The sequence below is a fragment of the Dama dama genome, chromosome Y, assembly GCF_033118175.1.
Source record: "Dama dama isolate Ldn47 chromosome Y, ASM3311817v1, whole genome shotgun sequence".
NCBI classification, from domain to species: Eukaryota; Metazoa; Chordata; class Mammalia; order Artiodactyla; family Cervidae; genus Dama; species Dama dama.
Genome location: NC_083715.1, coordinates 9,526,690 through 9,670,868, shown reverse-complemented (window position 1 = coordinate 9,670,868; position 144,179 = coordinate 9,526,690). Strand labels below are relative to the sequence as shown.

Sequence of the window (144,179 nt, the reverse complement as noted above, 5' to 3'; positions counted from 1 at the left end):
TGTAGTTGACATCTAATCTTACTGCACTGCAGTGAGAAAAGATGCTTGGAAGGACTTCAATTTTTAAAAAAATTTACCAAGGCTAGATTGATGGCCCGGGTTGTGATCTCTCCTGGACAAGGTTTCATATGCACTTGAGAAAAAAGATGAAATTCGTTGTTTTTGGGGGTGAAATGTCCTATATATATCAGTTAGGTCTAATTGGTCCATTGTATCATTTAAAGTTTGTGTCTTCCTGTTAATGTTCTGTTTTGTTGAACTAACCATAGGTGTGGGTGGGGTAGTAAGTCTCCCACTGTTATTGTGTTATTGTTCATTTCCCCTTTCATACTTGTAGCATTTGCCTTACACATTGTGGGGCTCCTACGGTGGTTGCATATATATTTATAATTGTTATATCTTTTTCTTGAATTGACCCTTTGATCGTCGTGTAGTGACCTTCTTTGTCTCTTTTCACTGCCTGTATTTTAAAGCCTATTTTATCTGATATGAGTATTGCTACTCCTGCTTTCTCTTGGTCTCTATTTGTGTGGAGTATCTTTTTCAGCCCTTCACTTTCAGTCTGTTTGTGTCCCTTGTTTTGAGGTGGGTCTCTTGTAGACAAAATATATAGGAGTCTTGTTTTTGTATCCGTTCAGCCAGTCTTTGTCTTTTGGCTGGGGCATTCAACCCATTTACATTTAAGCGGATTATTCATAAGGATGATCCCGTTGCCATTAAGTTGCTGTTTTGGGTTTGCGTTTATACACCCTCCCTGTGTTTCCTGTATAGAGGAGATCCTTTAGCATTTGTTGGAGACCTGGTTTAGCGCTGAATTTGCTCATCTTTTGCTTGTCTGTAAAGCGTTTGATTTCTCTTCCTAGTTGAATGAGATCCTTGCTGGATACAGTAATCTGGGTTGTAGGGTTTTCTCTTTCAAAACTTTAAGTATCTCCTGCCATTCCCTTCTGGGGGATTGAAAAGAGTTCTTGAAACTCTGGAACTCTTCTGTCCTGAAGAGTTTCTATTGAATGATCAGCTGGTATCCTTCTGGGAATCCCCTTGTGTGGATTTTTGTTGCTGTTCCCTTGCTGCTTTGAATATTTGTTCTTTGTATTTGATCTTTGTTAATTTGATGCATATGTGTCTTGGGGTGTTTCACATTGGATTTATCCTGTTTGGGACTCTCTGGGTTTCTTGGACTTGGGTGACTATTTCCTTCCCTATTCTAGGGACGTTTTCAACTATTATCTCCTCAAGTGTTTTCTCATGGCCTTTCTGTGTCTTCTTCTTCTGGGACTCCTATCATTCCTATGTTGGGGCATTTAACATTGTTCCAGAGGCCTCTGAAGTTGTCCTCGTTTCTTTCCTTTTTTTTTCTTTTTACCTCTCTGCTTCATTCATTTCTACCAGTCTGTCTTCTACCTCACTTATTCTATCTTCTGCCTCATTTACTGTACTGTTGGTTGCCTCCAGAGTGCTTTTGATCTCATTTATTGCATTATTCATTATTGATTGACTCTTGTTTATTTCTTCTAGTTTCTTGTAAAACATTTCTTGCATTTCTCAATCCTTATCGCCAGGCTATATATATATAGTTATATATATATAGTTGCATGACCAGGGATCAAATCTGGGACCACTGCATTGGAATCATGGTGTCTTAGCCACTGGACCAGCACAGAAGTCCCTGCGGTGGATATTTTTTAAATGATGGCCATTTGGAATGGTGTGAGGTGATACTTCCATGTAGTTTTGATTTGTGTGCCTTTGTTAAGTTGAGGTATTTTTTGCTATGTTCAGTTTCTGGAGTTTCAATCTCAAATGCTTGTTGAATTATAGCAAAGATTTTTCAGCATCTATTGAGGTGGTAATATGGTTTTAAGCCTTCAATATACACACAATATACACACAATATACAATATATATTGCTATGCAGATACTAAAGAATGTTTGCATACCTGGAATAAACCCCATTTAATAGTGGGTGTTGTTCAATCCTTTAAGATATTGGCTCGTGTTTTGTTCAGGTTGTTTGCTTCTGTTCATCAATGTGATATTGGTCTCTAACTTTCCTTTTCTGTGTTATCTTGGTGTTGGTATTAGGGTGATGGTGACCTTGTAGGATGAATTTATACATTTTCCTTCCACTCTAGAATTTCGGAAGAGTTTCAGAAGTGCATGTGTTAACAGTTCTCTGAATGGTTCATAAAATTTCCCTGTGAAGTCATTTGGCTTTAATTTTGTTAACTGGGAATTTTTCATCACAGTTTCAATATTAGTGCTTGTAATTGCTGTGTTCAGATTTTTTATTTCTTCTTAGTTGAATTTCTGAGGATTTGTTCATGGATTTCAGATTCTGAATTTTATTGACTTATAGCTGCTTGCTGTAGTCTTTTATGATCCTTTGTTATCTCTAAGGTATCAGTTATATTGTCTTTGTCATGTCAAATTTTATTGATATTTGCCCCCCCCCTTTTTTTTTCCTTGATAAGCCTGGCCCATGATTTATCTATTTTGCTTATGCTCTCCCAGAGCCCCCTTTCAGTGATATTGATTTTGGCTAATTTTTTTCATCTTTTTCTTTAGTGTCTGCCCTGACTTTATATCAGTTTTTTCACTTCTACTCACTTTGTGGGTGTAATTTTGTCTGATTTTTCTTCTTTCTCTAAATGCTTCCAATTTAAGGTTAAAATGATTACCTGAGATGTGTAGTACTTATCAACTTCACTCTTTTACTGCTTTAGCATACTCTATAAATTTCGGATAAACATGCTTTTAATATTATTTGACTCCAAACTTGTTTTTTTCTGTTATTTTCTCTCTGATTTCATCAGCGATCTCTTGGCCACATAGAGGTGTATTTGTTAGCCTACATGTATTCATGTTTTTTACAGTCCCCACGCCCAAAGTCTGGTATGTAAATCATAGCATTGTGGTTAAAAAAAAAAAATGCTTGATATTATATCGATCATCTTAAATTTACCAAGGCTCGATTTGAGATCCAGGCTTGATGTATCAAGGCTTGATTTGTAATTTAACCAGAAGTAGAAGCTGAAACTCCAATTCTTTGGCCACTTGATGCAAACAGCTGACTCATTTGAAAAGACCCTGATGCTAGGAAAGATTGAGGTCAGGAGGAGAAGGGGACGACAGATGATGAGATGGTTGTATGGCATCACCGACACAATGGACATGGGTTTGGGTTGACTCTGGGAGCTGGTGATGGACAGGGAGGCCTGGCATGCTGCAGTTTATGTGGTCACAAAGAGTCGGATAAGACTGAGCGACTGAACTGAACTGGAGATGTTTCATTTTCACGTTAGAAAAATGTATATTTGGCTGTGTTTGGGTGAAATGTCCTATCCTGTTCCTCTGTTCACTCAGTCGTGTCTGACTTTTTGAGACCCTATGAATCGCAGCACGCCAGGCCTCCCTGTCCATCACCAACTCCCAGAATTTACTCAAACTCATGTCCATTGAATTGGTGATGCCATCCAGCCATTTCATCCTCTGTCGTCCCCTCCTCCTCCTGCCCCCAACCCCTCACAGCATCAGGGTCTTTTCCGAGGAGTCAACTCTTTGTATGAGGTAGCCAAAGTATTGAAGAAGAGGTGGCAAGAATACACAGAAGAACTGTATAAAAAAGCTCTTCATGACCCAGATAATCACCATGGTGTGATCACTCATCTAGAGCCAAACATCCTTGAATGTGAAGTCAAGTGGGTCTTAGAAATGTCCTATAAGTATCAATTAAGTTTGTCAGGTCTGTTGTGCCATTGAACGCTTGTGTTTCTTTTTAAACTTCATTTTTAAATTGGAGGATACTTGCTTTCCAATGTTGTGTTGTCTTCAGCAGTACAACAATGAGTTTTAGCCTATAGTATACCAATGACAGATTTTGTGTTGTTAATTTTTTGTTGTTGCTTATTCATTTTTTCCGGCCCTTCAAAAATGTTTCTCGTCTTTTCTCCATTCTATTTCCAAAATGTTTGGTCATCTTTACTATCATTACTCACAAGTCTTTTTCATTTCCTCTTTAATTAAGTTTTGAATTTTTACCATGTTCCTTTGCCCACAACATATTTCTCTGTCTTCACATTCCCCTACTTACTGTGTTAACAAACATTTCTTCCCAGGCTGCTGGGGTATAGTTATTGCCCCTATCTCTACTCCAAGTTGATTACGTTGGTAGAGTGGCTAGTGTGGGATTTGGAGTGGGAGAGACTGGGGACTATGTTCTGGAGCCTGCAACTGAGTCTTCCCTCTCTTATGGTGGGACCATGTCTGTCCTTGTCATTTGCATGTGTCTATGGGATTTATCTGATGTTAGGGAGTCTATCTGCCAATGATTTCATTTGTGTTTCTGTCTTGCATGTTTTGTGGCATGAGGCATCAGCTTTGCATTGTGCAAACAGTTGGGTGGGGTGCATCTTAGATTAAGAAGAAGGCCCTCATGGAGACTGTCACCAGTTAATATTCACTGTAGAGAGGAATTTTCTGGTGCCCCATGATCCTGGTCTCAGTGCTGACACCCTAGAAGACCAGGCCAAACTTCTGCTCAGAGAACCATGATACTATATATTGAAGAGATTTTAAAAAGTAACAAAGATAAATGGCAAGAAAACAAAATTAAACAAAACCAAAAGTAGCACAAACAATAAACACAACAGATTCATAAAGAGAATTAATCAAATCAATTTCAAGGCAAAACAGAGCAGAGTGTCAATGGAAAAATATAGAAAGCAAATCTGGTAAGAAGATCAGATACATCCCCCACAGAATAATACAAGATCACAGTTAATACAGAAGTACATACCTATTTATAAAAATGAAGAGATACAACATCAATGAAAGGTACAGAAAATAGGAAACAAAAGTAAAAGTAGAAATCTATATATACAAAAAATAAAAATATGGTTGAAATAATCTTAAAAGACCAAATCAAGGTTCTGTAACCAAGAAACCAACAACTGAGAAAAGTAGTGCATCAACAACACAACAATTCAAAACATCAAAAGAATAATACCTGTTTCCTAGTGTTTCACCTGTCAGTGTCCTAGTCCCCAACATGAGTCACAGGGCAACTACACCTCTTTGGGAAGCTCTCCAAAGATGAAGAGAACTGACTCTGGATCTCTCTAGGGACAGCTCAAACTCAAAATTGCTATAACTCCTGGTCATTCTTACAGCTGCCTGAGCCTGGGCATTTTCTTTTGTTTGAACTCTTATTGTCTTTTGATGTATTCCATAGACACAGGTTTTGTGTCATTAATCGTGTGTATTTAATTAGCAGCATGATCAACTTATTGGAGGATTTCCAATCCTCTGCTTTAATGACTCTGTCCCTGGGTCAGGATATAATTTTCATCCTTCTTTTACATGTGATCACCAAAGGAGTCTGCTCTGAAACACTTGTGGAGCACTGGGGTCTGCCTTATTGAGCACAGAAGGTGGTACGGCTGCTTGGACTGCTAGAACCCTGGTGGTGCCAGGTATGAATAGGAGCCAGCAGCCATGGACATGGACAATGAACTCGTTCAAAATCAGGAAAGGAATATGTCAAAGCTATATATTGTTACCCTGTTTATTTAACTTCTGTGCAGAAAACATCTGAAAAATAAAATCGTATATGAAGCTCAAGCTAGAAACAAAATTTATATGGGAGTTATTCATATCTCCCAGGTGTCCAGATGACATCATCCAAATAACAGAAGAACAGTAGGAACTATGGAGCCTCTTGATGAATGTGAAAGAGGAGAGTGGAAAAATTAGATTGAAACTCAACATTCAAAAACCTAAGATCATGGCATCTGGTCCCATAATTTCAAAGCATAATAAAGAAGAGAAAATGGAACCGGTGAAAAATTTTATTTTCTTGACCTACGACACCACTCTGGGCATGGACTGTAGCCATGAAACTAAAGACCCTGCCCCTTGGACAAAAAGCTTTGACTAATCTATTCAACATATTAAAATGTGAAGACATTACTGGCAAAGATCAAAATACACAAACTCTTGTTTATCCAGTAGTCATGTATAGAGGTGAATGAGGGACCACAAAAACTGACTGTCAAAGCATCAGTGCTTTGCAACTGTGGGGCTGGAGAAGAATCATGAGAGTCCTGTAAAGAGTAGAGAGGTTAAACAAATCAACCATGAAGGTCATCAACCCTAACTAATCACAAAAAGACTGATGCTGTACCTGATGGGCCAATATTTGGTCCCTGAGGCCAACAGCTGATTCACTGGAAAGAACCTGCTGCTGGGAAAGATTGAGGGCAGGAGGAGAAGGGAAACACAGAGGACAGGATGGTTGCAAGGCACCAATGAATCAGTGGACATGAATTTGAGCAAACTTTGGATGATTTGAAGGACAGGGAGCCCAGTGTGATACAGCAAATGGTCTCAGAGTGTCAGACAAAACCGAACATCAAAAATTACGTGTAGGCACAGCTTGGGAGGTGGTTCATAAAGCATATTAATCTCTCATTGTACATGGGGTGATAAGTGAGATTAAGGACAATGAGAAAGCACACAACTCTTGTCAGTTTCATTCCTATCTTCCCTCAAAATGGGCTTTTCATAAAGTCTTTGGAGAGCTTTCTGGGGATGGAGAATTTCTGTAGAGTCATGTGGAATGCTGATATGGAACCCTTAGCCCACATGCCACTTTAATGTACAACCTTGGTCTTATGCAGCAGCAGGTATTGTCTCTAAATACTTCCTAGACCTCCCCATTTTTGGAGGTGTTAACATGCCTGGTATATGACCTAAGGAAGGAGATGAGAGGTAAAACAAAACTAAAGCACCTCAATCAAGCTCTGTAATCCTAGAAGCAGCATCTTTGACCTGTGCATCCTAGTAGCCCTTAGAAATATTTACATAGGGTTACTTTGCTGAGGATATAGGGAGGTAGGCTACCTGCTCCATTTTTACTTTCCCACTTGCCTTCTCTGTGAATAAGCCATTTCCCTCTTCTTCATGGTGCAGTTTTTGTCTACTCATGAAGGATGGGAGAGTAAGTGAATGCATATGGAAGCCCCATAAAATTGAAGACTGAGAGTACAATTTTTCCACTTTGATTCTGCTCTCAAGAATTGTGGCCTTTTTTAGACATGCACTATCAATGCATATCAAAATATATTATCTTCATAAACCTGCTTTTGGCTGGTTGCCACAGACAGTTGAAGCCAGAAGTCCTGTATAGTCAGCAGCTTAGCAGTGGGGCAAGGCTTTGAAGGATATACCTTTGTTCTACATCTCAAGGTATCTTAGAATATTTTGTATGTAAGACTACTCTGTGATCTGGTTACATAAAATTATGCTATTGTGAAACAGTATTGAAGTCACACTGATCTTTGGGTCCTGCATTTACCCCTTTGCTTGTTACACTAATCATCAGATTCCATCCTCTGATCTTACCCATCATGTTATCTTTCTTTTTACCAAAACTTCTGAATTTTCCTCCCTGAAATTTTCTTTTTCACTTTTACTATTTTAGGCACCAGCCTTAAAAAAAAAAAAAAAAGAAAAGGAAAAAAAAATGTGAACTCATGTACAATGTTTAACTAATATACTGAGTTATATTTTCTTAACCTTTTCAGAATTGTCAACACTGATACAATAAACACATAAGGGAATAGATTAACACTACAATGTGTCATGAAATGTGAAAATGTAACCAGGTTTCCCCAGGTAGGATAAAATGAGGAACAATTTGATAATATCTATTCAGGAGATGATAGAACAGAGGGTTGTTAACCTGAGATATTTTGGTGCCCATATCCATGTCTTTTATTAGCTATCTCAAAGGACTATGGGGATTAGTCTTGTTCTCTTTGAGAAGGAACTCCACTGAGGGCAGAATATGAAAAGAATCTGAAAGGGAGTCAGAAGGAATATTCTGTACAAGATAATGAAATAGAAGGTGCAATCATGTTTATGTTGATACTTCTCAAAGAATGTTTATTTGCCTACATAGCAAGATGCCTGAAATCTAAACTGAGGCCATTGAACTTAGCGCTTGAAATTATAATTAAAGACACCAATTTCAGTAACCGCAGATTTGCTGCAAAACGCTTACATCTCTAATGCATAGTATTCTGACCTGCATTTTAAAGAACACTTTCAGTGAAAGAAGAATGTGCTGCTGTGAACAACTCCCTCCTCTACACAAAGATTCCACAGATCTCATTGTCCATTAGCTGCAAGAATGAGAATGATGTCTTTAACTTGGTGTTACCCTATGTTAAGTACCACACAAACACATGGACATGACTCGATATTGCCACCACTGTCTACAGGAATGGCTACAAGTTGAGATTGCCCAAAGTTCTAAATAGAGTTCATAAAAGTTTGGATAGCAGAGGCCAGCAAGCAGATACTCTGCCTAGAGTATTTCATTGCACAATATATTAAGGAGCAGCCATTTGGCACCATGCTTTCTCCATGACTTTGTTAGGTGATTAGATTCAATGTTTGCTATTGTTTTTTATATTTCTTTATAATTACTACTGAATTTTAGGCAAGCACAGACTGAAGCAACATGCTTAGAATGGGTTCTAATATACTGTAAACTTCTTGAGAGCATACAATCATTTTATAATTTGAATTACCTCATTTGCATTTCACATAAATATAATAACTATTTTTGACAAGGCAAAAAATTATCAATCAATATTAGAGGTCAATTACAACAATACTGGAGGATATGGGATGGTGTTGAATAGTGAATATAGCTTTTGCTTGGTTATTACATTTCTTTATTGCTAACTCAACAAGTACTTAAAATACATCATTTGGCAGGCACTGTGTGTGTTTGCTGATATACAAGATAGATAAGGAAAAGTGTGTAAACACATAGGAGGCCTGATATCTGTGCTTACCTTGGTAGGTAGGCTAACAGAGTTTCCTTCCAACCACAGGAAAGGGTTGAAGCAAAGTTGGGAGATGGGACTTAGCATGACTGAAAGTAGTTTGCCTTCTGTAGCTACAGAAAGACAGTGAAAGAGGAACTTAATGAAGTTACTAAGGCAAACAGATGTCATGTCTTCCAAGAATATCTTAAGCAAGTTGAGGTGTTACATTCCACAGAAGGATGTAAATCTGTCTTTGCAGGAACAGCCAAGCAACATCAAAATATACATTTGGAAATATAGGGTGGAATACTGTTGGTAGGCAATAAAGATGTGCATTAAAGACAGAAGAGCAAAAGTGACCCTTTATAATACCAATCGTAAAATACCCATTTTGTGCTGTTACAATTTTTCACTCTGTCTTGTTCTCTCTGATATGCCACTGATATTATGATCCTGATCATGATTACTGAGCAGCCTGCACCATGTATATTTTCAAGTGTTAAACATAGTTTTTAATGGAGACAACCTCCAGCTGTTTTTCTTTTAGGTCATAGAATAGGATACAGCTGAGACAGCAGTAAGGTACATACTATGCATTTGCTTTGTATCAATAAGATTTGTTATCTGTTCTTTCTCCCATACCATCCTAATTTTGTTATCCATTCAGTAGCCTGTATTTCGAAAGTCACTTTATCCATTCCATTTTTTCTCTTTGTTTTAATTTCTTTTTTTTCCCCAAACAATTGATTAGTTGTAATTTACAGAGGATACCTATCAAAAGTTCCCTTGAACTGAAGTGTTTATATTAAAGCCAGGCATTGTCCAATAGCCAGGCATTAAAGAAAAGTCCCATTTTACTCTTATTTCAAAATAAAAAATGAAACTATGAAGAAGATGAGCATATACCTTATTGTTCAAATAAGAGAAATGTAGGAATTTGATGACATATACCAACATTGATTTTACTCTTCATTATCCTGCACAGTCTGACACCTATTTGTTAGATGGGTTGTAATTAGGATAATTTTCATATAAGGAAGTTGTCAAAAATATTTATTATATTTATGTGAAATGCAAATGAGGTAATTCAAATTATAAAATGATTGTATGCTCTCAAGAAGTTTACAGTATATTAGAACCCATGAATTAAATTAAAGGAGAATCAGCAGCTGCATCAGCACTGATTGGCACTGGGAACCATGAATTGCCCGCATGTTGCAGCTTAGAAAAAGGACTGTAATGGACTGACAAATTGCCATACCTAACTGGAAAGGTAGACGTCTGCACTGTTAGTCCAAATTATCTGCTCTGTCATGGAGATACGATGTGATACTGTGGAGTAGATGTAGTCATAGTAGCAAAAGAAAAAAAAAATTATCCTTGTGGTCCTTTGCTTAATGTAGCTATGCGAGTGTTGATGCAAAAAATGCTCAAGTGATTGAAAACCATACGTTGATCTATCACAATTTGCTCTGTTGGTCTCACTAACATTTTGATGGAGAGAGAAGTCATTTCAAGTTGGGACACTTGTATTACCAACTATCTAGCTAGTAGAAGGTTTTAGTATGAAAGGCACACTTAAACTTGTGGAGGCTGAAAATACACTCTCTAGTTTCAGAAAGAAAACCAGAGTTATGACAATCCATATTATCCATTGCTTTAACATGCTTCTTGTGGTAATCATAAATTAATGAAGATACTGGAGAGACATTTTTAATGCCAGTTTTTTCTTTTCATTCTTACAAGAAGCTGGGGATATCCTCGTTTAAAATTCAGACTATGATAGACCTGCATCTGAATGAATCCAAAAAGAAAATTAGTGACATTTTATTTTATTTTTTTTCAATTATTTTTATTAGTTGGAGGCGAATTACTTCACAACATTGCAGTGGGTTTTGTTATACATTGACATGAATCAGCGATGGAGTTACATGTATTCCCCATCCCGATTCCCTCTCTCACCTCCCTCTCCACCCGATTGCCCTGGGTCCTCCCAGTGCACCTGGCCTGAGCACCTGTCTCATGCTTCCCACCTGGGCTGGTGATCTGTTTCACCATAGATAATATACATGCTGTTCTCTCGAAACATCCCGCCCTCGCCTTCTCCCACGGAGCCCAAAAGTCTGTTCTGTACATCTGTGTCTCTTTTTTTGTTTTGCATATAGGGTTATCATTACTATCTTTCTAAATTACATATATATATGTTAGTATGCTGTAATGATCTTTATCTTTCTGGCTTACTTCACTCTGTATAATGGGCTCCAGTTTCATCCATCTCATTAGAACTGATTCAAATGAATTCTTTTTAATGGCTGAGTAATATTCCATGGTGTATATATACCACAGCTTCGTTATCCATTCGTCTGCTGATGGGCTTCTAGGTTGCTTCCATGTCCTGGCTATTATAAATAGTGCTGCGATGAACATTGGGGTACACATGTCTCTTTCAGATCTGGTTTCCTCAGTGTGTATGCCCAGGAGTTGTATTGCTAGGTCATATGGCAGTTCTATTTCCAGGTTTTTAAGAAATCTCCACATGGTTTTCCATAGTGGCTGTACTAGTTTGCATTCCCACCAACAGTGTAAGAGGGTTCCCTTTTCTCCACACCCTCTCCAGCATTTATTGCTTGTAGACTTTTGGATAGCAGCCATCCTAACTGCCGTGTAATGGTACCTCATTGTAGTTTTGATTTGCATTTCTCTGATAACGAGTGATGTTGAGCATCTTTTCATGTGTTTGTTAGCCATCTGTATGTCTTCTTTGGAGAAATGTCTGTTTAGTTCTTTGGCCCATTTTTTGATTGAGTCATTTATTTTTCTGGAATTGAGCTTCAGGAGTTGCTTGTATATTTTTGAGATTAATCCTTTGACTGTTGCTTCATTTGCTATTATTTTCTCCCAATCTGAGGGCTGTCTTTTCACATTACTTATAGTTTCCTTTGTTGTGCAAAAGCTTTTAAGTTTCATTAGGTCCCATTTGATTATTTTTTTCTTTGATTTCCAATATTCTGGGAGGTGGGTCATAGAGGATTCTGCTGTGATTCATGTCGGAGAGTGTTTTGCCAATGTTCTCCTCTAGGAGAACATTTTGAGTTTATTTTTGTGTATGGTGTTAGAAAGTGTTCTAGTTTCATTCTTTTACAAGTGGTTGACCAGCTTTCCCAGCACCACTTGTTGAAGAGGTTGTCTTTTTTCCATTGTATATCCTTGCCTCCTTTGTCAAAGATAAGGATACGTTCGTGGATTTATCTCTGGGCTTTCTATTCTGTTCCATTGATCTATATTTCTGTCTTTGTGCCAGTACCACACTGTCTTGATGACTGTGGCTTTGTAGTAGAGTCTGAAGTCAGGCAGGTTGATTTCTCCAGTTCCATTCTTCTTTCTCAAGAGTACTTTGGCTATTCGAGGTTTTTTGTATTTCCATACAAATTGTGAAATTATTTGTTCTAGTTCTGTGAAAAATACCATTGGTAGCTTAATAAGGATTGCATTGAATCTATAGATTGCTTTGGGTAGAATAGCCATTTTGACAATATTGATTCTTCCAATCCATGAACACGGTATATTTCTCCATCTGTTTGTGTTCTTTTTGATTTCTTTCATCAGTGTTTTATAGTTTTCTATGTATAGGTCTTTTGTTTCTTTAGGTAGATACACTCCTAAGAATTTTATTCTTTTTGCTGTAATGGTGAATGGTATTGTTTCCTGAATTTCTCTTTCTGTTTTTTCGTTGATAGTGTATAGGAATGCAAGGGATTTCCGTGTGTAAATTTTATATCCTGCAACTTTCCTATATTCATTGATTAGCTCTAGTAATTATCTGGTAGAGTCTTTAGGCTTTTCTATGTAGAGGATCATGTCATCTGCAAACAGCGAGAGTTTCAATTTTTCTTTTCCTATCTGGATCCCTTTTACTTCTTTTTCTGCTCTGATTGCTGTGGCCAAAACTTCCAACACTATGTTGAATAGTAGCGGTGAGAGTGGGCACCCTTGTCTTGTTCCTGATTTCAGGGGAAATGCTTTCAATTCTTCACCATTGAGGGTAATGCTTGCTGTGGGTTTGTCATAAATGGGTTTTATTATGTTGAGGTATGTTCTTTCTATTCCTGCTTTCTGGAGAGTTTTAATCATAAATGAGTGTTGAATTTTGTCAAAGGCTTTCTCTGCATCTATTGAGCTAATCATATGGTCTTTATCTTTCAATTTCTTAACGTGGTGTATTACATTGATTGATTTGCAGATATTAAAGAATCTTTGCATTCCTGGGATAAAGCCCACTTGGTCATGGTGTATGATTTTTTTTTAATATGTTTTTGTATTCTGTTTGCTAGAATTTTGTTAAGAATTTTTGCATCTATGTTCATCAGTGATATTGCCCTGTAGTTTTCCTTTTTTGTGGCATCTTTGTCTGGTTTTGGAATTAGGGTGATGGTGGCCTCATAGAATGAGTTTGGAAATTTACCTTCTTCTGGAATTTTCTGGGAGAGTCTGAGTAAGATAGGTGTTAGCTCTTCTCTAAATTTTTGGTAGAATTCAGTTCTGAAGCCATCAGTTTCTGGGCTTTTGTTTGCTGGCAGATTTCTGATTACGGTTTTGATTTCTTTGCTTGTGATGGCTCTGTTAAGATCTTCTATTTCTTCCTGGTTCAGTTTTGGAGAGTTACACTTTTCTAAGAATTTGTCCATTTCTTCCAAGTTGTCCATTTTATTGGCATAGAGCTGCTGGTAGTAGTCTCTTATGATCCTTTGTATTTCAGTGTTGTCTGTTGTGATCTCTCCATTTTCCTTTCTAATTTTGTTAATTTGGTTCTTCTCTCTTTGTTTCTTAATGAGTCTTACTAATGGTTTGTCAATTTTGTTTATTTTTTCAAAAAACCAGCTTTTAGCTTTGTTGATTTCTGCTATGGTCTGTTTACTTTCTTTTGCATTTATTTCTGCCCTAATTTTTAAGATTTCTTTCCTTCTACTAACCCTGGGGTTCTTAATTTCTTCCTTCTCTAATTGCTTTAGGTATAGAGATAGGTTATTTATTTGGCTTTTATCTTGTTTCTTGATGTAAGCCTGTAATCCTATGAACCTTTCCCTTAGCACTGCTTTTACAGTGTCCCATAGGTTTTGGGTTGTTGTGTTTTCATTTTCATTCATTTCTATGCATATTTTGATTTCTTTTTTGATTTCTTCTATGATTTGTTGGTTATTCAGAAGCGTGTTATTTAGCCTCCATATGTTTGAATTTTTAACAATATTTATCCTGTAGTTGAGATCTAATCTTACTGCACTGTGATCAGAAAAGATGACTGGAATGATTTCAATTTTTTTGAATTTTCCAAGACCAGATTTATGGCCCAGGATGTGATCTGTTCTGGAGAAGGTTCCATGTGCACTTGAGAAAAAGGTTTAGTTGATTGTTTTGGGGTGAAATGTCCTATAGATATCAATTAGGTCTAGCTGGTCCATTGTGTCCTTTAAGGTTTGTGTTTCCTTGTTAATTTTCTGTTTAGTTGATCTATCCATAGTTGTGAGTGGGGTATTAAAGTCTCCCACTATTATTGTGTTACTATTAATTTCCTCTTTCATATTCGTTAGCATTTGCCATACATATTGCGGTGCTCCTATGTTGGGTGCATATATACTTATAATTGTTATATCCTCATCTTGGATTGATCCTTTGATCATTGTGTAGTGTCCTTCTTTGTCTCTTTTCACATCCTTTATTTGAAAGTCTATTTTATCTGATATGAGTATTGCGACTCCTGCTTTCTTTTGTTCTCCGCTTGTGTGAAATATTTTTTTCCAGCCCTTCACTTTTACTCTGAATGTGTCTCGTGTTTTGAGGTGGGTCTCTTGTAGACAGCATATATAGGGGTCTGGTTTTTGTATTCATTCAGCCAATCTTTGTCTTTTGGTTGGGGCATTCAACCCATTTACATTTAAGGTAATTATTGATAGCTGTGGTCTTGTTGCCATTTACTTTGTTGTTTTGGGTTCACGTTTATACAGCCTTTCTGCATTTCCTGTCTAGAGAAGATCCTTTAGCATTTGTTGAAGAGCTCGTTTGGTGGTGCTGAATTCTCTCAGCTTTTGCTTGTCTGTAAAACTTTTGAATTATTGTTCATATCCGAATGAGATCCTTGCTGGGTACAGTAATCTAGGTTGTAGGTTATTCTCTTTCATTACCTTAAGTATGTCCTGCCATTCCCTTCTGGCCTGGAGGGTTTCTATTGATAGATCAGCTGTTATCCTTATGGGAATCCCTTTGTGTGTTATTTGTTGTTTCTCCCTTGCTGATTTTAGTATTTGTTCTTTGTGTTTGATCTTTGTTAATTTGATTAATATATGTCTTGGGGTGTTTCGCCTTGGGTTTATCCTGTTTGGGACTCTCTGGGTTTCTTGGACTTGGGTGGCTATTTCCTTCCCCATTTTAGGGAAGTTTTCAGCTATTATCTCCTCAAGTATTTTCTCGTGGTCTTTCTTTTTGTCTTCTTCTTCTGGGACTCCTATGATTAGAATGTTGGGGCATTTCACACTGTTCCAGAGGTCCCCAAGGTTGTCCTCATTTCTTTTGATCCTTTTTTTCTTTTTTCCTCTCTGCTTCATTTATTTCCACCATTTTATCTTCTACCTCACTTATCCTATCTTCTGTCTCTGTTATTCTACTCTTGGTTCCCTCCAGAGTGTTTTTGATCTCATTCATTGCTTTATTCTTTTTTAATTGACTTTTCAAAAATTTCTTCTAGGTCTTTATTAAACATTTCTTGCATCTTTTCAATCTTTGTCTCCAGGCTGTTTATCTGTAACTCCATTTTGTTTTCAAGATGGTGGATCATTTTTATTATCATTATTCTAAATTCCTTTTCAGGTAGATTCCCTATCTCCTCCTCTTTTGTTTGACTTGGTGGGCATTTTTCATGTTCCTTTACCTGTAGGGTATTTCTCTGCCTTTTCATCTTGTTTAGATTGCTGTGTCTGTAGTGGGCTTTCTTTACTCTGGAGGTCTGTGGTTTCTTTTTATTGTGGAGGTTTTACCCAGTGGGTGGGGTTGGACGTTTGGCTTGTCAAGGTTTCCTGGTTAGGGAGGCTTGCGTCAGAGTTCTGGTGTGTAGAACTTGATTTATTCTCTCTGGAGTGCAATGGAGTGCCCAGTGATGAGTTTTGAGATGTGTCTATGTGTTAAGTGTGACCTTGGGCAGCCTGGCGTTCAGGGTTATGCTGGAGAATTTGCATGGTATGTCTTGCTCTGGAACTTATTGGCTCTTGGGTGGTGGTTGGATTCAGCGTAGGTGTGGAGGGTTTTGGGCGGTCTCTTATTACTTAAAGTTCCATGTAATCAGGAGTTTTCTGGTGTTCTCGGGTTTTGGGGTTAAGGCTCCCGCCTCTGGTTTTCAGTTTTATTCTTCCAGTAGTCTCCAGGCTTCTTCTACTCTACAGCACTGTTAATAAAACTTCTAGGTTACTGGCAAAAGATTCTCCCCCATGAGGGATGCCCAGAGAGGTTCACAGAGTTACATGAAGAAGAGGAAAGGGAGGAGGGAGATAGAGTTGAGCAGGAGGAGAAAAAGGGGGACTCGAGAGAGATTGATCTATGCAGTTGTCTGTTCCCAGAGTGTTCTCTGTAGCCCAGACACCCACAAAGATTCACAGAATTGGATTGGGAAGAGAAGGGGGAAAGGAGGAAATAGAGGTGTTCTGAGGTGGAAAGAGGAGAGTCAAGATTGGAAGAGAATAATCAACACACTCCTGAATAAAAATGGGAACTGAATACTGGATTCTTAAATGTCCATAATTTATATCATATACTGAAAAACAAAGATTAAAAATCTAGAGTAGAGGTTAGACTCCTAAAAATACTATATTAAAAACAAAAACCAAAACACACACAAAAAAATTTTATAAATATGTATAAAGTTCGGTTTAAAAATAGGGCTTCTCTCTCTCTCTCTCTTTTTTTTTTTTCTTTGTAAGGTTACATTGTAATGAAAATGAAAATTAAGGAGTAGTAGAGGAGTAATAGAGGACTTTAAAAGGAAATAAGAGAAAAAGAAAAATAGAAAATAGAAGAGAAAAAGGAAAAAACAAAAAAAGAATGAAAGAAAACAACAACAACACAAGTAAAAAAAAAATTCTTTTTCCTAATTAAGAAAATCATAAAAATCTATGAAAATGAAAGTTAAGGAGTAATGGGCGAGTAATAGGGAATTTAAAAGAAAATAAAAGAGAAAAAAAAGAAAATTTTTTTTTTTTTTTTTTACTCAAACCAATAACAACAACAAAAAAAGTAAAAATATATCTAGGAATTTCTCTGGAGCTGTTGCGGTCAGTGTGGGTTCAGTTCAGTTTCAGATAGCTCCTCGTTCCAGCTTACACTTCTCAATATCTACAGGCCCCTTCCGGTGTAGTTGGTGTTACCTACAGGGATTTTAATCTATTGCACCGGTCCCTTCTGAAGCGGTTCCCTTTGTTTATTTGGCTTCTGTTTGCCGGTCTCTTCAGTGCGTCATTTCCACCCTGACACAGGTGGGCGGAGGTGGTCTCTTATTCAGGTTGCTAGTTCCGTCGCGCTGAGGGGAGGGGCTGGCACTGCTTTTCTGTCTATGCTGCTCAGGCTCCAGGCTGCTCTATGTGGAGCGTGCCCTGCGCTGCGCACGGTTCCAGCCCTCGGGTGTTCCACAAAGCGTGGAACACAAAGCTGCGCCTGCCTTTTGTGCCTATGTCGCCCAAGTGGCTCAGGCAGCCAGGCGCTTGACGGACGCTCTCTCCCCAGGTGCGGCACATCTTCTGCCCTGCGCGGTCCCAGCCCCAGTCCCCGCCTGCGCCCATCAGGTGCCTGCGTCCTGTGTCACACCGCGACCCTCCCGGCAGATGTCGACCACCCAGAATCTCAGGAGGTCTTTGATTAGAAAGTGGAGGCCAGTTTGCAGTGTGGTAGGGGATGCGATCTTTGGGGCCGAGCCTGCCCTTTTCCCCTCCCCACTGCCTCCGGCGGGGCTGGGCCGGTCTGCAGCCTGCGAGCTCTTCTCTGGACTTGCTCGGTCCCTTTGTTTTGCGAACGGCCGGCAATGTGTTCGGGCCAGTTAATTTTCTCTTTCTATTACTATGCCACAGTTTAAGTTGGTAATTCACAAAAGCTCCCTCCGATTGTCCTCAGGGCACTCAGGCCCGGTCCTTACCCTAAGCAATGCCGCCCGGTCCTCTCCGTTCTGCCCCCACTTGCTGGTGGCAGATGCAGGCGTCTGGGGTACTTTTCCGCTGGGAGTTGCTTTTAGGCACGTAATCTGTGAGTTTTATTTATTGTTCCCCTCCCAGTCAGGTTGCCCTCTGAGGTTCAAAAACTTCCCCCAGACCTGCCAGCGTGAGGGTTTCCCGGTGCTTGAAAACTTCCTCTATTAAGAGTCCCTTCCCAGGACGGACCTCCATCCTTAGCTCCCCTGTCTCCCCTTTTATCTTTTATATTTTGTCCTACATCCTTTCAAAGACAATGGGTTGCTTTTCTGGGCGCCTGATGACCTCAGCTAGCGATCAGAACTTGTTTTGTGAAGATTACTCTGCGTTCAGTTATTCTTTTGATGAATTTGTAAGAGAGAAAGTAATCTCCCCCATCCTATACCCCCGCCATCTTGGCTCCTCCCGCCCAGTGACATTTTGAAACAGGGTAAAACAGAAAATCATAGCTCAACTATAAAAATGATTGATTTAAGCATACCAAGTTACTAGCATCTAATACACCTCCATTAGTAGTTTTAAATACTTACATATTAGAAGTTATTGTGCTCCACAAGTAAAAATATGTTGTATATCTACAATAAATACAACTTTCAGTGGCTTAAGTATTTGTATCTAGTTCAAAGTGACTAGTAAGTTTTTGAAATCTCAAATGTTTTAACACCCAGCTGTTCTCAACTTAAAGAAGAAAAAGAAAAGAACAAAGAAACAAAAGTTGGTAGCATGTTATCTCAGTTTTAAAATCAGTTTTAAGTACCTATGTACTCACCTCTGTGACCCTACATACTCACAGGGTCACACAGATGAATCTCATATATTCCTGAACTAAGTGAAAAAAGTTGGAACAACATGCTCAAAACAGAGACTTTTATTTTCTGCCTGAAAATCAGCTAGCTAAGTAGATCTTTGAAAAGTTTGTCACATTTTACTAAATCCATAAAGGTTAAGCTGTTGAACTAAAATTTTCATATTATCAGTTTTAGGTATTTTGTAAGGGGACTTTCTTTCCAAGAATTCTTTCCAGAAGTGTTTTCACTGATCACTATAGAAAGGTCACTCCCATCCCACCAAATACATTTAAACGGATCACTTTCAACTATATTCCACTTTTTAGGAAAAGTGAGTGAAAGAAAGTCATTCAGTTCATCTGGTTCAGAGACAGAAAATGAGTAACATGGTTCTTTTATCACAGATTATTCAGACAAAACCTGAAAAGGATCTTCTTCAATAGACCTCCAGACCAAGTCACCATGATTCAATGGAAGGAAAGATGCTGAAGGTGAAGTAAATGCTTTGATCACCTGAAGTGAAGAGCTGACTCATTAGAAAAGACACTGATTCTTAGGAAATGTTGACAGCAGAAGGAGCAGTGATGAGAGGAGGTGAGAAGTTTGGATAGCATCTCTGATTCAAAGGATTCAATCTCAGGAAGACTCTGGGAGAAGGTGAAATACAGAGAGTCTTGGTGTGCTGCAGTCCAAGAGGTCATGAAGAGTCAGACACGGCTTAGTGACTGAACAACAACAGCATCTCAGTTCAAAAACTGGGCCTTCCAAGGGTGGTGGTTGGGTACCAAAATTTCAGAGGAATAAGAGTCAGAAACCAATTTCTTCCACACAAATTCATCTAAGGATCATTGGCACAAGGAATAACTTCCATAAAACAACTTGTGTACTCTGTTGCCTGCCCCTAGATATTCAGAAAGGTAAACCAGTCTCTTCAAGAGGTGATAGGACAAAATATAAGAGACATAAACAGAAATAAATTGTTTAGGGACAGGGTCCCATCTTGTAGAGGGAGTCATAAAGGAGCAGAAACTTGCACAAAATAAGAAAGCCTCACCTCCCCATTCCATGTCAATGGGGAGCTTGGGACCACAGAGGGCAGCATAACTGTGGACAACTGAACAAAAACACAGACTATACCCCTAAATGCAATTACCAACATAGAAGTGACTCAGAATCTCCTCTGCATGATAATTTAATGGGTCCTAAGAAGGAGGCCCAGGCTGTATCATCTGCCCAATGGTAAGGACCAGGTTTTAATGCCCTGGGGACAATTTGAAAGAGCAAAGCTGACAGCACAACCTAATCTGTGGAGAAACTAGAGACAAAATTTATTTAAAAAATAAAAATAAAAAAGCACTTTCTTCTGAGAAGGTTGTAAGGCCACATAGTAAACCCTTCCATGCTCATGGAACAAAATTTTACATACTGGAAAATACAAAGAAGACCAAATTAGCCACCTTTTGTGACCCTTTTGTCAGGGAGGCAGAGTTCAATGTGTGTGACAGCAAGAGATAGAAACCAAGGGGCTGCTGGTATCATGGCCACAGAGACAGCATCACCGACAAAGCTCTGAAAAGGCTGCCAGTTGTTCACCACATCTTCCTTGGTTCATGGACAGTTCACATAGTCCAGCAGGCTCACAGCCTGAGACCAGCTTCCTTCTGGAGACACACAGTATACCCACACCCGTGCCCTTGTGACACAGCCAACAAAGAGAGGGTCTGCGGCCAGCCGGGTGTGTAAGATGCATGGCCCATCTGGAACAGCCCTTGCTCGCCAGCCAGTCACCTAAGCCTCGTGGACCTTGGCATGGGACAAAGCACATAGACAATCAAGGTCAGTTCCCTTGCAGAGAACCTGAGAATCTGAGTTGCTTAGACCTGGAAAGTGCACGAAATGCAGGGCTCACTTGGGGTAGTGGCCTTGCAGAACCACGAGGTACCTGAGCAGGGTGGACCAAGAAACCACATGTCACCTTTGGAAATGGCAATGCCCACTGTGGTCCATCCACTTCAAACACCCACAGATATCTCAGTGATATTTGTTTTCAATGTTCCCATTCTCAGCACGCACCACTGAGCAAGTGAGCTCAAATAACTGGCGGCCGCCCCCTCATCTCAGGGTAGAAACTCAATGCAGAAAAGGCTTGCAAACAGAGGAAGTAAAATTAAGTAAAGGAGGGCAAAATGCCCAGAAGTGACAGGTGAAACAGGTTAAAACTCAGCAGCTGACACAGAGATTGTTCAATTGAGGGACAATCATAGCCACTCATGACAAGCAGAAGCTGGAACAAAAGAGTATCTGACACTGAACTGACACAACAAAGCAATAACTCAAATATCTAGACCTCTGTTTATAATTATGCCTATTATAGTTTTTAAAACATTTTGTTGATTATTATTCCCTTAACTTTCATTTCTATATTTTGGCCACTTGATGCAAAGAGTTGACTCGTGTGAAAAGACCCTGATGCTGGGGAAGATTGAAGATGAGAAGAGAAGGGGACGACAGAGAATGAGATGGTTGGATGGCATCACCAACTCAATGGACATGAATTTGAGTAAGTTCCAAGAGTGGGTAACGGACAGGGAGGCCTGGCTTACTGCGGTCCATAGGGTCACAATGAGTTGGACATGACTGAATGACAGAATTGAAATGAACTGAGCTATTACCTTTCTACAAAAAATTATGCAAGCTTATTTATTAAACTATATATATATAGAAGGTACAGAAAATCTGTGGTTTCCATTTTTTAAAGTGTTTAAGGGAGTCCATCCTCTGTTTTAGGTTCTTAATCTTTGTTTTTAAAATTTGTTATCAATAATATAACCTTAGAAATATAACCTTTAGGGTTTGTTTTCACTCATGGCTTTTATTCCTGAGTTGATTAGTGTATCCCACCTTTATTCTCCCTTTTCTCCTCTCAGACACCACTCTCTCCTCCCTTATCTCTGTTCTATTAATTTCTGTGAATACTTTTGGTTCTTTCTGGCTATGGAGATTTGTCTCATCATTAATCTTGGGTTTCATTTTCTGTTCTGTATGCATGCAGAATTCTTGATGATACTGTAATAGACGAACTGAAAGTCAGAGGCCAGCAAGTCAATTCCGGAATCTTGAATCATTATCGACCTCCTGACACCAGGGAACTTTGAAAGAGAAGTGCACTCATTTGAAAGACTGACTGATTTGAAAAGACTCTGATGCTGGGAAAGATTGAGGGCAGGAAGAGAAGGGGATGACAGATGAGATAGTTGGATGGCATCACCGACTCAATGGACATGAGTCTGAGTAAGCTCTGGGAGTTGCTGATGGACAGGGAGGCCTGGTGTGCTGCATTTCATGGGGTCCCAAAGAGTCAGACAAGATTGAGCGACTGAACTGAACTGGTATATACCTATGACTGACTCATGTTGAGGTTCCACAGAAAACAGCAAAATTCTATCAAGCAAGTTTCCTTCAATATAAACAAATACATTAGAAAACACGTATCTGGGAGTATGTGTTTATTTGTGTGTTTTTTTTTTTTTTTTACTAATTCAACCATTTTATGACTTTGGTTGTATGTTTTTATTTATGGACAACATGTTTACTAACTCAGCCTCTTATGTATGAGTGTTCACAGATTTTCCAGTTTTTAAAATATTTTAGTCCCTCCGTTATTCTAACAATTTGAATGTTTCACATAATTTAAGACTTATGTAGACATAAATACTTGTAGAAAGTCGTTAACAATCCTCTTTGTTTACTGGAATTTCAGGGGCAAAAACAAAGACATCTTACATTTTCACTTCAGTAACTAAATATACCTTATTTTGCTTGTTCTGATTACCTCATATTTTCAATTTTTATTAATTTATTAATAATTTTAATTAAATTTTATTAATCTAATTCACTTATCATTTTATTAATTAATTGTTATAATTAACACTAAATTAAGTGGTTTATTAATTTATAAATTAATTATAATTTAATTGAGTTATTAAATAGAAATTAATTAATTTCTATTTGCTGATGTTTCTCTATTATGTTAATATTTATATTAATTTGTTTCCATATTAAGCTTATTGTTTTCCTCTTTCTCCTTGCTATGAGGTTAGGTTTTTCTTCCAGTTTTTATAGATGTCATTAGCTTATTCTTATCATGGAAAGCTAAGTTTTATGAATGCTTAAATATATATGGGTTCTGCATTTGCTGTATTTGATGATCTGGGTGCACTATATTTTCCTCTTCATACACCTCAGAGAATATTTTAATTTCCCCTGAGACTTCTTTTTGGAATTATTGGTCCTTTAGGAATGTGTTGTTTAATTTTCCACACATTACAACTTCCAAATTCTCCTACCATTATTGATTTTGCATTACATATCTTGGATGTCAGAAAACATATTTTACATGATTTAAAGTAATTAGACTTCCTTTATGGTTTAACATAAACCCTATCCTTGAGAATGTTCTGGAGACACTACCAAGTGAACTTGAGAGGGATGTGCAATCTTTGGTTCTTTTCAGGTGGAATGTTCTGTCTATGTGTGTTAAATCCACTTGGTTTATATTGTCATTTATGTTTTTGCCTCACTCAGCAGTCTTCTTATGTTCTTATAGCAATATTTGGATATTTAATGTTGGGCCATACTTCATGCAAGAGTTTTGTAGTTTTTACACTTCATGTTTGTCAAAAGGCTGAGAAACAATTTGATCTCATTGAACTTGAACTCTTCACTGAGTTTATCATTTATTAAAAAAATCATATGACAAAATATGTAACTAATATCACTTTGATCAAGATAGTGGAGGTGATGAAATTGCAGTTGAGCTATTTCAAATCCTAAAGGATGATGTTGTGGAAGTGCTGCCTTCAATATGTCAGCAAATTTGTAACACTCAGCAGTGGCCACAGGACTGGAAAATGTCAGTTTTCATTCCAATCCCAAAGAAAGGCAATGCTAAAGAATGTTCAGACTACCACACAATTGCCCTCACTCACATGCAAGTAAAATAATGCTCAAAATTCTCCAAGCCAGGCTTCAGCAACATGCAAAGTGTGAACTTCCAGATGTTCAAGCTGGTTTTAGAAAAGTCCAAGGAACCAGAGATCCAATTGACAACATTCACTGGATCATTGAAAAAGCAAGAGAGTTGAGAAAAACATATTTTTCTGCTTTATTGACTATGTCAAAGCCTTTGACAGTGTAGATCACAATTAACTTTAGAAAATTCTGAAAGAGATGGGAACACCAGCCCACCTGACCTGCCTCGTAAGAAACCTGTATGCAGGTCAGGAAGCAACAGTTAGAAGTGGACATGGATCAACAGACTGGTTCCAAATAGGAAAAGGTGTATGTCAAGGCTGTATGTTCCAGTACTCTTGCCTGGAAAATCCCTAGTTGAAGGAGCCTGGTAGGCTGTAGTCCACGGGTTCGTGAAGAGCTGGACAGGACTGAGCACTTTCACTTTCACGTTTCACTTTCATGAACTGGAGAAGGAAATGACAACCCATTCCAGTGTCCTTGCCTGGAGAATCCTAGGGATGGGGAGACTGGTGGGCTGCTGTCTATGGGGTCTCACAGAGTTGGACAGGACTGAAGCAACTTACAACAGCAGCAGCAAGGTTGCGTGTTTTCACTCTGCCTATTTAACTTATATGCAGAGCATATCATGAGAAATGCTGGGCTGGAAGAAGGACAACTGGAATTAAGATTGACTGGAGAAGTATCAATAATCTCAGATATGCAGATGACACCACTCTTATGGAAAAACGAAGAAGAACTAAAGAGGCTCTTGATAAAAGTGAAAAAGAAGAGTGAACAAGTTGGCTTAAAGCTTGACATTCAGAAAACTAAGATCATGGCATCTGGTCCCATCACTTCATGGCAGATAGATGAGGAAATGGTGGGAACAGTGGCTGCCTTTATATTTTTGGGCTCCAAAACCACTGCAGATGGTGATTGCAGCCATGCAATTAAAAGACAATTACTCCTTGGGAGGAAAGTTATGACCAAGCTAGACAGCATATTAAAAAGCAGAGACATTACTTTCTTGGCGACGGTCTTCTAGTCAAGGCTATGGTTTTTCTGGTGGCCATGTATGGATGTGAGAGTTGGACTGTGAAGAAAGCTGAGTGTCAACAAATTGATGCTTTTGAACTGTGGTGTTGGAGAAGACTCTTGAGAGTCCCTTGAACTGCAAGGAGATCCAACCAGTCCATCCTAAAGAGGAGTCCTGAGTGTTCATCGGAAGGACTGATGCTGAAGCTGAAACTCCAATACTTTGGCCACCTGATGCAAAGAGCTGACTCATTTGAAAAGACCCTGACACTGGGAAAGATTGAGAGCAGGAGGAGAACAGGACGACAGATGATGAGATGATTTGATGGCTTCACCGACTCAATGGACATGAGTTTGGGTAAACGCTGGGAGTTTGTGATGGACAGAGAGGCTTGGCGTTCTGCGGTTCATGGGGTCACAAATAGTCAGACACGACTGAGTGGCTGAACTGAACGGAACTGAACGAGGAGATGCCGCAATGGATTTTTTTAAATAGGGCAAGTGTTGACTTTCCAGGGGGAAAAAAAAATCTTCGAATTGTATGAACTTGAATCAGGTTGTAAGGAAAATTGTATGCAAGCAATAAACAATAACAAGCCATAGTGACTATACTAATGGTAGACAAAAACATTATATAAAAATAACATGAAACAAATGAAATCAAGTATCATTATATGTAGTAATTATATATTTCATTGTAGTTTCATATTAATGATAAAAGGACATATTCAGTTATATACATATAAGAATTATAGAGATATGCTCACCTCACCAAAGAGTTCCAGGTACCTGAATCAAATACTAAAAATGTTTGAATTTTTTCTCAGCCTTTGGCTAACATAAGACCACTGACAGTAGGGATAAACTAACTGAAAATGTAATCCATTTGGATTTATCACAGATGAATAGAAAATTCCATCCAAAGACAGAAAAATCCACATCCCTCTCAATTGCACATGTAATAATCTCCAGAATATTTTCAATAACAGGGTTTAAATGGTCATAAAGCAAAACTAAATAATTCATATCATACCAAATATGTTATCTGATATCTAAGAAATATAAATTGAAATAAAAAATGGGAGGAAAATACAGCAACTATAATGTGTGGAAAATTAAAAACAAATTACTAAGGGACCAATGAGTCAAGGAATAAGTCACAGGGGAGGGAAAATAATAAAATACTCTGAGGTGAATGAAAAAAAAAACAGCACAATACACCCATATCATCATTCACAGCAAAAGCAGAACCCATATATAAAATTTGCATAAAAAGAAAGCTCTGTAACCCTGAGAAGAAGCTAAAGTCTTCTTCAGAAACTGATATGACAAAAGAAAGAAAGAATGAAAAGCCATACTCACAGTAAGGAGAAACAGAAAAACAATGAAGCTTCATATGACAATAAAATAGTGCAATGAGTGAAAGACTAGAGAAAAATCAACAATAAAGGAAATTAATAAAAATGGAACATACTATGTAAACTGAAGAAGCAAAATGAGGGAAGATTTAGTTACTGAAATGAGAATGAATAAGATGCCACTGCTATAAAATCATACTAAATAAAATGGACTGTTAGCTACTTTGGACAAGTATTTATGCCAACAGAAGTCTTAAGCCATGTAAAACAGCCAAATTTCTAGAAGATCATAGTGATTAAAACAAGTTTAAAAACTGGAAAATCTAAATACAAAAATAAAAAGAGGTTAAATTCACAGTCATATTGCTTATAAATAAACATATAGAACCAGATTTTTTTTTTTAATGCTGTGTTATACCAATTCTTTTCCTGAGAATGTCAAATGCTATGTATGAAAGAAAAGGTGTGCTAAATGTATTAGCATTCAGTTAAAGTGATATTTCATGTATTCAATCACTACATTCCTGTCTGACCCTCTGCACCCCCACAGACTGTTGCCCACCAGGATTGTCTGTCCATGATATTCTAAAGGCCAGGAAACAGGAGTGTGTTGCCCTGTCTTCCTCCAGGAGATGGTCCCAATCTATAGAATGAACCTGTTGACCTTATGACTTCTGCATGAGAAGGCAGGTTGTTTACCATTAATGCCACCTGGGAAAGCAGTACACACACACATACATCAGTTCAATTCAGTTCATTTGCTCAGTCGTGTCCGACTCTTTGCAACCCCATGAATCGCAGCACTCCAAGCCTCCCTGTCCATACCAACTCCTAGAGTCTACCGAAACCCATGCCCGTCAAGTCCGTGATGCCATCCAGCCATCTCATCCTCTGTCGCCCCCTTCTCCTCCTGCCCCCAATCCCTCCCAGCATCAGGGTCTTTTCCAATGAATTAACTCTTCGCATGAGGTAGCCAAAGTATTTTGCATGTGTATGTGAACACATAGATATATATTCAAATACATGTGTATATTGATTTATATATCTGACTGGCCTGGTGGCTCAGACAGTAAAGCATCTGCCTACAATGTGGGAGACCTGGGTTCAATCCCTGGGTTGGGAAGATCCTCTGGAGAAGGAAATGGCAACCCACTCCAGTACTCTTGCCTGGAAAATCCCATGGACAGAGGGTTATGGTAGGCTCCTACAGTCCATGGGATCATAAAGAGTCAGTCACAACTGAGCAACTTCACTCACTCACTTATGTATCTAAATATATGCATAGATATGTTTATGTCTATAAGTATACTTTTGCTGTCAATAGATATCAGTATATATTTGACTGTAGGAATATACTCAGAGGTACATAATTTTACTGTATCTGATGACCTGCTATGATGCCCTTTCACTTTCATTCACCTTGGAGTATCTTCTAATTCCCTTGTGGCTTACCCTTTGAATCATTTGTTCCTTAAGAATGTCTCATTTAATTTTCCACACATTGACAAATTTATAAAAATTTAACTTATAATTGACTTTTAGTTCCTCTTCTTGGTGGTCAGAGAGCATATTTGGTTATGTCATATAACACACACACTCACACACACACACACACTCACACACAATGTGTGAGTGTGTGTGTGTCTTGAAACATGACACCTTTCTCCTTTCTCCTGTTTACCTGTCATATATCTTGTAGAGTTTCTGGATGTGTTCTTGAAAATTACATTTCCCTTCCACTCTCTTCTCTCTCTGGGATTTGAGGTAAACCTCAATACCAGAGGAGACTGTCAACTGAAGAATAAAAAAAAAACAAATCTGATAAAAATGAGAAGACAGCCCCCCACACCTCAGAAGAGCAGAACATCACTGTTAATATAGAAATACTATCTGGCTGGTAGAAGGCTTTCAAATGAAATGTGCACTTAAACATATAGAGGCTGAAATTACACTCTCTCCACTAATTTCAGGAAGAAAACCAGAGTCATGATCATGCACCTTACCCCTTGCTTCAACATGCTTCATATTGTAATCTCAAACTAATGAAGACACTGGTAATGTAGAAGCCTCCACCATCAGTCCAAATAACTGCTCTGTAATGGTTCAAAATATGAAAAGGAGTACATCAAGGCTGTATATTGTCACTCTGCTTATTTAACTTATATGCACAGTACATCATGAGAAATGCTGGAGTGAAAGAAGCACACAGTGGAATCAAGATTGCCAGGAGAAATATCAATAACCTCAGATATGCAGATGATACCATCCTTATGGCAGAAAGTGAAGAGGAACTGAAAAGCCTCCTGATGAAAGTGAAAGAGGAGAGTGAAAAAATTAGCTTAAAACTCAACATTTGGAAAACTAAGATTATGGCATATGGTCCCATCACCTCATGGGAAATAGATGGGTGACAGTGGAAACAGTGTCAGACTTTATTTGTTTGGGCTCCAAAATCACTGCAGATGGTGACTACAGTCATCAAATTAAAAGACACTTGCTTCTTGGAGGAAAAGCTATGAGAAACCTAGACATTTTATTAAAAAGAAGAGACATCAACTTACTAACAAAGGTCCTTTCAGTTGTAAACCCCTATGGTTTATGCAGTGGTCATGTATCAGTTCAGTTCAGTTCAGGAGCTCAGTCATGTTTGACTCTTTGTGACCCCATGAAGTGCAGCATGCCAGGCCTCCCTATCCATCACCAACTCCCAAAGTCCACCCAAACCCATGTCCATTGAGTCGGTGATGCCATCCAGCCATCTCATCCTCTGTCGTCCCCTTCTCCTCCTGCCCTCAACCTTACCAAGCATCAGGGTCTTTTCAAACGAGTCAGCTCTTTGCGTCAGGTGGCCAAAGTATTGGAGTTTCAGCTTCAACATCAGTCCTTCCGGTGAACACCCAGGACTTATCTCCTTTAGGATGGACTGGCTGGATCTCCTTGCAGACCAAAGGACTCTCAAGAGTCTTCCCCAACACCACAGTTCAAAAGCATCAATTCTCTGGTGCTTAGTTTTCTTTATAGTCCACTCTCATATCCATACATGACCACTGGAAAAGCCATAGCCTTGACTAGACGGAACTTTGTTGGCAAAGTAACGTCTCTGCTTCCATATGTTGTCTAGGTTGCTCATAATTTTCCTTTCAAGGAGTAAGCATCTTTTAATTTCATGGTTGCAGTCACCATCTGCAGTGATTTTGGAGCCCAGAAAAATAAAGTCAGCTACTGTTTCCACTGTTTCCCCATCTATTTGCCATGAAGTGATGGGACTGGATGCCATGATCTTAATTTTCTGAATGTTGAGCTTTAACCCAACTTTGTCACTCTCCTCTTTAACTTTCATCAAGAGGCTCTTTACTTTCTGCCATAGGGGTGACGCCATCTGCATATCTGAGGTTATTGTTATTTCTCCTGACGAACTTGATTCCAGCTTGTCCTTCCTCCAGCCCCACATTTGTCATGATGTACTCTGTATATAAGTTAAAAGCAAAAACAAAAACACACAGCTCTGATGGCATGGAAGCATGGCCGAGAGGATCTACCCCACGTGTAAGGTCAGGAGTGGTGGCTGAGAGGAGCTACTCCATGTTCAAGACAAGAAGCAGTGGCTGTAATTTGCTGGAACAGCCATGAAGAGATGCCCCATGTCCAATGTAAGAGAAACCCAAGTAAGCCAAGTAGGCACTGAAAGAGGGCCTCAGAGGGCAGACAGACTAAAATCACAATCACAGTAATATATAGATATGAGAATTAGAACATAAAGAATGCTGAGAGCTAAAGAATTGATGTCTTTGAATTATGATGCTGGAGAAGACTCTTAGGGGTCCCTTGGACAGCAAGGTGATCAAGACAATCAATCCTTAAGGACCCAAACCCTGAATATTCTTTTGCAGCACTAATGCTGTAGATGAAACTCCAGTATTTTGCCAGCCTGATGCAAAGAGCCAACTCTTTGGATAACATTGTGATGCTGGGAAAGATTGAGGATGAGAGAAGAAGGGGGTGACAAAAGATGAGATCATTAGATGGCATCACCAGTTCATTTGACATGAGTTTGAGCAAACTCTGGCAGACAGTGAAAGAGAGGGAGTCCTGTCATGCTTCAGTCCAGGGAGTAACACAGAGTTGGACAACAACAATAATCAAAGTCTCTAGAGCTACTTCTTAAATTCACTCTAAGATACATTTATTAAAAGAAATAACAAAAACAACAAAACATTATGGTGGCATACTAGAAGCTGGGATAATGGATTTTTTAAAAAATATGTCAGCTATAGGTCTGTCAAAGAGATGAAGCTTAGATTTGCATAGATGTTCAGAATCAGTGTGTAAGGAAAATTTTATGTAGGAATTCCTGGCTTCTCATGGGAGGGTTTGGGGTCCTGTCAGCCCAATGCCAACCTCCTCCTGTTGCCAACAGTTCATTGGTGAAGTACTGTGGGGCAATCCCTTGCAGTAATGTTCCTGGGAGGAAGGACCTGCCATGAGAAGTAGCTGACAGAAACATAGGTTGTGAGGGTATCAGGAAGTGTACGCTGGAGCACAATTGTTTAGAGTGAGGATACTCTCCTTTCCTAAATGGGGAAGCTAACCCTCATGTAGGCTAGTTGTGGAGCATGGATTCAGGTATGCAGGTAGAAGGTGACAGGCTGAGACTAGAGGCTTCGGGATGTACTGTGTCCAAGTCTCACTGATAGAGCTGTGGTTACAGGATGAGAATTCTAGATGACTCCAATGGAGGCAGGGAGAACTAAGAACTTATGAGATTCATCTCTCCCTGGGTCCTGCCACTCCTAGGCCTCCTGTTGTTTGAGATTGCCTTGGCCCTTCACTTCTGCCCATCGTCTTGGGAAGGCCTACCTGTTGGAAGGAGTTTCTTCCTGTTGTCCCATTGCACTTTGGGGCTGAATTCTCGGGTCTTTGAATTTCAACATCCACCATTTGACCTTTCACAACCACCACACAGACAAAGCTGGAAACAGTTTAAGGCTTCCTGAGGATAACAGTGAAGAGCTGGGGAGAGGAAATGGACAGGGATTCCAAACTGGCAAGACAAGGTGTCTATTGATGTCATCTCCCCCATGGATTAGCACAGACATCTTCAGCTACTGAATTACCTGTGTTCACTCTCTGTATTTGTGTCCCTGTGTCTTGCACCTCTCTATTTCCATGTGTGGTCATATATCACCAGTTGTATGTTTTTCTCTGTGTGTGTTCAATCCATTGTAGATGCAGAGATGAAGCCAACAGGATATGAGACATGGAGCAACAAGAAAAGGGAGCACAAGGCATTTACAGACTTGGAAACACTGGTCAATGTATCTCTGAAGTGCTCACATTCAGGACAGGAATGAAGAAAGGATGGGCAGTGATAACTCGTGACAGTTGGTCCACAAATCTGGAATGACATGAAGAGACAAACAAGCTCACAATTCCTGTTGTGTTCGTGAGTGTTCATCCTGGGAAGCAGCTATGAAGGTTTGAGGAGTCACCCAGAGTAAACCACATAGTGTGGGACTTTGAAACAACTCTTGGAGGACCACAAAGAGCCTATTATCAGCTGAAACACATTCTTTCAGAGGTGGAAGATCCATCCATTTAGAACACAAAAGCACCATCATTTGGGGAATCCATGTTTTCTGCGTCAATGTGGCCCTCATGTGGTGATTGTGGAATTTATTTTATCTGGGCTATTACAAAAGGAGTTTACAGGTCTGGCAGTTTGTGTACAAAAGGTATTTATTGGATTATGGGTATTGGCTACAGTCCTGCAAATCTGTCCCTGATATAATGGGTCATGTCTTTGCTGTTCTAATTAGCATGTGCTGATACTTGGGCTTTCATTGCAGTGCTTCTAATCAGACTTGTCTTTAGCTCCAGGTACTCCTCAGAGTAAAGGGTTGTTTTTCACACGGGACTTCTCCAAAATGCCGGGTGAATTTGGGGTTGAGAATGGGAAATCCAAATGCTTATGTGAGCTGTAGCTCAGAGTGTCCCATTTATTGACCAAAAACTGCACCCTCAGATTCATCTTCAATTTGGGTTTATCTATTGTTCTTCTTGATGCTGTCTTTCCACAAAGTCCAGTGAGTCTCCTTTGTAAACAGCTGTGCCCCAATATCTATACTTTGTTTCTGTTTTCATCATTCAACTTCTCTTGTAAATTAGTTTATATATCTTTCTCCTCCAGAAATCTTTCTGATGTTACTGACCATTCTGCAATATTATGGTGAATAGTCATTTTATCAACGTATTTATCTTACTAGGAGGATAATGAATTTACAAATTTGTGATAGTTTTTGCCATACATCAAGAAGAATCAGCCCTAGATATACACGTGTCACCCCATCCTGAAACCCACCTCACACTTATTTCTCCACTCTCTCCATGTTGTCCCCAAACTTTACTGTGGTTGTCCTGCTTCATGTCTCAATCTCACACCTCTCATTTATTTTACATATGTATATGTACCTCTTATTTATTTTACATATGTAAATCTATATGCTTCAGTGCTTTTTTCTCAACACATACCACTGTCACATTCTCCCACTGAGACCAGAAGTGTGTTTTTTTATGTCTGTCTCTTATTTGCTGCCCTGCATGTAGGATCATCAGTGCCATGTTTCTAAATTCCATATATATGTGTTAATATTCAGTATTTTTCCTTTGCTTTCTCTTTTTGACTTTTCTCTGTGTTAGAGTCTCGAAGCTCACCCACCTCATTGGAGCTGACTCAAATGTGTTCCTTTTTATAGCTGAGTATACAACGTCCTTTTCCATTCGTCTACCGATAGACATCTAGGTTAAATCCATGTAACAGCTATTGTAAATTGTATTACAGTAAAAATTGTTATATGTACTTTTCAATATGTGCTTAAAGGAAGTTTAGAAGATCACAGACTTTTCTAGGAACTGACTTGAAAAATTAAAAGTCTTTAGTGTTTTGCAGAGGATAGATTTCTGTGTTTGTCTGTGTCTATTTTCAAAGGAACCCCCTGATTTTGAGAAAATTATGATAGAACATCAACCTTTCCATTAAATAGAGAAGATAAGAAGCTGCTTCACATGAAGAACAATGATCAGCATAATTCTCATGAACAGAAAATTAACGAAGAGTGGTCTGCATGTGAGAAGTATAGAGGGGTGACACCAGTAAGCCTGAAATAATACAGAAAGGTAAATAGACAGCAAGAATTCTGTGTGTTTGTGTATTGTTTGGGCAGAAACTCAGGATCCATCTTTCAGCTCCCTATATGCTTCTCAGTTTACTGGGTGCCAATTACCATCCATGTAGTGTAATAGAAGTGGTTAGATCCTCCTTTAGGATTGTGTCAGAGGACACAGTTCATTTTGTGGGGTGAGTGTTGGAGAGGAAGTAGAAATAAGACTAGTGTTCAGTATTTGTTGACCTACCAATTTACAAGAGAATACAGTAGTTCACCAAAAGGGCCTGTTGAACAAGGGCCATAAAGTGAAATAATGGATCTCAGTTTTGTTGGATGGTGGTACTCCAAGTGCCCTCTCTGTTGTAAATCGGCATCATCAGACAGTTTAACTGTGTAGAACAAGGAAAAATCAATAACATTCAATTAAGTATGAATCAGATAGCCTCATTTTGTAAAAGAGTGCATGGTCTTTCTCTGAGACAATCAGTTACCCAGCGCTAGGGTTCCATGAGTCATCCCAGGAAAACGTGGTACAAGGTATATGGACAGACTATGGCCTAGGGAGAGAGAGAAGGGTGGGTATCCTTAACTTCATTAGTTTCTGTCAAAATGAACAGGTGTAAATATGAATTGCCAGAGAATAGGTAAGCAAACAGAAACAGATCCCATTATATACGTTTGTACTCATGTGAACTTCCTTCGTTTTTCCATGAACTCAGTTTAGGTACAAGATGTGCAATAGCAGAAGTGAGTGGAATGGCAATGTAAAACAGACAAGGGCCAGGCTACCCAGATATGTGCTCTGTGTCCCATGATGGCTCAATGGCTAATATCCCAATTTCCAGAAAAGCTTACACTCTTTTCTCAAGACCCTCTAGTAGATCAAGGTCCAGAAATGTCAATATTTTTCTCCTGAACCCTCTGTAGACAGTGACTCTTCCTTGTTGAGTGGCTCAGCACAGACTGCTTTCAGTCACAATGACACTGGTACTTCTTCTTGCCATCTATCGGTACTCTGTGATCCAGTGACCAATGGGAACACCTGGAGCATATAGAGCTCACTCAGGAACTGCTGAGCACTTAGAGTAGCCCTTGTGATTCTGTTTCCCAGAATCGCATCCACCTCTGGACCTGACAAAGTATAGACTGCCACAAATGGAGTATGGGGAGTTCATTTGTCCCACTGCATTCTCTTTTTGAAGATACAATGACCCCAACATGTGCATGCATGCCTGGGGTGATGTTTCTGTCCTACATGGAGTTCTCATTCTATGTCTTTTGGGAGAAGCTGGCAGGATCTCTTTCCAGGATGAACAGGTAAAAAAAATCAAAGTTCAAGGGTTTGTGGTTGTCCTTTTCAAGGTGCATTGGATTAGATCTTCTTCTCAGTGCCAGCTTCTGAACTTGAATGCATTCACCCTAGCTTTGTTCTGTCTACAGAGATGGTCTAAAACTCTAGAAGACAAGACATGGTCTTCCCTGGGTACTGTCCCAACAATCATCTAAGAAACACTGAAAAATGTCTTCTCAGTTTCTTAATCTGTAAGGCCAAACTCACTTATTAAGAAAATAGTAAACATAAAAATAAAATTTACCATGCATATATCAGTGTATAAGTGTTTGTCAGAAGACTGAAAGTGTTTACCCTGAAGAAAAATTACTTTAAAAGAGGCTGCAACATAATCATCAATGACCTCCTGTGTTTACTGGGCCCATGTTATGTACCTATGTAATGTATATATTATAACTGTTTTACATTTTTATATATTTGATTCTATTCAATAGCTTCCTTCATATGTCTATATTTTTATTTGCCACACAATACGCTTTACTCACCTGTTGTGGATGAATGCTAACCTATGTGCTATTTTAAACGTCCTTTATCTATTTGTTTTCAAAATATTAGTTACTCATTCACAATAATTTTAGCTTTCAAAAATCTTTAACCAGTTATATCTATATGTGAATTATACTCCCATGATGGCGGTAGGTATTTGAAACTTTGATTTTTAATAAGGCATCCATTTCAAAAGTATCCCAATCATATCAAGTATAAAACTTGGTAAATAAGCCATCTTACCATACCCTTAAGGTACCTATTTTAGAAAGTACTGGCTGACCTAGATAGGGAACAGATTGAGTGACTCTGCTCTTTTCTCCCCTCACTTCTAATTCCTGCTTTTATTTTTAATTCAGTAACATAATGGGAGTCACCATATCCTGAGGTACCCCACCTCAGGACATAGTAAAGGCAGCATTCCAGGCCCATGCTATTTCTTTTCTCTCAAATTTGTTTATGGTCCTAGATGTGCTTTGGCACTCTCCAGGACCTGAGAGTATGAAAGCATGATTTTCCAGAGTTCCACGTTGTTTGTTAGCAAGTTACATCCTGAAATCATAATTAGGATTACAAGGGCTGGCCCACCATTCTGGTGGGAAAATGTCTGTGGAAATTCAGGACAAGGAGTACCAGTCCAGATAAATGCCTCAGAATTCAAGCAAATGGTACCACTGTGGATGGGCTGAGACTGATCCAAAAGAAATGAAAGTCAGGAATACTGCATGGTTGCCCTTGCAATTAACCAGGAGTATGTGCTTTAACTGCAATTGGCTTAGTAGTTAGCTAGGTCAGGTGGGAAACAGTGTCTAGGAAGTGAGCATGGCTGATAGAGGTCTGGTGTCACTGCTATGGGTGGCACTAGAATAATAACTATTCATTGTTTTCCAGAGTAGCAGGATCAAAGCCCTGTTGTCTAATGAGATGAATGGACAGCTAATGAAAAAGGCCTGAAATGACTATAAGTGTGTGTGTGTGATGTCCCTCCACAATGCAAGGTCAAGAAGATTTATGGAGGGTGGGTCTATAGCCTCACTGCCTAAGGAAAGGTTATAGGCTACAAATATAAGGAAAGTATATATTTATGGTAAGGAAAGCAGAGACATCTACCAGTAACCACATAGTCAATGTATACTGCCAGGATTATTGTGTTTCTTTTCTTTTCTTTTTTTTTTATCCAGACCATAATCCCTAACTTGCCCACACCCAGCACTGGTCTCCCTGCATATGTCCCACAATGTCTAGTGTTAGAAATGCCTGCCAGCAAAAGTTCAGTATAAGATTGCCTTGCTGATATAATGCAGATGGTACCTTTTTGTTCAGTCGCTCAGTCACACCCAAGTTTTGCGACCCCATGGATGCAGCATGCCAGGTTTCCCTATCCATTACTTACTCCTGTAGCCTACTCAAACTCTTGTCCATCACGTTTGTGAGGCCATCCAACAATGGCATCCTCATTTCATGTCACAGTATCTTTAGGAGAGGCCTAATCTGATATTTTGGGCAAACTCCAGGACATAGTGAAGGACAGGGAAGTGTAGAATGCTGCAAGTCCATGAGGTTGCAAAGAGTCATGACAAAGATTTGACTTGGTGACTGGACCACAACAACCACCTCATTTTTAAAGCATTTCCAAATTTCAGCAGGATATTTTTCTCCCTTCCTCAGACCCTTGTAGGAGAACCTACAAGTAGTGATGCCAGCATATATTTCCCCTTCTTATTTTAATTTGTGGAGTCAGTTCGGGCCAATATATTTAGAATGAGATGTACCAGTGTCAATTATGAGTAGCAACAGCATCATTATAAGCAATGCAAACTTACTGGAGATTTGGAGCAATCTACCTGGTGTCAGGCATCACTTCTGCTTAAGGGTCGTACTACAGGCTCAACCCAGATGGCTAAACTTTTAGCTGTTCACCTAGTCCTTAAGATTGACATATTATTAGACTGTAAATTATGGTCCCCCTCGTAGAATGATTTCACCTGCCCGCTTCAACCTTCTCCTGGGCCTTTCAGCTCTGCTGCCATAATCGTTGACATTTACACTAGGTTCCTCTTCAAGACATGGAAACCCTTTCTTTAGTTTATTCTGGTTTTCTTGGGAGCAGTAGATATTAATGATCTGGTCAGTGAAACCACTTTAACTCTCAGAAAATTCAGCAAGAGACTCTTCAACAAAATAGAATTTATTTCTTTCAATACAAAATACCTTGCTTATTGAACATCAAAATGACGTTTTTAAAGAGAATCTCCTTAAAGAGCTTCCATGTGTGGAGTTCTCAAAATGGATGGGAAACAAGCTCCAGGCCCTCACTTGGTTGAATTCTCACACACAGAGTCTTCATCCTCAAATATAAATTATTTTCCTCTGCCAAAGTTCCATGTTGGATCTCTTTGGCAATTCTTAAGCTTTTACACTCAAAGACAATCCTCTTTCTTTTTTCTCCTATGACCTTTTCTGCCAAGTCTGCTATAATTTTAGAATCAATACACTATCTGCTTCCACCTGCTGACATGATCAAGGAATGACAGTCCAGTATGATTTCCTTAATATCTGTTGACCAGGCAACCAAGAGAATACATGCCAAAATCTCCCCAAGTTAGTGAAAGATCATTTTTAGGAAATCCTGAAAAACAGTGAGTCTTTATAAATGGAGATACATCCACACTGGCTGTTCTCCTGAATATAATAGTTAGTTCAGTTCTGTCCAGTTCAATCACTCAGTCATGTCTGACTCTTTGTGACCCCATGAACCACAGCACCCCAGGCCTCCCTGTCCATCACCAACTCCTGGAGTCCACCCTAACCCATGTCCATTGAGTCAGTGATGCCATCCAAACATCTCATCCTCTGTCGTACATTTCTCCTCCTGCCCTCAATCTTTCCCAACATCAGGGTCTTTTCAAATGTGTCAGCTCTTCCCATCAGGTGCCAAAGTATTGGAGTTTCAACATCAGTCCTTCCAATGAATACCCAGGACTGATCTCCTTTAGGATGGGCTGGCTGGAACTCCTTGCAGTCCAAGCGACTCTCAAGAATCTTCTCCAACACCACAGTTGAGAAGTATCATTTTTTCAGAGCTCAGCTTTCTTTATAGTCCAAACCTGACATCCATACATGACCACTGAAAAATCCATAGCCTTGACGAGATGGGCCTTTGTTGGCAAAGTAATATATCTGCTTTTTAATATGCTGTCTAGGTTGGTCATAACTTTCCTTACAAGGAGTAAGTGTCTTTTAATTTCAGGGCTGCAATCACCATCTGCAGTGATTTTGGAGCCCAGAAAAATAAAGTCAGTCACTGTTCTCTGTGTTTCCCAGTCTATTTGCCATGAAGTGATGGTACCGGATGCCATGAAATCAGTTTTCTGAATGTTGAGTTTTAAGTCAACTTTTTCACTCTCCTCTTTCACTTTCAGTCACAAGAGACTTTTCAGTTCTTCACCACTTTCTGCCGTATGGGTAGTGTCATCTGCATACTGAGGTTATTGACATTTCTCACAACAATCTTGATTCCAGCCTCTGCTTCATCAAGCCCAACGTTTCTCAAATTGTACATATGAGAATATGTACAAAATACAGGTGACTATATATACAGCCTTGACGTACTCCTTTTCCTTTTTGGAACCAGTCTCTTGTTCCATGTACACTTATAACTGTTGCTTCCTGACCTTCATACGGGTTTCTCAAGAGGCAGGTAAAGTGGTATGATAATCTCATACCTTCAGAATTTTCCATATTTATTGCGATTCACACAGTCAAAGGCTTTGGCATAGTCAGTAAAGCATAAACATGTTTTTTTCTGGAAATCTTTGCTTTTTTGATGATCCAGCATGTGTTAGCAATTTGATCTCTAGTTCCTCTGCCTTTTCTAAAACCAGCTTGAACATCTGGATGTTCAAGGTTCATGTATTGCAGAAGCCTGGCTTCGAATATTATGAGCATTATTTACTAGCGTGTGAGAAGAGTGCAACTGTGTGGTAGTTTGAACATTCCTTGCCATTGCCTTTCTTTGGGATTGGAATGAAAATTGACCTTTTTCAGTTCTGTGGCCACTGCTGAGATTTTCAAATTTGCTGACATATTGACTGCAGCACTTTTACAAAGTCATCAATAGCTGAAGTGGAATCCCATCACCTTCACTAGCTTTGTCCATAGTGATGCTTCCTAAGGCCAACTTGACTTCACATTCCAGGACCTATGGCTCTAGGTGAGTGTGAGTGATCACACCATCGTGATTATCTGGGTGGTGAAGATCTCTTTTGTACATTTCTGTGTATTCTTGCCACTTCTACTTAATATCTTCTGTTTCTGTTAGGTCCACAAAATTTCTGTTCTTTGTTTAGCCCATCTTTGCAAGAAATGTTCCTTTGGTATCTCTAACTGTTTGCATTGATTGCTGAGGAAGGCTTCCTTATCTCTCCTTGCTGTTCTTTGGAATGCTGCATTCAAATGGGTTTATCTTTCCTTTTCTCCTTTGCTTTTCATGTCTCCTCTTTACACAGCTGTTTGTAAGGCCTCTTCAGACAGTCACTTTGCTTTCTCTGCATTTTTTCCCATGGAGGTGATCTTGATCCCTGTCTCCTGTACAGTGTCATGAACCTCTGTCCATAGTTCATCAGGCACTCTGTCTATCAAATCTAGTCCCTTAAATCTATTTCTCACTCCCACTGTATAGTCATAAGGGATTGGATTTATGGCCTTCCTGAAAGGTTTTGCCATTTTCTCGAATTTTAATCTGAATTTGGCCATAAGGAGTGCATGATCTGAGCCAAAGTTAGTTCCCAGTCTTGTTTTTGCTGACTGTATAGAGCTTCTCCATCTTTGGCTACAAAGAATAAAATCTGATTTCTGTGTTGACCATCTGGAGATGTCCATGCGTAGAGTCTTCTCTTGTGTTTTTGGATGAGGGTGTTTGCTATGACCAGTGTGTTCTCTTGCCAAACTCTTTTAGCCTTTGCCCTGCTTCATTCAGTACTGCAAGGCCATATTTCTCTGTTACTCCATGTTTCTTGGCTTCTTACTTTTGCTTTCCAGTCCCCTAAAATGAAAAGGATATCCTTTTTATGTGTTAGTTCTAAAAGGTCTTGTAGGTCTTCATAAAACTGTTCAGCTTCATCTTCTTCATCATTACTGGTTGGGGCAAAGCCTTGGATTAGCATGATATTGAATGGATGACTTGGAAATGAACAGAGATCTTTCTCTGTTTTTGACATTGCTTCCAAGTACTGCATTTCTGATTCTTTCGTTCACTGTGTGGCTACTCCATTTCTTCTAAGGGATTCCTGCCTACAATAGTAGATATAATGGTCTTCTGATTTAAATTCACCCATTCCTGTCCATTTTATTTTACTGATTCTCAGAATGTCCATGTTCACTCATGCCATCTCCTGTTTGACCATCTGTTTGCCTTGATTCATTGATCTAACATTCAGGTTCCTATGCCATATTGCTCTTTATGGCATCGGACCTTACTTCTATCACCAGTCTCATCCACAACTGGCTATTGTTTTGCTTTAACTCCATCCCTTCAATCTTTCTGGAGTTAGTTCTCCACTGATCTCCAGTAGCATATTGGGCACCTACAGACCTGGGGAGTTCATTTTTCAATGTCCTCTCTTTTGGCCTTTTCATACTATTCATGGGGCTCTCAAGTCAAGAATACTGAAGTGGCTTGCCATTCCCTTCTCCAGTGGGCCACATTCTTTCTGACCTCTCCACCATGACCTGTACTCTTGGGTGGTCCCACACGGCATGGCTTAGTTTCACTGAGTTACACAAGGCTGTGGCCCATGTCATCAGATTGACTAGTTGTCTGTGATTGTGGTTTCAGTCTGCCCTCTGATGCCCTCTCTTGGTGCCTACCTTCTTACTTGGGTTTCTCTTAACTTGGACATGGGGCATCTCTTCATTACTTTTCCAGCAAAGTGAAAGCCCTGCTCTTTAACTTGTATGTGGGGTCACTCCTCAAGGCCATGCTCCTGACGTAGCTCATCTCAGCCACCACTCCTGACATTGAGGGTGGGGTAACTCCTCTTGGCAGCTCCTACGCTGCTCAGCCACTGGAGTTAGTAGTGTTGTCTAATAAAACCAAATTCATGGAAACATAGAGGCTTGTGGAGGAGGAAAATGCACCAATAAGCACATTAAAACTATGAATGCTTTTGGAGCAACTCACTGAAAAAAAAAAAAAAAAGGAAGCTGTCAGAAAGACCCTGTACAATCAATGGTGGAATAAATATGTGCACAGTCATGTAGGAAGGGAGTAGAAGCAATCAGGTTGGGACTTGAACCTCAAGAAAAGGACACAGAAGAGAAGAAGAACATCACGTGTTCAGAGATCCTTCGGGGTGAACAGATTCAGACTGTATAATGGCACCCTATCCATTGGATCCCACACCAGGAAAATGAGTCCACTCAGATGGGATGAAAGCCAGTGTAGATTCCAACTCCATTAGTGAAGAGCATGTCTAGCTTTGTTTACTTCTGAAACAAAGCAGTGGAGTTAGACTGAATCTACTCTAAACTCTGGCCATATGGAAATCTGGGTGCAATGATTCCTGCAGAAAATATGATTGCTGTGTATTCCATGTTTGAAAATGTGGACACAGATGTGGACACAGATGCTTGCATATGGTATTCTTTCCACTTTACATTTGAAAACCTTGTAAATGATTTTCCCATATGTAATATAGAATTCTCAATATTTAACATTTGAAATTCTAGACATACATTTCCCTACAAGAAATATGGATCTCTCTATATTTCACCATGAAAATCTGAGTACATTTTTATCTCTTGAAATATCATTTCCATTGTATTCATGTATTAAAATCTCAATGACTATTGTCTGACATGATATATGGAATACTTTTCCATAAGATAATCTGAAGATAGTTATTCACCCATTAAGTATGAAATCTCTGTATTTTTTACTTATGACAATTTGGTTGCTGATTTAATTACATGAAGTATAGAATTTTTTTTTTGAAGTGTAGAATTTTCTAAGTGCCATATATTGAATTCTGGGTCTATATATTCTGGTAGGAAAATTAGAATTCTACATTTCACATATGAATGTATGGCCTTTAATTTATGAACTATGCAATTCACATATGTCATATATAAAATCCTGGCACAGATTTTCCTATACAAATTTTGTAATTATCTGTAATTCACAAATGAAAATCCCAGTTCTGATATTACTACAGAAATACAGAATTCTCTAGATTTCACGTGGGAACATCTGGGCCCTGATTTCCTGAAACGAAATATGGAACTGTTTATACTTGCAAATGAAAATCATTCTTTCCTTCTGCAACATGATATTCCCTTTATGAACTCTGGATACAGATTTTACTCAATATGCTATGATAGCTTCAATATGCTTTCATTACACTGTGACGAAAAATATTTTGAAATGAAGTATGGAATAGTGTTTATTTCATATTTGGAATCAGGGGATAGATTTTTGTCTTACAGAAAATATGAACCCTCAATATTCCAAATATGAGTTTGGGCACAACAGGGAATTTTCTTTGTTTCATTCTTAACATTATGAACATAGGAATATCTGATGCCAGATATTCCTGCATGAAAGATGGATGTAATGATTTTATATAGGAAAATATATGTGCAGATTTTAGGTCACGAAATACTCTTTAATCCACATGTGAAAGTATGGACAGAGATCTTATGGCATGAAATATGACACTTTTATGTTTCACTTTTGAAAATCTGGATTCAGATATTCTAGCATGAGGCATAAATACTTATTTGTTTCATGTTTCAAACCATGGTTATATATTTTCTAATAGGAGCATGGAGATTTTTATAACTGTCACTTGAAAATATTTGTCCGTTTTCCATCATTAAATATGGAATCCTCTATATGTAACATTTGAGAAAACTTTTACATCAATTTTCCTACAAGAAGGAAAGGACTATTCTATTTCATACAACATTATGTCCTGACGTGGAGTGAAATTCTCCATATTTCACACAAGAAAATTTGAATGGATGTTTTCAACATGAAATATAGAATCCTGTATCTTTCATATTTGGGGATAGATTTTCTTAAGTGATATACAAAATCTCGATATTTCACATATAAAAAATTGTGGATAGATTTTCCCATATAATGGCCTCCTGCATAGCTCAGTTGGTAAAGCATCTGCCTGCAATTGTGGAGATCTGGGTTCAATTCTTGGTTAGGGAAGAATTGGCTTTTCCCTTGGCTTTCCCCCTGGAGAAAGAAATGGCAACCCACTCCAGTATTCTTGCCTAGAGAATCCCATGGAGAGAAGAGCCTGGAAGGCCAGAGTTCATAGGATCATGAGAGTTGCACACGATTTAGCACTATCTTTCTTTTTCACACATGAAATATAAACTTCCTATGACTCAGAAATTATACTCTGGATATAAATAAAATTGGATCTGAATTAAACTTAAAAGCATTTTTGTAACATTTTTAATGAAGTATCATTTTTACAGAATTATGATTTTTCTGTCAAGCCTCAACATGAAACATCCATAGATATACATCTATGTCCTCCTTTTTGAACCTCCCTCCCATCTACTACCCCATCCCATCCCTCTAGATTGATACAGAGGCCCTGTTTGACTTTCCTGAGCCACACAGCAAATTACCATTGGCTATCTATTTTACATATGGTAACACAAGTTTCCACTGTACCCATGTTTCCATACATCTCACCCTCTCCTCCTTTCTGCCCATGTTCATAAGTCTGTTTTCTATGCCTGCTCCTCCAATGTTTCCCTGTAAATACATTTTTAAATTAATCAATTCATGTATTTTACCTTACAGCATTGTATTGGTTTTGCCATACATTGACTTGAATCTGCCGTGGGTGTATATGTGTTCCCCATCCTGAACGCCCCTCGCACCTCCCTCCGCATCCCATCCCTCTGGGTCATCCCAGTATACCAGCCCCGAGCATCCTGTATTGTGCATCGAACCTGTACTGACGATTCATTTCACATATGATAATTTACATGTTTCAATGCCATTCTCTCATATAATCCCGCCCTCGACCTTTCCCACAGAATTCAAAAGACTGTTCAATACATCCTTGTCTCTCTTGCTGCCTCACATACAGGGTTATCGTTACCATCTTTCTAAATTCCATATATATATGTGTTTTGTATACTGTATTGGTGTTTTTCTTTCTGGCTTACTTCACTCTGTATAATAGGCTCCAGTTTCATCTGCCTCATTAGAACTGATTCAAATGTATTAATTTTAATGACTGAATAATATTCCACTGTGTATATGCACCACAGCTTTCTTATCCATTCATCTGCTGATAGACATCTAGGTGGTTTGCATGTCCTGACTATTATAAACAGTGCTGCAATGAACAATGGGATACACGTGTCTCTTTCAACTCTGATTTCCTCAGTGTGTAGGCCCAGCAGTGGGATTGCTGGGTCATATGGCAGTTCTATTTCCAGTTTTTTAAGGAATCTCCACACTGTTCTCCGTAGTGGCTGTATTAGTTTGCATTCCCACCAACAGTGTAAGAGGGTTCCCTTTTCCCCACACCCTCTCCAGCATTTTTGCTTGTAGACTTTTGGATAGCAGCCATTCTGACTTCCGTGTAATGGTACCTCATTGTGGTTTCGATTTGTATTTCTCTGATAATGAGTGAGGTTGAGCATCTTTTCATGTGTTTGTTAGCCATCTGTATGTCTTCTTTGGACAAATGTCTGTTTAGTTCCTTGGCTCACTTTTTGATTGGGTCTTTTATGTTTCTAAAATTGAGCTGGAGGAGTTGCTTGTATATTTTTAAGATTAATTCTTTGTTGATTCATTTGCTATTATTTTCTCCCATTCTGAAGTCTGTCTTTCACCTTGCTTATAGCTTCCTTTGCTGTGCAAAAGCTTTTAGCTTTAATTAGGTAACATTTGTTTATTTTTGCTTTCATTTGCAATATTCTGGGTGGTGAGTCATAGAGGATCCTCCTGTGGTTTATGACGGAGAGTGCTTTGCCTATGATTTCCTCTAGGAGGTTTATAGTTTCTGGTCTTACATTTAGCTGTTTAATCCATTTTGAGTTTATTTTTGGGTATGGTGTTAGGAAGTGTTCTAGTTTCATTCTTTTACAAGTGGTTGGCCATTTTCCCCAGCACCACTTGTTAAAGATGTTGTCTTTTCTCCATTGTATATTCTTTCCTCCTTTGTCAAAGATAAGGTGTCTGTAGGTGTGTGGATTCATCTCTGGGCTTTCTATTCTGTTCCATTGATCTATAGTTCTGTCTTTGTGCCAGTACCACACTGTTTTGATGATGTGGCTTTGGAGTAGAGACTGAAGTCAGGCAGATTGATTCCTCCAGTTCCATTCTTCTTTCTCAAGATTGCTTGGTTATTCGACGTTTTTTGTATTTCCATACGAATTGTGAACTTATTTGTTCCAGTTCTGTGAAAAATACCATTGGTAGCTTGATAAGGAGTGCATGGAATCTATCGATTGCTCTGGATAGTATACTCATTTCACTATATTGAATGTTCCAATCCATGAACACGGTATATGTATCCATCTATTTGTGTCCTCTTTGATTTCTTTCATCACTGTTTTATAGTTTTCTATATACAGGTCTTTTGTTTTTTTAGGTAGATTTATTCCTAAGTATTTTATTCTTTTCATTGCAATGGTGAACGGAATTGTTTCCTTAATGTCTCTTTCTGTTTTCTCATTGTTAATGTATAGAAATGCAAGGGATTTCTGTGAGTTAATTTTATATGCTGCAACTTTACTATATTCATTGAGTAGCTCTAGTAATTTTATGAAGTCTTTAGAGTTTTCTATTTAGAGGATCATGTCAGCTGCAAACTGAGATTTTTCACTTCTTTTCCAATCTGGATTCCTTTTATTTCTTTTTCTGCTCTGATTGCTCTGACCAAAACTTCCAAAACTACATAGAATAGCAGTTGTAGAGTGGACACCCTTGTCTTGTTCCTAACTTTAGGGGAAATGCTTTCACATTTTCACCATTGAGGATAGTGTTTGCTGAGAGTTTTTCATATATACCTTTTATTTTTATTTTATTTATTTATTTATTTCTGCTAATAAAGCAAGAGATTTTATTGGGAAAGGGCACCTGGGTGGAGAGCAGGAGGGTGAGGGAACCCAGGAGAACTGCTCTGCTGCGTGGCTTTCAGTCTTGGTTTTATGATGATGGGATTAGTTTCTGGGTGGTCTTTGGCCAATCACTTTAATTCAGAGTCTTTCCTGGTGACGCATGCATCGCTCAGCCAAGATGGATGCTAGCGAGAGGGATTCTGGGAAGTGGACCGACATGCAGTGTCTCCTTTTGACCTTTCCCAAAATCTTCCGGTTGGTGGTGGCTTATTAGTTCCATATTCCTTATCAGGATCTCCTGTCATAAAACAACTCATTGAAATGGTTACTACGGTGTCTGGCCAGGGTGAGCTGTTTCAATCAGTGTGCTTCCCCTAACAACTCCTCCCTGAGAGACTTCATACTCAAGATACTTCTAGGGAATTGGGGCAGGGATCTCTTTCTTCTGTAACTTCTTACTGCTGTGCATGGAGATAGGCCTGCCTAGCAGAGCAGAAGTCTCTTTCTCCCTGATCTAAGTTGGGGTGTTTCACATCTGAAACCACCTTTCACTCTTGTAATAACAGCAATTTAGTTTGAAACTGTTGGTGCCTCTCAGAGAGGAAATAGACAGGGGCCAAACAGGAGACCTAACAGGATGGTCATCACTGGTCCCCAGAAACAGGGGACAACATTTGTGGTGAGGGCTGCAAGGTTTGTGACTTTTTCTTTTCTTTCTTTTTTTGATTGGCTGGTGGTGAAGCAACAGAGCTGTGCTCCAGGAATCTTGTGTTTAGTCTGAAGTTACCATCCTCCACCTGGGTGGGGGCCCCAGTTCTATAGAAGAACTCAAAAGACATTGTTATGCATATTTCTTTGAGTAGGAACTTGGGCCCTGCCTCAAGGCTGTACCGCCATTTGGTTGTTTCTCCAGTGTTTCTGTATTCACCCCCTTCCCTGATTAGCAATCATTTGAACCCACCCTTTGGAACTCAGGGAAGGTCAAGGAGGCGGAATGAAGCCTGTATCCTACAGATAAGAAATGGAGAACACACAGCAGATCTGTACCGCAGAGTTTCCACCCCACAGAGTCCTGCTCAGTTTTAGTTTAGGGAACAGGGAAACTATGACTGTGATAACTTCCTGTCAAAATGGGGCATAGGACTGTCTCAGCCTGGAGAAGAGACTGAATTGGAAGTATTCCTGAGTTCCAAGTCCTAGATCTGAGACTTGTATGATTAAAATCTCAATCCCTTGGTCTCCATTTTGTTTTAACAGAGCCAATTAGTAGTAGCTGGAGGAGGGATAACTGGAATTTTAATAGACAAAATAAATCTTTCTTTTTAGAAGAATAGGCCTGAAACCCAGTCTGGACTTGGCACTTCAGGAAGACTTTTAGCCAGGTGGCAAGTTGCCTAGTTTTTTATAAAAAGTAAGGTTGCAGTTACTAGCTTCTGGCAGACATTGTTTTGAGAATGGTGGCATCTTAGCCTGACACGACTCAGAAAACTCAAGTGTTTAGCAATATAACATCTAATCTGAAATTTCACCCATAGTAACACCTGGTTATTTCCCAGGATGTCTGAACCATAGCTGAGTACTCTATTTTGCATTAAATTGTAAAATTTTCCTTAATAGCCAAAGCAGATGTCACTATTAATGACATCAGTGTTTCTCCAGGTATGAGAAGATGCAAGAATTGGGACTCATAAAATCTCCTGAAAAGATCTAACTGTCTGAAGGCCTGTTCTGCCAGTTTTTCTCAGAGCACTGAGTGCCTCATTCCCGATTTTCACCCTGAAGGCCTTTCAGGAACGTTGAAAGTCAGCAGTTGCAGTGGCAATGATTTAATCTCTGTAGATGAAAATGGTAAGTGTCAATCTTCAGTTGGCAGAGCCCCTTTTGCTCATAAACTTGACCATGATTTTGAGGGGGAAATTTCATGACCATTTTATCTCATGGTGCTGAGAATGTCCATTCTCAGGTTTGGCAAAGATTTTGTTGAAGGCCACTCAATGTGCTGTTACTGGACGAGGCCATAAAACAGTATCCAAAATTCTCTGGATCACCTGTCTTACTAGCCTCTTGGTCCAGGAAAACATTCCCTCTTGTTGCTTCTTTCTATTTCCCCTTTAATTCTGTCTTACACATTTTTATCTTGTTTCTTTGCCTGCAACACACTTTACTGTTTTCACTTTTGTTTAGCTTACTATGTTAATGATCTTTTCTTCCCAGGATGCAGCATTGTAGTACTCACTTCCAGTCTATGCTGTGAGTGGATACGTTTGGGCCAGTAGCTAGTGTGTCCTTGAAGAGGGAGGGACTGGCAACTATATTCTTGTGACCACAGGTGATGCTTCTGTCTTTTATATGGAACCAAGTCAGTGCGGTCTTTTGCAGGTATGTATGGGTTTAGTCTTACTTTAGCCAGTCCATCTGTGAATGATTTGACTTGTGTTTCTGTCTTGCTTTTTCTGTGGTGTAAGGCATCAGCTTTGCATAGGATAGGGTTTTGGGTAGAACTGGTTTTTAGTTTCAGATGGAGGCCTTTATAGAGACTCTCACCAATTAATATTCACTGGAGCCAGGATTTCTCTGGTGGTCTATGGTTCTTGATACAGTGTTGAAAGCCTAGATGATCAGGCCCAACTTCTGGTCAGAGATTCAAGAACACATAGCAAAAGATTAGACAGAGGAATAAAAAAGGAAGACAGACAAATAGTAAGAAATCAAAATCAAACTACAAGTAAAATAACACAAACAATAATGACGATTGGGAAAAACACAGAATCAACAGTAGGACCAGCCAAATAACTTGTATGACATAAAAGGACACCAGAGCAGAGTGCCACCTGAAGAATGAAAGGAAAAAATCTGAAAAAATGACAAGGGCTGTCCCACAGTACAAGAGAAAGTCACAGTTAGTATAGAAATATATACCTATTAAAACAAAAATGGCAAGAAACAGTATCAACAAAAGGCACAGAAATTGGGAACACAAAGTACACAATCAATATATATGTATATACACACACACACACACACACACACACACATATATATATATATGATTTAAACAATCTTACAACACCAAATAAGCAAAAATTTTAAGAAAACTTACATGTGGCAAGAGTGGGAAATTCAATTCTGTCACCACCTCCTCTGTGTGACTGAGCCCTAAGGTCCCGCTTCCTTGTCAGTTTTGGATTTGTTGAAAGGCATTCCTTTCTACACACTTTGTTGTCCCAGATCTATCATTCTATCTCCACATAGTCAAAAGCAGTTCCCTCCCAGGTTGGCTTTGTAAGCCCATGTGTCATCTTTCAGGTTGTATGCACACTAGTTGGCCTGCATTGCAGTTTAGGGCATGCAGGACCACACCACACATTCTCTGACTCTCACTCTAGACAAACTATATTTCCTCAGCATATTCACCTTGCTTCCTTTCAGTCAAAAGTAATTTAAGTTTAGTGAGGTTACTTGCCTGAATCCTCAAACTATTCCCTGCTTTTCCATCTCCCCCCTCAAGACACAAGCTTGGTTCTATTCCTCTCATCCTCCATCTCCTATCTTCCCTCCATTCTTCCCAGTTATGCCTAGTTCCCATATAGTCCTTGCTGTTGAGCAAGGTCTTCTGTTGATATTCATTGATGCTCTGGAGGAACTGTCACCTTTGTAGAAGGATTCTTTGTGATACTTCCAGGGAAAGAGTTGCACTCAATGTTCTCTTGTTTTCTGCCAAATCAGAACTTCTGATTTTCTTTCTAGGCAAGCTCTGTAATTCCTTTATGCATGCCAGTGAAATGACAAACTTTAGTTGACATGAATTAATCTGTTTGATGGGAGGTTACATACATACACACATAATTGGTATATCATTGACTTTGAACATGCAGATAAGCACATTTATTTTTCCTGAAATTTATGCTAATGAGGAATTGTCATTAGCTTGAGGAAACATAGTTCTTTTCCACATAAGAGATGGTACAGGAATTGGGCTCAAAAAGTCAGTTCCTGAAAATATCTAGCTATTTGTCAAACTGTCCTGAGATTTTCCCAGAGCACAGATTCCTTATTTCTGCTCTGGAAACTTAACTGCTTTGAGTATCAAAGGTCAGAGGCTGGCATGGGCATGATTTAATTCATATGTAAGAAAATGGAAAGTGTCCAGGAATGTAGCAGTTTGTAGATGATAGCTTGAAAAAGAGAGACAGAGAAAAACAATAGAAACAACAACAACAAAAAAAGGCAGGTGTAGTTAGTCATTTAGTTTTAATAGGTAAAACTTAATTGGGGTTTGGATCATAGAAGAAACAAGGGGATTCCATGAAGTCATCAATACCTGCTTTATTGTCTCTGTTAATGGCTTAGACTGCATGTGTAAATGAGTCATATCTGACTCTTTTGACCCCATGGACTGTAGCCTATCATTTGCTTCTCCAAGGGATCTTCCAGACACAGGGATCGAAACTGGGTCTGCAGATGACTTACCATCCGAGCCACCAGGGAAGCCATTAATCTGTGTCAGTCACAAAAAATTGTGGAAAATTCTTAAAGAGATAAGAATACCAGACAACTGTACCTGTTTCCTCGGAAATGTGCATGCAGGTGAAGACACGACAGTTGGAATTGGAGAAGGAAAAATGAACTAGTACAAAATAGGGAAGGAAATACATCAAGGCTCTATGTTGTCACCCAGCTTATTTGACTTCTATGCAGAAGACATCATGGAAAGTAACTTGCTGAAAGAATCTGAAGTTGGAAACAAAATTACTGTGAGCAGTATAAATAGCCTTAATTATAAAAGGACAACAACAAAAAAGAAAATAATAAGAGGATAACACACAAATGGCTGAAAAACACTAGAAACTAAAGAGTCTGCTGGTGAAGATTAAAGGGGAGAGTGGAAAAGCTGGATTAAAACTCAATATAAAAACAAACAAATACAAAAAATAAGAGCATAGAATTTGGTCCAGTCATTTTGAGATATATTGATGGGATATAATTGAATCAGTGACAGGTTTCACTTTGTTCACCTCTGATATCACTGTGGGAAGTGACTGCAGCCATGAAACTTAAAGGCACTTTCCCCTTGGATGAAACTATGACCAATCTAGACACCACATAAAGAAGCTGAGAGATTACTGAAAAAGATCCAAACAGTCAAAGTTGATTTTCAGGAGTAACCTATGGAGAAGGGAGCAGGACCACAAGAACTGAGGGCCAAAACATTGATGTTTTGCAACAGTCATGCTGGAGAAGACATATAAGAGTTCTGTGGTGAGCATGGAGTTCAAACTAGTAAAGCAAGAAGGAAATAATCTCTGACTCTTCTCAGAAGGACTGATGCTGAACATGAAGAGCCAATAATATTGGCCCCCTGAGGCCAAGAGCAAAATCACTGGAAAGAAATTTATGCTGGGAATTATTGGGGGCAGGAGAAGAAGGGAACAACAGAGGGCAAGATGGCTGCAAAGCATCACTCACTGAAAGGTCACGAGTTTGAAGGGGAGGAGAGCCCAGATTTCTTGCTGTGCATGGAGTCACAAAGAGTCAGACAAGACTGAGTGACTGAACAACATCAAAAGATTGATATTGGCAGTGCTTGAGAGATGGTTCGGAGAGCATGGTAACTCTGTCAGGGTACCTGTGATGATAAGTGAGATTCAGGACAATTAGAAAGAAAACAGCTCTTGTCAGTTTCCTTCTTTTCCTCCCTCAAGTTGTACTTCTCACAATGTCTTTTGAGAGCTTTCCAGAGAAGGAGAACTCCTGCGGAGTCATGTGGTATCCTGAGATGGAAACCTTACCCACCTGCCACTTGAATCTGCAATCTTGGTCTTAGCAGAAGCAGTCATTGTCTCTAGATATCTGCTACAGCTGGCCATCTTCTGATGTGGTAACAGGCATAGTATGTGATCTTTAGGATGAGGTGAGAGTTACACAAACTTATAGCTTCTAAATCAAACTCTGTAATCTTTTGAACTGTGGTGTTGGAGAAGACTCTTGAGAGTCCCTTGGACTGCAAGGGGATCCAACCAGTCCATCCTAAAGGAGACCAGTCCTGGGTTTTCACTGGAAGGACTGATGCTGAAGCTGAAATCCCAATACTTTGGTCACCTCATGTGAAGAGTTGACACTTTGGAAAAGACCCTGAGGCTAGGAAGGATCGGGGACAGGAGGAGAAGGGGACGACAGAGGACGAGATGGCTGGATGGGATCATTGACTCTATGGACATGAGTTTGTGTAAACTCCGGGAGTTGATGATGAACAAGTAGGCCTGTCATGCTGTGATTCATGGGGTCGCAATGAGTAGGACACAACTGAGCGACTGAACTGAACTGAATCCTGCGAGAAGCGTCTTTGACTTGTTTATCCTGGTCACCTTTAGGAATGCTTTCAAGGTGCTACATTACTGAGGATGGATGTAGGTAGGAGCCCGGAGCCATTTTGATTTTGCCACTTGCCTTCTCTGTGAATAGACCATTCCTCTTCTCTTTATGTCACACTTTTTGTCTTCAGATGAAGGTTGAGGATTGTGGACGTGTGTGAATGCATGTGAAAGCCCCATAAAACTGAAAACAGGGAGTACAAAGTTTTCCTCTTTGAATCAGATCTCAAGATTTTTGGTTTTATGGATCTGCATTATCAGAGCATATCAAATATGCATAAAATTATTTTATGATGATTGCCACACAGAGTTGAAGCCAGAGGTCCTGTATAGTCATCATATTAGGAGTGTGGTGGGGCTTGGACATTTAAGGTATTATGTAAGAAGCATGTGGGTGATCTTATAAATTCCTTCTATTTTAATTGTTTTTCTGATACACTTGGGAAGGGGGAAGGCAGCTTCTACCCTGTGGGAACAGAATTCCAGATTTCATCCTTAGTTTCTTTGATTCCCAAGAATAGTCTTCATTACTGGTGAGTGTGCATCCTCATATAGGAAGGTAGTATCCTATTACAAGAAGGCCTGATTCAAACTCCAGGCATCTACTTAGGCTTCTCTGGTACTCCCATATTAGCCTGTGGGTGTTTTGTTATTGCCAGACATAATAGACATCTAAGGTCCCGCTCAACTTTTGCTAGGCTGATTGGAAGAGTACCATAGTTTTTAACTATGTTTAACTATGTTTGGGTGCAGTAGCTTGGTGATTATTGAAATGCTTTCAACCTTTGCAACTCACCCATTTGTCTTGCCCTTTGAAATGTGAAAGCAGGCTTTTAAATAGTCACTTTAATTTGTGCCTCTTTCTGTTTTGGAATTAGCCATTTCATCATCCAAAATCTCTAACATAAATTTCCAAAAGACAACCCAGACATATACTCACAAACACATTCTTAATCTGATGCACACACACACACACACACACGAACAGTCACAACCTTATATGCTCAAAACACGTTTAGGAAATGAAAACTCAACTCAGTGAAGGACACCTATGAACACCTATGAACAGCACAGAGTTTCCTCGTTACTTGTTTCTAGGCTTAATGTTGGAAGTTAATTTGTAGATTAATGATTTCACTCTAGTGACATATTAAATCAGAATGTTTTAAGTATTAGCCTCCAACTAATAAAAATAAATGAAAAAAAAGAAAAAATAAATAAAAATAAAAACGAATAATCTATATTCCCCATTAAAAAAATAAAAGATATACCTTTGTTCTGCATCCCATGGGATCTTAGAATATTTTGCATGTAACAATATTCTGTGATTTGCTAAAATGAAAATAATGGTGTAGGGTAACAAAATTGAAGTCATATTGCCCTCTTTAGGCCCTGCAGTTGCACATTGGCTTGTTTTATATATATATATATATATATATATAATACATGTTTCGATGCTGTTCTCTCAAAACATCCCAACCTCGCCTTCTCCCACAGAGTCCAAAAGTCTGTTCTGTACATCTGTGTCTCTTTTTCTGTTTTGCATATAGGGTTTTCATTACCATCTTTCTAAATTCCATATATATGTGTTAGTATGCTGTAATGTTCTTTATCTTTCTGGCTTACTTCAGTCTGTATAATGGGCTCCAGTTTCATCCATCTCATGAGAACTGATTCAAATTAATTCTTTTCAATGGCTGAGTAATATTCCATGGTGTATATGTACCACAGCTTCCTTATCCTTTCGTCTGCTGATGGGCAACTAGGTTGCTTCCATGTCCTGGCTATTATAAACAGTGCTGCTATGAACATTGGGGTGCACGTGTCTCTTTGAGATCTGGTTTCCTTGGTGTTATATTTTAAGCATCCAATTTCATCCTCTGAACTTCTCCCATCAATTTCTCTACTCCTTGCCCAAATCTTCTGTATTTACATTACTTAAATTTTTGTTTTTACTTTTACTATTTTAGGCACCAATTATAAAATAAACACATAAAGGAAATAAAATTGAAATAATGTACAATATTTCCCTAAAGTATTGAGCAGTTTTCTCTATATGCTTTTGAGAATTAAAGGCACTGATATGTTCAAGCCATATGGGAATTGTTCACCAAGGTAATATATCATGTAACCAGGCTTCCCTTGGTAGGACAACTGAAGTAGAGGTTAATAATATGCTTTCAGGAGGGAACCAAAACAGTAGCTTTTCAACATGTCCTTATCCATGCCTTATCCAAGTTATCACAGAGGACTAAGTGGATTAATCCTGTTCTTTCTGAGAAGGACCTGCCACTCTAAACAGAACATGAAAATAAGGTAGAAGGGACTGAGAAGGAATAGAATATATTTCAAGTATATAGCCTTGAAATAGAAGATGGAATCACCTTTAAGGTGACATTGCTCAAAGCATCCACATTTGAGTATACAGTAAAACACCTGAAATCTAAACCAAGGCCATTGGATTTGGGGCTTGAAATGATAATGGAGGACACGAATTTCCATAACTCTTCAAAGTGCTGTGAAACGATTACCTCTAAAGCATGGTATTCTCACCTACATTTAATGAACATTTTCAGTAAAAGAAAAAGAGTGTGTTTGGTGAGCCACTCCCTTACCTACACAAATATTCCACAGATTTCACTGTTAGCTGTAAAAATGAGAACGGTGAACTTAACTTGGTGTTGTCCTATGTGAGTTACCATACCAAAACAGGGAAGTGGTTTAATATTGCCACAACTATCTAAAGGAAGGGCCTCAGTTCTGAGATTGCTGAGATTTCTAGGTAGTGTTCATGAGAGTCTGGATAGTCCAACAAACAGAAACTCTGCTCAGAGCATTTTGTTGTAAAACATATTAATGATCAGCCATTGATTTTGATCCCTGCTTACTCCATGACTTTTTTAGTTGATTAAAATGAATGATTCCTTTATAAATTTTAGGGAACTGGGGCCTGAAATAACATGCTTAGAATGGGTTCTTATAGACTGTAAACTTCATGAGAACAGCAATCATTTTATAATTTGAATTCCTACATTTGACATTCATGTAAATATAATAAATATTTATCAACTTGGAAAAATTTCTCAGTAAGTAGGAAAGGTCAATTATGATAATAGTGCAGGTTATAGGATGTTGTTGAGTAATGTGTATAGCATTTGGTTGGGTATTATATTTCTTTATTGATAATTCAGCAAGTACTTAAAATGTGTCATTTGCAGGCTCTAAGTTTTAGCTGATGTGAAAGACACATAAAGAAAAGAAGGTAGACCCAAAACATATGGACGATCTGATATCTGTGCTCAGCTTGGAGGTCACAGAGAAGTTCCTTCTAACCCCAAGAGGGAGTTGAGGCAAACTTGTGAGAAGGGGCTTAGCATGACAAAGTAGTTTGTGTGATTGTAGCTCCAGAAGCACAGTATAAGAGAAAGATAATGAAATTACTAAGGAAAATATATACCATGTCTTCAAAGAAATTGTTAACCAGGCTGATATGCTACAGTCACCACCAGGAATTTATTCTGTATCTGTGGGAACAGATAAGCAACATCTAAACATGCACTAGGAAATATAGGGTGGAATCTTGGTGTCAGGAAATAAATGCGTGCCTTAAGACAGCAGAGCAAAAATGACCCTGTAAAATACCACTTGTAAAATACATATCTTGTGCTGTCTATGGGCTAGTCACTGATTACATCATGCTATCTTTGGTATCACAGTAATGGTTAATGGTGATCATGGTTTTGGACATGCTACAATATCTATATTTTCAAGTACAAAAGGAATTTCTGTAATGAAAACAATCTGCTGTCTAACCTCTTAAGACTTTATCAATAACTTATAGATTACAATGTAAATGTAAATGCACTAAGGTACATACAATGTATTTGCATTTGTTTTTATTTTGTTTGTATCTCTTCCTGCACCCATGCTATCCTATTTAAGACACTCATTCATTTCAGCAGGGATGATTTCAGAAATCACTTTATATCCATTACCTCTTTTCCCTTTGCTCTCATTTTCTTGCTTACAAACATTAGATCAGGTATCATTTACCCAGGACAGATAACAAAAGTTTTCCAGAACAGAAGAGTTTATAATGCAGTGCAGTGAAATAGCCAGACATTGATCTAAAGCCTCATTTCCACTTTGTTGTTTGAAAATGAAGTTATGAAATGAAAACGAAGCAAATGAAACTATGACGATGAACATGTAATTTTATTGCTCAGTTACAAGAATCATAGGTATTTGTTGACATCTTCTAAAGTAAATTTTAATCTTCATTAGGCTCCATAATCTGACACTTATTTGATAGGTCAGTTTTAATTAACATGGTTTTCATATAATGATGACTCTTGATAAGTTGACTTGAAAGAGAGGAGGCAGATGTATAAGTGGTCGTTGGCATTGAGGACCATGAGTTGCCTCTCTGTTGCTGGTTAGGATAAGGACTGTCATGGGCTGACATATCACTATAGGTAACTGGAAATTTAGAAGGCTCCACCATCAGTCCAGAATAACTGCTCTGTGATGGAGAAACAATGGGGTTTTGAGAAGTAGGCATAGTTGTAGTAGCAATGTCCTCAAGGTGGCCATTTACTTGAGTGTAGCTGCTATGTGAGTGCCAGTTAAAAATGCTCCCCTGATTTAAAACAGCAGGTTGATCTACCACAATCTGTTCTGTTTGTCTAACTGATATTGACGATGGGGAAGGTAAGTCACACGGAGGTAGGGCACTTGTATTAGCGACTCTCTGGCTGGTATAAGGCTTTTGTATGAAAGGCACACTTAAGCTTGTGGAGGCTGAAAATGCACTCTCTCCACTAGTTTCAGGAAGAAAATCAGAGTTATGATCATCTGTGTTGACCCTGGCTTTAACATGCTTCATCTTGTAATCTCGAACTAATGAAGATATTGGAGACACATTGTTAATCCCAACTCTTCTTTTCATTCTTACTAACAGTTGGGGATAGCCTCTTTTAAAATTTGGATTATAGTAGATGTGTAGCTAAAATCAAAGGATAAAATTATTTAATTTCTTTATAAGCCAAGGTAAAACTGACAAATACATTTAAACCATAACAATGTATACCTTTAATGATACCAATTAAATAGCATCAAATGAAACACAGCCATTAGTAGTTTTAACAGCTAACATGTTAGAAACAATTATGCCCCTCAACTAAAAATGCTTGGTACATATACAGTAAATACAGTACATACACATATATGCATATATGTATATGTATATACATATACATAAATAAGTAGCTTCAGGACTTGTATATGATTTCAAGTTGCTTGTTAAATATCAAATATTTTAGCCTCCAGATGTTCTCAACTTCAAAAAATTAAACTTTTTCAACAATTTGCTATCTCAATTTTTAATTCTGTTTTATGAACATGCTTTCTAATTCACATGGTTTAATCTTACATATTGCCAACGAGTGAATATTTTGGAATACCTTGCTCAAAAGAGAGATGTTGTTTTCTTCTTCCAGAAAGTCAGGTAGTGAAGCAGATCTTTGAAAAGCTGGTCGCTTCTTACTAAATCCATATAGGTTAAGCTGCCGAACTAAGCTTTTCATACTATTGGTTTCAAGTACTCTGAAAGGTGCCTTTCTTTCCAAGACTTCCTTCTTGAAGAGTTCTTCATTGATCACTATACAAGTGCCACTCTCATCCCAGCAAATAGATTCAAACTGATCACTTTCAACTATTGCCCACAATTTTTGAGGAAATCCAGGTGGAAGAGGTGCATTCACCTCATCTGTTTCAGAGACAGAAAATGTGTAACGTGGCCTTTTTATCACAACTTCCTCATACAAAGCCTGAAAAGCATATTCTTCAACCATAGATCTCAAAACCTTGTCCCCAGTAAGTGTACAATCATACAAAGAAGATCTAATGGAGGTTTCTGAACCAGTTGATTCATCTTTTGGAGGAACATCTTGAATTTCTGAAGAAATATGTGCCATCTTAGATCAATCTTTCTTCAGATACTTTTCTCATTTGTCTGGCTTTACACAGTGCAACTTCAAATTCTGCTTGGCTGGCCTACAGAGATAAACTCTCTAGATCATCACAGTGGTTCTGAAAGTCAAAAGCTGTGACATCACAAAATCACTGGTCTCCTAGCAATTGAAGGGTAGCTGTGACATCACAAAGTCACTGGTCTCCTAGCAATTGTTGGGTAGCATTCAACCAGTGTTTACTTCAGCATCATGTTAAAATACAGGCTGCTTACAGAAATAGTAACCAAACCATGAAGCCTGCAAAATTTCATTCCTCAAGAATTTTTACACAGAAAAATCACATCAAGAAATCTATCTGGTTTCTGAAATAAAAGTGATTTATCACCCTTCTATACACATACTTAATATTCAGTACTGTTACCCAACCAAACTTGGGTCTACTGGCTTCTGTGTAATAAAGTCAATCAACTGACTGTGGGTTTCAGTGAAACCATGTGTTTATTGTAGGACCAAGCAGGGTATCCTAGCAGATGGTGCTTCAAAGACCCCCACTCCCCAAATAGTTTCAAGAGAAGTATTTTAATGACATATTGAGGTTGGGCCATGGGGTGTGTACTCGGTTTTGGGGCATTCTACTAATGGTCTGCTACTGAGGACATCGGGAGTCAACATAATCAACTGTCTGGTTCCAACTACTCTGTGGTATATGCACTTAAATTTCAGTGTGGTGGGGGCTTTAGCATCTCTAAAACTTCACAGGATATTGCTGAGAATGTTATCTATGGCCATTGAGGAGGAACAAAAGATCATTGATTTTGCTAAATCTTTATAATTCTATATTGCTTGATTATTTTCCTTTGTTTCTGGCTTTTCTAGTTTCTTGATTAAAATGAATCTTGGAACACGAGGAGGTCTACAATCTCCTACCTCTCTCTCTATTTTCATACTTTTCAATCTTAAGAAGGGATTGCTTAGAAAAAGAAAGGAAATTAAGTGTTGGGCTTAGAGCTCAATTATAAATATGACTGAAAAATCTCAGTTGCAGGTTCAATTTTTTTTTTCAGGTTGCCCATGTCTTAGAGTGTTTGAGTCAACAAAAAATTTGGCTATTTCCTGTGGAGATGGAGCATGGAGTTGGAAATAATTCTGATATCTAACAGAAATTATTAGATAACAAATTATCTAATAATTAAAAATGTTAGATAACAAATTATCAATATTTTCTGTTATGCAAACGTATCTATTTTATATAGATACTTGTATATATATATGCATATGTATATATAAGCATATATATTGTCATTAAACCTGGACAGATGTTTGAAAATTGGTCAATATTGATTAAAAGAAAAGAGGGGAGTGATACAAAAGATTCCTCATATTTGAGATGCATCCAAGAAAACATATTTTGAAGTATTTCCACTTACATACATATATATATATATATATATATATATATATATATATATATATTCAATAACCAAGTACATTTTTGAATCATTTTACTTTTAGGTTTTAATTTTTTTTCCATGCTGTTATACCTAAATGTAATTAAAACCATTGAACTTTTTTAACACACACACACACACACACACACATATATATATATATGTCAAAATGTAATTTTAGGCAACTTTATTTAGGTGGCCAAACACTGTGCTTGCCCCCAAGCAAATTTAACTTAATGAACTGTTTGGGAAGCCCAGTATTACTTAATGATTTTCTAGCTGAATATTTCTGATCCTGTTTCTGAAAGTCTCTCCCTTAATCTAGCTCATCTTCCACTATTCTTTCTGTATTAAGAGATGGGGTTCATACTTCTGAGGACACCTTGAGCCCATAAAATTGCAATTATTATTTACTTAAAGATATTGTTTTAAGAAAGCTATTGTTATCCTCACAATGGATACAGCTTTAAACATCCAGGTCTAGTAACATAGGGACATGTCTCAGCCACATGCACAGTGGTCAGCTAGCTGAATTTGGGATAACAGCTACCCACTTCATGGGTAAAACAGATGCACAGGGCACTGTGCAGAGATCATAATCAGACTCTTCTTGCTAGCTGATCATTGAAATTATATGGTATATACATCAAAATTACTTCTCCACAATTCAGTCTGTAAAATTTTCTTTCATCACTTTGAACTTCTGGTACCAAATATTTCAAGAGAAATCATTGATGATCAAAATTTCTCTTCCTTCATGCCACAGTGGTTCAGCTTCCTGTCCCCTCCGCATCATATCTTTTCTTTCTTGTCCTCCTTTGTATTTTTCTATTTGCCCATTAGAGAAAATCTAACTAGATAACATGAACAGACTCAATATATTATGTTAATGGAGAAATATATTATAGGCTGCGTATTTTGTCAGCATTTTACCCAGTTGTCACAGAAGCATGGCACAAATGCTCCAGCAGGAAACTTAAAACCAGCAGTAATATATATAATAAGTAACTATCACCTTAGAGTACGCTTAGAAAATAAGTTCTTATCCAAAACACTGAGGGAAGACAAAGGTACAAGAATACAATAATTATCAGTGTTGATAGGAAAACATAGGGTTAATAGTACATTTGAATTCTCAGTATTACACAAAGTAAGATCATGGCATCTGGTCCCACTGCTTCATGGGAAATAGAAGTGGAAAAGGCAGAAGCAGTGACCAAAGTCCTGTTTTGTGGCTCTAAATTCACTGTAGATGGTGATGGCAGCTATAAAATGAGAAGACAGTTACTTCCTGGAAGAAAACCTCTCACAAATTTAGAAAGCATATTAAAAAGTGGAGACATGACTTGACCAATGGAGGCACATAGAGTCACATCCATGGTCTTGCCAGTAAACAGGTACAGATGTGAGAACACCAAACTGCTCTTCTGCGAATGACTTGTGAGTGTCCATTGGATTGCAAGATCAAGCCAGTCAAACATAAAGGAAATCAACTCTGAAGATGCATTAAAATCACAGGCGCCAAAGCTGAGTCTCCAAAGCTTTGACCAACTGACCAAAGAACTGATTCACTAGAAAAGACCCTGATTCTAAGAAGCAATGAAATCAGGAGGAGACATGTGTTAGAGAGGAGGAAAAGGTTGTCTACCTTCACCCAATCCATGGACATGATCTCAGGCAAAACCTGGAAGATGGTGAGGGGCAGAGACACCTTGTGCACTGCAGTCCAAGGGGTCACAAAGAGTCAGACATTGCTTTTTGGCTGAACAACTACAAGATTTTAATAAAATGGATCTTCCAGTGTCGTGGTGGAGTCTCATAATGTTAGAGGAATAGGAGACACAGTCCACTTTCTCCTACGTAAATCCATCAAAGGATGTACCACACATGGAACACCTTCCAGAAACCAATTTGTGAAAGATGTTGATGGGCCCTAGAAACTGAGAAAGGAAGACAGTCTCTTAAAAATGAGGTAGGACAAAATAAGAGACATAAGGGAGGAAAAGTTTTTAGGGATGGAGACCTGTCTCGGAGAGGGTGTCATAAAGGAGGAGAAATTTTCACAATATAGGAAACCCTCTTTCATAGGTGTCAGTGGGAGAAGAAACAGAACCAGGGGAAAAAAGAAAACACACACACACACACACACACACACACACACACACACACACACAGATTATACCAATAAATGCAATTACTAGCCAAGAAGTGGCTCAGATGCTCCACTGTCATCCATGGGGCCTGGGAGGGAGGCCTGGGATGTATCAAACACACTATGATTAGAACCAAGCTTTAGTGCCCTGAGGACAGCTAAGGTGACATAGAAACTTAAACCATGGGAACACTAGAGACAGAAATTTTAGAAAAATCCTTTCCTTCGAGAAGGTTCTAAGGCCACATAGTGAACCATGTCACAATCACAGAACAGAAGACTGTGCACTAGAAAATACAAAAGGAGACCAATCCAGCTTCCATTTAAGACTCTTCTCCCCATGGAGGGAGAGAGGAATTCATATGACTGCCAGAGGCAGAAGGAAATAGGCTACTGGTATCTTGGCCCCAGAGACATCCCCTACCAAGCTCTAAGCTGGTTGACAGTTGCTAATGATGAATTCCTGGGTTCATGGAGAGTTCACATAGGCCAAGATCATAATAGCCTGGGTTCAGCTACACTGAGGAGACCTGTGGCACACCTGAGACTGTGCCCTCTGGCACAGGAAGTGAATTGAATGGCTGAGACCAGAGAGTGGCATAAGAGGCATGGCCCAACTGGGACTGTGCCTTGCCCACTACACAGTCACCTGAGAGTTTGGACTTGGGAAGAGCACAAAGCACATAGCCAACGATTGTCAGTTCTCTTGCTGAGCACCTAAGTGCCTGATTGGCTTAGACCTGGGAAATGCAAGAAACACAGGGCCCACTTGGGACAGTGTCCTCATGTAGCAACTGGGAGGCAGAGCAGGGTGGACCCAGAAAGTACATGTCACATTTGTCAGTGGCAAGGCCAATGTGGTTCATCCACCTTGAACAACCCCACATGTACCAGTGGTATTTGTTTTCAGTGTCCCACCTCTCACCACCAAAACACTGAGAAAGTAGCGTGAATGAGTGTACCGCACCCTTGTTTCATGTTGAAAGTCAGATATGGAGAGGCTTTCAAATAAAAGAAGGAAATATAAACAAAGAGTTGTAAAACAACACAGAAGTGACAGGTTCAATGGAATAAGTCTGCAATTAATGCCGAGACTGTTCAATTGAGGGACAGCAGCAGCCTCTGACAATAAGAACAATCTTCAACAAGAGACTTATCTGACACTGTACTGACACCACAAAGCATGCAACAACTTCTTTGAATATCTGAGCTCGATTTCTATAAGATTTATTTAACTTTTAACAAGTTTCATCCTTAATATATCCTAAACTCTTATTTCTATTAGCTATAATTCCTTTTCCAAACAAGGAAACAAATAAACCTATTTTTTTAAACACTTCTTTTATTTTAAACACTTCTTTTATATATATGAGAATGAATTTGGCCTCCATTTTCTTTATTTACACTATTTATATGAGGCTAAACTTTATTCTCGGTTCTTAACTTTCACTTTCCAAAAATTGTAATCAGTGTTGTAAATTTAGGAACAAAATCTTTAGGATATGATTTCACTTACATATTTGTTTCCTGAATTGATTTCTGTCTCCTCGTTTAACTCTTCTTTTTTTCTGCCTAGGCACCTCTCTCTCCTTCCTCCCTTTTCTCTGCTGTATGGAACTCTGTGAATCCTTTTGATTCTTTCTGGATGAGGAGAGTTGTGTCACCATTAACCTGGGGTTTTATCTTCTGTATTGTGTGGATGTGGATTTTTGATGCTACTCTAACCTGGGGACAGAGGACTTTGATTCTAGAACTGTAGATCAACATTGAATTCCTTACCTCAAGGAACATTAAAGGAGAAACACACATCCCAGAGTTTCCATATCTACATGGAAAGCAATCTCCACACTCGAGGAAGCAAGTCCAGTACAAGAGAACCCACAGCTATTCTCCAACAAAACAGGAAAACAGCAGTGAATATTATAAAGGGGGGGTGGGGTGCACAAAGCCATACAAAACTCACAAACACCCCAAAGGACATTGCTGGACAATTCATTTCATTCTAGAGAGAAGAGATACAGATCTGCCTGCCAGTGCACAGACACAAAGTCCCCAAAGCATTAACCTTGACAAGTCACTGGTCTAATCCCATCCACAAAATGCAGGTTCCACAACACAGTGGAGACATAACCCTCTAGCCTGCAGAAAAGGGACCCAAACCATAGCAATCTTAACCAATGAAAAGGGAGAGAAATTTGCAACTGGTGAAGGTATATGAAGACAAACAAACAAACAAACACACTAAAACAAACAAAGGAACCAGAGACAGGAAGTTTTCCAGAAAAATAATTCAGAATACTGAGAGTAAAGGCAAAAATCTTGAAAGCTAAGTAGAGTTACCAGTAAATACACTGGAGGCCCAAACTGAGGAGAGATAACATGCTTGTCATGGATATAAAAGAAATAAAGAAGAGTCAAGCAGTAATAATCAATGCAATTACTGAGATTAACAACACGCTGGAAGGAACCAACAGTAGAATAACTGAGACAGAGAAATAACTAATTAGGTGGAGGTAGAAAGGAGGAAATAGATGAAACAGTGGGGTGTGCAAAACAAACAAACAAACAAAGTAAAATAGGAAAAGCTCTGATTGGAGCAAAGATAAATGTCCCACTGTGAGAAACATAGGTGTCTAGATGGAGGACAGCAAAACAAAAAGGGGTTCGGTACATGGAAAATTATTGAGGAAGCAAAAGTTGAAATCACTCTTAAATGAGTCAAGACACAAAAATTGGGACCAGACATGGAAAAATTGACCAGTTAAAAACTGGCAAAGGAAAGTGACAAAGGTCCATATTGTCACTCTGCTTATGTGGATTAACTGCAGAGTATGCTATTAAAATACCAGGTGACTGAATCACTAGCTGCAGCAAGGTTGTTTGGAGAAACATCAACAACCCCAGATATGTAGATGGTAGCACTGAAAATAATATAGAGTGAAGAGGAAATGAAGAGCCTTTAGATGAGGGTGAATGAGAAGGGTGAAAAACCGTACTGAAAACTTGACATTCATAAGATAAGGGAATCTGGTCCCATCACTACTCAGCAAATAGAACGGGTAAACATGTGCAAACAGTGACAGGCTGAATTTTCTTTGGCTCCACAATTACTAAGAATGGTGACTGCAGTCATCAAGTTAAATGTCACTTGCTTCTTGATGTAAAAGCAATGACAAAGCTAGACATTGCATTAAGAAAAAGACACGCCACCTTACAAAAGTCTCAGTAAATAAGAATAGTCAATTATGATACAAGTGGAGGCTATGGGATGTGGTTGAGTAATGTATATAGCTTTTGATTGCTAATTTATTTAGCATCTGTTTATTGCTAATTCAGTAAGTATTTAAAGCACATCATTTGGCAGGCACTACGTCTTAGCTGATGTGCAAGATACATAAGGAAACTTGGGTAGACATGAAACACATAGAAGAATTGGGTATCTGTGGTTAACTTGGTAGGAAGGCAGACAGGTTCTTTCCAATCCCAAGCAAGTGTTTAGGAAAAGTTGTGAAATGTGGCTTATTAATGACTGAAAATATTTTGCCTGATTGTAGCTCTAGAAGTTCAGTGAAACAGGTAGATAATGAAGTTACCAAGAGAAACAGATGTCATGTCTTCCAAGAACTGATCACCATGCTGAGATGCTGCATTCAAGCCAAGGTTTTAAGTCTGTCTTTGCAGGAACAGGAAAGCAACATCAAAATATACATTAGGAAATATAGGGTGGTGTCTTGGTGGGAGGAAATAAAGGCATGACATAAGGAGAGCAGAGCAAGAATGACCCTCTATAATGCCTCTCTTCCTTGTGTAAAATTTTCCTTTCAATGTAATGTTGAAAATCTGTTCAATTGAAAGCTTTGTCACTGTGCTGAAATCTTTGACTATGTCATGTTACCATTGGTATACCAGTCATGGTATAATATTGATCATGATTACTCTGTAGATTACATCCATATTTTTAAATAGTAAATATATTTTTATATTTTTTTAATGAAGACAACTTTTGTCTAACCTCTTAGCTTTCTTTCCAATAACTGACATAATATAATAAAACTGAGAAAGTGCTGAAGTATATACTCTTCATTTTGCTTTTTCTAAATTTGATTTGTATTGGTTCCTTCTCCCTTACCACCCTAACATAGATACCCAGTCAGTTCAGCCTGGATGATTTCAGAAATCATTTAAGTTTCATTGTGCCTTTTAAATTCGTTCACCTTGTCTATTTTGTGAAACAATTCATTGGGTGTAGAGCCTGGTGGGCTGCTGTCTGTGGGGTTGCACAGAGTTGGACACGACTGAAGTGACTTGGCAGCAACTTACGTAGGATGCATGTTGACTGTTTCCTTGAACAGAAGAGTTTATACTAAAGCAGAGTAAAATATTCAGGAACTGAAATATTCATTTTATTCTTTTATTTATTTATTTATTTTTTCAGTGGGTTTTGTCATACATTGACATGAATCAGCAATAGATTTACGCGTATTCCCCATCCCGATCCCCCCTCCCACCTCCCTCTCCACCCGATTCCTCTGGGTCTTCCCAGTGCACCAGGCCTGAGCACTTGTCTCATGCATCCCACCTGGGCTGGTGACCTGTTTCACCATAGATAATATACATGCTGTTCTTTCGCAACATCCCACCCTCACCTTCTCCCACAGAGTTCAAAAGTCTGTTCTGTACTTTGTGTCTCTTTTTCTGTTTTGCATATAGGGTTGTCGTCACCATCTTTCTAAATTCCATATATATGTGTTAGTATGCTGTAATGTTCTTGATCTTGCTGGCTTACTTCACTCTGTATACTTAATTATTTCAAAATAGATATTGGCGCTATGAAGATAAACATGGAACTTTACTCTTCAAATAAGAGAATTGTAGGAATTTGTTGATATCTTCCCAACATTAATTTTAATTTTCAGCATCCTGCATCATCTGACACCTATTTGGTAGATCAGTTGTATTAGGATGATTTTCAAATAATAAAGATGGCTGGTGTGTTGAACTAGAGAGACAGCAATGTATCAGGGATATTTGGCACTGGAAAACATGAATTGCCTGCCTGTTGTAGTTTAGGAAAACGATCTTCATGTGCTGACATATTATTGTATAAACCTGGAAAGGTAGAAGGCTCCACCCTCAGTCCAAAATAACTATTCTGTAATGGAGATACGATGTGGTTCAGAGAAGTAAAAGTAGACATAGCTGCAAAATTTTCCTTGGAACCATTGATTTAGTGCAGCTGCTATGTGAAAGCCCTTGACAAATGCTCAACTTAGATTATTGGATGGGGTGGGAGATGGGAGGGTGTTCCAAAAGGGAGGGAATATATGTATATCTATGACTGATTAATTTTGAGTTGTGACAGAATACAGCAAAATTCTGTAAAGCAATTACCCTTTGATTAAAAAAAGCAACAACAGCAACAGGAGGCTGATGTATCACAATATGCTGCTCTGGTCTAATTGATATTGATGATGGAGAAGAGAAATGATTTCAATTTGGGCCACTTGTGTCAGCAACTATGTCGTTGGTAGAATGCTTTTGTAAGAATGGAACACTTAAACTTGTGCAAGCTGAAAATACATTATCTTTTCTAGTTCCATCTCTTTTCAGGATGGAAGTCAGAGTTGTAATTATCCACATTACCCCATACTTTAACATGCTTCTTCTTATAATCTCGGAATAATGAAGATACTGTAGAGACACTTTTATTCCCAACTCTTCTTTTTATTCTTACTAAATTTGGGGATTACCTCATTCAAAATGTGGTATGATAGTATTGCAACTAGTACAAAAGGAAATATATATATATATATATATATATATATATATATATATATATATATTTGGTAACTTTTTCAATGCAGGTAAATCAGAAAAACAGAGAAAAATTGATTTTTTTAACCACAAAAAAGTTAATAGCATCAAATAATCCCCCTCCATTAGTAGTTTTAAAAACTTACAAAATAGTAGAAATTTTGCTCCTCAAGTAAAATATGTTGTAAATCTACAGTAAATATCATTTAAATGGCTTCAGGGTTTTTATCTTTTTCCAAGTTTTTTTTTTTTTTTTTCTTTCAAAATATAATTTAAGTCATCTTTATTAAACTGGCCAAGCAACTGGCACTCCCAAGAGAGGACATCACCAGATGGTCAACACTGAAATCAAATTGATAATTTCTTTGAAGGCCAAGACAGAGAAGCTATATAGAGACAGCAAAAACAAGACCAGGAGATGACTGTGTCTCAGATCATGAACTTCTTTGTGCAAAATTCAGACTAAAATTGAAGAAAGTGGGGAAAAACAATAGACCATTTAAGTATGACATAAATCAAATCCCTTATGACTATATAGTGGAAGTGATAAATAGATTTAAGGGACTAGATCTGACAGATAGAATGCCTGAAGGACTATGGACTGAGGTTCATTACATTGTACAGGAGATAGGAATCAAGACTATCCCCAAGAAAAAGAAATGCCAAAAAGCAAAATGGCTGTCTGAATAGGTCTTATAGATAGCTGTGAAAAGAACAGAAGCAAAAAACAAAGGAGAAAAGGAAAGATATACCCATTTAAATGCAGAGTTCCAAAGACTATCAAGGAGAGATAAGAAAGACTTCCTCAGCAATCAATGCAAAGAAATAGAGGGAAAAAATACAATGGGAAAGACTAGAGATCTCTTCAGGATAATTGCAGATAATGAGGGAACATTTCATGCAAAGATGGGCTCAATAAAGGACAAAAATGGTAGGAACCAAACAGAAGCAGAAGACGTTAAGAAGAGGTGGCAAGAATACACAGAAGAACTGTACAGAAAGATCTTCACGACACAAATAATCACGATGATGTGATCACTCACCTAGAGCCAGACATCCTGGAATGTGAAGTCAAGTGGGCCTTAGGAAGCATCACTCAAAGCAAAGTGAAAAGTTGTTGCTGAATGATCAGACGCGGGATTCTTGGCCTCTGGAGGAGACGAATTCAATCCGGGGCCAGAGACGAGGCTGGATCGCTCAGAGCTTTTGTGTAATAAAGTTTTATTAAAGTATAAAGGAAATAGAGAAAGCTTCTGACATAGGCATCAGAAGGGGGCAAAAGAGTACCCCCTTTGCTAGTATTAGCAATGGAGTTATATATGCTCCAATGAATCCAAAGAATGTCTGGAGGTTGTAAAGACCTCACCAGACCTACTCCCATAATTTACATTTTAAGATAACAGAGTTGTCCAGAAGGTTTAATCCAAAGATTGTCCTCAGGCAGGATACATCCTTGTAAAGACCAGACCTACTCCCATAATTTATGTTTTAAGATAACAGAATTAGCCAGAGGGTTTAATCCAAAGACTGTCCTCAGGCAGGATACATTATTGTTATATAGCCACACACAATCTGTTAATTAAAAGAAAGGAATGTCATAAAGCTTAGAATGGCACCAGATAATTCATCCCTGGCCAGAAAACGATTGACTTGAATCTTGTAGAAGGGCAGATTATCAACAAATAGTTTCATTTACATAGATTAGGGGAACGATACCTGAGTAAGTAGGTTGGGCCATTTGGTGGAACCAACTTGAAGATAGAGTCATAGCTTAAGACAACATTTCCATAACAAAAAGAAATATATTGGTTAACTCAAGGTTTGAGAGTAGTTAGCTTCAGGTGAAACCAGGCATCATGGCAACACAGCATTTTAAGAGAAACCTCCTTTTAAATTTCTATAGAGAAGAAAACATATCACTGGTTTGTTTCCTCCTGCCACTTAAGAGAGATAAAAATGTCTGGCACTTGCAGCGTCTTTCGTCCATTTGGAGACCCCCGGCCTTCCTGCCTGTTACCCTCTCAAAAGCTAGTGGAGATGATGAAATTTCAGTTAAGCTACTTCAAATCCTGGAAGATGATGCTGTGAAAGTGCTGCACTCAATATGTCAGTAAACCTGCAAAACTCAGCAGTGGCCACAAGGCTGGAAAATGTCAGTTTTCATTCCATTCCCAAAGAAAGGCAATGCAAAAGAATGCTAAAACTACCGTACAATTACACTCATCTCACACATTAATAAAGTGATGCTAGAAAGTTGTTGTTGTTGGTGTGTGTGTGTGTGTGTGTTTTAACTAAGACATGACTTGGCCAATAGAGGTCCATAGAGTCACATCTATGGTCTTTCCAAACACATGTAGAGATGTGAGAACTCCAAAGAATTGAAGATTTTGAATTGCTTTGCTGTGGAGGACTTCTGAGAGACCCCTGGATGGCAGGAATATCAAACAAGTGAATGCTAAAGTAATGCTAAAGTAAATCAACTTTGAAGAATCATTGGAAGGACTGTTGCTGAAAATAAAGCTCAGAAGCTATGTCCATCTGAGGAAAACAGCTGACTCATTAGAAAATACCCTGATCTTTAAGCAAATGTTGAAAGCAGGAGGATCAATAGGTGAGAGGGGATGAGACATTTGGATAGCATCAGCGATTCAAAAGATAGGGCCTCGGGAGACTATTTGAGATGGTGAGGGACAGAGAGGTCTGATGTGCTACAGTCCAAGGGTGCACAAAGAGTCAAACATGGCTTAGTGTCTGAAGAACAACAGTTCAGTTAATAAAATGGGTTTTTCAGATTGACAGTTGGTCCGAAAATATCAGAGGAAGAGAAAGGAAAGATCACTCTCACCCCAACAAATTCATCTAAGGATCAACTACACGTGGAAGAACTCACATTAAACAAATTGTGAACACAGTTGACTGACCTAAGATTTCCAGAAAGTCAAATATGTCTGCAAAAGGAGGTAGGGCAAAACAAAAACAAAAACACATAAACAGAGATAAAGTATTTAGGGGCTGAGGCAGGTCTTGGAGAGGAAGTTGTAAATGAAGAGAAGCTTGCAGACAATAGTAAACCCTCTCAAATCAGTGACAGTGGAGAACTCTGGGATTGCATAGAGCAACATAACCAAGGGAAAGAAAAACAAAAACAGATGTCCCTAACTGTAATTACCAGCAGAGAAAAAGCACAGATACTCCTGTCCACCATCATTGAAGTGGACATGTGAGGGATGCCTGGGCTCTGTCCACTGCCCTATGGTAAATACCCGGTTTTAATGCTCTGAGGACGATCTGACAGAGCTAAAGTGAATTAGCAACCTAAATCATAGGAACACCGGAGACAAAACTGCCAAAAAGGACCTTTCTTGAGAGAAGTCTTTATGGCTACAAGGTGAAAACTGACACATTCACAGAACAAAAGACTTCACATTACAAAATATCAAAGGTGTGCAAGCTAGCTGCCATTTATGGCCCTCTCCTCCACAGAGGCAGAGAGAAATGTTTGCATCAGACAGAGGCAGAAGGCAAGAGGCTGGTCTTACATCAGCCCACGAGACCACATCTCCCACCAAGCTCTGAGCAGGCTGCCAGTTGCTAATCATATCTTCCTGGGTGCATGCACAGTTCACATAGGCCAGGGGACATCAAAGCATGAGTTCAGCACCCCTGCAGAGCCACAGGGAATTCTTGCAAATTGCCCCACTGGCAAAGCTGACAATGAAGGAAATTTTCATGGTTCAAAATAGACTGGAGTTAAAAATCCCCTCCAGGTCTTCCCCACCATTCTGTGCAAAACAAAGAACTCTCTCACCTGAAGAAAAAAAAGGGACTTTAAGCCTGATTACACCCAGCTCCCAGCTGGTCCAGCCTCTGGCTAATCTTTAATTCCTTGCCCCAGCCATTTAAGAGATAACTACTCTGAACAAACTTGGTGAAGAAAAGGGCCCCTTAAGACAGTAGCTTTCCATATATATGGCTATATATATACTTACTCTTTTCTTGGGTTAGTGCAGCAGCTCAATAATCCAACTGCTGCCCTCTCCTGCCTTATTAACGATGACCTATTCCCATACAGAGCTGGTCTCATTCTTTTTCTGAACCTTGCTTTCTCTAACTCCCTTACCCTACAAACCAATGGAGTGGCTGGGACCTGAGAGGTACATAAGATGCATGGCCTACCCTGGACAACACCTTGCCTGCCAGCCAGTTTCCTGAGCAGTTTGGGCCTGGAAAGGAAACAAACCACATAGCCATTTGTGTTCAGTGCCCTTGCAGAGCACTTGAGAGCCTGAGTGGCTTAGAACTGGGAAGTTCATGAAATACAGGTTCCAATCTGGACAGTGTCCTGGCGGATCACCTGGGAGCCTCAGCAGGGTGGACCGAGAATGTACATGTCACCAGTGGCAAGCCCACTGTGGTCCATTCACCTTAAGCACCCCCATCCACATATCCCACCAGTATTTGTTTTCAGTGTCCTCCCCCTCACCACTGCACCACTGAGCAAGAGAGGTGAAATAAGCCCCTGCTGTCCCCTCATGTTATGGTGTAAGCTAGTCATCTGTAAACTAGCCATGGCAGAGAACTGTAAACTGAAGAAGTAAAAATAAGCAAAGTAGGGTAAAATAGCCCAGAAGTGACAGGCGCAACAAATTGAAATTCTGAAGTCAATGCAGAAACTGTGCAATTCAGGGACACCAATAGCCTTTGAAAACAAGAAGAAGCAGGAAAAGGAGACTAACTGACTCTGATCTGACACAACTAAGCTCACAGCTGCTCTAGATTCCTTGCTAGATTATTCTTTACTGTTTTCATTTGTTTTAAATAAATATTTTTCCTCTTATTATTCCCATTACTTTCATTGCTATATACTACATTTTAAGTCTGAAAATTTTTGGCTTCTATCTTTTTGCTAGTGTTTATAGTAGTCTAAATTCTATTCTAGGTTATTGTTTTTGCTTTTTGAAACTTTTTTTTTTTATTAATCAATGTTTATACTTTGAGGAATGTTATCATTAGAATCTATTTTCATTTATGGATTTAATTCCTGAGTTGATTGTGCTCTCATATTTTTACTCTCCCTTTTCTCCTCCTAGAAACCTCTATCTTCCTCCTCACTTTGTTCTGCTCTGTAAAACTCTGTGAATCCCTTCGACTGTTTTTGGCTATGCAGAATTGCTTCACCATCAAAATTTGGTTTTATCTTCTGTTCTGTGGATGCAGAATTCTTTATGCTACTGTAACTCAGGATCCAAACCCAGAGGCCACGAAGTCAATTCCAGATCTTGAGATCATTGTTGAACTCCTGACACCAAGGAACATAAGAAGAGAAGAACATTCAAAAGTTTCCATGCCTACATGGAAATCAAGCCCCAAGCTGAAGCCAGCAATTTCAGTGCAAGACAATCCACACCTATTCTCCAGCAAAGCAGAAACACAAAAATTAATATTATAAAATGCACTTCCTGAAGGCATACCAAACCCACACACACCACAAAGAATATTACAGGCCAATTCATTGCACTTCATAGAGACATGACCCGGCTCCACCTGACACACCACAGGCACAAGATCCAATAAGCATGAAGCCTTGACTACTTAGTGGTCCAACCCCACACACAAAGATCTGGTTCCACAGCAGAGTGGAGCCATAACCCTCCAGCCTGCAGAAAGGTGACCCAAATCACAGCAAACTAAACAAAATGAAAAGGGAGAGAAATATGCAGCTGGTGAACGTTGATGATAAAAACCCATGAAAACAAAGAAAAGAAGAGTAAATAGGAAGTTTCCCTAAACAATTATCCAGAATAATGAGGGTAAAGATGACCAAAATCTTGAAATCCAAGCGGAGTTGCCAGTAAATACACTGGAGGCCCAAACAGAGAAGAAATAAGCATGTTTATCATGGATCTAGAAGAAATAAAGAAGAGTCAAACCATAATAATCAATGCAATAGCTGAGATTAACAACACCCTGGAAGGAATCCACAGTAGAATAACTGAGAGAGAGAAAGAACTAATTAGGTGGAGGTAGAAAGGAGGAAGGAGAAGGCAATGGCACCCTGCTCCAGTACCCTTGCCTGGAAAATCTCATGGATGGAGGAGGCTGGTAGGCTGCAGTCCATGGGGTCGCTAAGAGTCGGACACGACTGAGCGACTTCACTTTCACTTTTCATTTTCACACATTGGAGAAGGAAATGGCAACCCACTCCAGTGTTCTTGCCTGGAGAATCCAAGGGATGGGGGAGCCTGGTGGGCTGCCGTCTATGGGATCACACAGAGTCAGACATGACTGAAGTGACTTAGCAGCAGCAGCAGAAAGGAAGAAGCAAACAAAATATAGTGGGGTGTGGTTAAAAAAAAAAAGAAAAAAAGAAAAACAAGAAAAGCTGTGAAAGTTCTCGGACAATATCAAATGCCCTATCATGAGAATACTAGTTGTCCAAATGGAGAAGACCGAAGAAGAAGAAGAGGAAGAAGAAGGGGAAGGGGAAGGAGAAGGGGAAGGAGAAGCGGAAGGAGAAGGAGGGGAAGGGGAAGGGGAAGAAGAAAGATATCAGCTGATCTTCCAATAGAAACTCTTCAGGCCAGTAGAGGATGGTAGCAAATTCTTAAAATGATGAGTGAGCTAAACCTAATGCCAATAAGGATCTCATTCAGATATGAAGGAGAAATCATATGGTTTAAGCAAAAACTGCAAGCATTCATTAACATGAAACTGCTAAACTCGTAATGATGCTGTTAAACTGGGGCACTGAGTTCATATGTCATAAGATTTATAAAACTAGTCAGTGGCCATGAGATAGGAAAAGGTCAGTTTTCATTGCAACACCAAAGGAGGGTAAGATCAAGGAATGTTCAAACTAGTGTGCATTTTTGCTCCTTTCACATTCTAGCTAGGTAAAACTCACAATTCTTCAGCAGTACACAAACCAAGATGTGAAAGCTAGACTTGGAAACAATAGACGAACCAGAGAACAATTAGGAAACAATGGAATTTCAGAAAATCATTTACTTCTGCTTCAGTGACTCCACTAAAGACATCGGCTGTGTGGATCACAGTAAACTGGGGACAGTTTATTATGTGTCCACAGACCTTCTTACCTACCACCTGAGAAAAGTATATGCATGTCAAGATACAAGAGTTGGAACAAGACATGGAACAACTGACCAGTTTAATCCTGGGATTGGAGAGTGACAAGACTGCACATTATCACTCTGCTTATGTGAAATATATGTAAACTATACTATTCCAAATGCCAGGTTGGATGAATAATAAGCTGGAATGAAGATTTCTGGGATAAATGTCAACAACCTTAGATATGCAGATGGGGACACTGCAAAAATAGAAAGTGAATAGGAACTAAAGAGTGGCCTTATGAGAATGAATGAGGCGAGTAGAAACCTTGCTGAGAACTCAACATTCAAAAGCCCAAGAGCAGGGTGTCTGGTCCCATCATGTCTTGGCAAATAGAAGGGGAAAACGTGGAACCAGTGACAGACTTAATATTCTTCAACTCCAAAATCACTGTGAATGTTGACTGCAAGTATGAAATTAACAGACACTTGCTTCTTGGAGGAAAAGCTATGACAAACCTACATCTTGTATTAAAAAGAAGAGACATGAGTCTATTAACAAAGGCCCCCTCCACCACAAACGCCTATGGTTTATCCAGTAGTCATGTATAGATGTGAAAATTGGAATGTCAAGAAGGCCGAGAGCTGAAGAATTGATACCTTCAAACTGTGATGCTGGGGACAACTCTTAGGGGTCGTTTGGACTGTTTGGAGATCAAACAAATCAATCCTCAAGGAAACCAACCTTAAATATACTGTTGAAGCATGAAAGCTGAAGCTGAAACTTGAGGATTTTTCCAACCAGACGCCAAGAGCCAACTTTAGAAACACCATGATGCTGGGAAAGGTTGAGGACAGGAGGAAAAGGAGGTGACAGAGGATGAGACGGTTGGATGATATCACCAATTCAATGGACATGTGTTTGAGCAAACTGTGGGAAACAGTGAAAGAGAGGAAGGCCTAGTGTGGTGCAGTACAGGGAGCCACAAAAGAGTTGGACATGACTGAATGAACAAGAGCAATCAAAATGTCCACAACTACTTCTTAAAATCACTCTAAAATCTATTCAATAAAAGAAATAGCAACAACAAGAACCACAAAACCCAACACATTAAGGTGATATACCAGAAGATGGGATGATGGATTTTTTTTTTTTTTTAAATTGGCAACTATAAACTGTCAAAGAGAGAAATCTTACAAATGAATAGACTTTCACCATATACTGTAAGGAAGATTTTATGCAAGCAATAAGCAATAGAGTGCCATAGTTACTATACTAATAGTAGACAAAACAGACTTTAAATAAACAATGATATGAAACAAATGACATTAAATATATTCAGTTCAGTCACACAGTCATATCTTATTCCTTGCCACCCCATAGACTTGAAAGGTTGTTGCTGAACCTCGAAAAGAGGTTAGAATACTTGGCCTCTGGAGGAATAGAATCAAATCCGGGGCCAGAGGAGAGGGATGGCCACTCAGAGCTTTTATGTAATAAAGTTTTATTAAGCTATAAAGGAGATAGAGAAAGCTTCTGACATAAACATCAGAAGGAGGTAGAAAGAGTACCCCCTTGCAAGTGATAACAGTGGAGTTATATACTCTTCAATGAATCAAAAGAATGTCTGGATGTTGTAAAGACCTCACCAGACCTACTTCCATAATCTACATTTTGAGATAACAGGATTAGCCAGAAGGTTTAATCCGGAGACTCTCTTCAGGCAAGATACAATAGTGTTATACAATCCTAAGGAAAGTAGAGGAAAGAAAAAAAAAAAGCAGGGGGGGGGGGCGGAGAAAAGTTCATCCTCTACCTCCTTGAGAATTCCATATCTCTCTCTCCTTGGGGACACCTAAACTACTTATCAGCCTCCCTAGGAAATGACTCTCTCATTCCCCTCTTTTCTTATAGAAGAATTATGTTGCCAAGGGAAAGTGGCATCATTTTCATTCAATGATTACTTCCTGCTGTTTAGGGGCATGGCCCCTACATTGTTGAGGCCAAATATTCTCCTAAACCTCATATTGAGGGTCTCTGATTAAAGGGGCCCCAAGTGATAGTTGGAGGAGTCTGTGGCACTTGTAGGGCCTTGGACAACCATTTGTAAATTAAAAGCTTTTAGACGCTTAGAAAACCCCATTATACAGTTACAGGCATAAGGCAAAATAGTCATTAAACCAAGTCAAAATCAAAATGAAAAGTCACATTATGCCCATAGCTACTTCAGTCCATCTGAAGTTTGTTAGATGTCATCAGTTTAACAGGCATTACAGGCAATTGTTGTTGAAGGTGTTTGCAAACTTGGAGAACATCTTTTCCTTGAAATGGAGATGTCCACCATGGGAAGCCTTCCACCTGTGGAGAGGGGAGTGCTTCACAGACCCAGCAGTTAGACTGATTGTTGAATTCAGTGTAGGATTGAGCCCAGGACAGGAAGGCATTGTCTTGAGGATCAAAGTGCAGACTCAGGATTTTTGGAGTCAGCAGAAGTAGGCTCACATAGATGATCAGACCCACTGCAAAGTACAAAGTGAGAGCACAGAAAGGAAACACATAAAATGAAGTCATTTCATTCTGGTCAGGGTGCCGACTCTTAACTCGAGTGTGATGTACCCATGAATCAATTTCTGGAACTTTGGCAGCTGTGAGAGAAGAAAGAATAACCTGGTAAGGGCCTTCCCAGAGGGGCTCAAGGGATGACCCCCAAATCCCAATGTTTTTATGAGAACCTTGGTTCCTGGCTCAAATAGAGGCTTGCATGTGTCAGGAGTCATCTCCTGGAGTTCTGTTAATGCCTGTTGAAAAGCTGAGAGCTGAGTTACATAACTAGTTAATCCCAGGGCTTCAGGGTCTATAACAATGTCTTTTCATAAGAAAGGCCTCCCATAAAAACATTCAAAGGGTGACAGTCCCTCCTTTTTGGGGGTAGTTCGAGCACTCATGAAAGATCTGGGTACGACTTTAATCCAGTTGTCCAGTGTCTCTTCAGTTAATTTGTACAGATGTCTTTTGATAAAATCATTAGCTCTTTCAACCTTTCCTGAGAGTGAGGTCTCTAGGAACAGTGCAAGGGATATTCTATTCCAAGAGCTTTAGACACCCCCCCTTAGTTGCAGCAGCTGTAAAGGCGGAGCCATTGTCACTCTGAAGGCTCCGGTGGCAGCCCAAACCTGGGGATAATTTCATGGATTAAAATCTCTATTACCTCTGTAGCCTGTTCACTATGATAGGAAAAAGCTTTAATCCATCCAGTAAAAGTATCCATTCAAATTTTATGTAAGAATACCCAAAAGCTTTTGGCATATGAATAAAACAAACTTCCCAGTCCTCTCCAGGATACTTTCCATTTCCTTGTAATCCAGATTTTGCTAGCTATTCAGTCTTTGGGTTATGTTTCTGACAAACTTCACATCTTTTGATAATATTCTTTAAAGTTTTCATTACCTTTTTACCTTCAAACAAATGAGAAGCCATCTGGTACGTACCCTGTGCATCTAATTGTAAACTCTGGTGTAAAGCCTTAAGAAATTTCCATTGTGCATTTTCAGGAATTATTAATCATCCATCCTCAGACTGTAACCACCCTTTATCAATAATCTTTGCTCCTCTTTTCTCATATATTTCTAATGCTTCCTCAGTATATTGTTTGTTTATTTTTTCTGTTCCACAGGACCTGTCCAGATCAAAGACATCTGTACTGAAGGGTTTTCATGCATTGCTGCTTTTCTGCTTTGACAGTCAGCCAACTGATTACCTTCGGCTACATTACTCCCATCTCTGCTTTGCCCTTTGCAATGCATCCTGCTAGTTCCTTAGGAAAACATATAGCAGTTAAAAGCCTCTCGATCTCTCTGAAATGTTAATAGGTTCTCCTATGGCTGTTTCAAACTGTCTTTATTTCCATATTGCAGCATGAGCTGTAAATTGAAATAAGCATACTTAGAATCAATGTATTTATCTGCTGCCCTTTGCTTAACTCAAGAGCTCGGGTCAGAGCCACAAGCTCCTCTAAGTGAGCATTGCTTCTGTGGGGCAGAGATTTTGCTTCTAAAACCTGTTCAGCAGTTACCACATCATAGCCTGCTTTACACTTTCCATCCCAAACAAAAGAACTGCCATCTCTAAATACTTCCATGTCAGGATTATCTAGTGGGGTATCCTTTAGATCTTCCTGAGATGCATAGTTTAAAGTTAGGAATTGGGAACAGCCGTGATCAGCTGTTTCATTTTCCTTTTCAGCAAGAAAAGTGGCAGGATTTAACTTTCCACAAACTTTAAGCTTAGTTACTGGTTCTTCTAACAATAATGACTGATATTTAAGAAGCTGCTGCCTGTCATCAAATACTAGCCTTAGAATTTAAGATTCCACTCATATCATGAGAAGTCAGTAAAGTAAGGTTTCATCCATTGACTACTTTTAAAGCTTCAGGTGCTAATAAAGTCATTGCCCCAATTACTCTTAGGTAGTGGGGCCACCTACGATAAATTCTATATAATTCTCTGCTTAGATAAACAATAGGTTGCTGCTGAGGCCCTTGCAGTTGTGTCAAAACCCCCAAGGTCATACCTTTTCTTTCAGCGACAAACAAATTAAATTCTGAGCATGTGGGCAAGCTCAGAGCAGGAGCTTGCAGGAGAGCAGTCTGAAGATCCTTAAAAGCCTCTTGAGTATCTGGATATTAAAGCAGTGTGTCTCTTCAGGCCTGCTGAGTTTCAGCTGTAAGTTTATTTAAAGGCCAGGCAAGATCCCCATAACCTGAAATCTAAATGCGACAGTAGCCTGTGATTCCCAAAATCCTCTCAATTGTCTTAAAGTCGTAGGAAGGGGATGATTTAGTGTAGGTTTAATTCTCTTGGGCCCTTGCTCCTAGGCCTTTTGATATGATTAGGCCCAGATATCTAACAGATTGTTGACAAACCTGAGCCTGTTCTTTTGATGTCCTGGAACCAAAGCCTGCCAGAAAGTTTAAGAAATCTTCTAAAGCTCAGGAACAAGCTTATTCCATCTCAGCACAGAGCAAAACACTATCTGCATATTTTAACACCCCCGCTTCGGAGCTCTTAAAGTTTTGTAGATCCCTTGACAAACTTTGTCCAAATAAGTGAGGACTGTCATGAAATCCCTGGGGCAAAACTGTACAGGTTAACTGAGAAGCTGGCTGCATTAGGCCCTCAAAGGCAAATAGAAATTGACTTTCCTCCATGAAAGCCACTGAATAGAAGCATCTTTTAAATCAATTACAGAGAAATATTTGGCTCGTTCAGGAATTTCAGACGTTAGAGTGTAAGGATTAGGCAATGCGGGGTGTAAAGGAACTATAGCCTCATTTATTTCTTGTAAATCTTGAACTAGTCTGCATTTTACATTTTATTTCTTTATACTCAAAATAGGAGTGTTGCAGGGACTGTTACAGGGAATTAATTGTCCCTGCTCCTTTAAATTTTTGATGATGGGTTTTAACCCTTCCTTAACCTCAGGTTTCAGTGGATACTGCTTCTTATGTGGAAATAAGTGTGGGTCCTTGAGCTTGACAACTACAGGAATAATATGTTGTGCTCAACCCACAGATTTTCCATCAGCCCATACTCTAGGATTTACTTTTTGTTCAATTAAAGGGAGAGAAAGGGAAGGCTCCATGTTCATGAAAACAGTGGCATGGACCTTGCTCAGTACATCCCCCCCCAAAAGAGGTGAGGGAGATTCTTGCATGATCAGAAACTTGAGTGAAAATTGCACAGGATCCCAGTCACAACTTAGAGGAACACTGAAGTAACGCTTTTTGGCTCAGCCAGACATTTCCATTATGGAAGGGGATCAGAAAGAAAGTGGATCAGGTGCTTCAGTAAGCACTGATTAAGTTCCCCCAATATCTGAAAGGAAATTGACGGATTGGCCCATCACAGTTATTAATACCTGGGGTTCCTCAGGTGTAATTAGGATGGGAGCTTGTGTGGGGACCTTTCTTTTCCTCATATTCCCTACCATAATAGACTGTCTGAGCCAATTGTAACAGATTATCTAACGGCTGATTTGGTCCATGTGCCTATTTTAATAGCTTACAGCGGATATCTGGAGCCAACTGCGTGAGAAATCTATTCATTAATATCACTTTTCCTTCTTCACTTTCAGGATCAATCTCTACAAATCTGTGAAGGGCTTCTCTCAGTCTATTTGGAATTTACCAGGAGCTTCCTTCTCCTCCTGCTCTATGTTTGCCAATTTGCCATATATTAAAGGCTTAGTATGTGCTTGTCTGAGTCCTTTAGGAATACATCCAAGGAGAAGAGCTAAGATGGTGGAGGAATAGGATAGGGAGACCACTTTCTCCCTTACAAATTCATCGAAAGAACATTTGAACACTGAGCAAACTTCACAAAAGAACTTCTGACTGCTAGCAGAAGACATCAGGTGCTCAGAAGAGCAGCCCATTGTCTTTGAAAGGAGGTAGGATGAGATATAAAAGATAAAAAGAGATAAAAAGATAAAGGAGCTTGGAAAGGAGACCCATCCCAGGAAGTGAGTCGTCATACAGGAAGTTTCCAAACACCAGGAAACCCCCTCATTGGCGGGTCTGGGGGAAGTTTTTGAATCTCAACCAAACTGGGAGGAAAAAAAATAAAACACACAGATTACAAGCCTAAAAGCAACTCCCAGCAGAAAAGTACTCCAGACACCCGGCACCCACCACCCACAATTGGGGACGGAACAGAGAGGCTCAGGCGGCATTGCTTAGGGAAAGGACCGGGCCTGAATGCCCTGAGGGCAATTGGAGGGAGTTAACATGAGACAGCAACTTAAACTGTGAGATAGCAAGAGAGATAGAGAAAATTAACCTGAATGGCCCGAACACACAGCTGGCCATTCACAGAACAAAGGGACTGAGCAATTCCAGAGAAGAGCTAACCGGAGGACTGGTCCATCCCCCGCTGGAGGCAGGAGGCAGGGGGGAGGGGAAGGGGCAAACGTGGCCCCAGAGATGGCACCCCCTGCCAAACAGGCTCCCAGTTTCTAACCAAAGACTTCCTGAGATTCTGGATGGTTGACATCTGCCGTGAGGGTCGTGGTTAGAGGCCAGCTCCCGAGAACAGACACAAGGCTCACACACCTGACTGGCACCCATGGAAACTGAGACTGGGACCGCAGAGGGGAGAAGGCACACCACACCCGGGGAGAGTGCACTCGTCACGCTCCTGGCTGTCTGAGCTGCTCGGGCCTGGGAAGGAACAAAACACAGGCCCAACTGAGTCTGTGCTTTTGTGGAATACCTGAAAACTGGAATCGCACGCAATGGAGGGCCCACTCCATATAGAGCAGCCAGGAGCCTGAGCAGTGTAGATGAGGAAAGCACACACACTTGAGCGGGGGCAAAGCCAATGTGGCCAGAACACTGTGAGTGCTCCGCACACAGGCCGGTGACAATTGTCTGCAGTGCCCCTCCATCGCTACAGCACAGCTGACCAAACAAACCTAAACAAGAGACCACCTCTGCCCGCTTCTGTCAGGGCGGAAATTAGACACTGAAGAGACCGGCAAAGAGAAGCCAAATAAACAAAGGGAACCGCTTCAGAAGTGACCGGTGCAACGGATTAAAATCCCTGTAGGTAACACCGACTAAACAGGAAGGGGCCTATGGATATCAAGAAGTGTAAGCTGGAATGAGGAGCTATCGGAAACTGAACTGAACCCACACTGACCGCAACAGCTCCAGAGAAATTCCTAGATGTAATTTTAATTTTTTAAATTATTTTTTCTCTTTTTTTTTTTCTCTTATTTACTTTTAAAGTCGTCTATTACTCCTTATTTTCATTATCATTTCACTATAGCTTTGAGAAAAAAAAAAGAGGCCCTATTTTTGAACCAAACTTCACATATATTTCTAATTTTTTGTGTTTTTGTTTTTAATATTATAGTTTAAGGGTCTAACTTCTACTCTAGATTTTTAATCTTTGTTTTTCAGTATTTGATATCAATTTTGGAATTCAGTATTCAGTACCCATTTTTACTCAGGAGTGTGTTGATTACACTCTCCCACTTTTGACTTTCTGTTTTCTCCCTCAGATCACCTCTATTTCCTCCCTCCCCCTTCTCTTCCCAGTCCAATTCTGTGAATCTCTGTGGGTGTCTGGGCTACAGAGAACACTTTGGGAACAGAGAACTGCATAGATCTGTCTCTCTCCTCGAGTCTCCCCTTTTCTCCTCCTACTCATCTCTATCTCCATCCTCCTTCTCCTCTTCTTCACGTAACGTGGTGAACCTCTCTGGGTGTCCCTCACGGTGGAGAATCTTTTCACCATTAACCTAGAAGTTTTATTATCAGTCCTATATAGTTGGAGAAGTCTTGAGACTACTGGAAGAATAAGACTGAAATCCAGAGGCAGGAGACTTAAGCCCAAAACCTGAGAACACCAGAAAACTCCTGACTACAGGGAACATTAAGTAATAGACCATCCAAAGGCCTCCATACCTACACTGAAATCAACCACCACTCAAGAGCCAATAAGTTCCAGAGCAAGTCATACCACACAAATTCTGCAGCAATGCAGGAACGTAGCCCTGAGCATCAACATACAGGCTGCCCAAAGTCAAACCTCACACATAGACCCATCTCAAAACTCACTACTGGACACTCCATTGCACTCCAGAGAGAATAAATCCAGTTCCACACAGCAGAACACCAATGCAAGCTTCCCTAGCTATGAAACCTTGACAAGCCAATTGTCCAACCCCACCCACTGGGAGAAACCTCAATAAAAAGGAACCACAGGCCACCAGAATACAGAAAGCCTACTCCAGACACAGCAATCTAAACAATATGAAAAGGCAGAGGAATACCCAGAAGGTAATGGAACATGAAAAATGCCCACCAAGCCAAACAAAAGAGGAGAAGATAGGGAATCTACCTGAAATAGAATATAGAATAATGATAATAAAAATGACCCACCATCTTGAAAACAAAATGGAGTTACAGATAAATAGCCTGGAGACAAGGATTGAGAAGATGCAAGAAATGTTTAATAAAGACCTAGAAGAAATTAAAAAGAGTCAATTAAAAATGAATAATGCAATAAATGAGAACAAAAACACTCTGGAGGGTACCAAGTGTAGAATAATGGAGACAGAAGATAGGATAAGTGAGGTAGAAGATAAACTGGTGGAAATAAATGAAGCAGAGAGGAAAAACAGTAAAAAGAATCAAAGGAAATGAGGACACCCTCAGGGCCCTCTGGGACAATGTGAAATGCCCCAACGTTTGAATCACAGGAGTCCCAGAAGAAGAAGACAAAAAGAAAGACCATGAGGAAATACTTGAGGAGATAATAGCTGAAAACTTTCCTAAAAATGGGGAAGGATATAGTTACACAGGTCCAAGAAACCCAGAGTCCCAAACAGGATAAACCCAAGGCGAAACACCCCATGACACATATTAATCAAATTAACAAAGATCAAACACAAAGAACAAATATTAAAGGCAGCAAGGGAGAAACAACAAATAACACACAGAGGGATTCCCATGAGGATAACAGCTCATCTATCAATAGAAACCCTCCAGGCCAGAAGGGAATGGCAGGACATACTGAAAGTAATGAAAGAGAATAACCTACAACCTAGATTACTGTACCCAGCAAGGATCTCATTCGGATATGAAGGATAATACAAAAGCTTTACAGGCAAGCAAAAGCTGAGAGAATTCAGCACCACCAGCCAGCTCTTCAACAAACGCTAAAGGATCTTCTCTAGACAAGAAACACAGAAAGGTTGTATAAACATGAACCCAAAACAACAAAGTAAATGGCAACGGGACCATACCTATCAATAATTACCTTAAATGTAAATGGGTTGAATATCCCAACCAAAAGACAATGACTGGCTGAATGGATACAAAAACAAGAACCCTATATATGCTGTCTACAAGAGACCCAGCTCAACACAAGGGACACATACAGACTAAAAGTGAAGGGCTGGGGGGGAAAAAAAATCACGCAAATGGAGATCAAAAGAAAGCAGGAGTTGCAATATTCATATCAGATTAAATAGACTTTCAAATAAAGGCTGTGACAAGAGACAAAGAAGAACACTACATAATGACCAAAGCATCAATCCAAGAAGAAGATATAACAATTATAAATATATATGCACCCAACATAGGAGTACCACAATATATAAGGCAAAAGCTAACAAGTATGAAAGAGGAAATTAATAGTAACACAATAATAGTGGAGACTTGAATACCCTACTCACAACTATGGATAGATCAACTAAACAGAAAATTAACAAGGAAACACAAACTTTAAATGACACAATGGGCCAGCTAGACCTAATTGATATCTATAGGACATTTCACCCCAAAACATTCAATTTCACCTTTTCCTCAACTGCACACGGAACCTTCTCCAGAATAGATCACATCCTGGGCCATAAATCCAGCTTTGGTAAATTCAAAATAATTTGAAATCATTCCAGTCACCTTTTCTGACCATAGTGCAGTAAGATTATATCTCAATTACACACACACACACACACAAAGAATTAAAAATTCAAACATATAGAGGTTAAATAACACACTTCTGAATAGCCATAGAAGAAATTAAGTCATAGAAGAAATTAAAAAAGAAATCAAAATATGCCTAGAAACAAATGAAAATGAAAACACAACAACCCAAAACCTATGGGACACTGTAAAAGCAGCACTAAGGGGAAGGTTCATAGCATTACAGGCTTACCTGAAGAAACAAGAAAAAGTCAAATAAATAACCTAACTCTACACCTAAAGCAACTAGAGAAGGAAGAAATGAAGAACCCCAGAGTTAATAGAAGGAAACAGATGTTTAAAATTAGGGCAGAAATAAGTGCAAAAGAAACTAAACAGACCATAGCAAAATTCAACAAAGCAAAAAGCTTTTTTTTTTTTTTTTTTGTTAATAAACAAAATTGACAAACCGTTAGCAAGACTCATTAAGAAACAAAGGGAGAAGAACCAAATTAACAAAATTAGAAATGAAAATGGAGAAATCATAACAGACAACATTGAAATACAAAGGTTCATAAGAGACTACTACCAGCAGCTCTTTGCCAATAAAATGGACAACTTGGAAGAAATGGACAAATTCTTAGAAAAGTATAACTCTCCAAAACTGAACCAGAAAGAAATAGAAGATCTTAACAGACACATCACAAGCAAGGAAATCGAAACTGTAATCAGAAATCTTCCAGTAAATAAAAGCCCAGGACCAGATGGCTTCACAGCTGAATTCTACCAAACATTTAGAGAAGAGCTAACACCTATCTTACTCAAACTCTTTCAGAAAATTGCAGAAGAAGGTAAAGCTCCAAACTCATTCCATGAGGCCACCATCACCCTAATTCCAAAACCAGACAAGGATGCCAGGAAAAAAAAAAAAAAAAAAAAAAAGAAAGGAAGAAAGAAAAGAAAACTGCAGGCCAATATCACTGATGAACATAGATGCAAAAATCCTTAACAAAACTCTAGCAAACAGAATCCAACAACATATGTTAAAAAAATCATACATCATGACCAAGTGGGCTTTATCCCAGAAATGCAAGGATTCTTTGCTATTCACAAATCAATCAATGTAATACACCACATTAAAAAATTGAAAGATGAAATCCATATGGCTATCTCAATAGAGACAGGAAAAGCCTTTGATGAAATTCAACATCCATTTATGATTAAACTCTGCATAAAGCAGGAACAGAAGGAACATACCTCAACATAATACAAGCTATATATGACAAACTCACAGCAAGCATTACCCTCAATAGAGAAAAATTGAAAGCATGTCCCCTGAAAGCAGGAATAAGACAAGGGTGCCCACTCTCACCACTACTATTCAACATAGATTTGGAAGATTTGGCCACAGAAATCAGAGAAGAAAAAGAAGTAACAGAAATCCAGATAGGAAAAGAAGAAGTGAAACTCTCACTGTTTGTGGATGACATGATCCTCTACATAGAAAACCCTAAAGACTCTGCCAGAAAATTACTAGAGCTAAACAATGAATATAGTAAAGTTGCAGGATATAAAATTTACACACAAAAATCCCTTGCATTCCTATACACTAACAATAAGAAAACAGAAATAGAAATTAAGAAAACAATACCATTCACCATTGCAACAAAAATAATAAAATAGTTAGGAGTATATCTCCCTAAAGAAACAAAAGACCTATACATAGAAAACTATAAAACACTGATGAAAGAAATCAAAAAGGAGACAAACAGATGGAGAAATATACCGTGTTCATAGATTGGAAGAATCAATACTGTCAAAATGACTATAATACCCAAAGCAATCTATAGATTCAATGCAATCCCTATCAAACTACCAATAGTATTGTTCACAGAACTAGAACCACTAATTTCACAATTTGTATGGAAATACAAAAAAACTCAAATAGCCAAAGTAATCTTGAGAAAGAAGAATGGAACTGGAGGAATCAACCTGCCTGACTTCAGACTGTACTAAAAAGCCACAGTCATCAAGATAGTATGGTACTCCACAAAGACAGAAATATATATCAATGGAACAGAATAGAAAGCCCAGAGATAAATCTACAAACTTATGGACACCTTATCTTCGACAAATGAGGCAACAATATACAATGGAAAAAAGACAGCATCTTTAACAAGTGGTGCTGGGAAAACTGGTTAACCACTTGTAATAGAATTAAACTAGAACACTTTCTAACACCATACACAAAAATAAACTCAAAATGGATTAAAGATCTAAATATAAGACCAGAAACTATAAAACTCCTAGAGCAGAACATAGGCAAAACACTCTCTGACATAAATCACAGCAGGATCCTCTATGACCCACCTACCAGAATGTTGGAAATAAAAGCAAAAATAAACAAATGGGACCTAACTAAAGCTAAAAGCATTTGCACAACAAAGGAAACTATAAGTAAGGTGAAAGACAGCCCTCAGAATGGGAGAAAATAATAGCAAACAAAGCAACAGACAAAGGATTAATCTCAAAAATATACAAACAACACCTGTAGCTCAATTCCAGAAAAATAAATGACCCAATCAAAAAATGGGTCAAAGAAATAAACAGACATTTCTCCAAAGAAGACATACAGATGGCTAACAAACACATGAAAAGATGCTCAACATCACTCATTATCAGAGAAATGCAAATCAAAACCACAATGAGGTACCATTGATCCAAAAGTCTACAAGCAATAAATGCTGGAGAGGGTGTGGAGAAAAGGGAGCCCTCTTACACTGTTGGAGGGAATGCAAACTAGTGCAGCTGCTATGGAGAACAGTGTGGAGATTCCTTCAAAAACTGGAAATTGAACTGCCATATGACCCAGCAATCTCACTTTTGGGCATACACAACGAGGAAACCAGATCTGAAAGAGACACGTGCACCGCAATGTTCATCGCAGCACTGTTTATAATAGCCAGGACATGGAAGCAACCTCGATGTCCATCAGCAGACGAATGGATAACGAAGCTGTGGTGCATATACACCATGGAATATTACTCAGCCATTAAAAAGAATTCATTTGAATCAGTTCTCATGAGATGGATAAAACTGGAGCCCATTACACAGACTGAAGTAAGCCAGAAAGATAAAGAACATTACAGCATACTAACACATATATATGGAATTTAGAAAGATGGTAATGATAACCCTATATGCAAAACAGAAAAAGAGACACAGATGTACAGAACAGAATTTTGGACTCTGTGAGAGAAGGCGAGGGTGGGATGTTTCGAGAGAACAGCATCGAAACGTGTGTATTATCAAGAGTGAAACAGATCACCTGCCCAGCTTGGACGCATGAGACAAGTGCTTTGGGCTGGTGCACTGGGAAGTCTCAGAGAGATCGGGTGGAGAGGGAGGTGAGAGAGAGATTCGGGATGGGGAAACATGTAAATCCATGGCTGATTCATGTCACTGTATGGCAAAAAACACTACAATTTACAAATATTGTAAAGTAATTAGCCTCCAACTAATAAAAATAAATGGAAAAAAAAAAGAATACATGTGACAAAATTGTTCTGATTGGATCTTCCTTTAGCTGTGTCATATTCCCAGTCTGTTTCTGTAGCTGGTAGCGCCTGATTCCCAGTGGGGAGGGTGGTTATCTCGTTCTCTCCCTTCCCTACTGATTCGTTACGACGACATTCATCTCCATAAGGAACCGCTTTTCCCAGAGCTCGAGATTTTGAGTCAGGTGTCAGTGTTTGCCCCAAGATATACATCACATCCTTCCAAGTAATGTCATAAAACAGAGTGACACCTTTAAAAGCTTTAATATATTTTTCTGTGTCCTCTAAATAGTCTCTCAAATGCTCCTTGATTCACAGTATTTCTTGATAAGAAAAATGTTTATTAACTCTCATAGGCTGATTATTTCTCCCGGTGGGTGCTCCATGAAGAGGGATCAACTTCTGTGACTGTTCCACAGTTTCCCTATCTATTCTGTGCTTATGATCTCAGGGATAGATTGGAGAAACCTGCTTTTATTTATCTCTTTGTCTCCTGTTCTCCATCTCATCTAGCAAAGTAGGAGGGCAGGAAGGAGCTGAAGGTGTCACACCCAAATCTATACCCTTAGGACACAAGTCTGGCATATTTCTCAGAGAGAAAAAGAGCAACACATATGCTACCTCTCCCCATTTCCCTTGTTTTCTACATAACCAGTCTAATTGTAAAACAGTATTTTATTTAAGAGACCCTCCAAATGGCCATCGTTCACCATCCTCCAGTGGGTACCACGGCCATGCAGTATCACGTAGGAAGACCAGGTGTGTCTGGTCTTCCTGTGTCTGTGTCTTCTTAAGCCCTGGGGATCAAATCTATCCCAGTTTTTCAGGATAAAGTTCAAAGGAGAGAGGCTGGAATTGTTAGCTCCCATCTGTAAGAGAGAAAAAAAAATTAAAAAAAAAGAGTGAGAGAGACCAGTGCCTACTTTCTACTGGAAGCATGCCTCCCTGCTCTGGATGGGGGTGTGGATAGACTTTCAACCAAAGCCTTTCTTTCCTGGTCAGACTTAGTCTGTCCCTTAGCCATGCAGGTGACATACTCGTCCGTCCCAGTTCGACCACCGAGAGGGGGTGGAAATGCAGCAGGGGTAGACCTGATGGCATCCCTGGCTGACATCCCCTCCTCACCATTAAAATCTTCATTGCCTCTGCTGCCACCTCTGGGGTGTGATTAGAGTAACCTTCCGGAATGCTTCCCAGGCTAAGATCGCTGGGGGAAACATCCATCACCTGAGTGCCTGTGAATGAACCGGAGTTTATTCCTTACCACAATAAAACTGATACAAACATAGAATAGAAATGTTCCTTCCCAGTGTCACCACACCAGCATAAGAGCCTCCTCTGGTCCACTAAGAGCCAGCATTACCAAAGGGGGGGAAAAATGTGGTTCCAAATGGAGAAACCTTTAACCTCAGAGATGCTCTTGTAGCTAAAGTTCTATCTAACTTCTGAACTGTCTATTCTTAACGAGGCAAGGTGCTTCTGGACTACCAATCCAAGTTTGGGGTTAAGTAACAGTACACAGTAACAGCATAGATCACAAATCCCTTGAAAGTCTATAAGACAACAGATTAGGTTACTACTTCTAATTTCCAAGGAATTATGAAATGGTCAATGAGACTGAAAAGTTTAACCGAGAAAGGAGGGCTCAGCCCACATACTCTCCCCGTTTCTGGTCTGTCAACTAAGGAGATGTTGGGTGCCTCTTGGAATTGGCAGGTCGGTATAAACCCCTGACAGGTTTCTGCCATAAGCTGTATGAGGTCCCCACAGAACCACAGAGCAGGGCTCCTGACTTGCTTCACGCAGGGCATTTCATTCATTCGTGCAAGCACACCGTGGAGTTAGTAAAGTACAGCAGAAAACGTGTTCGCTGAGAGAACAAAGAACTAGAGCTCCAAGTTTCATTACCTTGTCCTAAAGAATCCCAGATGAGCCTCCAAGATGAAAGGTTGTTTCTGAACCTCAAAAAGACGCCAGAATTCTTGGCCTCTGGAGGAGAAGAATTCATTCCGGGGCCAGAGATGAGGCTTGATCACTCAGAGTGTTTGTGTAATAAAGTTTTATTAAAGCATAAGGGAGATAGAGAAAGCTTTTGACATTGACATAAGAAGGGGGTAGAAAGATACCCCATTGCTAGTGTTAGCAGTGGAGTTATAAACTCTCCAATGAATCAAAAGGATGTCTGGAGGTTGTAAAGCCCTAAGCAGACCTACTCCCACAATTTTCATTTTAAGATAGCAGGATTATCCAGAAGGCTTAATCCAGAGACTGTCCTCAGGCAGGATACATTACTGTTAAATAATCTTAAGGAATGTATAGGAAAGAACAAAGTTTGTCCTTTCTTTCTCCTTGAGAATTCCAGACCCTTCTCTCCTTGGGGACCCCTAGACTTCTTCTCAACCTTCCTAGCAGATGTTTCTCTCAGACTGCAGCATTCCAGACCCCCTGTCCAAAACCAACTCCCGGAGATTTCTCAAACTCCTGTCCATTAAGTTGGTGATGCCATCCAAACACACATCCTCTGTTGTCCCCTTCTCCTCTTGCCTTCAATCTTTCCCAACAACAAAGTCTTCCCAAATTAGTCAGTTCTTCACATCAGGTGACCAAATATTGGAGTTGCATCTTCAGCACCAGTCATTCCAATCATTATACTAATTATATAGTTTTTCACCTTATCTTTGTATTAATGATATATTGGTATATCACACACACACTCACACACACACACACACACACACACACACACACACACGATCACATCATGAAAGAGTTAAAGTTACCTAATACTGGAAATGTTTCTCTGCCTTTAGGCTAACATGAAGTTTAAAGACTGCAAAACATGAGCCAGAATTATAGCCCAAGAATTAATATCCAGCAATAAATATTCCAATAAATCAAGAATAATATAAGACAACTAAGGGAAAAGAAAATCTATATGCCATACAAACCAGTGGACCAAACACAGATGTGCAGAACATTCCACCCAAAAAGAACAGAAGAATATACGTCTGTCTCAACTTCACATGGAATAATCTCCAGATTATTCCTGAGAATTGAGATTATATTAAGCCATGGAATAACCACCAATAATGTAAATCGTACCAAATATGGTCTCTGTCATCCAAACCATGTAAATTGAAATAAAAAATGGGAGGAAAATTTGAAAAATGTAATGTGTGAAAAACTAAATAACACATTCTGAAGGGCCTGATGAGATAAAGAATAACTCACAGGGGAAATGAGAACATACTCTGACGTGAATCAAAATGAAATATATATATATATATATGAATATATATATGATTATATATTCATATACATATGAATATATTCCATATATATTGATATATATGAATATTTAATATATATATTCATTCAATATATTTGAATAGAATGAAATATATATGAGAAAAAGGACATCAATTAATGTTAGTATGGGTATAAGATAATATAAATAGTAAAAAAAAATACATAGAAAATTGAACAAAAATCTCAATTAGTAAAAAGAATATTAGGTAAACTAAACAAACACAAAGAGAAGATTTAGTTACTGAATTGAGAATGAATATGATGTCATTGCTATTAAAGATACTAAATCAAGAGGAATTTTAGGTATTTAGGATAGGAATTTTTGTCAACAAAAGTCTCAAGCTATATGAAGCAGTCAAATTGCTAGAATAACAGAGTGACTAAAACAATTTAAAAACTGGAAAAAAAAAATCAATCGATTCATAAAAAAGGAAGTTGAATGGTTATCCCACTGTATGTAAATAACCCCATAGAACCAGATTTTTTTTTAATGCTGTACTATATTCAATTTTTTGCTGAACATGCCATTGGTAATATATGAAAGGAACATGTGTACTATATGTGTGTTAAATCACTACACTCCCGTCTGACACTCTGCATCACACAGACTCTCATCCATCATGAATTCTCAATTCATGGTATTCTCAAGATGAAGGAATAGGAGTGGGTTGCCATGTTTTGTTCCAGGAGATCTTCCCAACCCATGGAGTGAACCTGCTGTCTTATGACTTCTGCTTTAGAAGGCAGCTTCTTTAGTATTAGTGCTACCTGGGCAACTATTAGTTTACACACACAAACACACACACACCTACAAATATACATGCACATGTATATGTCAAAAGTTTAGGCATATAATTTTGCTGTTTACAGGTAGCAGTATCTATTTTGCAGGAGGGATATAACTGCAGGTATATACTTTTGCAGGATCTGATGATTTGCTAAAAGTACTTTCACTTACATAAGCCTCAGAGAATTATCTTACTTCCCTTGTGACTTACACTTTGAAACATTGGTTCTTCATAAATGTCTTGTTTAATTTTCCACACATTGACAAATTTGCAAACATGTATCTCATTTTTAACTTTTAACTCCACTTCTTGGTGTTCAGAGAACATACTTGGTTATGATTTAAAATCCTGAGATTTGTTTTATGCCTTAAAGTAAAACCTATATCTGAGAATATTCCAGAGAATGTTCAGATACATATGGACATATATGTTTGTGTGTGTGTATATATACATGTATAGACACGTATATGAGTAGAGATAAATATATACACAGTATATGTGTATATGCCTATTTGAGCATTTCAGTGTAGGTACATAAATGCAAATATAAATATACAAATGTATGTGCATGTATATGTATATACATGAATTGAAAATGCAACACCCACTCCTGTTTACCATTCCTTGACCTTGAAGTGTTTCCAGTCGTGTTCTTCAAATTTATGTTTTGTTTTCAGTCTCATGTCTCTTTGGAACTTGTACTAAACCTGTATTAGGCATTTTCATAATCGTTTAGGTCCTCTTTATGTCCTGTTGAGGTAGAAGCCCACAGTCACCTTCTGTTAGAGTATAAGAATCTCTCTACAGATAGTAGCATTTTCTGAGGTTGTAGAGAATAGACCACACTTTGAACCAAGAAATTTGCCAGCCATATCAGTAAACCAAGGATGCTGAAATCATCAAGTAATAAGCCATTTCATCCATCCCTAAATGTGAAACTTGAGGGGACTCTTGACGAAATCAAGTTGAAATCAAGTCCTTAGTTATTGCAGCTGCCATCAGTGTTGCCCAAAGAACTGACTTGAGAGAGAACAGATACTCCACCTAGTTAAGGTTCTTATCAAAGGAATTATTTCAAGGAGCCCAGATTCTTGCATCTTTCCATAGATAGAAAATAGCTCAATCCATTCACTTGAGGTGTCCAGTTCTTCTTTCATTAACCATAATATTCAGATACTCTCCATACCTGATTGTTGTACCAAAATTCTGTGAAACCTGGCTCCTCCTATCCTTCTTCAGAGCAGTCTTTTTACAATACTTGAGAAGTTTCTCCTCGTGATTAAATCTTTCTTAGGATGAAAGTCCTAATGAAGAATTCTCCACTTTTAGGCTATGCATTTTTTCCCAGTCAGTAGCACACATTATATCATTACAAAATAAGGGATTCTTGGGCTGCATCTCAGTTTTAAACTATGTTTACTAATTCCTGCTTAGTATAGTTCTGAAAGTCAAAGTTCTGCTATTGTTTATTAAAACTTGAGGGAATTAATGTTTTGATAAATTGGTGACATCGGTTAATGAAAACATAATCATAAATGTTTAGTTTCCTTTTAGGAATCCTTTCTTTATTTTTAGAAGCAAAAACAAATTAGTGAAGTGAAGGGACACTTAAGTGTAGTGTCTGAAATTTTTCTGGCTAACTTAGCTGTTCATTTTAAGCTTTTTTTTTTTTTTTTCTTGTTTTGTCTATACATACTAAAGCAGTCCTGAGCACACATTTTACTTGAGATGCACTGTGATGCTTTACTTGTCACTTGCACAAGTTGTCCAAGGACTGATTTTCTTTCTTCACTTGAAACAAAATGATTAAAATTTGGAGTATAATTGACTTACAATGTTATGTTAGTTTCTGCTGTCCAGCAAAGTCAATCATTTATTAGTAAATATAGCTGAGCCTCCCTTTTGAGCAGTCCTTCCATCTCCCTCTTGGACCTCTCCTACCCCACAACCCACTCCACTAGAGCCCTCTATAGCTCTAGCTATCTACTACATTCTTCGGTTTTTACATATGTCAGTGCAATTTGTTCAATTTATCCCATTCTCTCCTTCCCACTCTGTGTCCACAGGTCTGTTTTCTATTACTGCATCTCTTCCTACCCTCCAAATGGGTTCTTCAGTACCTGTTTTCTAGATTCCAATTATACGCACTAGTATGCAATATTGGTCTTTCTGTTTTTTAATTACTTCAGCGTGTAATAGGCTCTAGATTCAGCTGAAACTCTATAGATAATCCAATTTTGTTTATCTTTAAGGGTGAGTCAGTTTCCATCATATATAAAAACCATAGCTTCTTTATCCATTCTCTGCTCAATGGACACTGAGATCATTTCCCTTTATTAGCTACTCTAAATGGTGTTACAATGGATACTGCTGTACATATGTCTTTTTCATTTAAGGTTTCTTTTGAGTATATGCCAAACAGTGGAGTTGTTGGATTGTATGGTAGTTTTATTCCTGGTTATCTAAAGAACTTCTATACTGTTCAGCATCATGGCAGTATTCATTAACATTCCTAACACAGTTCAGAAGGGCAGAAGGATTCCCTTTTCTCCATGCCATCTCCTTCATATAATATAATACTATGTATATATATATAGATAGATATATATCAAATAATATATATATGTACCAAATAATATATATGTACCAAATTATATATATATACCAAATAATTATATATATATATATATTTATTTAAATTGTTATATGTATATATACACAAACACATAAATATTTACTTATTTATTTGTTTGCCACAAACCTCAATCACTGCATGTGGAATCTAATTCAATGACCAGGGATCAAACCTGGGACCCCTGCTTTGGGATCATGGTATCATAGCCACTGGACAAGCAGGGAAGCCCCGTTATAGATTTGTTATGATGCTGGCCATTTGGAATGGAGCGAGGTGATACTTCATTGCAATTTTGATTTGTGTGTCTTTGTTAAGTTGAGGTAGTTTGCTATCTGCAGTTTTTGGAGAGTTTCAATCTCAAATGCTTGTCAAATTATGTCAAAGTATTTTCAGGATCTATTGAAGTGATCATATGGTTTTAATCCTTCAGTGTACATTGATATGCAGCTAATGAAGAATGTTTGCATCTCTTGGATAAAGCCCACTTAATAATGGTGTTCAATCCTTTTCAAGTACTGGTGGATTTTTTTTACTCATATTTTGTTAAGGATGTCTGCCTCTGTCCATCTATGTGATATCGGTCTCTAATTTTCTTTTTCTGTGTTATCTTGGTGTTGGTATCAGTGTGACGGTGACCTTGTAAGATGAGTTTGTGGGTTCTCCTTCTACTCTAGAATTTTGGAAGAGATTCAGATGTGCATGTGTTAGCAGTTCTCTGACTGGTTCATAAAATTTCCCTGTGACACCATCTGCCTTTAATTTTATTAACTGGAAAATTTTCATCACAGTTTCAATATATGTGCTTGTAATTGCTATGTTCATATTTTCCGTTTCTTCTTAGATGACCTTCTGTGCATTTGTCCGTGGATTTCAGATTCTAAATTTTGTTGACTTATAGTTGTTTCCTGTAGTCTGTTATGATTCTTTGTTATTTCCATCGTGTCAGTTATATTGTCTTCTTTTTCATGTCATATTTGATTGATTTAAGTGTTTGCCTTTTTATTTTGCTTTTCTTGATAACTCTAGACCATGATTTAAGTATTTTGTTTATCCTCTCCATGAGACTCCTTTCCATGAAACTGATTTTGCCTATTTTTTAATCATTTTTTTCTTTAATTTCCACTCTGATTTTTATCACTTTTCCCCTCTTCTATTAACTTTGGGGAATTTCGTCTGCTTTTTCTTATTTCTCTAAACATGTTACATTTAAGCTTAGGTTGATTACTTGGTTTTATCAGTAGTCATGTATGGATGTGAGAGTTGGACTGTGAGGAAAGCTGAGCATGGGAGAATTTATGCTTTTGAACTGTAGTGTTGGAGAAGACTCTTGGACTGAAGGAAGACCCAATGAGTCCATCCTAAAGCTGATCAGCCCTGGGTTTTCACTGGAAGGAGTGATGTTGAAACCGAAACTCTAATAATTTGGCCACCTCTCGTGAAGAGTTAACTCTTTGGAAAAGATCCTAATGCTGGGACCGTTTGAGGGCAGGTGGAGGAGGGGATGACAGAGGATGAGACGACTTGATGGGATCACCGACTCGATGGACATGGGTTTTGGTAGACTCCAGGAGTTGGTGTTGGTCAGGGAGGCCTGGTGTGCTGCAATTCATGAGGTTACAAAGAGTTGGACAGGACTGAATGACTGAACTAAACTGATTACTTGAGATATGTAGTAGTTATCTTCACTTTTCCACTGCTTTAGCATGCTCCATAAGTTTCAGACTATCATGTTCTTAATATTATTTGCTTCTAAAATTTTTCTTTTCTTTGCTCTCTGATTTCATCAGTGGTCTCTTGGCCGTGTAGAGGTGTATTTGTTAACCTACATGGGTTCATGTTCTTTACAGTCCTCACCCCCAAAGACTGGTATGCAAATCATAGCAATGTGTTTATAAAAAATAATAATAATCAATACAATTTCCATTGTCTTAAATTTACCAAGGCTTGACTTGAGATCTAGTTTGCGATTTATCCTGTAGATATTTCATTTTCACTTTAGAAAAATGTATATTCTACTGCGTTTGCATGAAATGTCCTATAAGTTTCAATAACTTTAGAAGGCCTGTTGTGTCATTGAACACTTGTGTTTCTTTTTAAATTTCATTTTAAAATTGGAGGATAATTGCTTTCCAATACTGTGTTAACTTCAGCACTGCCACAGTCTGTATTAGCCTATAGTATCCCAATGTCAGTTTTTGTGTTAATTATTCATTGCTGCTTGTTTATTTTTCTAGGCCCTTCAAAACTCTCTCATCTTTTCTCCACTCTATTTCCAGAACGTTTGATAATATTTATTATCATTACTTCCAAGTCTTTTTCAGGGAGCTTGCCCATATTTTCCTTAATTATGTTTTAAGTTTTTACTATATTCCTTTGCCCACAACATATTTATCTGTCTTCACATTTCCCTACTTATTGCGTTAATGGTCATTTCTTCCCAGACTGCTGGGTTATCGTTACTGCTCCTAGTCGCCACTCCAAGTCAATAATTATGTTGGTCGAGTGGTTAGTGTGGTCTTTGGAGTGGGAGAGACTGGCAACTATGTTCTTGAGTCTGCAGCTGACTTTTTCCTCTCTAATGGTGGGGCCATGTCTGTTCTGTCACTTGCAGGTATCTATGGGATTAGTCTGACATTCGGCAATCTATCTGATGAAGATTTGGTTTGTGTTTATATATTGCTTGTTGTGTGTTGTGAGACATCAGTCCTGGGCTGTGCAGGCAGATGGGTGGAGTGTATCTTAGATTAAGAAGGAGGCCTTCGTGGAGACTGTCACTGTTAATATTCACTGTAGACAGGAATTCTCTGGTGTCCCACGATCCTGGTCTCAGTGCTGGCACCCAAGAAGATCAGACCGAACTTATACTCAGAGAACCACGATCCCATAGTAAGAGGTTGAGGAGATTAAAAACAGTAACATAGATTAGTGGCAAATAAATAAATAAATAAATTAGCACAAGCAATAAACACAACAGAGAAGACAACTGATTCATAAAGAGAACCAATCAAATAAATCTCAAGGCAAAAAAACAGCACAAGAACAGAGTGTCAATTGAAGAATAAAGAAAGCAAATCTGGCAAGAAGATCAGATACAGCCCCTACAGAATAACAGAAAATCACAGTTAATGTGGAAATGCATATCTATTTAAAAAATGAAGAGATGCAATATCAAAAAAAGGTACAGAAAATAAGAAACCAAAGTGAAAGTAGAAATAGATACATAAAAATTTTAAAATATGGTTGAAATAATCTTAAAAGACCAAATCAATGTGTAGGATCAAAGAAGTCTACAAATGAAAAAACTAGTACTCCAAAACCACAACCATTCAAAGCATCAAAAGAGTCATACATTTTTCCTAGTGTCTCATCTATGAGTGTCCTAGTCCCCAGCATGAGCTAAACAACCACAGCTCTTTGGGAAGCTCTACAAAGATGGAGAGAACTGGACTCTGGATCTGTCTAGGACAGCTCAGACTCAAAACTGCTAAAATTCCTATGTGTTCTTACAGCTGCCTGACCCTGGGCATTTTCTTTCGTTTGACTTCTTATCGTCTTTTGATGTATTCCATCGATACAGGGTCTGTGTTATTAATCTTGTGTATTTAACGGCAGCATGCTCAGCTTGTTTGATAGATTTCCAATCCTCTCCCTAATGGCTCTGTCCCTGGGCTCTGTCTCAGATGTAATTTTCATGTTTCCTCTACATGTGGTCACCAAAGAAGTCTGCCTTGAGACACATACGCAGCACTGGGGCCTGCCTTGGTGAGCACAGGAGGTTGTACAGCTGCTTGGAGTGCTGTAACCCTGGTGGTGACAATTATGAATAGGAGCCAGCAACCAAGGGCAGAAGAGATTTAGCCTTAATGGGATCATTTTCTAGCCTGTGGTTGTAGGAGCATGAGTGGTACTTCTGGCTGGTGTTTCTCTATTGCCTTGTAGTAGGTGTTAACAGGTAGGAAGAGGAGGGGATACAATGGTATCTTTACCTCCTGAGTGTGACACAGCTGTAAGGTCCTGCCTCTTTGGCAGTTTGGGAATTCTCAAAAGGCATTCCCTGCTACACAACTATGCATACATGCTCTGTCAGGCCGTTTCCACATAGTCAACAGCAGTCCTCTCCCAGGATGGCTCTCTAAACCCCGTGTTCCAGCTTCCAGACCCCATGCACACTGGTTGAGCTGCATTGCAGTTTGGGCCATATAGGGCTACAGCACACATTGTCTGGGTGACTCTCATTCTATAAAAATTATGTTTCATCAGCTCTTCGCTTCCTTTCAGTCCAAAGTAATTTACCCTTTAGTGAAAGGGCTTTCCTCATTCTGGAAATCTCTTCCCTGCTTCTCCATCTCCCACCCCAAGCCTCTGGTTTTGTCTTGCTTCCTCATATCCTCCTTCTGCCATCTTAATTCCTTTCCACCTAGGTATGTCTGAAATCCACATGGGACACTCTTGTAACCAGGGTCTTCTGCTAGTATTTATCTGATGCTCTGGGAGAACTATTGTCAGTGTAGAAGTATTATTTGTGATCCATTAATTGAGAGAGTTGCATTTCACATCTGTCTACATTTCTTCCTTCTTGGAACTTCTCAGTTTTTCCTGGCAAGCTCTATAATTTGTTTATCCTTGACAGCAAAGCATAAATCATTAGTCGATGTGAATTAATCTGTTTGAGTGGAGGTTGCATACACACACATGTAACTGGTGCTACTTTGACTTCCAAAATTCAGTCAAGCACATTTTGTTGTTGTTATTTTTCTTCCCCACTTGGAAATTTCTGTTAATGAGGAATTGTCTTCAGCGTGAAGGAATTCAGAACTTTCACATAAAATATAATAGCATAATTGGGCTCAAAGATCAGCACTTTAATATACCTAGCTATTTTTTGAACATTCCCGACATTTCCCCAGAGTACATATGCCTGATTTTTTAACTCGAAGGTTAACTCCATTCAATGTGTGTCAAAGGTCAGAGATTGCCATGGGCATAATTTAATTCTTGTAGAAGTAAGATAGCAAGTTCATAGGAAATTACCAGTTAGTACTTGACTACTTGAAAGAGAGAGAAAAGAACAACAGCAACAATGACCAAAAAATAAAATAAAAAGAAAATGCATGAATGTGTAGTTAGTGATTTAATCATAAGAGGTACACATTAATTGATTTTTGGATCATAGACAAAGCAAGGGGATGCCATAAAATTATCCATATCTGCTTAATTGTCTCTGCTAATGACTTGATCGCTGTGAGTCACACAGTAAACCAAAAAATGAAAGAAAGAAAGAGAATGTAAAAATTCTTAAAGAGATAAGAATACCAGAACTCCTGGGAAATGTGTATGCTAGTCAAGATGCAACAGTTAGTATTGGACATGGGACAATGAACTGGTTCAAACTTGGAAAAGAAATATGTCAAAGCTATATATTTTTACCCTGCTTATTTAACTTCTGTGCAGAGAAGATCATGAAAAATAAAATCCTAGATCAAAGTCAAGCTAGAAACAAAATTTATGTGGGTGATATGAATAACCTTAATTATCCAAATGACAAAAGAATAATTGGAACTAAGGAGCCTCTTGATGAATATATTATCTGTTTCAAGTATAGACAGATGAAACAAGATAGTCTTACATAAAAGATGAAATTCTCAGTTTCACATATGAAAATCTAGGTGCAGATTTCAGGATGTGAAATATAAAATTTTCTATTATTCACACACACAAATCTGGGGAAAGGTATTTCAACTTGAAATATGGAATTCTCTGTACATCACACAGGAAGGTATGGACAAAGAATATCTGGCATAAAATGTGGAAATTTTCTTGTGAAAGTTATAAAAATCTGGATGCAAATTCTTTTATAGGAAATATGAAAATGTCTACTTAACATATGGTCACAGGTTTCTAACATGAAATATGGATTATTTTCATATTTCTCATTTGAAAATCTTTGTGTTGTCTTTCCTTCATGAAATACTGGATACTGTTAATTAAACATTTGAAAAACTTGCATTAATTTCCCTAGGGGAAATATAGAATTTGCTCACAGGTTTTTATGCTTGAGCATGAAAATTCTCTTTATTTCTATCAAGAAAGTTTGAATGAAGGTCTTCTGATATGAAGTATGGAATTCTGTGTATTTCACATTTCAAAATCCAGCAAGAGAAGTTCTCATATGAAATATGAAATCTCAGTTATTCACATATGAAAACTTTTTCCAGATTTGTCCTCATAAAATAGAGAATTTTCAATGATTCAGAAATTAAGATCTGAGCTAAACAGTCAAACGTCAAACAGCTATATTTTGTGTATTTCCCTAATAATATATAGAGTTATCTGTATTTTTTGATGAAAGTCTGGGTGAAGAAGTCCCTACAAAATATAGGAAATTAATGTAAAATCAAAACCCTTATGATCACACAGTGGAAGTGATAAATAGATTCAGGTGATTATATCTGATAGACAGAGTGCCTGAAGACCTATGGGTGGAGGTTTGTGCCATTGTACAGGAAGTAGTGGTCAGGACAATCCCCAAGAAAAAGAAATGTAAAAAGGCAAAATGACAAGGCGTTGGCTGAGAAGATTTGAGAAGCTAAATGAAAAGGAAAACTATACATATTTGAATGCAGTCCCAAAGAATAGCAAGGAAAGATAAAACCTTCCTCAGTTATCAATACCAAGAAATAGAGAAAATAAATAGAATAGGAAAGATTACAGATCACTTCAAGAAAATCAGAGATACCGAGGGAAATTTTCATGCAAAGAGGGGCACAATAAAGGACAGAAATGGTACCAATGTAACAGAACTAGAAGAAACTAAGAAGGGGTGCAAGAATATGCAGATGAACTATGCAAAAAAGACCTTCATGATCCAGTTAAGCACAATGGTGTGATCACTCACCTAGAGCCAGATGTCCTGGATTGTGAAGTCAAGGTGGGCTTAGGAAGCATAACTACAAACAAAGCTCGTGGAGGTAGTGGAATTCAGTTGACCTATTTCAAGTTCTAAAAGATGATGCTGTGAATGTGCTGCCCTCCATACTCCAGCAAATTTGGAATACTCAGCCGTGGCCAGAGGACTGGAAAATGTCAGTTTTCATTCCAACCCCAAAGAAAGGCAATGCAAAGAATGTTCAAACTACCACTTAATTATACACATCTCACACACTTGTAAAGTACTACTCAAAATTCCCCAAGTCAGGCTTCAGCAGAATGTGAACCATGAGCTTCCAGATGTTCAAGCTGGATTTACAAAGGGCAGAGGAACCCGAGATCAAATTGCCAACACTTGTTGGGTCATCAAAAAAGCAAGAGAACACCAGAAAAGTTATCTACTCCTATTTGACTATATCAACGACTTTGTGTAGATCACATCAAAACTTTGAAAGTTCTTCAAAAGATGGGACTACTAGACCATGTTACTGCCTCCCAATAAATCTGTATGCAGGTCAGGAAACAACAGTTAGCCAGGACATGGAACAACAGACTGGTCCCGAGTTGTGAAAGGAGTACATCAAGGCTGTATATTGTCACCCTCTTTATTTAACTTATATGTAGTGTTTATTACACAAAATGCCAGGTTGTATGAAACAGGGTTTTGAGTTAAGGTTGCTGGAAGAGATATCAATAACCTCAGATACACAGATGACAAGATCCATATGGAAGAACTTGAGAAAAAAATAAAAAACCTAAAGAGTGTCTTGAGGAAAGAGAAAGAGGAGAGTGGAAAGGGTGACTTAAAACTCAACACTCAAAATGAGAATCATGGCATCCAGCCCCATCATCTCCTGGCAAAAATGTGGGAAAACAATGGAAACAGTGAGAAATGTTATGTTGGGGGTTCCAAAATCACCGCAGATGGTGACTCTGGTCATGAAATTGAAATATGCTTTCTCCTTAGAAGAAAAGTTACGACCAGGCTAGACAACATATTATAAAACAGAAAAAGGTCGGTCTAGTCAAAGCTATGTATAGAGTCAAGTACAGAGATGAAAACTGGATTATAAAGACGAACTCCAGAGAATTGATGCTATTGAAATGTGGTGTTGGAGAAAACTCTTGAGAATCCCTTGGACTGCGTGGAGATCAAAGGGGTCAATTCTAAAGGAAATCAGTCCTAAAAATTGATTGGAAGTGATGATGCTGAAACTGGAACTTAAATACTTTGGCCACCTGATATGAAGAAATGACTCATTGGAAAGGACCCTGATGCTGAGAAAGATTGAGGTTTGGAGGAGAGGGTGAATACAGAAGATGAAATATTTGGATTGCGTCACTGACTCAATGGGCATGGGTTTGAGCAGGCTCCATGAGTTGGTGATGGACAGGGAAGCCTGGCATTCTGTAATCCAAGGGTCCAGCAAGAGTCGGATAGGACTGAGTGACTTAATGGAACTCACTGTACTTCCTTGGGTTCTCAGCAAAAGGAAAGTGCTAAAGAACTCTCTTACACATCAACTGGTAATTCCCACAGATTCTTAATATTCCCTAAGAGTTTTCACTGTTTCCTCAGATTCAGCTGAGATGAATGTTCTTTCTATTATATGGGTAAAGATTCACTAGGAAATAATGGAAGGGACATAATTTACAAAAAGTGATAGAAGATAATCAACACATCAGAAAGGCAGCATGACCTTGTCAAAAAGTTGCAGTACTCTCCTTTAATCCTTCCCACGGATTTTCTTCTAAATCCTTAGGATAAAACCTGACCAGTCCTGAGGACTGGTCGTTGAAAAGGGCAGTGACCAAGGCATTGCTGCTTATTGCTTTAACAATGACACAAAGCAAGCATGACATGGTAATCCTGCCTCCATAAACCTTCCCTAACCAAGTAAATAGGCTGCAGTGGCCATTGGAGAGCTTAGAGGATCACAAGGTTAGGATCATAAATGGTTGAAGCTACCTGGGACTTTCCCATAGAGAGTTTTCCAGGTGGGATGAAGTCACCTTTTCCATAATAAAACTTCTTGTCTATGGCCTCCACTCTTATTGCCAGCCCTACGGATTTGTGAGAACCAGGAAGATCATGATTCTAGCTTTCAAAGTATACATCTGATTAAAAAAAGAATAAAATCCAGTCCAAACTGAAGGGCCTATGGAGAATCACATGGTTCTCAACCCTAAGAAGGGCCATTAAAACAGCAAAACCACAGCTCCTGGCAAGTTAATTATTCACACCTGCAGCCCTTGAAGAGATAGTTCCCAGTATTGTAAACAGTGTAGATTTTAAGTCCTCTCCCAACTTGAGAAATTGTGCCAACAAGACCTCTGAACCTCCTGTCTTAACCAAGCCTAAAAGGCAGACCCTGTACACATCAGGACCAAGGTATGCTCAGCTGGGAATATTTGGAGGTAAAATACCAGGGATAGGACACAATAGAGAAGGTGTACACTCAAAGTGAAGTCATAAAAAAAAAAAAGCCTTTTGTGAAAGTTTCAGAGGGAAAATGTTCCTCCCCCAGATGGCCCAGTTGATAGGTTTCAAGTCACTAATAACATTCAGCATAGCCACGAGTCAGTGTGGATTTCTTCTATGTAACTTCAGATGCTTCTGTTCAGGCCTGTCTGCAGCCTCTGACTCCCGTTCCTAAATTGTGTTCATTCAGTCAGCAGACAGTTTGAAATATAGGCAATGGGTAAACACCAACGGAAGAGGATGAAGACTGCAAGAACAAAGAATCTGTCCAGGGCAAAGGACAGAACAAGCTACAGCTTGGTGATAAGATGGAGGAAGTTGGAGAGGAGAATGAAGGGCAGATTTCAGAGCTAGCATCTGGCCTTTTGGGATGGTGACAGCTGCTCCAGACCTGGCTGCAGGCCTTGGGGAGATATTTCCAAATGTAATAAAAGAATGTGGTCTCTGTCCGCAATGAGCTGATACAATCTTAAAGCCTCAGCCTATAATACTATGCCAAGTACAGGGACTTCACTTAGAAATTCAGGAGAGTTTAATTTAGGGGACAGTGTGTGAGACTTGCAGGAAATATGCTCTATCAGACATTTTGTAACACTTAGCATAATTAATCGGGCTCAAACCAGGACTCACTTATATGCATGTAGACTGTTCTCTTAGGCATATTCCATTTATGAGGTCATATAACTTCCTATCTGGGATTTCACTTTCTTGCTGAGTACTTCTCGACTTATGACAAGGGAAGATAACACTAACTTGGAAGTCATATCTTTGTTTTAGGACTCTTCTATCAATTTTCCAACTCTACCAATTGTGCTAGGTAACTTCCTGCCAATTTATAAAGTTGCCATATGGCTAACCTTATAGTGTCTCCTCCTGCCATACCAGAGGTACTACAGTAAGTGTAAAAGCAGATAACATTCAAAAGCACAATTATAGCTCATGATTCTTTGCTAATTTTCTTTCCAGTTGATATAGTCATAGGTGTGAGTGGGGTATTAAGATCCCCCACTATACTTTTGTTATTGTTAATTTCCCCTTTCCTACTTGCTTGCATTGGCCTTACATTTTGAAATACTCCTAAATGATACAATGGATTAGTTGCACCTAATTTTATACATAGACATTACACTCATTAGTAATGAAATCACCCAAGTGTGCACAGAACATCCTCCAGAGAAGATCGAATCCTAGCCCATAAACCTGGCCTTCATAAGTAGAAAAAGAAGAAGAAGAAAGAAAGAATTTCAATTTTGTTTTCCAATCACAATGAAATAAGATTAGGTGTCAACTGAAGAAGAAAAAAAGTTAAAATCCAACCATATTTCACTAAAATGGGCAATGTTGAAGAAATTGAAAAATTCTTAGGAAAGAATAACCATTCATAACTGAACGACAGAGAAATAGAAATTCTTCAAAGACACATCAGAATCATGGAAATTAAACCTGTAATCAAGGATCTTTCAACAATCAAAAGACCACGACCAGATGGTTTCACAGGTGAATCCTGTAATTTCTTTATTTTCTTTTCTTTTTTTTTCAGAATTTACCAAAAAAATGTTTTATGGAAAAACTAACACCTAACCAACTCAAACTTTTCCAGAAAATTGCAGAGGATGGTAAGCTCCCAGACTCATTTTATGAGGTCACCATCACCCTAATACCAAAACCAGATAAAGATGCAGCAACGAAAGAAAACTACAGGCCAATATCACTAAACAGATTGGGAAGCATAGATGCAGAAATTTTCCTGCACCTTCAAGGAAATAAGCAGAACCCGAAAACATATTGAAAAGGTGATACATCATTATCTTATAAGCACGTGGGATTCATCCCAAGGATGCAAGGAATCTTCAATATTTGCAAATCAACCAATCAATATGATACACTATAATAAGCTGAAAGATTAAAAACCATATGATTATCCCAATAGATGCAGAGAAATTTTGACAAAATTCAACATCTACTTATGATAAGTCTCCAGAAAGCAAGTGTAAAAGGAACATATCTCAACACAATAAAAGCCGCGTATGAGAAACCCAGCAAACAGAATCTTCAATGGTGAAAAATTGAAAGCATTTCCTCTAAAATCAGGAACAGGACAAGGTTGCCCACTCTTACCACAACGATTCAACATTGCTTTGGAAGTCCTAGCCACAATAGTCAGAGAAGAAAATAAATAAATAAATAAATAAAAAGAAATCCAAGTTGGTAAAAATAAAAGAGAGGAAACTCTCACTGTTTGCAGTGACATGGTCCTATACATAGAAAGCCCTAAAGACACCACGAGGATATTACTAGAGCTAATTGAAGAATATGATAATGTTGCAGGTATAAATTATTACACAGAAGCCCCTTACATTGCTCTATGTGAAGAGTGAGAAAATAGAAAGAGAAATTAAGGAAACAATCCTGTTCACCATTGCAGTGAAACAAATAGCATACTTAGGTGCAAATATACGTATATAGAGAAAAAAAGATGTATATGTGTATATAGAAACCTATAAAACAGTGATGAATGAAATGAAAGATGAGACAAACAGATGGAGAATTATACCAGGTTGATGGACTTAAAGGAGCAATATACATGAGTATATAAAACAAAGCAATCTATACATTTAATGCAACCCTAACTAGTTACCGATGGTATTCTCAGAGAACTAGAGCAAATAGTTTCACAGTGTGTATAGAAACACAGGAAACCTCTCATAGTAAAAGCAGTCTTGAGAAAGAAGAATGGAGATGGAGGGATCAACCAGCCTGACTTCAGACTATACTACAGAACAACAGTCATCAAGACAGTAGCACAAAGACAGAAATCTAGATCAATGGAACAAAATAGAAAGTCTAGAGATAAGTCCAAACACCTATGGACATCTTAATTTTGACGAAGGAGGCAAGAATATACGATGGAGAAAACGCTATCTCTTTAACAAGTGGTGCTGGGGAAAAAATGATCAACCAGCTGTAAAAGAATGAAACTACAACCCTTGCTAACACCATATGAAAAACTAAACTCAAAATAGATTAAAGATCTAAATATAAGACTAGAAACTATAAAATCTTTAGAAGATAATGTAGGCAGAACAAACACTCTGACAAAAATCATAGCAAGATGCTCTATGACCCACCACCCAGGGAAATGGAAAGAAAACAAAAATAAACATTTGGGATCAAATGAAACTTAAAAGCTATTGTACAATGAAGAAAACTATAAGCAATGTAAAAAAGCACCCTTTGAAATATAACAGCAAGAGAAAATATATTATGGAGAAATAACAGCAAGCAAAGCCACTGACAAGAATTAATCCCTAGACTATAAAAGCAGATCATGTAGCTCAATGCCTGAAAATAAACGACTGAATAAAGAAATGAGCCAAAAACCTCAACAGCCATTTATCCAGAGATGACACACAGATGGCTAACAAAGACATGAAAAGGTGCTCAACCTCATGCATTATCAGAGAAATGCAAATCAAACCCACAATGAGGTGCCTACTCGTGCTGGTCAGAATGGTGCCATCAAACAGTCAAGACAATAAATGCTGAAGAGGGTGTGGAGAAAGTGGAAGACTCCTACACTGCAAGTGGGAATCCAAACTAGCATCACCACTATGGAGAAGAGTAGGGAGATATTTTAAAGAACTGGAACTAGAACTGCCATATGACCCAGTAGTCCCCTAGTTAGGCACGCACACTGAGGAAAGCAGAATTGAAAGAGACACAAGCATTTCAATGTTCATTGCAGCACAGTTTCAATGGGACATGAAGGCAACCTAGATGTGTATTGGCAGGTGATTGGATAAGGAAGTCAAGATACACATACACAGTGGGATATTACTCAGCTATTAAAAAGAACATATTTGAGTCAGTTCTAATGAGGTGTATGAAACTGGAGCCTATTATACAGAGTGATGTAAGGCAACAAAGAAACACTGATGAAGTTTATTAATGTGTATATATATATATGACATTTAGATAGATGGTATGATAACCCTAAAGGCAAGAAACCAAAAGAGGCACAGATATAAAGAACAGAATTAGGGACTATGTGGAAGAAGTTGAAGGTTGAAAATATGAGAGAAGAACATTGAAACCTGTATATTACCATGTAAAGTAGTTGACCAATGCAATTTTGTTGAGTGAAGCAGGGCACTCTGAACAGGTGCTCTGGAACAACCAAGGAAGAAGGGGTGGGGAGGGAGGTTGAAGGGGGATTTAGGATGCTGTTACACATGTGCAGCCATGACTGATTCATGTCAAAGTATGGCAACATCCACCACAATATTATAATGCAGTTAGCCTCCAATTAAAGTAAATTAATTAATTAAAAATGCAAAAGCACCGAGAAACCAAGCTTCTGAGGCATGTTGGAAATAAAGAGAGACCATGCAAAAGTGGGCCATTAGATGGCTGATTGATATAGTAGTGTGGAAGGAGCTCTGATGAGAAATCAGCAATCCTTGTACATTTGTCATAGACATCAATAAGTCTGTTTTTCTCCCACTGAGTTCTCATCAAGTCTCTTCCCCCTCATCATATACACTGCTTACAGGTGGTGAATGAGCTTCCTCTGATATTTAAACCACACATTTCAACTTCTTACTTACTCGACTGACAGGGTTACTTATGACCTCATTTGCCATCCCCTCTTTTTTCACTATAGCAATCAGTAGTTTAGATCATTGCTTCTGACACCTTCACATTTGTCGTGGTGGAGACCATCCTTCCATCTTCCTGATACTATCTCCATCTTCCCTTGAGCATCCTGATACCTCTATCACTTCTTTTTATGAGTTTCTCATGGGGACAATTGTGACCACCCCCATGACCTTTTATCAATATTATTAAAGTATGATATCGACAAATATCAAAAAATGCAGGGAAGAGTTCACTAATACCTGAGAACTCCTTCAGAAATGGGATTCTCAGCCTTCCTGATGCATTCTTGGTAAAGGATTTGTAGGTTTGTGGGAAAGGATATGATGGAGATTCACATTACCACTGTACAGCCTCTTTCATGTGTGATGTAAAAATTGGCATGAAAGCATTGAAAGGACAGGAAAAACAGCCATATACACCTGGGGGAATGGTTCTTGGGGTTCTCTAGTTCTATGACAGATCTGTTCAAGTGATAAAGTAGCCTGCTCCTAAATAAGGAAGAGATTTATGTGAGTCTCAAAGTTATCATTTCCTCAGTTCCAGAGTTTTCTATGGTGCATCTTACTGCTCCAGACAAGGAAACATTTAAGAAGGAGGTTATTAATCACAAACAGAAAAATAAGATCTAAATGGACCAGACTCTCTGGAGTGAAGACAATATGGAAATCCTTATTTCAGGTAACAGGAAAGAAGTTGCAAATTGTGGATGGAGAGAGGGAAGCTCAACACTTTCCACATAGAAGGCAGTCATCTTTAAAAGAGGAATAGAGAAATTAAAAAAAAAAGTGTAGGCCTTCAGGGTGAACAACAAGAAGTAATATCATAAAGATAAAGAACATTACAGCATACTAACACATGTATATGGAATTTAGAAAGGTGATAACAATAACCCTATATGCAGAACAGAAAAAGAGACACAGAAATACAGAACAGACTTTTGAACTTTGTGGGAGAATGTGAGGGTGGGATATTTCAAAAGAACAGCATGTATGCTATCTATGGTGAAACAGATCACCAGCCCAGGTGGGATGCACGAGACAAGTGCTCCGGCCTGGTGCACTGGGAAGACCCAGAGGAATCGGGTGGAGAGGGAGGTGGGAGGGGGGATCGGGATTGGGAATACATGTAAATCCATGGCTGATTCATATCAATGTATGACAAAACCCACTGGAAAAAAAAATAATAATAAAAAATAAAAAGAAAAAAGAAAAAAGAAAGAACATTTTTCAATCTGACCCTAAGTTAGTTCAATCTGACACTCCATGGAGTGTAGACCACCAGGCATCTTTCTCCATGGTATTTCTTGGACAAGAAAATTGGAGTGGGTTTCAATTTTTTATTCCATTATATTAGATGTTTAGAGCTGAAAAAAGCATTGCCCATGCATTTTCTTGCATCTCTTTCAAGACAAAGCAACCTATAAAAGCTTCCTGCTCCAGAGAGTCTTTCTGAGATTCCAAAATTGCACTTGTGAAAGAGGCAGGTTTATAATATAGTGGATGGGGAAAATTCAAGTCATAGAGAGACAAATTAAGGGGGAAAAGGTCAACTTCTAGAAATCTGATTTGTCTCAAAATTCAGTGAGGCCACTTTTCTTTTTTTAATAAACCACCTAAAAACAGAAGATTCATTCTTTATTGACAACAGAAATAGTTTATATAGATGGAGGAGAGTACAGAGAAGTGGAATATAAATCTGTTTCCGACCCACAAGATTCTATGTTTTTGTTTTTTTTTTTTCTGGACCTCATCTGCCACAAGTTCCTAGTAACTCTAATGATGCTTCAGATCTTCTGTTGCCTTAATGTTAGCAGTAAACAAATTCACAAGCTAGCGGTACTGATTTTCTATGAGATCTCCAGAAATAAGTCAGAATACCCTATATACAACTTATTTGTACCAGATTGAAGAGAAAAGATATTAACCAGTTCTAAATGGACACAGAACCCACTGACATGCAGAACCAGTTGAAGATTAGAAACTTTGAACCAATGATCCCTGCTGGACATGGTTTGCAACAAGATTAATGAGTATTAAGCACAGTGTTAATCTTTGTACCTAACGTTAATGTATGAAGTTATTTTGGTGCTGATTTGAAGAGACCCTTAGTGTGTATCTAGATTCATCAGTGCACATGGTTAGTGTCAAATTAGAATAATGTATAGCTGAAGAAAATTAAATATGTTTTGAATCATGCTGTTAGAACTATGCGGAACTCTGGCTGCTGATGCTGTATTTCAACCATAGTTCCAACATATTTGGTCCTACCATCTATTCCATCCTTCATCCTATGTCTACAGGAAATGCTCAGGGAGGTGAAAATGCCACTCATTTATTTCCCTGAAGACAGAGTTACTGGATGTGCTGGAACAGCAATAGGACAAACATCAGTCTCTTCCACTCATACTACTAATCCCAGGCAAGTTGAAAAAAAAAAAAAAAATCCAGGACACAGGCAGATGGGGTCCTCAAAAGTCCATTTATTAATATCTTTACTCCACAGAAGAGATATCAGAACTTATCACTCTTTCACGCAAAAATATCCGATGATTTCCCTTACCTATAAAATTGATGTTTTGATCTCTTCTGTCATACCTGCCCACTGCACATGTCCAGACATAATCTGTCATTCAGGAACACTTAAACTTCATGTTTTATTCTGTTCCTATTCTGGGTCTTGTCAGTGTTCCTTTTACCTGAAGTTTCTTTCCTGATGTCTCCTACTGAATCCTAGTCCTTATTGAAGACCTACATCAGATTTTGATCTTCAAAAACTCCCAGAAACATTGAAAAGCTTCAACAAATATATGAGTATCTGTAGTCTGTCCAAAGTCTAGGCATTAGCGTGCATTAATTATAGTCAATGCCATCATTTTTTGCTCTATATTCTACTTAGACTAAGGTTTAAACAGTGTAAATTGCATTTTAGCATATCTATTTGTATGGCTTATGAACTCCTGACATAGTTAAACACTTTCTGATGAAGAGCCACAGATAGGGCGACAAGCATAACAGATAACTTTAATATTGCTCATCATATGTCCTGGGTGTTCATTGGAAGATCTGATGCTGAAGCTGAAACTCCAGTACTTTGGCCACCTCATGCGAAGAGTTGACTCGTTGGAAAACCCTGACACTCGGAGGGGTTGGGGGCAGGATGAGAAGGGGATGACAGAGGATGAGATGGCTGGATGGCATCACCAACTCGACGGGCGTGAGTTTGAGTAAACTCCGGGAGTTTGTGACGGACAGTGAGGCCTGGCGTGCTGCAATTCATGGGGTCATAAAGAGTTGGACATGAGTGAGCGACTGAACTGAACTGAAATGAACTGAAGACATTCATCAAAGAGATTTACAGCTAGATTTTTATAGCTCTAGAATAAGATAAAAAAAAAATTCTCTGTCAAACCTGAGTATGATTATAACAATTGTACTACAGACTGCTGCTGCTGCTGCTAAGTCACTTCAGTCGTGCCCCACTCTGTGTGACCACAAAGATGGTAGCCTACCAGGCGCCTCCATCTCTTGGATTCTCCAAGAAACAACACTGGAGTGGGTTGACACTTCCTTTTCCAGTACATGAAACTGAAAAGTGAAAATGAAGTCGCTCAGTCCTGTTGACTCTCTGGGAACGCATGGACAGCAGCCTATCTGGCACCTCTGTCCATAGGATTTTCCAAGTGCGAGTACTGGAGTGGGTTGCCATTGCCTTCCCCTACTGCTGATGAGAGCAATACAATGGAAATATGGAAAATGATGCTATGGATAATTGTGGCTTGCAAAGAATGTCAGGTTGATTGGTGTAGTCCCTTGTCCAATCTGTGGGAAATGTGAGCCTAACAGTAGCTTGAGAATGTACTACAATTTCATCAATTGGATAGTACCTGAGGAAACATCATACTAATAATTTTCTGGACTTGAACAAGCAACTTCCCTTATATGTCTATGTCTTCTATATACTTAAGATATTTATCAGATTGGCAGCTGCCAAACTCTAAACTTTAACATTTTATCCTTCAGATTACATTGCATAGAGCAGATAAAATGTATACTGCTTGAGGTGGAGCTATGGAATGAATGTGAGTCTACAAAGCTCTGTTTTCTAATTTTTATTTTTCCCATAATCTTAATCATCAAGTTGTTTCATTGGAACTCCTAAGTCCTTTCATATTTAGACATTTACAGTACCAACCACTTGGTTATTTTGCTCTTTAGCAACCTTCCTGCCCATATGTGGTGGTCCAAAGATCAGAGGTAGCCTCTATTTCAGGCATACGATAAGTATGAAGACCAAGTGTAAAAGAGAGATGAAGTGTGCCAAGCTGGGAAGACTGTATCCAGACTATTCCTCTTTTACAGTGCACCACCCAGGTCCTTTTCAACTTCTACAAGTGCTGGCCACTGATCTGTTTAAAAAGGTCCCTAGTCTGAAAAGAATTTCCTTTGGTCACATGAGTCTCTCCTAGTGTGAGAAGTGAAGATCCAATTTCCATGAGTAAAATTTTGACAGTGAGTGACTTGGAAGTAAGTGACTTAATTCAATGTGAGATAAACTTTGAAAAGTTTATCTTCAAAGTGGTGCAATTAGCTCTACACTTGAGATTAGGTTCTGTCTTCCACTGATATATCTTGCTTTCCTCATTCCATTTCACCTTGAAATCCTCACCAATAAGTCACTTGAAGAGCAATCATGGACCCTGATTTAAGGGATCCTGATGAAAACATTCCCACTACAGAACAGCAACTACCATTCAGCGAGAAAAGGAAAGTGAAAAATATTTTTACTCTAACCACAATTTCTCTAAAGGAGAACTGTCCCTGTCTGATGCTAGTTACTATTCCTAATGCAGACTTCTGAGGTTTTCCTTTTTTTGTTGTTGTTGTTTTTTTGTTTTTGTTTTCTTATGTTCTTAGCCTAAATAGTCATTTAAAAATATGCTTTTCAAAGAAGCTGATGATATTTTTTTAGCTGATCTTGGGGTGGATATACAAAGTTGGTGGGTTTAACTTCCAAAAATATACTTATTTTTCAAGGGAAGTTTCTACTCAAGTCTAGAATTTATTAAGGTTTATGTGTTTAATATTGTGTTTCTTATTTGTTCCATTATTCAGGTTGTATTTTTCAAATACAGACCTCTAATTCTGAAGACATGTGAGTAAAGTCACAAGCAAAACTGGACACAAGATATGAATGCTTATTCCAACTGGAGAACACATCATATCAAAGAACATCAAACAGGTCAATCTAGAATAGTAATCACAAAATGATGTGTAAATCAATGGAAAAAAAGCTTCATTAGGAATTAAAGTAAGATCTCATATATATTAACAGAAAAGAAAAATAAAGGGAAGAAGAAGAATGACATATGCACACACAGTGAGACAGAGATGAACAGAACAGAGTGAAACACTAGTGTGACTGAACAAAGGGGAGTTAAAGGAACAAGTTGAAGATTGTGATTAGGGTAGAACTGAGGATGCTCATAGTCAGTTCTCAAGAGCCTGCTTTTTATCACACAACTTAGCTGGCAAGTGATCATTTTATCTGGCTGCAGCAAGACGAAGACTGTCTGAGGAAAATACGTGGAGGCTGGAGAATGGTTAGGATAGCACTGAATCATGTGCAGTAGAAAAATGACACAAATGCTGGGCCAGGTGGGTGACAATAAAGCCAGCAAACTGTGGCTGAATCTCAACATGATAAGGAGTAGAAGTAACATAACTTAGAATCTAGATAGAATGAGGTGGGATAGAAAATGAAGTAGTCAAAAATAGCTACTCCTGTCAATAACAGAAGGAGAACATTTGTTGTTATACAGCCAACAAGTCAGTTCTGGCTCTGCGCCACCCCATGGACTTTAATATGCAATAATTCTCTTTACAATCTGCCAGAACTTGTTCAGATTTCCATCCATAGAATTGGTGATGTAGTCTAACCACCCCATCATCTGCTACCCATTTCTCCTTTACCTTCATTCATTCCCAGCATCAGGACATTTTCTAATGGGTCAGCTCTTTGTATCATGTGGCCAAAGGAGGAAAAACAAGCAAACAGAAAGGCACCTAAGTATTCAAAGAGAGGTGTTGAATCTGTTTAGGATATGGATGGAGAAAAAGATTTTGAGAAAATTTAACACCCACTTATGTTGAAACCTGTAGTGGAAGTGGGGACAATGGGGATCTTCTTTAACCAATAAAGACCATGCATGGATAAACCCACCAGAAGCAGGGTTCTCAATGGTAAAAATCTGAAACTATGACCCCAAATTCGTGAATAAGTGAAAGATGCCCCTCCTCTCACCACTGTTACTCAAAATAGTCTTAGGACACCTAACTGCTGCAATTGGAGAAGAAGAAGGAAAAAAAAGTTGCAAATAAATGGGAAAATAAGAGGTAAAACTGTCACCGTTTGCAGATGATATGATACTATGCACAGAGAATCCTAAGATGCAACCATAAAATTATGAGAGCTACTCAATGACTTTCAGAGAAGTGTCTAGCTGTAAAAGTAACACACAGAAATCACTTGCATCCCTATACACTGATATCAAAAAGAGAATTTAAGATAGCAATCCCATTCACCACTGCAACAAGAGGAATAAAATTCCTGGGGATAAATGTGGGTAAAGATTTGTGTGCTGAATTGAATAAGGCATGAAGGAAACAAACCAAAGGTGACAAAATAAATGGAGAGATACACCTTTATCTTTGACTTGGAGATTCAATACTGTGAAAATGTTTATGATACAAAAAGCAGTTTACAGATTCAAAGCAATTTCTTTGACATTACCAATGTCAGTTTTCACAGAACTAGACTTTTTTTTTTTTTTTAACAACTTCTTGGGAAACATAAAAGACCTTGAATAGCCATGCTATCATGAGAAAGAATAAACAGGCCTGGAGGAATCAGGTTTCCTGATTTCAGTCTGTAATACAAAACTGTAGTAATGCACGCAGCATGAAACTGGCAAAAAAACAAAGAAACAAAAAATGGGGATACAGGCCAATGGAACAGGTAGAAGACCCTGAAAAAAATATGTTGTCCAAATGGTTACCTAATCTATGACAAAGGATGCAATAATATACAATGGAGGGAAGATATTAACTTTTATAGGTGCTGCTGGAAAATCTTGAGAGATAAAGATAAAAGAATGAAATTAAGACACTCCCTTTTATTGTTTAGTGGCCAAGTCATACCTGATTGCTTGTGATGCCATAGAGTGCATCAGGCAAGCCTCACTATGCACCACCATCTCCCAGAGTTTGCCCATGTTCATATCCATTGCATTGGCAATGATGCCATCAAACACACTCATTCTTGTCACACCCTTCTCCTTCTGCCTTCAATATTTCCCATCATCAGGGTCTTTTCCAATGAGTTGTTTTTTTTTATTAGATGGATAAATTAGAGCTTCAGCTTCAGTAGCAGTTCTTCCAATGATTATTTTGGGCTGATTTCCTTGAAGATTGACTAGGTTGATCCCCAAGTTGTCCAAGGACCTCTCAAGAGTCTTCCACAGCACCACAATTCAAAAGCGCCAATTCTTCAGCGTTCTGCCACCTTTATGTTCCTGCTCAATCAACCATATTTGAATACCACAAAGACCATAGACCTAACTATACGAACGTTTGTTGGTGAAGTGGTGTCTCTGCTTTTTGACACATGACTAGATTTCACATAGATTTTCTGCCAAGAAATATTTGTTTTCTAATTTGATGGCCAAAGACACCATCTGGAGTGATTTTAGAGCCCAAGAAGGGAAAATGTGTCACTGCTTTCCATTTTCCCCCTTCTATTTGCCATGGGGTGATGTTGGGAGCAGGAGGAGAAGGGGACAACAGAAGATGCGATGGCTGGATGGCATCACTGACTCAATGGGCATGAGTTTGAGTAAACTCCTGGAGTTTGTGATGGACAGGGAGACCTGGTGCTGCAATTCATGGGGTCACAAAGAGTCGGACATGACTGAACGACTGAACTGAACTGACTGAACTGATGGGACCTGATGTTGTGATCTGAGTTTTTATCATATTGAGCTTTCTGCCTGCTATTGCACTCTTCTCCTTCACCCACATCAAGAGGCAATTTAATTCCTCTTCTTTTCCTACCATTAGAGCAGTTGTCACACATGTATACGAGGTTGTTTATATTTCAGCCAACAGTCTTGATTCCAGCATATAACTCACCCAGCATGGCATACCTCAGGATGTGCAGTGCTTAGAAGTTAAACAAACAAAATATCAATAAACAGCCTCACCATACTCCTGTCTCAACCCTGAAAGAGTCATTTGTTCTATACATGGTTGTAACTGTTGCTTCTTGACCTGCATACAGGTTTCTCAGAAGACGGGAAAGATAGTCCTGCATTCCCATCTCTTTACATGTTTCCCACAATATATTATGATCCACAGAATCAACAACTTAAGAGTTCAGTTCAGTTCAGATGCTCAGTCATATCCGACTCTTCACAACCCCATGACCCACAGCACACCAGGCCTCCCTGTCCATAACCAACTCCCGGAGTCTGCCTAAACCCATATCTACTGAGTCGGTGATGCCATCCAACTATCTAACCCTCTGTCATCCCCTTTTCCTCCTGCCCTCAATCTTTCCCAGCATCAGGGTCTTTTCCAAACAGCCAGCTCATCTCATCAGGTGGCCAAAGTGTTGAAGTTTTGGCTTCAACACCAGTTCTTCCAAGGCACCCAGGACTGATCTCCTTTAGGATGGACTGGTTGGATATCCTTGCAGTCCAAGTGACTCTCAAGAGTCTTCTCCATCACCACTGTTCAAAAGCATCAATTCTTCTGTGCTCACTTTTCTTTATAGTCTAACTCTCACATCCATACATGACCACTGGAAAAACCATAGCCTTGACTAGACAGACCTTTCTTGGCAAAATAATGTCTCTGCTTTTTAATATGCTGTTTAGAATGGTCATAATGCTCCTTCCAAGGAGTAAGCATCTTTTAATTTCATGGCTGCAGGCAATATCTGCAGTGATTTTGGAGCCCAGAAAAATAAATCCAGCCACTGTTTCCACTGTGTCTCCATCTATTTGCCATGAAGTGATGGGGCTGGATTCCATGTTTTTAGTTTTCTGAATGTTGAGCTTTAAGCCAAATTTTTCACTCTCCTCTTTCACTTTCATCAAAAGACTCTTTAGTTCTTCTTCACTTTTGCCATAAGTGTGGTGTCATCTGCATATCTGAGGTTATTGACATTTCTCCCAGCAATCTTTTTTCCAGCTTGTGCTCCTTCAACCCAGTGTTTCTAATGAGGTATTCTGCATATAAATTAAATAAGTAGTGTGACAATATACAGCCTTGACATACTCATTTTCCTATTTGAAACCAGTCTGTTGTTTGTCCTGTTCTAACTGCTGCTTCCTAACCTGCATACCAATTTCTCAAGAGGCAGGTGTTGGCATAGTCAATAAAGCAGAAATAGATGCTTTGCTGGAAGACTCTTGCTTTTTTAATGATCAAGCAGATATTGTCAATTTGATATCTGGTTCCTCCACCTTTTCTAAAACCATCTTGAACATCTGGAAGTTCATCATTCATGTATTCCTGAAGCCTGGCTTGGCGAATATTAAGCATTACTTTACCAGCCTGTGAGATGAGTGCATTTGTGTGGTAATTTGAGCATTAGTTGGCATTGCCTTTCTTTGGGATTGGAATGAAAACTGACCTTTTCCAGTCCTGTGGCCAACACCGAGTTTCCAAATTTGCTGACAGTGGTCAATGGAATTTCATATTTCCATGACTCTAAGATCCTACATATGGTGACAATTTCAACTCTTGTTCCTCTGATGTGTCTGAACCCAGCTTGAACATCTGGAGTTTCTAAGTTCATGTAATGATGAAGAGAAGCTTAAAGGATTTTTAACATAACTTTACTAGCTTGGAAGATGAGTGAAGTTTGCAGTTGTTTTAACATTCTTTAGTACTGCCTTTCTTGGGAACTAGGATAAGGATTGCCTTTTTCCAGTCCTATGACCACTGCTAGTTTTCCACATTTGCAGACATATTGAGTGTAGCACTTACACAGCATCATCTTTTGGAATTTTATGCAGAAATGACAGATTTCCATCACCTGCATTAGCTTCGTTGATGGCACTGTTGTAAGGCCCATTTGACTTCACACTCCAAAATGGCTGGTTCTGTGTGAATGATCACAGTCACCTGGTTATCTGGGTCATTAAGATCTGTTGTTGTTGTTGTTCCTACACTTCTTTGCATTCTTTCCATTTCATGTTGATCTCCTCTGCTTTTCTTAGTTTCTTTGTTTTTTAGGTCTTTCATGTTTCTGTCCTTTACTGAGCCTATTTTTGGATGAAATGTATCTATATTTTACCTAGTTTTCCCCCTTCTCTTGTTTCTTCTATATATTTGCATTCTGTACTGCAGGATTGCTTTACATCTTTCCTTTCTCTTTTCTGGAATCCTGAAGTTAACTGCGGTACCTTTGCCTTTTTCACTTGCTTTCTGGTGCTCTTCTTTACTCAGCTATTTGTACATCCTCCTCCATTATTTTCTTTTTCTTGACATTGCTTCTTCCACTGCTTGCTGTTCAGCATTTTGGACCTCCTTCCCTTGCTTTTGAGGCACTCTGTTTGCTAGATATAAACTGTGGAATTTCTTTCCAACCTGCACTGCATATTCATAGGGTATTTGATTTTATTAGTCCCTGGCTGGCCTAGTGGTTATGCACCTGACCTTCTGAATTGTGCAATATGTTGCTGTTGGTCTGATCCACAGTGAGCTCCAGATCCCCCACCCCCACCCCGTTGTTATACACTTTTCCCTCTTGATTATATAGACAGGACAATTCCATTAGGAACCATTGGTGATGTCCATGTGTAACGCCATGTCTTGTGTGGTTGACAAAGGATCTTTGGGATGACCAGTGCATTCTCTTGGCATAATTTGATTAATTTTTTTTTGTCCCATTTCATCTTGTATTCCAAGGCCAAATTTGCCTACTATTCCTCATATCTCTTGACTTTCTCCTTTTGCATTCCAATCCCTTATGATGATGATAAGGACATCTTTCATTTGCTGTTAGCTCTAGGAAATCTTGTTGGTCCTCACAGAACTGATCAGTCTGAACTTCTTCAGTATTAGGATTCAGGGCAGAGACGAGCACTACTGTGATGATGAATAGTTTGCCTGGAAAATGAACAAAGACCATTCCATAATTTTTAAATTTGCACCCAAGGTAGTGCATAGTGAAGTGATTCTAAAATTATAGCAGACTGGGGAAGTAGAGTCAAAGGAAAAAATAGAACATTGTCTTAGATTATAAAAGCTTGATTTTTGCCTAAAGAAGATACAATGTGGAATTTGGGGAGAATATAAGAATTTCTATGTAAGGAAGAAGATTCAGTGTGTGAGGGTTCAGCAAGATGAGGACGAAGAGCTTCTTTTCCATCCATTTTGGGAAATTCATGGCTGGAAGCACTTTTAGGAGTGTCTCTTTAAGAAGGTTGTTGGTTGTTATGAAATTCAATAAGCAAGGTCCTCTGCATTGTAAACACCAAAAATATTTTGTTGAACTGGCCGCTGATGAGTTTTCTGAGAGTTGAAGTGGTTTCACTGACCAGATTCAGTGATATATGTTGATTCCAAAGAAATAAGAATAAATTAATTAAGGTAAGCAATTACCTGTCCTGAATAGGAATCTTGTGTGAATATTAATGATTGTGACAGCAGAGTCTGAATCCATAGCAGAAGGGAGCAGAGGGCAGGTGAAATTAATCTGCAAGGGTGGCCGTTAGCAGCAACATAGGAATCTGTGAATGTGTAGATATTTTCCAGACCCCATTTTGTTGTGGCCTCCAAAAGGACTGGGTGAACAGATGCAAGTTGAGCCATTTGACTTGAGCCTGGGGTACTATTCTTAAGAAGACAGATGCCTGAGAATGGTAGGTAGAATGGCACAAACCTCCAGTGACATTGCATTGTTTATAGTGATGGTGTTTCTACTCATAAACTACACTGATATTTTTAATTCTAAAGCTATTGGCCCCTGATGGCTCCACAAAACACAAAAAAGGTGTGTAGTGAGGATACTGGCATCACTGCCTGATAGCTGTCATGCAAGCTCCTGGTCATGGGTGAAAGCCATCCTGTTGAAATTTGAAAAGGCTTTGAAAATTAGATGGGTTTTGTGGCTCAGTCACCAAGTCATGTCCTTGGTGTGACTCTTTGTGACCCCATGGATTACAGCATGATAGATGTCCCTACCCTGAACTATCTCTTGGAGTTTGCCCAAAACATCAGTTTATGCCTCTCCTAAAGTTACCATTTCCATTTTATCAAGAAGGTATTCTAGTTGGGTTGAGCTTTTCCTGGCAGGCATTTCTAACACCCCACATTGGAGAAACTGTGTACAGAATGTAGAATTGGGTTTCTGCTAGCTGGAAAAAAGGAGAAATGAGCAGAAGGCCTCTGTTGCCTTTCCCTGTTCATGGAGCCATTGAATTTCTATTGCAGCACTATTTCACATGTCCAGATTAAGGATAGTCTTGGCACTACACTTTGACTCTGGGTTTACCAGTAGAGAGCTCTGTTTTCTTTACCATGGAAGTAGCATCTCCTCACACTTTTAGCCTATAGCCTTTCCTTAGGCAGTGAGGATAGCCTTGGGACACAGCCTACCCACATTAAGATTACTTGGCATTGGTGTTTGGGCTAAGGGTCAATTTATAATCACTAACTGTCAGTTAAGGTCTTTATAATTATCTGTCCGTTCATCTTCTTAGATCAACTATATGGCCTTGATTATGCTACTCTGTGGGAAACGCTGAATTGTTATTAAAGAGTGTCACCCATAGCAGTGACATCAGAACTCCAGTTGCAGTGATCCCTTCCTAGACACTGCTACCCACCTGGTTAGGAAGCTAGTAAGAAAATTGCACTGAAAGACATAACCCTGTTATAATTGCAAATGCAATTAACAATAACTCCTAAAGTAAATGGACTGAAAAATGTTTTTATCATCAGAGTCAAATGGAATACAAACATAGGAAGTCAAGAGATACCTGGAGTAACGTGTAAGTTTGGTCTTGGAGTACAAAATGAACCAAGACAAAGAATAATAGAATTCTGTCAACAGTGAGCAGTGGTCATAGCATACATCATTTTACAACAAGAGATAACTTTACACATGGACATCTTCAAATGGACAATAGTGAAGAAAGATTAATTATATAATTGGTAGCAATCAAGAAGGAGTTGTAGTATACAGTCAGAGGGAAGGAAAAAAAAAAAACTAGATCTGGGGTTGACTGTGACTCAGATCATTAGTCTCTCATGGCAAAATTCAAGCTTAAACTAAAGAAAGGCAGGGTGTTGACACCTAGGAAAGCCAGGTACCACTTAAATAAAATCCCTTTTGAATATGAAATTCAGATGATTTTTGTTCAGTTGCTCAGTCATGTCCAACTATTTGTGACCCCATGAACTGCAGAATACCAGGCCTCCCTGTCCATCACCAACTCCCACAGTCCTCCCAAACCTATGTCCATCGAGTCGATGATATGGTCCAACCATCTTATCCTCTGCTGTCCACTTCTCTTCCTGCCATCAATATTTTCCAGAAGCAGGGTCTTTTCCAATGAGTCAGCTCTTCACATCATGTGGCCAAAGTATTGGAGCCTCAGCTTCAACATCAGTCCTTCCTATTAACACGCAGGACTGATCTCCTTTAGGATGGACTGGTTGGATCTCCTTGTAGTCCAAGGGAATCTCAAGAGTCTTCAGCACCACAGTCCAAAAGCATCAATTCTTCGGCATTCAGCTTTCTTTGTACCCAACTGTCACATCCACACATGACCACTGGAAAAACCATAGCCTGGACTAGATGGACCAGTGTAGGCAAAGTAATTTATCTGCTTTTAAATATGCTGTCTAAGTTAGTCATAACGTTCCTTCCATTGAGTCAGCGTCTTTTAATTTCATGGCTGCAACCGGCACCTGCAGTGATTTTGCATCCCAGAAAAATAAAGCCAGCCACTGTTTCCATGGGTTCCAAATCTATCTGCCATGAAGTGATGAGACTGGATACCATGATTTTAGTTTTCTGACTGTTGAGCTATAATGCAGTGGAGGTTAGCAAATAGTTTCAAGGCTTTATGTCTAGAAGACAGAGTACATCAAGAGTCATGTGATGAGTTCAAAATATTCCACAGAAAGCAGTGGAAGAAGCCATACCAAAAAGAAAAAACAAACAACCAAAGCAAAAAAAAAAAAAAAAAATCAAAGACACAAAGGAAACATGTTTCTTTGAAGTGATTTTAGAAATATTTATGACAGAAGAGAAGGAAAATGCAAGCCAAAAAGGGAAAGGTACCCTCAACTAAGTGCCGATTTCCAGAGAATAGCAAGGTGAGACAAGAAGGATTTCTTCAAAACAATGCAAAGAAATATAAGAAAAGAAAAAGAGGGGAAAAACTAGTGCTCTAGTGAAAAACAACAACTCGGAATATCAATACAACATTTCATCCAAAGATGGGCTCAAAAAAGGACAGAAATATGAAAGACCTAAAAGAAGCAGAAGACATCATGAAAAGATGGAAAGAATGCAAAGGGCGGTAGGGGAAAAAAAGAAAGAAAAGAAAAGAAAAACACAATGACCCAGACAACCAGGATGGAGTGATCATTCCCACAGAGCCAGTTGTTCTGAACTGTAAAGTTACATGGGCCTTAGGAAGCACTTCTATCAGCAAAGCTAATACAGGTGCTGGAATTCCATTTGAACTCTTGAAAATTCCAAAAATGATAAATTCAAAGTGTGTCAGCAAATATGGAAAACCTAACAGTGGCCACAGGACTAGACAAGGCCAATCCTTAGCCCAGTTTCCAATTCCAATTTCAAGGCACTACTAAAGAATGTTCAAATCACTGCACAATGAGACACATCTCCCATGCTAGTGAAGTTTTGCTCAAAATCTTTTAAGCTTCACTTCATCATTACATGATCTGAGAACTTCTGGATGTTCAAGCTGGGTTTAAACATATCAGAGGAGCCAGACTTCAAACTGTCACCTTTTGCTGCATAATGGAATTAGCAAAAGGTTTCCAGGAAAACCTCTCCTTCTTTTCCATTGACCACTCTAAAGTCTCTGACCCTATGGATCATAACAAATTGTGGAAAACACTAAAAGAGATGGGAATACAAGCCATCTTACCCATCTCCTGAGAAACCTGTATGCAGGTTGAGAAGCAACAATTAGAAAAATTATTGACTGTTTCTGGATTGAGAAAAGAGTACGGCAAGACTGTTTATTGTCACCTTGTTTATTTAACTTCTACACATAGCACATGATTAGAAATGAAAGTTTGGATGAGTTACAAGCTCATAGGATGATGTACTAAAGAAACCCTTGATAAGAAAAATGAAGAAGAGTGCAAAAGCAGGCAGCAAGTTCAATATTATGAAAACTCATATCACAATACCCAGTCCCCAAATGTCATGGCAAATAAAAGGGGTGTAAGGGAAAGCAGTGACAGATTTCCTCTTCTTGGGCTCTAAAGTCCCTGCAGATGGTGACTTCAGCCATAAAATTAAAAGCACACGTTTCTTGACAGGAAAGCTGTGGCAAACCTGGATAGTGTGTGAAAAAAACAGACATCACTCTGTCAGCAAAAGTCCATATAACCAAGGCTGCAGAGTCAATCCTCTTTCTGTTATTCACATACAGTTGTGATAGGTGGGCCATCAATGTTTTTGAACTGTGGTGTTGGAGGAGACTTTTAGAGTTACATGGATAGCAAGATGAAACCAGTAAATTTCTTGAAATCAACTTGGAATACTCTTCGGAAGGATTCTTGCTGAAGCTGATGAAAAGGGCCAACTCATTGAAAAGACCCCGATCATGGGAAATACTGAAGACAGAAGGAGAAGGTTGCCACAAGGATGAATTTGTTGGATTGCATCACCAATGCAATGGATATGAACTTGGGTAACCTCTGGGAGATGGTGCAGCATAGGGAGGCTTGCCTTCTGCAGCCGATTGCATCACAAAGAGTCAGAGACAACTTGGACATTAAACAACAGCAAGGAAGTGTCCTAACTTTATTTTTTTTTTTTTGTCTTTAGTTGTCAAGATTTTCCAGCATCATATATAAAAGAGATTATCTTTTCTCCATTGTATATTGTTGCCTCTTTTGTCATAGATTAGGTGTCCATTTGGGCAAGAGATTTTGTCAGTTTTTCCATCAGTTCCATTGGCCCATATTCCTGCTTGTGGGCCAGTTTCATGCTGTGTGGGTTACTAGTGCTTTATTTTATAGACTGAAGCCAGAAAATATGATTCCTCTGGATTTGTTTTGTTTTGTTTTTCTAAGATTTCATGACAATTTAAAGTATTTTATGCTTCCATATAAGTTGTACTTTTTCAATCTACTTTGAAAAATGTCATTGATAATTTGATAGGAATTGCATTGAAAGTGTAAGCAGCTTTTTGTCATTAAGCCATTTCCACAATATTGATTTTTTTTCCAGTCAAGGAGAATGATAATGTCTACATTTGTTTGTGTCACCTTTAATTTATTTCTTTCATATCTTATTCTTTTCTGCACACAATTCTTCTCCATGTCTGGGTAGGTTTGTTCTCAATAATTTTATTTTTCTTGTTGCAGTAGTAAATGGAGATGTTTCCTTCATTTCTATTTTAGATTTTGTTGTTGTTGTTGTTCTCAGTGTGTAGAAATGAAGAGAACTCTGTCTTAACTTTGTATCTGCCATCTTCCCCAAACCCATTGATTAGGTTGAGTGGTTTTCTGGTGGTATCTTTGGCTTACCTGGGGATACTATCATATCACCTGCAAACAGTGACATTTTTACCACTTCTTTTCCTGTTTGTTTCCAATTTTGTTTTTCTTATTCTTTTCTGAATGCTGTAGTAGAAGTCCTAACTCTAAGTTGGATAAAAATGGTGAGAGTGGGCAATTTTGTCTTTTTCGGGACCTAGTGGTCATGATTTCAGTTCTTCAACATTGAGCTTCATGTTTGCAGTGGATTTATCCATATGTGGCATTTATTAGGTTGAAAAGTTTCCCTCTGGTAACAATTCCTGTACAGGTTTTATCATAGAGTGTTGACTTTTGTGAAAATGTTTTCTGCATCTATAGCCTAAACAGTTCTCCTTGGAGAACTTAGTTGATTTTCAGTGTTCATTCTTCCCTTGGCCCCGTGGGTGCCAAGAGCTGACTCACTCAAAAAAGCTCCGATGCTGGAAATGATTGAAGGTAAAAGGAGAAGTCGGTAGCAGATGATGCGATGGCTATATAACATCATCAACTGATGGACATGAATCTGAACAAATTCTGGGAGATCAGGAAGGCAAGTTTGGCAGGCTACCATTCATGGGTTGCCATAGAGTAGAGAATGACTTACTAACTGAAGAAGAACAATAAATTTTTGCCTTCCATGTTTGACACTGTATTTATTCTTGGCTACTTCCCTTTCTGTCCCACCTCATTGTTTCCATATCTCAGTTATGCTGTTTTACCTCTTATTATGCTGAAATTCATCCACATTTTGGTGTCTTTATTGTAACCCACCTGTCCCAACGTTTAAGTGATTTCTCAATGGCACATGACTCAGAGGTCTATTAATCATTTTCTAGCATCCAGTTCTCTTCTCTAGACACTCTACCTTGCTACAGCCAGAGAAGGCTGTCCCTCACCACCTAAGGTGTATGATAGAGAGCACAATTTTGAGAATAGCATTTGAGGACTGTGAATTCTATATCATTCTCAATCTTCATACTGTTCCTTTAACTCTACCTTCTTCAGTCACACTGAAGTTTCAGCCTGTGCTCTGTTCTTCTCAGTCTCAGCTGTGTGTGCATATGCCATTCCCCTGTTTCCCTTGATTGCTATTTTTTGGTAGCGCCTATGAGATCTTATTTTAAATTGCTTATAAAGCTTTTTCTGATTTTGTTCTTAGATTGCTCTTAGATTGTTCTTAGACTGCTATTTTCAACTGATCTGTCTGGTGTGTTTTGATGCATTGTGTTCTCCGATTGGAATAAATAATCACAACCCATGTCTATTTTTGCTTGTCATTTTAATCACCTCTATTTAAGAGTAGAAGTCTCTATTTAAAAAAAAAAAAGAAATCACCTAAATACTCGAATCAGTAGAAAAAATAATTAATCTTATTAATCTTAAAAAAAAAAAAAAGGCGGAACATGAAGAGACATTATTAGATCCTATCACTCCAAAAAAGAATAATATTTTTTTACAAATTAAAGCCACCAACTTTGGGTGTCTATCCAAAGATCAGCTAACAGATATAATAAATTTCTAAGAAAAGTATATTTTCAATGACTTATGTGGCAAAAGAACATAAAGAATGAAAAACTATGTCTCAGAGGTCTCTATCAGGAACAGTAAATGGCAGTGGGTAGTGACACGTCTTCTTTACAGAAGCTGAGGCTAGAGTTTGACCATCTATCACTAGCCTTTTCTTGGGGAAGGGTTGTTGCTATTCTGTGTGGGAATGTTTTCATCAGGATCCCTTAAAGTAGGGTCGATGGTTGCTATTCATGGGACTCAATGTGAGGATTTGCAGGAGACATGCAATGAGGGAAACAAGATATATAACAGAGGGAAAACAAAATCTAATCTCAAGCAGAAACTAGATTGTACCACAGTTTATCTCAGTTTGTATTAAGTCATTTGCTTCCATGTCACTCACTGTCAAAATTTTATGAACGGTAATGGGATCTTCACCTCTAGCATGAGGAGGCTGTCGTGTGACCAAAGAGGGGCCTGGTGGGCTGCCGTCTAAGGAGTTGCACAGAGTCGGACACGACTGAAGGGACTTATCACACATGCATTGGAGAAGGAAATGCCAACCTACTCCAGTATTCTTGCCTGGAGAATCCCAGGGACAGAGGAACCTGGTGGGCTGCCATCTGTGGGGTCGCCCAGAATCAGAAACGACGGACGCAACTTAGCAGCAGCAGCAGCAGCAGTTCCTACTTACTCTATGCCTGAATCAGAGGTTACCTCTGACCTTTGGACCACTAGAATTTTCCATGAAGCAACTCATACCCACATATTATCTACCAGAGTAGGGAAGTGTTAGTTGCTCAATGGTGTCCAAGTCTTTGTCATCACATGAAATGTGGCTCACCTGGATCCTCTGTCCATGGAATCTTCCAGGCAAGAATGCAGGAGCAGGTAGCCATTTCCTTCTTCAGGGCCTCTTCTGGACCCAGGGATTGAACCCATGTCTTGCACATCGCAGGCAGTTATTTTACCATCTGAGCCGTACACTTCAATGTCAATGAGGATATCACGTACTACACTGACTAACCACCTTGCTCAAATGTCAAAGCCCTGTGGCCAATCGCCCTATTGAGGGGCTCCTTAATGGCTGACACAACTAATCCAGGCAGTAAGGTCAATCTTCTCTAAAATGCATGTCCTATTGCAAAGACAAGTGCACAGAATTAGATACACAGGTATAGAAAGGCTTCTAAGGAGAAAAACAGCCAAGAGCTTGGTCAGGAAAATATCTCAATATGAAAGAACTAGAGGCTGCAGGGAGATGTCTTAATTATGAAGCTTGCAAGAATTAGAATAATTAGAAGACAGAGATTTGCAGGCCCACATTCATTCTATAATTCAACTGGTACAGCTTAAATTTTATCTGTTGTATTCATTGTCATCTGAGGGATAAAATATTAAAGTTTAGAGTTTGGCAGCTGCTAATCTAACCCAATGCTCTACTTATGTAGATCAAGAAATAGACTTATAAGGGAAGTTGCTTGTGCAAGTCCACTAGGAGGTTTCCTCAGATTATATCCACCTGAGAAAATTGTAACAAACTCTCAAGCTACTAGTAGGCTTGCATTTCCCTAAGTCTGGACATATGACTACATTAAGCAGCCTGATACTACGGATAAGACACTATTATCATTGTCATCATTATCTGTTCTTCCTTTGCATTCTGCTCAGTAGTAGTAGAAGTAGCATAACCGCTACTGATCAAACTCGTATGTGGAACGAGTTTCTTATATTATACCAAGATCCTAATATTCTGGAGATAGATCTTTGTGATGAATACATTAATGATAAGTCATATATAGTTACTGGTCGGATTTGTGACCCTATCTGTGGCTAGTCATCATAAAGAGTCAATCTATGTTTAAATAATTCTGGAATTTCACAGCACTATTAATAAATATGCTGAAGTGCTTCATATTATTTTAAGCTTTAATCTATACAGAAAAGATGTTGGAACATGAGGGTAATAAAAATGTGGAACACATATGAATTCATAGACACAGACTATAGGTGCTGGTACATTTGTTTTAGCATCTAGACATTTCTGGAAGCTTCTGAAGAGGAAAATATATCTGAGTTAGGCATTTAAAAAATGATTAGGGTTTGGCAGGAGATATTGGGAAATAAGGGAAGGACAATTCAGGAAAAATGAAGAACACTGTCAAGGCACAGAATAGGGAAAGTATAAGACATGTAGTTTAAGGATACCTGAATGACAGTTTATGTGTGGACATGTGCAGTTGGTTGGGAGGACAGATTTAAAACATCATATCATTTAGTTCCATCTAGTCAAGGCTATGGTTTTTCCAGTGGTCATGTGTGGGTGTGAGAGTTGGACTGTGAAGAAGCTGAGCACCGAAAAATTGATGCTTTTGAACTGTGGTGTTGGAGAAGACACTTGAGAGTCCCTTGGACTGCAAGGAGATCCAAACAGTCCATCCTAAAAGAGATCAGGCCGGGGTGTTCATTGGAAGGACTGAGGCTGAAGCTGAAACTCCAATACTTTGGCCAACTCATGGGAAGAACTGACTCATAGGAAAAGACCCTGATGCTGGGAGGGATTTGGGGCAGGAGGAGAAAGGGATGGCAGAGGATGAGATGGCTGGATGGCATCACCGACTCGATGGATATGAGTTTGAGTAATTCCACAAGTTGGTGATGGACAGGGAGGCCTGGCGTGCTGCGATTCATGGGATCGCAAAGAGTCGGACATGACTGAGCGACTGAACGGAACTGAACTGAACATACAAGTAGAGAAAGTAATCAGAAACATTAAGTGGAGGTATGATGGTTTCTGATGTCTCCTCTGTGGAAGAACATTACTAATAAAGAAACCTTAAGGACCCTATCTGCTTTAGAGTCTTGGAATGCCTTATTTGCAAGTTGTCTGGAATTAGCAGTACAAGAGGAAGAAACTGAGGCTTAACCTATTTCCAACTGCTGGATATAACAGTAGCTCTACCTTCAGGGCAGCAAACAATTGGTATTAACTTCGCCACTCGTCCCCCCAGAATATTTCTTGTAGTGATAGGATAAATAATGGAGTAGGTGATAGGACCTAGTGAGGAAGACTTCCTTGAAATACACCATCAGCAGGCAAAGTTTCTCACATATTAGCAGCATGACATAGTATGCTTTTATTTTCTAGAAATTTACATCACTGTAACCTGCCTCTATCAGCCCCTGCATGACTTGCTCATATTTAGTTTTAAGCCAGCTCTAAAGCTCTCTTCCTTCACCTATACCAGGCATTCAGTTCAGTTGTTCAGTTTTCTCCTACACGTTAAGGCCCTGTGGACTGCCATATACCAGGCCTCCCTGTACATCACCGATACACAGAGTTTACTCAAACTAATGTCCATTGAGTCAGTGATGCCGCCCAACCATCTAATCCTCTGTTGTCCACTTCTCCTCCTGCCTTCAGTCTTTGCCAACATCAGGGTATATTCAAATGAGTCATCTCTTCACATTAGGAGACCAAAATATTGGAGTTTCAGCTTTAGCATCAGTCTTTCCAATGAATATTCAGGTCTGATCTCCTTTAGGATGGATTGTTTGGATCTCGTTGCAGTCCAAGGGACTCTCAAAAGTCTTCTCCAACACCACAATAGAAAAGCAACAATTCTTTGGTGCCCAGCTTTCTTTATAGCCCAACTCACGCATCCACACATGACTACTAGAAAAACCATAGCTTTGTATGCGTGGACCTTTTTTGGCAACACAATATCTCTGATTTTGAATAGGCTGTCTAGGTTGGTCATGAGTTTTCCTCCAAGGAACAAGAGTCTTTTCATTTCTTGGCTGTAGTCACCATCTGCAGTGAATTTGGAACCTAAGGAAAAATAAAATCTCTTACAGTTTCCATGTTTTCCTTTTTTTGTCCTGAAATGATGGGAGAAAATGCCATGAGTGCTGAGTTTTAAGCCAAAAGTTTCACTCTCCTCTTTCACTATCACCAAGAGGCTCTTTAGTTCTTCTTCACATTCTGACTTAAGGGTGGTGTCATCTGCATATCTGAAGTCATTGATATTTCTCCCAGCAATCTCGATTCCAGCTTGTGCTTAATCCAGACCAGAGTTTCTCATGATGCACTCTGCATGAGTCAAATTAGTCAGGTACAATATACAAAATTTGACATACACCTTTCCCTATTTGAAACAAGTCTGCTGCTCCATGTCCAGGAGAAAGTCATTTCTTAGGCAGGTTGACAAGAATTCCAGGGGTCCTCAAGGAGAGAGGGATCCGGGATTCTCAAGGAGAAAGGAAGAACAGACATTTTTTTCCCCTCTACATTCCTTAAGATTGTATAACTATAATGTATCTTGCTTGAGGGTAGTTTCTGGGGGAAAAAACAAACAAACAAACAAAAACCTTCTGGCTAATTTTGTTATCTTAAAATGTAAATTATGGGAGTAGGTATAGTGAGGTCTTTACAACCTACAGACATTCTTTTGGTTCATTGTAATACTAAATGGAGAGTGTATAACTTCATTGCTAACACTAGCAAGAGAGACTCTGTCTGCCCGCTTCTGATGTTTATGTCAGAAGCTTTCTCTATCCCTGCTAGATGACTCTCATCTTTGGCCCAAGATTGAATTCTTCTCCTCTGGAGGACTTGAATTTCGGCATCTTTTCATGGTTCAACAACAACCTTTCATCCAGTTCTGTTTTGTCCTGACATGCATACAGATTTCTCAGGAGTCAGGACAGGTGGTGTGGTATTCCCATCTCTTGAAGAATTTCCCACAGTTTGTTGTGATCCATATAGTCAGAAGCTTTGACATAGCCAATAAAGCAGAAGTGTGTGTTTTATGTCTGGAACGCTCTTCCCTTGTAGATGATCCAGTGGATGTTGACAACTTGATCTCTGATTCCTCTGCCTTTTCTAAATCCAGCTTGAACATCTGGAAGTTCACAGTTCATGTACTATTGAAGGCTAGTCTGGAGAATTTTGAACATGACTTTGTTAGGGTGTGAGATGAGGTCAATTGTGTGGTAGTTTGAACAGTAAAGGCTTTGCCTTTACTGGGGAATGGAATAAAAACTGACATTTTCCAGTCCTGTGCCCCCTGATGAGTTTTCCAAATTTGCTGACATACTGAGTGTAACACTCTGACAGCATCATGTTTCTTTAGGACTTGAAAAACCTCAACTGGAATTTCAACACATCCACTAGCTTTGTTCTTAGCAAATCTCCCTAAGGACCCTTGACTTCAGCAGCCATATTCCTTCATATTTCTAGCAGCAAACTAGAGTATGTATTTATTTTCTTCAACTGTGCATTGCTGTAATTTGACTCCAACCAACCACTGCATGGTTATTTCATGGATATTGATGCTTCTAGATACACACCCAGCCTCTCTTCCAATCAGCACCAACCTGTACTTCGTACTTTAGGGGTAGGTATAATGATGACCAGTGTGGCTAGCTCTTATTGATCTTGCTGCAGACCATGTTCAGGAGGGTTAGGTAGTAAGAATTCCTACTCAGAAATTTGTTCTGCATGCCAGTCCTTTCTGTGCCCATTTGGGACTTTCCAATAAATAATCTCTAGAATGCCTTGTTGATATCATAAACACTGGAATACTTGACTTATTCCTGGAGTCCTGAGGGAAACTCAGTGCCACTAGCTCATGGGCATGTTTACTCCAAACACCAAGGCAACACAGCATCTGGGGCCTCGTTAGAGTTACTAGATATTTCCAGGAGATGAGATGTAGAAAAAGAAAAAGGAAACAAAACAACAGAAATACTGAAAACCTAGAAAATTAAGAGTCTTACACAGAGATTTATGGTCTTCTCTGCACTCTATGCAATCTGCCTACCTATTTCTCCTGTTTAGGTATTGGATGGCGATAAAGAATGGGTCTTCTGTTGTTGTATGGTTTAACAAAAAAAAAAATGGACTCACTGAACTGTGTGAGGTAGATATTTACATTTTTCTTTAACTTGTCTCTTCTTGAATCATTCCAGTCCACAATATTATAAACCTTCCTCATTCACAAGCACAACTTTTAAATTTCAAAATGACATTCTGGAGCAAAGAGCTTGTACAGTTTGCTTTGCCTTGAAAAAGATGCAAGAAAGTACATGGATTATGTTTTTCTTCAGATGTACACATCTAACTGAATGGAGTATCAAACGGCAAACCACTCCAGTTTCCTTGCCTGAAAAATCCCATGGACAGAGAAGTCAGGCCCTCTATACTCCTTGGGGTTGCTTAAAGTCTGACAAGACTTTGAACACATAAACACATCTAACTTTTGTTCAGATTTAAAAATCTTCTCTTTCTTTTCTGATAAGATTGCCTGTGGTTGAAACTAAGGTCTAATCCTTTTTCTAAACTATCTCCATGCCTCCATTTAGAATATTGTATGCTTCTTCCCCTTCAGACAAAAAAATAAAAAAGCTTTTCCTTTGAGGAGAGTGTTGTCATCCTTTTCTCCATTCATGTTTTGAAACTTATTTCCAGTTACCTGAAATAAGGATTTCTATCTTGTCTTGGCTTTAAAGGGTCTGGTCCACTAGGATATTTCCTTTACTATTTGGGAATAATGACCTCTAACTTAACATTTCCCTTGTCTAGAGCAATAAGGAGTGCAGTGGAAAGATCTGCAACTGAGAGGAATTTATACCCCCGAGACACACATGTATCTCTTCCTTATCCACACACACATACACACACATATATATATATATATATATATATATTTTATATAAATATATCTATATTTAAAAATAATATATATATATATTTAAAATAAAATATAATATTTTATAATTCTATTTTTAATAACATTAATTATATATTAATATAATATATTATATATAATATATAAATAATATAATATAAATAAAATAAATATAAATAATATAATATAAATAAATATAAATATATATAAGATATAAAATTATTATATATAATAATAAAAAGAATTATATATTTTTATAATTTTTATATTTATAAAAATAAAAATATATTTAAATATAAAAAATATATATCTTATATAAATATATATATTTATAATATAATCTATATATATTATGTATGCATGTATGTATCTGTCTATTATCTATCTATCAATCTATCTATCAATCATCTATATATCCACATATATATTTTCCTTAGAAGTTTGCTGTTTTATGATAGGATCAGCTCTGGCATAGAACTAGAGAACCCCAAGAATTTTTCTCCTACGTGTTCGTGGCACCTCTACCTATCTTTGAAGTGAGGCCATGCCTGATAAAATGTCACAAGTGAAAGAGATTATGTATTCCATTGGATTCCTTGATTCTTTCCATAGCAAGCCTGTTAATCATCTTCACATTTATTTCTATGAAGGTACTAGTCCTTCCCCAAGAATGTATCAGGAAGAATCAGTATCCCTTTTCTGAAGGAGTTCTAGGGAATTAGTGAAATTTTTCCTGAATTTTTTCCTGGATCCTACCACATTTCCTGAAATTTTTCCAGGATCCTACCACATTTGCTTATTTCATACTTTAATACATTGATAGAAGTCCTGATGGTGACAAAGGTCTTCATGAGAACTGCATAAGATGTACTAATGGAGGCACCTGAATGCTCATGGGAAGATGGAGATGATGTTAGGAAGATGAAAGGGTAGCCTGTACAGTGACATACCTGAAGGTGTCAGAAGCAGTGTGCTAGAATTCTGATCACTATAGTAATACAAAATGGGGTGTCCATAGAAAACATATGTAATCCTATCATGAGACTAAGGAAGAAGCTGAAATGTGTGGTTTTGAGATTGCAGAGATTAAGCTGAAATGTGTGGTTATGAGATTAAGCTGGATCATCACCTGGAGGCTGTTGTGTATGCAATGAAGGGAGATGCTTAATTAGAGCTAGCTGGAAGGGAAATGGACTTATTGGTATCATGACAAAAGGAATCATATACAGGCTTTTTTGATTTCTCATCAAAGCTTCCCCCACACTATTATGTCAGTCATCCATTTCATGGCCTACTTTCCCACAGCCTTTTGTACTTCCCATACTCCTGAAAACTTGGTTTATCTGTGCCTTTGATTTGTATCTTCGTTTACATTTACTGAAGCGTCTCTGGTATTGCAAAGATGTGACTTCTAAGTTAGTGCTATCTTCCTTTTGTATAAGTAGAGAAATATTCTAAGAGTAAGAAAGTAAAACCGCAGATATTTAACCACATATGATCTCATAATTGAAATATGTCTAAGAGTACAGTCTATACATTGCTGAGTCCTGACTCCAGCTCTATTAAGTATGCTAAGTGTTGTAACAAGCTTGAAGGAGCCAGTCTCCTGTAAGTCACACAACCCTGCCACGATAATATCTCCTGTATTACAGTGGCACTGCATTTGGTCTCATCTAGTATATCAAGGCATTAAGATTGTAAAAGTTCATTGAGGTCAGAGACCACATTAGCCTATTATATTTTGAACTATGGCCAACCCCTATAGCAAGGTCTGGAGCACTTCCCATGATCCCAGATTTCCAGATTCTGTCCCTGAAATATGTCCATCATTCTCCTCACCATCTCCCTCCATCTTACCACCAACCTGTAGCATGCTCTGTCCATTTCCCTGGAAAGATTCTTTGTTCCTACACTCTTCATCACCTTCCACCAAAGCCTGTCCATTGTCCATAGATTTAGCTCTCTGCTGATTGAATGGATACATTTGAGAAATGCAATTTAGGGGCTTCAGGCAGCCTTCATTGAAGCTTCTTAAGCGCCATAGAAGGAATCTGCACTGCTTTGTGTCTAAACTGAATTTAAATTGATTTAAATTTAAACTGATTTAAATCCTGTCAACTGGGTTATCTGCAAGATGAGCATTCTCTCTCTGAAACTGCACAAAAGTGTTTTAGATGACTTTGCTTTTGTTGTACATTTCCTCAACAGTATCCTCTACCTGGAAGCAACTGATAGTCCAATAGTCCAAATATTCTCAGTTGAACCTGTGTTGAGCCTTTTGTGCTGCAGTTCAGAATTTGTCTGTTAGGCTTGGCTAAGAACAAAGCTTGAACGGTCTTCATGGCACAATCTGTGGAGTTGCAAGAGGACTTAAAGTCTACACTCTATCAATAATTGGGATGTGTCCCTGGTATGTCTGAAAATGTTAACAATGAGATAGCTTGGAGCTGTGATTTTTGTTGGTCATAATGGTCTTTCTTGGAGTTGAGGAACGTGTGCATCTGTTTGGGTCAGAGCCCTTCAGTTTAATAAGGGTTGCATTTTTCCCCCCTGGTTATATAGTTTGGAGGTTAAAATGGTGGTCTCTTGGGCTTCTGAGCAATCCAGAGGACTGGTGATAGGAGTGGTGGCCATAGACTACAAATTCTTCCATTCTTCTTGAGAAGGTGTCACAAAAACACCTGGAAAACTTTTTTGGCCCAAGTGGCTCCAACAGTTTGGAGGACTTGTGATGTTGTCCCTAGGTGGCCACATGGCTATTTTAGCCTAGTGTGTTGCTTAGGAATGGTTTATTGAGGCATGGTTGCCCTGACATCCCAACTTTGTAGCATCACTAAAGCAATAGGCAGCAATGCTTTGGTCACTACCCTTTTCCTCCTATGTATTTCAAAAGAGATCTGTGGGAAGGATCAATGGAGAATGCTGTATGTTTTTGATAAGGTCATGCTGCCTTCCTGGTGAGCTTCTTTTCTTCTACCACTTTCTGCAAACTATCCTCCTTATATTTCCTAGGTCAATTTTACCCATGAAATCATGGGTAAATATGTTTTTATGAGGCTGAATTGCTAAAGAAAGACTGAAAACTCTTAGCAAACTTTAGGAATCTGTGAGGGTTGTCAGTTGACAGGAAAGAGAGTTCTGTATCAGTTTCCTTTCCTTGATAACCTAGGTAAGAAAAGGAGGCCTCTTTTGAAACTGAAAGCCTCTTCAACAGAAAGTGCATATATTTATTTGCTAGGTTTGCCATAACAATATGCCCCATGCCAGGTGACTTCAATAAATGTACTCTCAAACTTCTGGGAATCAGGTATGTAATCAAAGGGTCTGCAGCTTTATGTTCTTCTGAGACCTCTTTTGGATTATGACTGGTCATCACCTGGCTTCACATAGTAATGTCTTCACATAGTAATGTCTCTGTGTTGTCTCTTTTGATCTCCTTAAAAAGAACACATTCTATTGACCAAACTTCCTGTTGTGAGGCTCAATTTCCAAATAGTGTCCGAAACAGATTGTACCTTAGTCACACTTTGACTACATACAAAATTCAGAGGGTTAGGGCTTCCACATACACATTTTAATAGGATGAACTGTATTTTCTTCTTTCCACTTGGTACTGCTATATATTCATCTGTCTTTCAGAGTTCACCCCACTAATCAGGTCTTCCCCATCCAGCAAGTACTGGTTAAGAAAAACAGTGAGTCATTCTGGAGTAATACAGATGTAAAAAAATTCAAAATTTTGCAAAGACATAAAGAAAGTAAATCATTTACATAATTTGGTAAATATTAAAGCATAATGTGAAGCACATGATGAACTATGAAAAGGTTGCAAAGAAAAAAGTTATATTTCATATACACACTATATATATATATATACATATATATATATATATACACACACACACACATATAGTATATATATATATATATACTAGCAAATTAGCTCATAACAAATTTTCAAAATAATAAGTGGTCCTCAAATAGACCTGAGGACAACACTTGTAACAACAATTTTGTCTTAAATTGAATTGGTAATAAGTATAGCTATTTGTTGGAGAAGGCAATAGCACCCCACTCCAGTACTTGCTTGGAAAATCCCATGGATGGAGGAGCCTGGTAGGCTGCGGCCCATGGGGTTGCGAAGAGTCGAACACGACCGAAGCGACTTAGCAGCAGCAGCAGCAGCAGCAGCATAGCTATTTGTTTATGCTAAATTCATTTTTAAAGAAAATGATAAACTTCTCATATTTGTATGAGAGAATGTAGTTTTTGAATGAGGCATTCTCTCATACACAGAATTGAGAGATCAGATACTACTTTAACGAATACCCATGTATCCAAGATGTTCAGGCCAAGCAACTTGAAAACAGTAGATTTTAAAGCTGAGAGATTTGTATTGCAGGGCCATGCAAGGATGTGTGTGGCTTATGCCTTTTAATATCCCAAACTCCCCCAAAGCTTTCAGTAGAACCATATATGAGTCAGACCCTCTGGTCCTGAGGTAGGGCCATGGTCAGGTCACTGTCTTCCTGTAAACAACTATGGAAATAAATATCATTCCATATTCTGAACAGAAAGGTCTGAATTTGATTTTCACTCTTCAAGGTCCTGGTTGGGAGGAGGCTTTCCTGTACAGGCTGCTTATCCTATCTGGGAGCCTTCTAGTGCCCAACATGCAGTCTTAGTCCTCCAATCAGTGCCCTGTCCTAGCAGGAGAAGCAGCTCTCAGTTCTCAATTCCCTGGTGTTACCAATATCCCTATACCATGCCCAGCCATCTTCAAAGAGGAGCCAGGTGTCCAACACACAGCTGGCTCTCAACCTCCTCAGTCCACCCAAATGGGGGGCTGGGTCCCATAGACTATGACCCATGTAGGTCGCTACAACAATTAATTCAAGGATGGTGGGCAGTTTTATATTTCTCTGAACCTTGGGCCAGGCCGGTGAGTGGAGTGAATGATTCTAGTAAGGGCTCTTGACCTCTTTAGCCTCCCTCATGCTCTGAAGCTCACTAACAAGCCCAAGGCCAGAGAGAGAGCCTGGAGTGCCCTGGACAAAATTTGCAATATTATTTTAGCTACACTGTGCTGAGAGTCTGACTTTTGATGTAGCTGCTTTGTGATGGCTTTTGACATACATCAACATTAATGAGCCATAGGAACACGTGTCCCTCCCATCCTCAAGCCCCTCCCACATCTTCCTCTATCTTTTTTCTTCTAGAACATCTGGAATACTTAAGGGCACTCGCTTTTGAGACCCTGGTTCATGCATATGAAATCCTGAATGATGACTTTTTACAAGAGTTATGGACTTCTGTAAATTTAACATGTGAAAATATGGGTGCAGATTTTTGTATGTGAAATATGAAATGTTTTATGTTCAATAATCTCCCTGTACATTTTTCTTCATGATATATGGAATCTTGGTTATTTTCCATAGGGATATCTGTGCACACTTTTCCTACATGAATGTGAAAGTCTGTGTATTTTACATATGAAAATTTGGCATACATTTTCCTGCTTGAAGTATAAAATTTATGCAGTTCTTATTTAATAATCTCAAAGGAAGAGGGGAGGAGAGGTTGAGATATATGGAGAGAGTAACATGGAAATTTATATTAGCCAATGGGAACTTTCTGTATGCCTCAGGGAACTCAAACAGGGGCTCTCTATCAATCTAGATGGGTGGGATGGGGAAGGAGATGCAGGGAGTTTCAAGAGAAATATGACATATGTATACCTACAGCTGACTCAGGTTGAAGTTTGAGGGAGCACAACAAAATTCTGTAAAACAATTAACCTTCAATTATAAATGGATAAATTCATAAAAATATTTTCTAACATGAAATATATCTGTTGTTCTTATATGGAAATCTGGAGGCAAATTATTATCCATGAAACATCAAGTCTGTACATTTTGCAGACAAATTTCAAGATACAGATTATCCTACATGAAATTTGGTGTTTTTTATATTTCACATACAAAATTCTGGGCACAGATTTCCTTGATTTAAATATGGAATACTCTATATTTCACACAGGAAAACATGGGTGTCATCATTTCCACATTAAATATGTAATTTTTGATATTTCACACTTGAAACTAGAGGCACAGATTTTCCTGCATGCAATATGGATCACATTGTATGAAATTCTGAGAAAATATCTTCTATATTCACAGCTGAGTTATTTACACTACATCTATGAATATATGTGTGCACATTTTCCTACATGATAGATCAAATGCTTTGTGCTTGACATTTGAAAATATGGATTCATCATCCTATATTAATTATTAAATAATTGATATTTCACATATTAAAATATAAGTGCGGGTTTTATAGGAATACTCTCTCCAATGTGAAATAACATTTTATTATGCTTCACGTGTGCAGATTACCAAAATAAAATATGGAATGATATATATTTTACAGATAATAATTTGAGAGCATATTTTTCTGCCATACTAATGTATGAAACTTTCTATATTTCACATACAAAGATCTTAATGAAGATTTTCTACATAAAATATGTAATTTTCCATGTTTCACATATAGTAATCTGGGAACAGATATTCCTACACAGAACATGAGCTGTGTAAATTTCATATGTGAAAGTACATGAGCCAGTTTTCCAACTTGAAATATTACATACTCTATATGTCACACTTGAAATCTGTCTACTCATTTTCTACATGAAATATGAAATACTTTATACAGTACACTTGAAAATCTCTGCTCAAGTTTTCCTATGTGAAGTAATGAACATCATGTATATCACATATGAAGAATTGGGTGCTAACTTTCCCACATGACATCTGGATATTTTGTATATTTCAGATACCAAAATCTGTGTGCCAGTTTTACTACCTAAAACATGGAATTCTGTATATTTCAAATATCAATATGGGTGATCATCTTACTCAATTAAAGATCAAATGAACATGGCTAGGGCAGGACCCAAGATTTGGAAGAGGCCAAGGTCCTTTGGACAAGGGCACTGTCTTGCAGGCAGAAGCACAGAGAGAGTCTGCTGCCCTAGAGAATTTTTCTACACATGAGTAGGTGATAGGGGAAGGTGCTGGGCTAGTGTTGCCTAGGATCATCCCATCAGCCGACACACACCCTCCCCGAGTGTGGCACTCATTGGCACCATATGAGAGAAATAACTGGCTAAGGTAGAGTCTCGGCATGAGATTCCATGTATCCTGGGAGACGGGGTGTGAGCATCGTATCAGTCCGGGCACTTCCAGACCTCATAACAGTGCAGAAAAGTGAGGAAAGCATAGGAGATGGGTATATGTGTGTGTGCCTCTGCCAAAATTTGCCTGTGAGGGAGAGAATCGGGAGGAAGCAAGGGTGGTGGACACTTTGCACACCAGGACACAGGGACAGTTAGAGACAAGAATGTCCCTGGGAGTATTTCAGAGTCTGCTGCTTTTCAGGTTCCAGGGACTAGGGAGTAGCTGTCCTATCTATTAGTCCCCTACATGTGACAGAAGTTCTGCCATGAATTTCTTCCATTCTCTGAAGCCTTGATCTTCACGGTGGAGGGCAGAGGGGCAAAGGTGTGTGTCTACAACTGACAGAACATTCTGACACTGGAGAAGAATCTCTGAATTTTGTCATGGTGGTCCTGAAGGAAATCGACACTATGAGACTCAGGGTCCCTTGATTTTAAGTGGGCATCTTGGATGTCTCCTGGGCCAACCTTCAACTGGGGTCCATGGACTGTGGGTTCTGTATCCTGGCAGGGATGCGTGAGCTGTAGGCCAAGCTATCACAGTATAGAGACAGCAGCAGAAAGACAGCCTTGGCGTTTAACATATCAGTGAGGTCTGGGCTATAATCAAGCCCTGTTGAAGCATTTGGCAGGGAAATGCTGCTTTCTGCACAAGGGAGGCATGAGCTGTGAGCCCTAGGTAGGCAGGATTATCAGAGTGTCGTCTATGGTGGGACTCCATGTGTATGGGTTAGTAAACTATAAAGCCGATGGGAAGGTAATCTCCCTTCCCTTCTTGACCTCATCATATTCAGTGCCTTCTTTCAGCAGAGACTCTTTGGATCCATGCATATCTTCTCAGGATACTGTATCAAACACAGGCCTGTCACACTCTCTTTGGCCATCTGGCTACCCAGTGTCTATCTGGCCTTTTCTTGATGTAGGAGATAAACCTCAGGGGAAATGGAAACATTTACAAATAGAAAACTTCCCTTAGGATGAGCAAGAGAACATGGGTCAGAAGGTCATGGGCCCAGTATGGGAGTGGGGATGGGTTGCTGAGCCTGTGAAGAGGGCACAAAACTCACAAGGAATGATCTTGAGAGGTGCAGGCCCAGAAAGCGGTGCTTCAAGTCAACAGAGTCCAAGGCCCCTTGCTATTTCTGTTTGGCTCCTGGAAAGAAAGCACAGGGAATGGAAACATGACAATATGTTTGGCACTATGAACCTGTCCAAGGTGACAGTACAATACAGAACGCAGGTACATATCACTCAGCTATCCTCAGTAAGTACTCCCAACCCTTCCCATGTCTTTCCAGGACAGTCCCCATCATGAGCAAACCCCAAGTTTTTCCAACTTTCCATGATAATTGTAAAAGTAGAAGACACTGACTTCATCAACAGGGTGACAGGAAATAATGCATTAAAAAAAAAAAAAGAAAAGAAAAGAAAAAAGAAAGAAAGAAAAGAGAGGTGCTCAACAAAGCCTATTATCCTGGACGAATATGCCTCTAGTTCTGCATATGTACAAATTTTTTTTTTCAGGGTTTCATGTGTATGTGTATGTGTTCATGTGGCAGCACAAATGTGTGTGTGAGCTCTAGGATCTGACCTGGATGGGAATGGAAGAATGGATGTGGAAAATTTGAAAAAGCCTGTGTAATCCACATACACCATGGGGTAGCAGAAGCACTAACACTAGGATAACAAGCCCAAGGAAGTTACCAAAGGAACAAGGTGTAAGTAAAAGCATGCTGCTCCAACCTGGATCCATGGGCAGAAAGAAGAGGCAGGGAGGAAGCACCTGGGTGTATGCTTGCTTCATGGAAGACTTAAAGGAGCTGGGAATCAGAATGAGCATTATCATCAGGCACATTAGGGAAGGTATGCACAGTCCCTTGGACACCCAGCAATAAAGAACTTTCTGTCCTTCTCAAGTGCA

The 144,179-nt window shown here is 38.8% G+C and overlaps 1 protein-coding gene across 1 annotated transcript; it reads right to left on the bottom strand.

The window, feature by feature from the left end:
* Positions 1 to 56,999: 56,999 nt before the first annotated feature.
* On the bottom strand, positions 57,000 to 58,704 carry LOC133053558 (heat shock transcription factor, Y-linked-like). The gene is made up of 2 exons (XM_061138112.1): positions 58,192 to 58,704; positions 57,000 to 57,734 (listed from the first exon to the last, which is right to left on the bottom strand). Exons 1-2 carry the CDS (start codon positions 58,702 to 58,704, stop codon positions 57,000 to 57,002), a joined length of 1,248 nt encoding a protein of 415 aa, XP_060994095.1.
* Positions 58,705 to 144,179: the final 85,475 nt, after the last annotated feature.

Bases quoted from the DNA above. Each gene is read 5' to 3' on its own strand.
- LOC133053558 (XM_061138112.1), bottom strand. From the start codon at position 58,704: ATGGCACATATTTCTTCAGAAATTCAAGATGTTCCTCCAAAAGATGAA. The intron at 57,735-58,191 runs GTATTCCAAAAT...CTTTGATTTTAG, and splicing joins ACATCTCTCTTTTGAGCAAG to CTACACATCTACTATAATCC.